This window comes from Rana temporaria, chromosome 5, assembly GCF_905171775.1.
Source record: "Rana temporaria chromosome 5, aRanTem1.1, whole genome shotgun sequence".
NCBI lineage: Eukaryota > Metazoa > Chordata > Amphibia > Anura > Ranidae > Rana > Rana temporaria.
Window position 1 is genome coordinate 267076033 of NC_053493.1, and position 144179 is coordinate 267220211.

A 144179-nucleotide genomic window follows, 5' to 3' on the forward strand; every position below is an offset into this window, starting at 1 on the left:
AAAATGCGCCGGGTGGACGTACGTTTGAGGATCGGCGTATCTAGCTAATTTGCATACTCAATGCGGAAATCAACAGAAGCGCCACCTAGCGGCCAGCGTAAATATGCACCTAAAATCCGATGGCATACTAAGACGTACGTCAGTCGGATCTAGCCCCCATTCAGTCGTATCTTGTTTTGTGGATACAAAACAAAGATACGACGGGGCATCCTAGAAGTTACGCGGCGTATCAATAGATACGCCGACGTAACTTCTTTGTGGATCTGGCCCCCTGTCTGCTCACAGCTTAACATTAGCATTTATATTCACTTCAATGTACTGTATTAATTACACATTGGAAACTATAAGCATTTTTATCATGCATAGATCTAACTGTACATGTCACTACAAGCTAAAGGCTATGCATATAATATAGCTTAGTTTATGTCAATGTAAACCTCAATACAGAACTCACAAAATAGGAGAGATCTTAAGTGCATAATATGTCTATGCATCTGCCTAGACAATATGTGTTATGCACATGCCACTGTCACCGTCATGTGAAGCATAGCAGTGACGCAAGGCACCTATCAGAACAATAGAACTTGTGATAAGGCTTGTTGGACTTTAGCCTTCACTAAAGCATATGTGATACATTAGTGCTGCAAATGACCCTGCCTCCTGTTCAGGCAATTCAACAAGTGCTTAATGGGAGGAGATAGCTGCTACCCATAAATAAAGCTGAGAGCTGAATTGGAATAGAAGGTTCAGCTCTAGTCTTTGCTCAGCTCTGCTCTGCTCTCTCCCTTCAGCACCGTAATAACCATTAGCACCATGGACAGCGGCTTTCTCAAACTGGATGCTGCAGAGTTCTTGGAGATTTGGCAGCGTTTCGACTCTGATGGTAAGCAAATTATATTATATTTGTTTAAGTGGATTTGAACTAGGATAATAATACACACAGGAAAAAAAAAGAAGGTTTAATCTAAGCACATAAATAATACTGCGTGCATATAATGTATAAAATGATGCCTATCTATATAAACACTTGGATAGACTTTGTTTAAGTTTCAGGTGCAGGGGCATTAGACCTGCTTTTGGGCTGTAACATGAATAGATTTTTTAATAGCGATGTATAAAAAAAAAAAAAAACGTAAAGCAGGTCTTAAAAAAGCCTCATACTAGTCATCCATTTTACAAGAGTAATTAGAAATCTCTAGCCCTGTGATTGAAGTATAAATAAAAAACTTCAGTCAAATACAGAAAAAGTCATGTCTATTTGTGTCCTAATAGTTTTCAAAGTAAGGTATTTTTATAAGTAATGCAAATGCTATGAGAATGACAATATGCATTTCATTTTAAAAACATGCTCTTAGGTTAATTCGTTTTTGTCTACTTTGGCTCTACTATGTGTGAGTATGAATGTGAAATAAAGATATGTATGCATGTGGGATAGGGACGTTAGATTCTGAGGGCCAGATTCACAAAGGGGATACGCCGTCGTATCTCTGTTTCTATCTATGCGACTGATTCATAGAATCAGTTACGCATAGATATCCCTAAGATCCGACAGGTGTAATTGTTTTATACTGTCGGATCTTAGGATGCAGTACCGCGGCCGCCGCTAGGGGGAATTTGCGTCGTAAACCAGCGTCGGGTATGCAAATTAGGAGTTACGGCGGATCCACGACGGATTTTCGCGTTCGCTACGTCGCCGCTAGTCTAGTTTCCCGTCGCAAAGTTAGTCGTCGTTTTAGGTGCCCTAACTTTAGTCAGCAAACTTATTGCTGTCTAAAGTATGGCCGTCGTTCCCGCGTCAAAATTTAAAAATGAACGTCTTTTGCGTAACATGTCCGGGAATACGGAAGTACGCTACGCGCGTCGCCGTTCAAAAAAATTACGTCACGGCGCGCAAAGCACGGCGGGAGTTAAGAAACGGAGCATGCGCAGTAGGTCCGGCGCGGGAGCGCGCCTAATTTAAATGGCACACGCCCATTTAAATTGGCCCGCCTTGCGCCGGAGGCCGCCGGCGTAGTTTTCATTGCAAGTGCTTGGTGAATCAGGCACTTGCGATGAAAAATTGCGGCGGTGTAACGTATCTAGGATACGTTACGCCGCCGCGATTCTACGTGAATCTGGCCCTAAGCTCCTTGAGAGCAGGGGCTGGTGTGCATGTACCGTATGTAAAGCACATAAACTGTTGGTACTATAAAAATACATGTAATAATAATAAAAAAATTATATATATATATATATATATATATATATATATATATATATATATATATATATATTATTACATGTATTTTTATTGTACCAACAGTTTATGTGCTTTACATACGGTACATGCACACCAGCCCCTGCTCTCAAGGAGCTTACAATATTATATATATATATATATATATATATATATATATATATACATATACACTATACACACACACATATATATATATATATATATATATATATACACACACTATATGTGTAGATAGATAGATACTGTATGTACAGTGAGGCAAAAAAGTATTCGATCCCCTGCTGATTTTGTATGTTTGCCCACTGACAAAGAAATGATCAGTCTAGAATTGTAATGGCAGGTTTATTTTAAAATTGGTAGACAGAATAACAACAAAAATATCCAGAAAAACTAAGTTAAAAAAGTTATAAATTGATTTGCATTGAATGAGTGAAATAAATATTTGATCCCCTATCATTCAGCAAGATTTCTGGCTCCCAGGTGTCTTCTATACAGGGTAATGATCTTAGATTGGGAGCACTCCCTTAAAAAGGAGTGCTCCTAATCTCAGCTTGTTACCTGTATAAAAGACACCTGTCTACAAAAGCAATCAATCAGATTCCAATCTCTCCACCATGGCCAAGACCAAAGAGCTGCCCAAGGATGTCAGGGACAAGATTGTAGACCTACACAAGGCTTTGTTAGTGGGAAAACATATAAAATCAGCAGGGGATCAAATACGTTTTTCCCTCACTATATGTATTTATACCATATACAACACAATGGTATATACTGAAGGTTCTGTACTTGCTCATTAATAAAAAATTATAGACGTAATCACTGCAACATTTTTACTCACATTCCTCTAGCAGTTGACAGTATAACTTCACTAAGTAGATTATAAAGGCAAAGTAATTTCCATTTCTGAGGAAATAGGATGTAATTTACTTAGTAAAAGACGTCCAATCATCGGAAATATCAGTGTAAAATACCTTGTATAACTCATTATTGTTGACCTGGCCTCACCCTCCAGATCAGTCTTCTATTATTTTATTTTTTCACATTAAGGACATGCAGAGCACAGTTTACTTAATAAGGGAGATAAAACAGTAAACCTAAATAGACAAATGTATTTCAACTTTCATTATTTAGAGCAATCAGAACAATAACACATAATTGTTGATTGGTTTACATGCATTATTGCATCTGGCTTATTCTTATTTAAGGAGCCAAATAGTTGATTTTATACATAACTGAAAATAGATAAATTCTATGCTTGTAGTTACTTACTAGTTTGGGACTTATATGTAACAGTCATTTTTATGGAATTCAAATATATTTTCTATGTATTTAGACAATGGTTACATTGAAGGTAAAGAGCTTGATGATTTCTTTTGCCACCTTCTTAAGAAGCTGGGCACGGTAAGTAACTTCTATCTTCTACTATTATGGTGTAGATTTCATTGATTGTTATTGATAACTACTAGTTTTATAAATACATTTGTGAATGTATATTTGTCTAAGCATTTGCAGTCTGTACTTAAATAATGGTGTCATGTAATTATTTATGTAGGATATTACATTACAAATTGGTAGCATATAATTGTGCATACAATATAATTAAAAGAAAGGAGCAGCATTCATATGTACATTAAACATCTACTGTATGTATGTGGGTATTGTGCATATTTATTTCACACATTCTTAAAGTGGAGTTCCGGCCACAATTTCACTTTTTAAATATAAATACCCCTGTAATACACAAGCTTAATGTATTCTAGTAAAGTTAGTCTGTAAACTAAGGTCCGTTTTGTTAGGTTGTTACAGCATTTAGACACTTTATAAAATAGAAATTGACTGGGGCCATCTTAAGTGTGGGCATCATGAAGCCAGACTGTATGACTTCCTGGATTTCAGCCTTGCAGATCTAGCACATGCTCAGTGCTGCACAAGCAGTGTCAGATCAGGTTTCAGCACCTGTGCTGTCCAAGTCACATGATTCTTTGAGACTGGGGAGTGCACAGACTCCTGGAAAGTTACACCCACTACATTCCCAGAAGTCTGTGCGGCGTAGGTTAGAAAGCATTAAGCACCTAGGTGCAGGAAGTGGGAAGATTAACTATTCTGCCTAGCAACAACACTTTGAAGGCATCTAAAAAAAAAAAAAATTTTCGTAAAGGACTAATGAATTTTTTTTAAAACTACTGATGTAATGTTATATTTATGGGTGGAACTCCACTTTAAGTGCAAGCTTAATAGTACTGAAGGACGTTCTTCAGGTTATATCTTTGTTGCATCACTTGACAAAGATTAACCTGTTACTAGTTACCAATAATATGCTATGGCTAGCAAAGTGTCAAGTATGAAAAATGATAAGTTTTCTTAATTATTGCTTGATTTGATATATTATTTAAATGTTGAATTATGAGATATAGTCAGAGGGGCAGATCCACGTACCTCGGCGCTTCTCTCCGTCGGGCGCAGCGTATCTAAGATACACTACGCCGCCGTAACTTTTTTTTTCAAATCCACAAAGAATTTGCGCCGTAAGTTATGGCAGCGTAGTGTATCTTTGGCGGCGTAATTGCGTGGCATTCAAATCTCTGTTATGGGGCGTGTTTTATGTAAATACGTTGTGACCCGATGTAAACGACGTTTTTTTTTAACTACGCATGCGCCGTCCGTGGGGGTATCCCAGTGCGCATGCTTGAAATGAAACCGGAACAAGCCAATGTTTAAGACGGTGACGTCATTCTACGCAAATCACTATTCGCGAACGACTTACGCAAACGACGTAAAAAATTCAAAATGCGAGGCGGGAACGACGGCCATACTTAACATTGAGTACGCCTCATAACAGTAGCTTTAACTATACGCCGGAAAAAGCCGAATGCAAACGACGTAAAAAAATGCGCCGGCTGGACGTACGTTCGTGGATCGCTGTAACTAGCTAATTTGCATACTCGACGTGGAATTCATCGGAAACTCCACCTAGCGGCCGCCGAAAAATTGCATCTTAGGCCCCGTACACACGACCAAACATGTCCACTGAAACTGGTCTGCGGACCAGTTTCAGCGGACATGTTCGGTCGTCTGTACGGCCTATCGGACAGGTTTCCAGCGGACATTTGTCCAGCCGACCGTTTTCCAGAGGACAAAAATTTCTTAGCATGCTCAGAAACATGTCCGCTGGAAGCCTGTCCGTCGGACATGTTCGGTCGTCTGTACAGACTCACCGTACATGTCCGCTCGGCCGAAAGCCCTCGCATGCGTCGAAGTGATTCGACGCATGCGTGGAAGCATTGACCTTCCAGGGCCGCTCACGTCGCCGCGTCATCGTTGCGGCGACGGCACGGCCACGTCACCACGTATCGTGTCCGCGTGGATTTCTGTCTGATGGTGTGTACAACCATCAGACAGAAATCTCCGAGCGGACATGTCCGTTTTCAGCGGACAGTCCGTCCGTGTGTACGAGGCCTTAGATCCGACGGCGTACTAAGACGTACGCCTGTCGGATCGATCCGAGATGCCGTCGTATATTGTTTTGTAGATACAAAACAAAGATACGACGCGCAAAATTTGAAATTACGCGGCGTATCAAGAGATACGCCGGCGTAATTCTTTTGTGGATCTGCCCCAGAATCTATTGCTATTTAAATGAATGCTTTGTTGGAATATGCATTTGAAAATGTTGAAAGAAATTGCATGTTAGTAGTAAAGTTGTATCTATTTTTACCATAGTAGCAATAACTTGGTACCTACATACTTGTTACAGCGGTTTCTGTGACCACAAATTACCTACAACTAGAAAAGATAAATAGACACATTTATAAAGATTAATAGGAACTGCTACTGATGACTTGTTTATGATGGTGCAGGATACAAGGATCCTTCTTTTTCTACCTGGCGAGCCACTAATCCAGAAAAAGAACATGCATATCAGATGTTGGACACCTGTCGTGTACATGGTTGTTCCCAGTCACTGATTTGTCATGTATTGAAGTAAAGATAAGAACGACAGCCTGGGAGTATTACCTTCATAAACAAGTCAGTGATTGCTGCTCTCATATTTATATCATGCCAGGTTGCATTTAATAGAATAGGAACCTACAGAGCAAGTTATAAATGGCCACACTTAAAATTGACCTATCAGCAAGTAAATTCACAACATGTCACATTGTACAGCATCTTTATAGATAAAAATGAAAATTTATTAAAAATCTATTTTGAGCTCCACTCAATGGCTTTGCCTAGATTAAGAGGATTTCATTATTAAGCTGCAGACAGGAGTAAGCATTTCCTCAGTCCCATCTGAACAGTGAACAGACTGTATGGCCCCTTTCATACGATCGGCCCGCTGGGATCCGTCTGTCCATTTTTCGTGCGGATACGAGCGGGCCATCCATTGACTTCTATGGGCTGGCGGATGTCAGTGGAGATGTGTCTGCTGACACCCACCTGCCATCCGATCCATCAAGATCCGCTCAAAACAGACCGGTGGCGATACGTTCGCCATCCATCCAGCGGATCGAATGAAAATGGACATGTTGTCCACTTTCATCCGATCTCGCCATAAAGAACAGCGGGGCTCTGACAGGTCCGTCCCTGCACAGTGAGCAGAGAGGGACCTGTCATTCGCCAGCTCAGTGGGGATCATCGGAACGATCTCCTGCTGAGCTAGCAGAGTCTGTCCAGAGGATCTGCCCCGTGTGAAAGGGGCCTAAAGCCTCCTATACAGGATCAGATTATCCAACGGGAAATGTGTGATGACAGGCTGTTTTCGGAAAATCCAACCATTTGTACGCTCCATCGGACAATTGTTGTCGGATTTTCCGCCAACAAATGTGGGATAGCATGTTTAAAATTGTCTGCCAACAAATGTGCGTTGATTGATTATGCGATCGTGTGTACACAAGTCCATCGGACAAAACTCCAAAGTACAAACACGCATGCTCAGAAGCAATGCTTACCGTAACACAACATTTGCAGAAGTTGCCCAAAGGGTGGTGCTAAAGAGCTACGTAGTTTCTTGTTTGTTGGCTGACAATTCTTTGCCGTTTGTATGCAATACAAGTTCCTGGCCAATGCCCTTTGGACAAAAGTGCTACGCTTTGTCTGCAGAAAATCTGATTGTGTGTATGAGGCTTAACACTGTAACTTTGCAACAAGTCACAAGGTGAGCATGTACACCAGGAGCTGTTCTGTGGTAGACAGCTTCTCGCGGCCTCTCACTTGCAGAAAGCCCGATGTACCAAAAGGTCCTCATTGCATTCAAACAGTTTCAGGCTTTGTTCACACATATGCGAATTGGATGTAAGTTTCCCTGCATCAAATTTGCATGACAGGGGAGTGTGACTGGCTCTCAATAGAGCCAGCTTACCCAGCTCTGGCCTGCATTGAAAAAGGGTCCTGTGCTTCTTCTGGTCCAATTCAGGCAAACATTTGGACCTGATTCACACCTGAATTGGTGAACAGAGACCCCATGCTGCGAACCCGCAGCCGCAGCATGTGTGAACAGAGCCTCAAGCCTGTCGTGGGATTTAAAACCTGATTAATGATAAATTAATAGAAACACAGGAATTAGCACAGACCAGACATCAGAAAGCAGACACACATGTGATGGGCATTCTGGATTCTGGCTGCAGCTGGCAGTATATCTTGGTTGGCATCAGTTGGCATCAGTAGATAACTTATAGATTTCACCTTTCATCTGAAACTGCTTGTTAAGGCAACACCTGTTGTTGATTTAGGTTTAGAGTTTCCCTTTGCTGGTAGATTCCTTATATACTTGCATATTGTACAGATGTAAAAAAGACAAACAATCATAAATGAGAATCATTCTATAAAAGTCTCAAACTCAGAAATATAAATAGAGGGGATCATTTATTAGGATGATGTTATTAGCACTCAGGCACTATAAACATCAAAGGACAAACAAAAAATCAAGTCATTTTTCCTTAAATAGGAGCTTGGATATTAGCTTTTTCCGGCCTCCCCTATGGTGAAGCACAAAGCCTTGCCAAGCCCTTTTGCCATTAGGAACCATAGCCCAGGCAGGATGACGCTGCGGTTTAGCCATGAGTTGGTCCAGCTTTACTAGCACTATATTGTGTGCTTATCTGAATTTACACTGAAGTAAATGCACATTGTGATCTCATTGAATATAGTACCTAATAATAGAGGGGATGTATGATAAGTTACTGTTAATTTTTAATGTGTACATATTTTGATTTATTCCAATTATACTAAATACTTTTGGTGACATTATTTGCATGATTGCACTGCCTGGCATTGCCCTCTTTACTTATAGAGATTATCAATTTCCCTTCAAGTTGCTAAAAACCCTTCTTGCTAAACGACCACTGAGATAAATCCTGTTACGAGATAAGCCTCCAAGACACTGCCTTGTGTCTAGGGTTGCCACCTCATCCCTTTAAAAAGGAACACATCTGAATTACACAGGTTCTGAGGCTAATTTAATGCAGATAAGGCACCAAGTGAGTTTAATTACCACCTTAATCAGCCACAGAACCTGTGTAATTCAGATGTGTTCCTTTTTAAAGGGATGAGGTGGCAACCCTACTTGTGTCCGGTGAATCTTCTCAGGTAGAAGCTCATGTATTGATTTGGATGTATCAAAAGTGGTAAAACACAATGGGCTAGCTTCAGATAGACTTACGACGGGCGTATCAGTAGATACGCCGTCGTAAGTCCGAATCCGCGCCGTCGTATCTTTAAGCGTATGCTCAAATTGAGATACGCTTAAAAGTTGCTAAGATACGACCGGCGTAAGTCTCCTACGCCGTCGTATCTTAGGGTGCATATGTACGCTGGCCGCTAGGTGGCGCTTCCATTGATTTCCGCGTAGAATATGCAAATGAGCTAGATACGCCGATTCAGAAACGTACGCACGCCCGGCAGATTTTTTTAAGGCTTTTTCTGGCGTAAAGTTACCCCTGCTATATGAGGCGTAGCCAATGTTAAGTATTGACGTCGGGACAGCGTCGAATTTTCCATCGTTTACGTCGTTTGCGTAAGTCGTACGCGAATAGGGCTGTGCGTAAGTTACGTTCACGTCGAAAGCATTGACTATTTGCGACGTGATTTAGAGCATGCGCACTGGGATATGTTCACGGACGGCGCATGCGCCGTTCGTTAGGAACGTCAATTACGAGGGGTCAAGGCTCATTTTAATACAACACACCCACTGCCTGGACAATTTGAATTAGGCGGGCTTACGCCGGCCCATTTACACTACGCCGCTGTAACTTAGAGCGCAAGTTATTTCTGAATACAGTACCTGCCGCTCTAAGTTATGGTGGCGTAGTGTATCTGAGATACGCTACGCCCGCCTAAAGATAGGCAGATCTTTCTGAATCTAGCCCTACTAATGTTTTAATGTGTATTTTTGATAGCTTGGTTACATTAAAGCACAGGTGTCAAACACAAGGCCCGCGGGCTGAATCCGGCCCTCCAGGCCATTTTTTATGTGGCCCTCGCACCCCTCTCCTGCAGCTGCAGTATAGCCCCAGCCCTACACTGGTCCTCCTCCAGACCCCTACTTTCTGCTTTCAAGCAATGCATCCAGCTTCTTCCCAGCAGCAGCATAAGGAAAGGGGGTGCACTGTGATGTAAGGGAGAGTGGGAGACTTAACTTCTGATGGTGGGGTGGCTCTTGACATCTAATGTAAGAGGAGGGGGTGCACTGGACATCTAATCTTAGAGATCCTTTTAGGGCAATCATAATGCTAATGCGGCCCACGATAAAATTGAGTTTGACACCCCTGATTTAAAGTTATTCTTCAGAAATGAAAATGAACCACTTACAGACTGAAAGATTTTCCCCCTTAATGACCAGGCCGTTTTTTGCGATACAAGACGCGATGCGTCGATTTAACTGACAATTGCGCGGTCGTGTGGCTCTGTACCCAAACAAAATTGACATCCTCTTTATCCAACAAATAGAGCTTTCTTTTGTTGGTATTTGATCACCACTGCGGTTTTTATTTTTTGTGCTATAAACAAAAAAACGAGCGACAATTTTGAAAAAAATATATATTTTTAACTTTTTGCTATAATATAGCAAGGGGATCCCCCCCAAAAAAATTCTTCATCGTTTAGTCAATATGTATTCTTCTACACATTTTTGGTAAATATCGCAGTATTTCACAATAAGCATATATTGATTGGTTTGTGCAAAAGTTATAGAGAATAGATTTATGCCATTTTTATTAAGTATTAATTTTTTAACTAGTAATGGCGGCGATCAGCGATTTTTATCGGGATTGCGGCAGACAGATCAGACACTTTTGACACTTTTTTGGGACCATTGACATTTATACAGTGATCAGTGCTATAAAAATAGCCACTGATTACTGTGTAAATGTCACTGGCAGATAAGGCGTTAACACTAGGGGGCGATCAAGGTGTTGAATGTGTTCCCTGGGAGGTGTTTCTAACTGTAGGGGAAGTAACTGACTAGAGGAGGAGAGAGATCACTGTTCCTAATCACTAGGAACAGCAGATCTCTCTCTCCTCCCCTGTCAGAATGGGAATCTGTCCGTTTATATTGACAGATCCCTGTTTTGGCTCTCTTTCCCGGACACACGCATCTGGTCCCGTGCAGCGGGTGCAAGTGCGTGCCTGCCGTGGCTCTTAAAGGAGCCGACATACACCTACGGCGATTTGCGGGAACTAACCGACCTGCAAAAATATGTCTCATAGAAACATTTACAGCGCTATAACCGACCTGCCACAGTATAATTACAGTGGCTGGTTGGCAAGTGGTTAAACATTGATTTTCATACAGAGAGAATGCTTAGTACCTCAGCTGTCCATCCAGACACATGTGCACTGTACCAGTCTACCCTAGTTCCTTTTGTTATTAACTTGGTCACACTGGATCCACCTTGGCTGCAAAGCTAAAACATTCATGGCAGGCTACTACAAGTGATTATAAAGGCAAAAAGTATTTTATCTTTATGCATTCTTTGCATTAAGATAAAAAAACCTTCTCTGTGCAGCAGCCCCCCTAATACAAACCTGAGCCCCATCTCTATCCAGCGATGTGCATGACCCTGATTGGCTGAGACACAGCAGCACCATTGTCTTCCGCTGCAGTCAATCAAAGTCAATTATCCAATGAGGAGAGAGAGGAGGAGGGGCCGAATCACGCCTCTGAGTCTGAATGGACACGTACAGGGGTCAAGTCCTGGGGAAAAAAGTGTGGGAACTCCCACCCAAGATCCACTCCCCCAGCAAAAAAAATAATGATACGCTCATATGCATAATTACTAAACCGCATTTTTTTTTTTTCGATCCACTGTACCTTAGTAATCTTTTATGTTACTGGCTACTTCCTGTATATGGATTCATCGGGTAGTGTTCCGTCACTTCCTCAATGCCGCAATGTCTCCTGGGAGCTTTTGTCATTGTTCCTAGGAGACATTGCGTGAGTTATCGCAGGATTTAGAAAGAACATTAAGCAAGTGACAGTGACTCGAGCTGGGCATCGCCGCTTAGTGAAGGATTGGCTCTGGTGGCTCGGCTGCTCTAGTCCTGCAAAGGGAACTGCGTTCCTACTGTTAAAAATAGTGCAGGAACTCTGTTCCCACGCGTTCCCGCAAGACTTGAGCCCTGGACACGTAGCTGCGGCTCGCCTCGAATGCCCCCATAGCAAGCTGCTTGCTGTGGGGGCGCTCGACAGGAGGGAGGGGCCAGGAGCACCAAGAGGGACCTGAGAAAAGGAGGATTGGGGCTGCTCTAAGCAAAACCATTTCACAGAACAGGTAAGTATAACATGTTTGTTATTTTTAAAGGAAATAAAAACTTGGGGCCAGATTCATGTAGAATTACGGCGGCGTAACATATCCCGTTTACGTTACAACGCCGTAAGTTTTCGGCGTAAGTGCTTGATTCACAAAGCACTTGCCTGTAAACTTGCGGCGGCGTAGCGTAAAGCCGTCCGGCGCAAGCCCGCCTAATTCAAATGGGGCGTGTACCATTTAAATTAGGCGCGTTCCCGCGCCGAACGTTCTGCACATGCTCCGTTAGGAAATTTCCCGCCGTGCTTTGTGCGCAATTACGGCGCCCCGATGTGTTTTTTGAACGGCGACGTGCGTTACGTCCTTTCGTATTCCCGGACGTCTTACGCAAAAAAAAAAATTTAAAATTCGACGCGGGAACGACGGCCATACTTTAACATGGGCTGTCTAATATTACACCACCTAAAAACCGACTAGCGTCGACGTAAGAGAATGGGACGAACGCGCGTACCTTCGTGGATCACCGTCGGATCTTAGTCAAATGCCGTTGTATCTTTTTTCGTGAATTACAAATAATGATACGACGCGGCAAATTTGAAAGTACGCCTGAGTATCAGCAGATACTCCGGCGTACTTTTTCTGTGAACCTGGCCCATGGCCTTTAGTATCACTTGCATGCTTCTCAAAAAACTGGATGTAAAAGAGTGCCAATGCTAAGACGATTCTTTTACCCACAAACAAGATTCCAACCTGCTCTGGAAGTTTAAGGTCTCATGCACACCGGACATTTTTAACCACTTGAATATTGGGCACTTTTACCCCCTTCCTGCCCAGGCCAATTTCCAGCTTTCATCGCTATCGCACTTTGAATGACAATTGCGCGGTCATGCAACACGGTACTCAAACTAAATTCACACAACTAGAGATTTCTTTTGTTGAAATTTAATCACCACTGGGTTTATTTTTTTTGCAAAATTAACAAAAAAGACCAAAAATGTTGGAAAAAATTTGTTTTCTTTGTTTCTGTTATAAACCTTTGCAAATAAGTAATCGTTCTTCACAAATTTAGGCCACAATATATTCTGCTACATTTCTTTGGTGATTATAACTCATATTGTACAGTATATTATTTAGTTTGTAGGAAAGTTTTATAGAGTCCATAAACTATGGTATACATCTGAAAATCGGTCAATCCTTGTATTGATGATCTAATTTCTTGAGGCACAAAAATGCCAGGACAGTACAAATATCCCCCAAATTACCCATTTTTGGAGAGTAAACAGTCCAATGTATTTAGTAAGAGACATGGTGAGTTTTTTTGACGTTTTTGTAATAATTTTTTGTAAAATTAAGAAAAGTAAAATAAAAAAATGTTTTTTGTTTTTTTTTTACACACTGTCACCAGTGCAGTACAGCGTCATCATATTACTGATGTGACAAAATCAGGAAAACTGACTGGTGACAGTACAAAAAAAAATGTTTTTTAATTTTTTTTTTTTTTTTTTTTAACACACTGTGACCATAGCAATATAATGTTATCATAGTAACATTTTAATTTTTAACACATTATGATTGCTTATAGCAATGAATTTCATCCTGGCCATAGGTTTGCCCTTTTTTTTTAATTACAACACTGATGCTGTTCAGGTCATGGTAATGAAGGCAGACTCTACCATTTAGACATTGGACATGGCTAGACTTATATCATTTTTCAGAACAGGAGCTAGTAAAAATCTGCGATAGATTTTTGTTTAAATAGTTGCACTATATATAATTCACAGAGAGGGAATTTTTTTTCCAAAAAAATGCTAAAGTACCACTTTGAAGAAGATCAACACTGAGATATTAACCTTAAACCTTATATGAGATTGGTTGGGATGGATAAAAAATGAGTAGAATATTAGTGTGAACCCTACTTTGCCTTAAAAGTTTGAACCAATATTTTAGAAAGACTGTTTATATTAGGTTAACATTTCAGTTTATGTCTATTTCCATACAAAACACAAGAGAGGAAAGAAACATAGAACCAGGGGATGTAGAGGAGGACAAATGAAAAATAAAAAGAGATGTAGGACAAGGAATTTTAAATTTAAGCAATGCCGTTTTTACAGAAGATGAAATGTGTGTATTAGAGTTATGCCTTGTACACACAATCTGAATTTCCGATGAAAAAAATTAGATGGAATTTTTTCATCGGATATTCTGACTGTCTGACTTTATTCCGTCGGAGTTCAGAAATAGAACATGTTTTATTTTTTTCCGATGGAAATTCCGATCGTCTGTGTGGAACTCCGATGGAGAAAAAAACATGCATGCTCAGAATCAAGTCGACGCATGCTCAGAAGCATTGAACTTAATTTTTCTCGGCTCATCGTAGTGTTTTACCTCACCGCGTTTTGGACGGTCGGAAATTTGGTCTGACAGTGTGTATGAAAGACAGCTTGAACTGAATTCCGACTGAAAATTCCATTGGATTTTATCCCATCGGAAATACATGGCATTAGGGTTGAAATTTGCCCCAGACAGGAATTTGAATAGGTTTGAAGTTTTTGTAGATTTACAAAAGTTTGTGAGGAAGATGAATATTAAGAAACATTGGGCCAGATCCACAGCCAGCCGCCGTAAATTATATTTTCCCATTTAAGTTACACTGCCAGAAAATTTCTACCTAAGTGCCCGATCCACAAAGCACTTACCTAGAAATTTTAGGGTGTGTAACTTAAATTCCGCCGGCGCAAGGCGTTCCTATTCAAATGGGGGCGAGTCCCATTTAAATTAGGCGCGCTCCCACGCCGGACGTACTGCGCATGCTCGTGACGTCATTTTCCGACGTGCATAGCGCGAAATTACGTTACGCCGAGCTTCGTGAATGGCGCCGGGTCAAAAAAGTTGCATCGGGAAAAAAAACGAGTTGCGGCGGGAAAAAAAAAAAAAGACAGCGTCGCTGGAAAGAAGGGTCTGCTTTTACATGGTGTACTAACTTTACACTTTGTAAAAGCAGCCCTAATGTTACGATTGCAAACTAAAACTTACGGAGAAAAAACAAAGCTGAAAAGCTTTGTGGATCTCCGTAAGTGCTAATTTGCATACCCGAAGCGGCATTTCGACGCAAAATGCCCCCAGCGGCGGATGCGGTACTGCATCCTAAGATCCGGCAGTGTAAGTCCCTTACACATGTCGGATCTTCTGTCTATCTCTTGGAAACTGATTCTGTGGATCAGTTCCAAAGATAGAAACAGGGATACGCAGGCGGAACAGCAGATCCGCCTGCGTATCTCTTTTGAGGATCTGGCCCATTATGCCAATGGTAAACAATATGAGAGGCAGGAAGATGAGCAATTTAAGAACACTCAACTTAGGAATAATTCTGTGTTTAACCCTAAAGTAGCCAACAATAATTTTTGCGAAGTCTTCAAGAGTCTGGTCGAACAGGACCTTGAGGAACTAAATATCATGTCAGGAAGGTGGAAGAAAAAGGCCTAAAAATGTAGGAAGAAAATAAAGCAGTGGTTATTAGGCCAGCGGACAAGGGAAGTGGACTGACTGGCAGAACTAGACTGTTTGGGGACCAGGATACATATGAAAAATGGGGAACACTATGAATAAAAACAAAGCCAAACTAAAGAAAGTGGTTAAAAAGGCAGAGATGGAGGAATTAATAAAAAGGAAGCAAGATATATGCCCCTAGGATGCCGGTTATATACCAAATACCTAAAATTCATCAATCCAGTGTTAAACCCCCAGGTAGACCTATAGTAAGTGGCATTGACTCTTTAGTAGACTGGGAGAATATTTGGATTTTTTCTTCCAATCATTGTCCCAAGAATTTCCGGACTATCTGTAAGATAGTAAGGAGTTGATAAATCTGCAAAAATAAATGAAATTACAGATGATTGTATTCTGCCGAGTATTGATGTGAATTCTCTATATACAAACATTAAGCAAAGCTATGCCTTAGGCCGTGTACACACCAGCAAACATGTACGATGAAACCGGTCCGCCGGACCATTTTCACCGTACATGTCTGCCCGGGGCTTTCTGTACGATGGCTGTACTAACCATCGTACAGAAAGCCGCGCGTAAACAATACGCGGGGCGTGTCCGTGGTGTCGCTGCGTCGATGATGCGGTGTCGCCGCGACAATGACGCGGCGACGTGGGCGGGCCTGCCAGTTAAATGCTTCCACGCATGCGTCAAAGTCATTCGACGTATGCGAGGGATGGCGGGCGCTCGGACATGTACGGTAGGTCTGTACAGACGACCGAACATGTCCGAGCGGGCAGGATTCCAGCGGACTGTCCAGTCCAGGAATATTTGTCCGCTGGGAAAAGGCCCGGCAGGCAAATGTTTCCTGGAATCCTGCACGCTCGTGCCTACACACGACCGAACATGTCTGCTGAAACTGGCCCGCAGACCAGTTTCAGCAGACATGTTTGGTCGTCTGTACGGGGCCTTAGAGGCAATAACACAGGCCTTACAAAGGACAGATCTAAAAAGAAAACAATTTTTTTTTTTTTAAAGCACTAGATTTGGCCATGGGTGATAATTTCTTCTGGCAAGATGGTAACCATTATAGGCAGAAGAAGGGGGTTACCACGGGGGCCAAATATGTACCCTCAGTGGCAAACATTTTTATGAGCAAATGGGAACATGAAGTCATATATGGGGAAATCTAGACTGGTATTAAAAATATACAATAGATATATCGATGATATTTTCATTGTATGAGCAGGAACTCAAGAAACCTTCTGCAAATATTTACAGGAAATAAATAAGAACAAATATGGAATTGTATTTTCATAAATATATGACAAAATGTCTGTAAATTTTTTAGATCTGGTCATCTATAAGAATAATGGCAAATTAAACACACATACCTTTTTTAAAAGAGGTGGATAGGAATGGTTATATTCCAAAAGGAAGTTGTCATCACCCGAGATGGCTCAATGGGGTACCAAAGTGCGAGATGATGAGAATTTGTAGAAATTGTGATGATGAAGCCGATTATAACAGCCAAACAGCTATTATTATAGAAAGACTCCAATAAAAAAGATATAGGTTCAAAGAGTTACTCAAACAAAACAAAAGATGAGGTTTTAAAATCTGAAAGAGATATAATGTTGCAAAATAAAGAAAAAAAGGGGTAAAATTTATGGACTGGTCTTTATGGTTTTTCTAGGCAATATAAGCAGTTTGAAAACAATCATACACAGGCATTGGCCAATGCTTTTTTATATATATAAATTCTTTATTTTCACAGAAACAGTGTTACAATTACACAGAGAGACAGCTTATATCTGTTACATCACACCTGTTATAAATCTTACCAATCTCATGGCTGATCATATTTGCTATTTCACGTAATGATTGGGTATCTTGTCTTTAAGAGTAAAATAATTCAATAAACTTCTATTATAATGGCTCAAAAGCAGTACTGTTTCTCCTTTTCCTTTCCAAGAAGAGTCTTGGCTAACCTTCAGAAAATAAGAGAAGAGAGAAAAAAAAACAGATTGAATCATAACAAATATTCCCCCGGCCAATGCTTTTGAGGGATCAGGACCTTGTGCAAAATTTTACCGAATAGGCCACAATTTATTTATACTAGGCCTCTTACGTTAATAAATAAGTTGACAAAACATTTAGTTAACCATATAAAATCAGCATTTCTAGATCAGGTGATTTTTTTACCTGTGGGAGATGTATAGCATGTAGGACAATTAAAAATAGAAAAATAAAAAACACACATGTTGAATCGTATACCAAGGGGACAGTATTCGAGATAGATAAGTTAATTTCTTGTGAAAGCACACATGTAACTTATCTTCTTGAATGTCCATGCAGTATGTGTGGAGAACCACTGGAAAACTTGGAGTAAGGCTTTGTGAACACGTGAATAATATTAAAAAGTGATTTAAAAATCACAGCCTATATAGATTGGTTCACAATCGAGACCCCGCATCACTGAAGTTTTGTGGAATTGATAGGGTAATACTGCATTGGAGGGGAGGAAACCTCATAAAGGCTATATCCCAGAATGAAACTAAATGGATTTATTTGCTAAATACCATGAGTCCCAAGGGGTTAAATATAGAATTAGATCTGAACTGTTGTAGTCCAATTAGTAATTACATTATTCCATAATTTTTTCCATCTTTATTTGCAGATAGTTTTTTACTTGTCATTGTAGTAAAGACAGTTACATTTTTCATTTGTATAAATTCTTATATGTTTACCTTTTCATTTTTTTCATGTTTTGTACCTACATTATTCTTTTGATTTTTTAATTCTTTTTTTTGTAATTATTATAATTGTATCACATTTTTATTTTTAATGTTATTATTATTTTCATTTTTATTTTTATTTTTTTCATAGTATATTTATAATTTTTTTTTTCAGCTATAATTTTTTTATTATAATTCCATTTTCATCTTATTCCTTTTTTTTATTATAATACCATTTTTATATTATACATTTTTGTTCATTCCTATATGTTTCAAAGATTTTAATATTTTTTTTTAATAATTATGTATATTGTAAGAATAACTATTTGTCTGTCAGGGGATTTTAAATCATAATTATTTTATTCAATGGAATAATAAGTAAGTCTAACAAATAGGTTATGGTGTCAGTAGAATGTCATGTGGTATTAAAAAAAGGAAGGAGGAATCTGGGTGTATTTGAAGCCGAGTACACCCAATAGGATATGACATCTTGATCTTGTGAGCGCAGGATTGGGTGTATTTGAAGCTGAGTACACCCTGTAGGATACGACACCATGATCATGTGAGCAGAAGACATCCTGCATTACTATTTAATCTAACTGAGAACCCGGTGATCTTTGTCTTTGATAACACCCTGTGGGAGGGGGCAAAATGCATCAACATAGATTCTGGTTCCTCAGTGATGTTACGTCCGGCGAGCAGTGGAGCGCATGCTCGGTTGTGTGGAGACCCGACACTGCTTCCTGACCGAGCGGATTGTCACTTTTTTTAGGATTATTGGCCAATGTGCTATTTTCTCTTTGTAAGTGTGATTTTAATTTTCTTATGCTAATAAACAAGATGTACTACACCATATTGGATTCTCTCTCTTTATATAAGAGTCCCCACGCCATAGGAAAATTCATATGAAGTGTCATCTCCCTGCTCACCAATCCAGCATGACTGACCCATATGCTAGCTAAGGGTTCCATATTATCTGGTGAGTTATGGCACAAAGGGGGGAGTGTGAAGCACTGATCACCATGTGATATCATTTGAAGTGCCACAGCACGTTTGCATAACGTTTGCTCAGGAGCACTTATTGAAGAAAAAGTATTTTATGGAACTTTCAAATCAATTTTCTAACACAGACTTTCACTGGCCACATGCTTGTTAGTTCACTTTCAAATGTGATTATTCCTAAAAATATTCTTTTGTGATGTATTTTTAGTGTATGCACAGCACTTGTACATTTTTTTTTGAATTTGCACTGTTGTTTGAACTTGCACTTTATTTGTACTCGTTTGCGCTGTTTTGTATGGTTTATTCTGATTTTGACATAGTGTAATGAGCAGCAGCAGCAAGTAAGAGGTGTATAGAAATATATATACTTTATATTTATATACTAAAATTATTTTTAGATTTTAGTCTGTGTAATGTATACAAATCAGTATTGCTACGTAAAGGTTTAGTATAAAGCATTAGTGATCACATAACACTAAAGAAGTGTACAAGTCTGTTGATGTGGTATAGGAAAACAATGTTAAGTATATAGAATAGGTTATGTACACTCCACATGCCTTGCTATTTTAACCACTTCCAGACCTGCGCACGACGATGTACGTCCTGTTTTTAAAGATTGATATCTCGGTAACGGCAGCAGCTGCTGCCACAACCGAGGTATCGATCTTTAGGGTGCGCGGTCTGGAATCCGATAATGGCGGTCTCCACGGCGGATTCGCAGCGAGATTGCCGTTATCGGTGGCGGGAGAGGGCCCCCCCCCCTCCTGCCGCTCTCCCGCGCCCTCCGCCGCTTACCGTAGCCGTCGGTAGCGGCGGAGGCGATCGGGTGCTGTCGGCTGGTGAGCGGGGACGAGACTGAAGGAAAAATCTCCTTCGCCCGTCCCCATAGCTCGGCTGAGCGGAAGTGAAGTCAAAACGTCAGTCCCGCCCAGCCTCTTAAAGAGACAAATTTTTTTTTTGGTCATTTGAAAAAATTACATTTTTTTTTTTTTTTTTGCATTTAAGCCCAAATATGAGATCTGAGGTCTTTTTGACCCCAGATCTCATATTTAAGAGGACCTGTCATGCTTTTTTCTATTACAAGGGATGTTTACATTCCTTGTAATAGGAATAAAAGTGATCAAATTATTATTATTTTTTTTCAGTGTAAAAAGTAATAAAATAAATAAAAATAAATAAGAAAACAAAAAAAAAAAGCGCCCCGTCCCGACGAGCTCGCGCGCAGAAGCGAACGCATACGCGAGTAGCGCCCGCATATGAAAACGGTGTTCAAATCACACAAGTGAGGTATCACCGTGATCGTTAGAGCGAGAGCAATAATTATAACCCTAGAGCTACTCTGTAGCTCAAAAAATGCAATCTCTAGAATTTTTTAAACATCGCCTATCGAGATTTTTAAGGGTAAAAGTTTGACGCCATGCCACGAGCGGGCGCAATTTTTAAGCGTGACATGTTGGGCATCATTTTACTCGGCGTAACATTATCTTTCACAATATATAAAAAAATTGGGCCAAATTTATTGTTGTCTTATTTTTTAATTCAAAAAAGTAATTTTTTTCAAAAAAAAGTGCGCTTGTAAGACCGCTGCGCAAATACGGTGTACTATTTTATTCTCTAGGGTGTTAGAAAAAAAAAATATAATGTTTGGGGGTTTTAAGTAATTTTCTAGCAGAAAAAAATGTTTTAGTCTTGCAAACACCAAATCTGAAAAACACCTAAGGTCTGGAAGTGGTTAAGAGTCTGTCACTGTATTAAATCTATGGTACCCTCTCATTAGGAGATGCCAATAGCCATCCCTGTCTTAAATCTAGATAAGCTTTTTTTCCTGGATGGATAGCAATAACCCTGTTCTTTCAAATGACAGTCTCTGATTTGTATTGTCAAATATGTGTCACTCACAGCACAAAGTATATTAGAAAATAGCTATGGTGACATGATAGTGAAAAGAAATACAAACTACTGAGACAAGGATCATCTTGGCAGTCCTTTTGATTTGATAGTATGTGGAGACAACATGCCATAGTTTGCAGTCTGCGTGTGGTGCAGAAGGAGCTTTGTGATTATCTATCACTCATGCTGTACAAATCTATATGTCCTTATTGAACAGATGACTAGGTTACAAAGCTCCAAAATTAAATAATCTTTAAACACAGCCATTACTGTAATAAAGATGTTGCATTTGTCATTGGGTAAAGCAGGGCATTGGAGGACTATGTACAGTGCCTTGAAAAAGTATTTACAGCCCTTGAACTTTTCCACATTTTGTCATGTTACAAAACGTAAATTTAATTTTATTGGGATTTTTTTTGTAGAACCACCTTTTGCTGCAATTACAGCTGCAAGTCTTTTTGGGTATGTTTCTACCAGCTTTTCACATCTAGAGAGACATTTTTCCCATTGTTCCTTGCAAAATAGCTCAAGCTCTATCAGATTGGATGGAGAGCGTCTGTTAACAGTAATTTTCGAATCTTGCCACAGATTCTCAATTGGATTTAGGTCTGGACTTTGACTGGGCCATTCAAACACATGAATATGCTTTGATCAAAACCAGTCTATTGTAGCTCTGGCTGTATGTTTAGGATCGTTGTCCTGCTGGAAGGTGAACCTCTGCCCCAGTCTCAAGTCTTTTGCAGACTCTAAGGCCGCGTACACACGGTCGATCCATCCGATGAGAATGGTCCGACGGATCGTTTTCATCGGTTTACCACTGAAGCAGACTGATGGTCTGATGTGCGTACACACCATCAGTTCAAAAACCGATCGGGTCAGAACGCGGTGACGTAAAACACATGACGTGCTGAAAAAAACGAAGTTCAATGCTTCCAAGCATGCGTCGACTTGATTCTGAGCATGCACGGGTTTTGAACCGATGCTTTTGTGTACTAACCATCGGTTTTGACCGATGGTCAGCCGTCCATCGGTTCGATTTTAAAGCAAGTTCTAAAACTTTGGTCTGAAGGACAAAAGTCCAATGGGCCATGCACACGGTCGGTTTGGACCGATGAAACTGCACTTCGGTTTGGACCGGTCGTGTGTACGCGGCCTAACAGGTTTTCTTCTAAGATTGCCCTGTATTTGGCTCCATCCATTTTCCCATTAACTCTGACCAGATTACCTGTCCCTGCTGAAGAAAAGCATCCCCACAATATGATGCTGCCATCCCCATGTTTCACGGGGGGGATGGTGTATTTAGGGTGATGTGCAGCGTTAATTTTCTGCCACACATAGAATTTTGCTTTTAGGCCAAAAAGTTCAATTGTGGGCTCATCTTACCATAGCACCTTCCTCATGTTTGCTGCCCCCCCCCCCCCCCCCCACATGGCATCTTGCAAACTGCAAATGGGACTTTTTATGGCTTTCTTTCAACAATGGCTTTCTCCAGTTACCATGGGCATATTGGCTGCTTCTCTGAATAATGCTCTCTTTGCCCGGCCTGTCAGTTAAGGTGTAAATCCATGTCTTTGTAGGTTTGCAGTTGTCCCATACTCTTTCTATTTTCCAATGATGGATTGAACAGTGCTCCGTGAGATGTTCAAAGTTTGCGATATTTTTTTATAAACTAACCCTGCTTCAAACTTTTCCACAATTTTATCCCTGACCTGTCTGGTGTGCTTTTGGCCTTCATGATGTGGTTCGTTCACTAAGGTTCTCTATCAAACCTCTGAGGGCTTCATAGAACAGCTATATTTATACTGAGATCAACCACTTAAGCCCCGAAAGGATTTACCCCCCCCAGGCCATTTTTTGTGATAAGGTACTGTGTCGTTTTAGCTGATAATTGCGCGGTCGTGCGACACTGTACCTAAACAAAATTGACTTTTTTTTCCCACAAATAGAGCTTTCTTTTGGTGGTATTTGATCACCTCTGCAGTTTTTATTTTTGTGCTATAAACAAAAAAAGAGCGACAATTTTGAAAAAAAGCTATAATTTTGACTTTTTGCTATAATAAATGTCTCCCAAAAAATATATAAAAAACTAATTTCTTCCTCAGTTTAGGCCGATATGTATTCTTCTACATATTTTTGGTAAAAAAATCCCAATAAGTGTATATTGATTGGGTTGCACAAAAGTTATGGGGCCAGATTCACAAAAGAGATACGACGGCGTTTCTCCTGATACGCCGTCGTATGTCTTGTCCTATCTATGCGGCTGATTCATAGAATCAGTTACGCATAGATAGCCCTAAGATCCGACAGGTGTAATTGACTTACACCGTCGGATCTTAGTATGCAATACTTCGGCTGCCGCTGGGTGGAGTTTGCGTCGTTTTCCAGCGTCGGGTATGCAAATGAGCTTTTACGGCGATCCACGAAGGTTTTTGCGTTCGTTACGTCGTTGCTAGTCGTTTTTTTCCTGTCGCAAAGTTAGGCCGGCTTTAACATGGCTTAAATTTAGACGAGCCATGTTAAAGTATGGCCGTCGTTCCCGCATCAAATTTCAATTTTTTTTTTTTTTTGCGTAAGACGTCCGTGAATACGAAAGTACGTTACACACGTCGCCGTTCATTAATTTAAATGGTACACGCCCCATTTAAATTAGGCGGGCTTGCGCCGGATGCCTTTACGCTACACCGCCGTAAGTTTACACGCAAGTGCTTGGTGAATCAGGCACTTGCGCTGAAAACTTACGGCGGTGTAGCGTATAGACGATACGTTACGCCGCTGCAGTTATATGTGAATCTGGCCCATAGTGTCTACAAAATAGAGGATATATTTATGGCATTTTTTATTTTTATAAATTATAAAAAAAAATGTTACTAGTAATAGCAGGACTGGGACATTGCAGTGGACAGCTCGGACACTTTTGACACTTTTTTGGGACAATCGACATTCATACAGCGATCAGAGCTAAAAATAGCCACTGATTACTGTATAAATGTCACTGCCATGGAAGGGGTTAACACTAGAGGGCGATCAAGGGGTTAAATGTGTGTCCTAGGAAGTGATTCTAATGCTGCGTACACACGATCAGTTAAACCGATGAGAATGGTCTGTATGACTGTTTTCATCGGTCAAAACCGATCGTGTGTGGGCGCCATCGGTTATTTAACCATCGGTTCCAATTCCAATAAAATACATTTATGTTTTTGGTTGTAACGTGACAAAATGTGGGAAAATGTCAAGGGGTATGAATACTTTTATAAGGCACTGTAAGGAAAACCTATTTATTCGTGTTAAAATTCTTACTGTCTTTCGTAGTATAATATAAAGAAAAACACTGGGTGTTATCAATATATATTTGTCCTCATTTATGAATATGTGTTAATTAACCACTTAAGGACCCCTTCACGCCGATATACGTCGGCAGAATGGCACGGCTGGCTACATCAACGTACCTGTACGTTGCCCTTTAAGCCCAGCCGTAGGGGTCGCGCGCGCGTGCACGCGACCTGGCCCGAAACTTCGTGACTGCGGCCGCGGGACTAGCGGACCCGATCGCCGATGGAGTCCTGCGATCAGTCCCTGGAACTGAAGAATGGGGAGAGCTGTGTGTAAACACAGCTTGCCCATGCTTCACTGTGGCGCCGTCATCTTTTGTGTGTTCCCTTATATAGGGAATCACAATCGATGATGTCACACCTACAGCCACACCCCCCTACAGTTAGAAACACAAATGAGGTCATACATAACCCCATTAGCGCGCCCTTGTGGTTAACTCCCAAACTGCAATTGTCATTTTCACAGTAAACAATGCATTTAAATGCATTTTTTGCTGTGAAAATGACAATGGCCCCAAAAACGTGTCAAAATTGTCCGAAGTGTCCGCCATAATGTCGCAGTCATGAAAAAATCACCGATCGCCGCCGTTAGTAGTAAAAAAATAAATAAATAATAAAAATGCAATAAAACTATCCCCTATTTTGTAAACGCTATAAATTTTGCGCAAACCAACCGATGAACGCTTATTGCGTTTTTTTTTTTACCAAAAATAGGTAGAAGAATACATATCAGCCTAAACTGAGGAAATTTTTTTTTTATATATTTTTGGGGGATATTTATTACAGCAAAAAGTAAAAAATATAGCATTTTTTTCAAAATTGTCGCTCTATTTTTGTTTATAGCGCAAAAAATAAAAACCGCAGAGGTGATCAAATACCACCAAAAGAAAGCTCTATTTGTGGGAAAAAAAAGGACGCCAATTTTGTTTGGGAGCCACGTTGCACGATCGCGCAATTGTCAGTTAAAGCGATGCAGTGCCGAATCGCACAAACTGGCCGGGTCCTTTATCTGCCTAAAGGTCCGGGTATTAAGTGGTTAAATAGTAAGAAAACATTTAATGTACAGGAGCAGATACAGACATATTTTTTTTATCTTGTTTGTTTTTGTAAGGAAATACATGCTTAGCCACCCTGCCATATGCAGAGTAATTCTTTAAATTTAGTCTGCAGTCAGCCAATGCCATTATATAGTCTGTGTCTTGTTCAGTTTTACCTAAGCACAGCCTAGCTGACAGTTCTCCCTTCTAGGTGGCACTGTTACCTCTGGCAGTATAGATCAGTGGTCTCCAAATCCCCACTAACTCCAATGAATGGGGCACATTTGATCCCAATGACACCAACGATGGGGCACAATTCCACCCACTGACACCAACAAGGGGGGCACAATTCCTCCCAATTACATAAACGATGTTGCCCAATGACATAAATGATGAGGGACAATTTTTCTCAATGACACACACAATGGGTCACAATTACTCCCACTGAAACAAACAATGGCCACAGTCTGGCCCTTCTGAAGGACTGCAGGACAGTAAATTGGCCCTTTGTCTAGAAAGTTTGGTGACCAATGGTATAGATCACACAAGGGGCTTGGGTTATGAATATTTATATCCTTTTCCAGCCAAACATAATTTCCTGCTTGTGTGATTGGCTCACCAATTTTCCCAGAAATCTGCGCTAAGATACAAGTCAGATTTCAGGCATCCCCTGCAACAGAAATGTCATTTTTGGAAAGATACTCTCAATAGGAACCCGGCTAAAGGAATGCAGGCCCAGCAGATTTCCTCATTAGTGTCCTGCTGCTGCAACAACTGACCGTTAATTATTAAACCACTCCCATTAGACCCACTCAGGACAGAGGCACAGACAAACACACATGGATTACTTCAGAATAACAAAAAGTAGGAATCTGCAACAAAGTTTGTTATACTCCTTGCAATGTACAAAGATCACCCTGAAGGGAATGTTTTTTTCTCAACAAAAGTGGAGTTTCACTTGGAGGGTTCTTTTTCCTGTGCAGATGATGTGTGATGTAGCATCTGTAAACCTAACCCTCTCTCCCATGGTGTCGTGAGTGTAAAATATGTATGTGCTGCAGATTTACATAGAGGTCTGAGGATCTGGGGGTGGGAACAGGAATTAGGAAGCTATGAAGTAAAACTAAAAAAAGCTCAAACGCAGTGTTGCCAACCTACCAGATACAAAATTACAGTTTTAAGTGCAAATTTCAGTATTTAGGCTACAAATAAGTTACCATATGCAATTAGCAAAGTGATTTAAGGTAGATATTAAGGCAAAAACATATTTATTATTTTATTTTCGATATAGTTAATAAGTAGCTCAGGGACAAATATCGAGAGGGCATAAAAATTTGAATGGGAGGCACACATGCATAAATTGACTCTCACAGTGACACTGACAGCAGTGATGGTACCTCATCAACAGCTAATTCCTAGGCTAGACATTTCAGCCTAAGAGTCAGAATTCAGAGGTCCTTTGTTACCTGTCGAATGCCTGACTTATTATAATATCTCCCAGGTCTTGAGAAGGTTTAACTGTGTTAAACAGCAGAGCCCTGAAGTTTTTTTTACATTATTGTTGATTTTCCTCTTGATTATACTGAAGCCTCGTATACACGACCGAGGAACTCGACGGGCAAAACACATCGTTTTCCTCGTCGAGTTTCTTGTCAGGCTGTCGAGGAACTCGACAAGGCAAGTTTCTCCATTCCCGTCGAGGAAATAGAGAACTTGTTCTCTTTTTGGCTCGTCGAGTTTCTCGACAGTTTCCTCAACGAAAATGTACACACGACCGGTTTCCTCGGCAAAAAAATATCTCCCAGCAGGTTTCTTGCTGGTTTTTGCCGAGGCCTAACACATTCTCAACAGTTAGGAGACAGCATATAAAGTTCAGGCAGCTGACACTCAAACGGAAATGTCAGGCTCATACAAAGCAGGTAAAGCTAAGTAAGGGGCATATTTCATAATTTTACTGGCACAACTACAATATTTTAAAGCTAAGTATTCAAATTCCTGCAAAAGCCTAATCACAACTGGTCCTAGATGTGCTAGTCAAAAAAGAGAATAGCAGCTTTCATCACATCAAGGTTGACAGTAATTCCTCTAAATTACTATGCATGAGTTTGCAAGTAGGAGCAAAAAAACCTAAATGCTGATGTTTCATAGCAAGAAGTTTTCCCAAGCCACCAATTTTTTAGTTTTGGATAGAGTTCAGAGGGATTACAACACCTGTCAGTTATTATTTCTATCTGTGTCCCCATTAGGGAGATTCACCCTTTCAATTTGTCCTGTTTACTGTTATCATTAAAAGTGAAAGGAAAAGAAAATCCCATATTTTGGGTTGTCCCCAGAAAAGTAATAGAGGAGATGGGGTACACTAGTTCTGGTGAACTGGGGGTCCCAAAGAAATTCCCTTAATTTTCAGGGATTTCCGCCTCACTTTCTGTTTGGCTATGGGACAAGAAGTGAAGGGAAATTTCCGCAAAGGGGACACAGATGGTAAAAGAAAATATGACAGAGGATTAACCCTCTCTTGCTCTTTCCAGAATGAAAAAAAAAACTTTTGCCTGTAGTTCTACTTTAATGCTACCTCTGCAGTGGGGCTCCCCTTGCATTGCAATGGTTAAATTAGTATTTTTTAATTTAGTATTTTTGCCTAGCATACCCTGTACCAGAATAAATCTATGTGGAGGCTCCCCAGGCACTTGAAACCTTGGGGCCTGATTTATGGAGGTTTCTCGTGCGCTTGCTCTAGTGGGATAACATTGAGCCAAGTAGTGTGCACATCACTACTGTACATTACACATATGTAGGTTGCACCAACATTTTTTACAAACTGACAGCTGAAAGAAGATGAGTTTAAGAAACTTTAATGTGAATATATCACGGGTTAATAAGAGTACACTCACCAAGGCCAAGATGCTGAGGGCGGCTCCCTTTGCGACCCAGCGCGGTCCACCCCCTGGAGTGAGAACAGGGGGAAAGAAGCACCAGGAAGCTGAAGGCTGGATGCGTGGAACAGGGGCTGATCAGGAAGCAGTCCACTGAAGGCAGCTGGGATGCACACCGGGATAGTCCTGGAAGTCCGGGAACTTGGAACAGGAAGCAGGCAGAAGATTAATCCGTGAGGCAAGCCATGGTCGGGGGGTTATAGAGAGCAGGATAGTCCCCAGGTTCAAAGCCAAAGGTCAAGGGCAGGCGAAAGCAGCAGTCCGGGGTTCAAAGCCAAAGGTCAAGGGCAGGAGAAAGCAGCAATCCGGGGTTCAAAGCCAAAGGTCAGGTAATCAGGAACAAGGAAGTAGATTCTCAGCAGGAATGCACTCAAACGCTGTGACAAGCCAGCAACCAGACAGGAGGAAGAGGGCGGTTTAAATAGCCCGCTCAGGGCTCTGATTGGCCGGGAGAGTAGCGAGCTCATGCGCGTCCGTGCACACCAACACCGCGCACACACGCGCCTATACCGCGCATGCACGTGTGTGGCGCAAACAGGCGCGATCGCGCAGTTCTATGGAACTCGGCAGAATTGGTGCCCTGATAGAATATGTCTATAGTTTATGTACAATAAGTCGTTATTGGGTACATTACATTAATGAACTATATTGCAAGTGCAAAACCAACAAAATTGAGTGTGCATATATACAATTACAAATGCAAAACAAGTAAATGTACAAAACAAGTACATGTTAATGGTATAAACTATGTGACTGGTAATATTGACACATACCAATAAAATAGTGCAAAGTGCTGAAACAACCATACAACATTAGTGAATATTCGACATATAACAAGTGCAAACAGCCACTATATATTCAAACAGTTCAAAATAGAAGCAGGCTGAAAGTGTGGATCTATTGGATGTGGGTGGGAATTGACCACTATCCACACTAAACAGTTCAAAAAAACGGAAGACTGAAGATGGAAGTCTGTTCAGTGAGAATGGAAATAGACCATCGTCTGCTAAAGGAGTGACCCAGGATTTGTGCATCAGACACCCAGGGGGTGAGTAAATACCCTTACCATAAAATGTGACTCACATGAAGATGGGACAGTAGGTTCAAGCTCTAAAGGACCATCACTGGAGATAGGCTACACAGTGTATCCCAACATCTTATCACCAAAATTAATCATAGGCTCCACCATTTATGGAAGAAAAAAGGACCTCCACATAGTGTAAAACCATTGTAAATTGGTTTATTAAAAAATATAGAACACTTACATCAATGCTGACGTATTCAAGCATAAAATAAATGTGATCACAAGAGATATCAAAATACAGTAGCGCAATGTTATGGAGCTGGCTCAATGCAAACCAACGCGTTTCGTCCACAAGGCCATCATCTGGGGTGGATGATGTCCTTGTGGACGAAACGTGTCGGGTTGTATTGAGCCAGCTCTATTGTATGTCATAGAACGGTGCATATGTTTGTTATTAATAATTTGTAGATCGCACTAGTTAATGTATTTTGATGGTATAAAAACTATAGTAGGTTTATTTTGTATATAACCCAACAATTGATTACACGTGAAGTACATGCAGAATTTAATTTCCTTCAGCTATAGTGTGTAGTCACATTTAACTGGATATCTTATAATATGAAATGAGAAAGCCACTTGGATTATAAAACAAGTCCAGGTGAATGTGATCAACAACTACGAGCTTTACTATGACCTAAATAAATAAGAATCTTCATAGACATTGTCTACAGCTGTTATACGGGCACAATTTAAATACCTTATTTATTCTTTCAAATTATGTGTTGAAATCTAGAACGCAATTACTGCAGAGAAAGTCCAACGAGTGAAGGATCGATTCATGTCTGCATATGATGTGACTTCAGATGGCCGCCTACAAATACAAGAGGTATGTAATCAGCAATTAGTGTTTACTGATAAAATAATGGAATATTTTAAAAAGCACAATGACATGTAAAGTGTTAAAGTTGAAGTTGATGGGGGAGGCACAGCAGCCTGGCAACTAGTATTTACTGAATGTCAGTGATAACTGTCCCTACACAACAGGTTGACTTTAATAATTTAAGACCCTCAAAGAGATCGATCATGTCCCCTGCCTATTGGGGTTTCCATAGAAATATATGAAAAAAATGGTGCTGTGGTGGCTGAAACCCTGGTACGCTCAAACTCTGTTCCACTTCATCTGAAACTATGAAAAGGGACTTGGATACATTTCTACATTGTTGATTTTTTGATATTACATATATCAGGGAGTGCATTGAAAATTCCCACTGGCTGACAATGTAATGGCTAGGTTACACTGACCATCAATGAAAGGAGAGGCAGTCTTCCTACTGACAACTAATAAATGAGGTAGCATTCTTTACCGTGACCACCGATATGTGAGGGGGTATTGATCAATTTTATTAAGCACGTTTATCACTTAATTGAGTTTTTGCACTGAGTGTTTACATTTTCTTGGTGAAACTTAGTGCTGCACTTGTATTAGCAATTTTGTGAATATTGTATATCAGATTATTGTGCTGGCTGCTTTTCTCTTATATCGTTTTTGCCTAAGCACAGAGTTACACTTCAATTCTTATTGACATCACTGTAACGGGGCAATTAAAATTGTAACACAATGTAACAGTGTAACACAAGAAACAGAATCATTATCACTTACCTCCATCATAATGCAGACATTAATACTGAGTTCCAATGTAATGGGGGTATTAACATTCGCTGCCAATGTAATTGGGGTGTTGACCATCAATGTTATGAAGGCATTGGCACTCACCACCAACCTGATACACTGGCCAACAATGTAAGCTTATGTTGAATAATAGTAAATACTTTCTGAGGTTAAGTGCTTGTCAAATTGCTACTTTTGTGGTAATTAGGCTGTAATCTAATTAGGTCCCTGGCTGTTGGTAAAAAATGGCACCCCTTCACAGAGGCAGCTCTCTAAATTGGGCAAATGAGGTGGTCGCCTAAGGCCTCGCACCCACAGGGGCCTCGCGACCACCTAATTTGCCAAATTAAAGAGCTAGAGGTGGGTAGGAGTAGCAGCACCCGGGTGGCTGGAGGAAGGGTGAGTAGTAGAGCTCCCACCTCTACCGCACTGGCTGCTCTGTGTCACATTCCCTGCTTGTGTGTTCGGCCGGTCACTGGGTCCTCTGTGTCCCTCGATTCTTCCCCATGCAGCGCCGCTCAGCCCAGAGTCCTCCCCATCTAGAGCTCTGCCCCCTGAGGACAGGGACCTCCTTCATCTCCCCTTGGGACAGGGACCCCCTTCATCTCCCCTGGGGGGCACTGAGAAAAAGTTCCCCGACACCAGCACTGAAAACACGCTCATGCCAGTGCTGAGAAAGAGTGCACTGACACCAGCACTTTAAGGCTCTTAATATATGCAATTTATGCAGTTCATTTTTATCGCTTTAATTTTTTCCCATTACGGGCGTGAGTGGGGCCTCATGTCTAAGTTACGCCTAAGTTCTCACAAAGCCTAGAGCTGACTCTGCCCCTTCAAGCCCATGATCCACCCCAGAGTCTTATTTACTACACCCTGATAGGAGTTTCAAAGCAGTCACCTTTTATTGTACAAGGTAAACTTCCTCACTCAGAATCTGTCATCGGAAGACTCTCTGTCTCAGCATGGAGAGATTTCTCTGAAAGCGTAGCAATGGCTACCCATTGATCTTTCTGCATGGGCTTTTCACGCTCTGAACCTGCAGTTCTTGGTTGCTAAGCAGTCAATCCTGAAAGTCTCCGCTTTCACAACAGGTGCTAAAATCTCTCAGCAGAGCTCACCACATCACCACGTCAATATCAAAACATTCAATAAATATTCAAATATGTAATATTAAAAAATGCATAAAACATAAGACTATTTATAGTATAAGTAAACTGTCATTAAAAATAATAAAATCACCTCACCTACATATTAACAACACAATTCCATCTTTTTCACAAATGTAATGCATCAGTGTGAAATTATGTTTACAACTTTAACTTACTGCTAGTTTTATTATATTATGCTTGGATGAGCTGGTAAAATATTTATTGTGGAAATTTGGAATTGTTTGGATTTGGTCTTGCTGCCAAACTGAATCTATAAAAGTTATTTTTGTTGCCTATAGTAGATTGCTCATAACATACACACTATTCCGTAGGGTTAATAGTTTAGTAAGGCAACATTTTGCAAGCAATCCTTGAGGCTCAAATAATGGCTTACTTAGTTTATTGGACACCAGTGATGATTTATTAACACTCCTGCCCCTATATTATAAAATAATTTCAGTGATAATCATGCAAGTAAATAAACAATATCAATATGCCAAAAAGAAATACAAACAAGGAAACTTTCCCTCTCTGCCAGAGCTATGCATCTCAGGCCTCGTACACACGACCGGTTTCCTCGGCAGAATCCATCAAGAAACTTGCTGGGAGATATTTTTTGGCCAAGGAAACCGGTCGCGTGTACATTTTCGTCGAGGAAACTGTCGAGAAACTCGACGAGACAAAAAGAGAGCAAGTTTTCTATTTCCTCGACGGGAATGGAGAAATTTGCCTTGTCGAGTTCCTCGGTCGTGTGTACGAGGCCTCATTCTTACACAGACATCACAAATTGGATATTTGACAGGCAATTAAAGATAGTGCTCCAACCCCATGTTGCCCATCTAACCACTGCCATTACCTCCACGATACATGGCAGCTCATTCTCTGAAAAGTCATCAAGGGCAAATATTGTAATGCCTCCCAAACCTCCAAAGACCTGCACATGTAGTCAAATTACATTGGAATTCTGTTTCTTAATACTGATGTACAGATTCTTGCAAAGATCTTGGCTGCTAGAATAAATAATTTCTTGAGCTGACGTATTCACAAGAATCAGGTCAGCATCAAACCTTCAAGGCAGGCAGGAGATAATATAAAAAGAGCCTTGCATCTTGCCCGTTCCAGTTCTGTGGAGACGGTGCTGCTATCCCTTGATGTTTGCAAAGCTTTTGCTACAATCTCAATATATTTGCTTTTTGAAAATGGTTCTTCCGATCTTACATACATTTTACCTTGGGTTTTCATCCATTATGTCCACCCTTTGGCCTCCATTAAATACATGAGCTTTGAACTCCAACCCTGCCCTATACACCACAAAACATTCTAAGGCTGCCCTGTACACACGATCGGTCCATCCGACGAAAACGGACTGATGGATTTTTTCATCAGTTATCCGATGAAGCTGACTGATGATCAGTCGTGCCTACACACCATCGGTTAAAAAATGATCATGTCAGAACGCGGTCACGTACGACAGCACTATAAAGGGGAAGTTCAAATCCAATGGCGCCACCCTTGGGGCTGCTTTAGCTGATTTTGTGTTAGTAAAAGACGATTTATGCTTTTCTGTCTGTTACAGCGTGATGAATGTGCTATCTCCATAACGAGCGCTAGTTTTACCAGAACGAGCGCTCCCGTCCCCTAATTTAGTCTGAGCATGCATGGATTTTTAGCCGATGGTGCCTACAGACGATCGTTTTTTTCCTATCGGTTAGTTAACCATCAGATAATTTTAAAACAAGTTCCTAGTTTTTTAACCGATGGATAAAAAAACAATGGGGCCCACACACGATCGTTTAGTCTGATGAAAACGGTCCTTCAGACCGTTTTCATCAGACAAACCGATCGTGTGTACGCGGCATTACATTTGTGGTCAGTGTAGTGGTCTCTTACATTGGTAGTCAATGTAGTCTCCTCTCACAGTGCTGATCAGTGTACTGCAGTGTCCTCTTATATTGTTGGTCAAGGTGGTCTCCCCTACATTGGTGGTCACGGTAGTCCCCCTTACATTGGTAGTAAATTTAGTCTCCTCTTACAGTGATGGTCAGTGTTTTGTCCTTTAACATTGGTAGTTAGTGTAGTGTTCTCTTACATTAGTAGTCATTGTAGTCTCCTCTTATACTAATGCCGCCTACACACGATCAGATTTCCGATGATGTAAAACATTACGACCAGCCGAGGAAAATTAATTTCAATGCTTCCGAGCATGCGTCGACTTGATTCTGAGTATGCAAGGATTTTTATCCGATGCAATTCCACACAGACGATCGGAATTTCCTATCGGTTTTTTTTCATCGTAAAAACTTAAAACATGTTCTATTTTTTTACACCAATGGGAAAAAAAGTCTGATGGGACCCACACACGATCGTGTGTACACGGCATTAGAGTCAGTGTAGTCTCCTCTTACATTGGTGGTCAGTGTATTGCCCCTTACATTGGTGGTCAGTAAAAAAATTGCCCTATATTGGTGGTCAGTATAGTGCTCCTATACACTGTGGAGAAGTGGCAGAATTATGCAGTGTTGGTGGGGGATCAATCTGCCCAAATAGTCGGCTCTGTCCACTTAGCAGACCTTCCCATAAAGTCCAGTCAGGAAATGCACACTAAGTACATCACATGATGACCCTTTTGGGACTACAGGCAAAGGTGGCTGCAAGGGCCTCTGTAAAACAATACAGGCACACTAATGTTCAACAGTCACGTTTGAGAAATTACACCCATACATGTCCTGGTGTTTACAGGCATATACCTACAGTATGGAAAAAATATTCTGTCAATACATTCCTATGGCCAGAATTATGCACCAGCTGGGGATCCTGGGTACTGCAAATACAGGTGTATTTTATGCTGTATGCCCTCAACACCTATATTTATGCCTCGCTGCATGAGCCCTAATAAGGAAACAAAGGAGGGAAGATTTTAAGAAGGGGATTGTTTACAATGTCAAACTTTACAAAGAAGGCGCACATAAAACATTGGGGTTGATTTACTAAAGGTAAATAGACTGTGCACTTTGCAAAGTGCGGTTGCACCCTGTAAGAGCAGTTGCTCCAGAGCTTAGTAAATGAGCGGAAGCCCTTTCTTTTTTCCTTGCACATGATTGTGTATTCTTTGCAAAGTGAAGCTTTACCTCATTTATTAAGCTCCGGAGAAACTGCCCTTACAGAGTGCAACTGCACTTTGCAATGTGTACAGTAAATTTGCCTCTAGTAAATCAAACGCAATGTAAGTCATTAGAACATCGACACTATATAATTTGTAGGTAATAGTGTTTTTTAGCACTTTAAGGTGGTCCATGAAGACCTAAAGGGATTTGTAGCACTTCTGTAACTATAATGAGACAAATATATCAAGCAATTTAGCTGCCTTTGATTTCACAGAGCATATGCAACAGTGTATCTGCAACTCCTGCACCCAGAGCTTCTGTTAGAAATCACAGGGCCTTGTACAGCCTACCTGACAGCCCCCCCCCCCAAAAAAAAAATATCAAATACACAAAAATCATTATTAGGGGACACAAACACAACAGAAGTCCTTCTATAGCTCTGTGTGAATTAAGTATTGGGGCTCATTCACATGGGTGCTGTGGCCTGTACAGTGTGAATCAGTAGTTTTTTTATGTGGCCACCTAGAGCTGTGTGCAGGCAGCCTATGTTTGTCTATGGGGGCGCAGCAGCTGTACGAACACAGTCACAGGTTCTAATTTGACAGGCATATGGGTACAGATGGTATAGTTCTGAACACAGATAATGTGCATTCAGGGCCACGCCTGCAAACCTCCCAGTTTAGGACCTGCAGTTGTTGGGTCCCCTTATGCCTCATACGCACAACAGTTTTTCTTTTCAGGAAAAAAAACGAAGTTTTTCCCAGCGGGATTCCTCTCAAGCCTGCCTTGCATACACACCTTTAGGTCAAATACCGCCCGTCCAAAGCGCGGTGACGTACGATCGGACTATAAAGGGGAAGTTCCATTCAAACGGCGCCACCCTTTGGGCTGTTTTTGCTGATCCTTGTGTTAGTAAAAGTTTGGTGAGAGACGATTTGCGCTTTTCAGTCTTCGTAGTTTTCAGTCCGTTACAGCGTGACGAATGTGCTATCTCCATTACGAACGCTAGTTTTACCAGAACGAGCGCCCCGTCTCATACTTGATTCTGAGCATGCACGGTTTTTTCCCTCGGGAAAGCATACACACGACCGGTTTCCCCGATGGGAAAAAGTCTGCCAAGAAAGCTGGATCTCTTTTTTTTTTTTTCTGCACTTTTCTCATCAGGAAAACTGCAATGGAGCATACACTCGGCCGGTTTTCCCGGCCAAAAGCTCTCATGGTAGTTTTCCCGATGAGAAAACTGGTTGTGTGTAAGAGGCATTCGAGTAACAGATGGCTCTAGTCACATGAGCAATCCACTCATTTACTCGACCAGAGTACCTATGTGAACGAGTCCTTCGGGCTCATTCACACATGAGTTTGGAGGGTAGTAAAAACCTGATGGTTGAGATGAGCCTTTACCGCCTACCAACCAATACTTAGCAGTAACCTGCTGTGTGCCAGAATTAATAAACGTTCCCTATAATTGGGCTCACAGATTGGCAGCAGAAGTAATGATTAAGTCCCAAATGTTGAGATATTTTCGAAATACACATATAAAAGTACCCCTGTTTATGCATTGCACTTTCAAGATTTGTAGCAAATGTTCTGCTATTTCGGTTTGACCCAATGACAGATTTAGCAGTATAAAACTCATATAGGTATTATCATGGATCTGTCAAAAGGTAAGTAATGCAGAACAGTTTTAGCTCTGGATTTGACAAGAGAGAGACAGCATGTGTGTTCCATAGCCACCCAACCATTTAGAGAAGCCGTACTCAGGAACCTTTACTTAATATGTGAAATACTCTTGGGGACCAACATTCCCCTTTTCTGACATCAAAGCAACATTAACTAAAGCCACAGAAAATATTTCAAATTCTCAGGACACCATATACCTGGGTCGGAAGGTCTAAGACAATGTACAGTACATTACCTAGAAATGCAGCCTTATATTTCAAACTGGGTATACAATACTATATTTGGAATGATTTGTTATAATAATAACATTAGTAGTTGCTGTTAATAATAATATTCAGCCCAAAAATTGATAGAATTTTTAAAAAATGTTATTTAATGCAATGATTATTTTATCTGTGTGTATTTTTAGCTTTGACTTACTTATAGACTATCTAAACGAAGATACTACTAGTTTAGTGCAAATAATATTTTATATAGATTACTGTTAGTTTTTGCATAGTATTAAAATGTCATTGTACCCTTATGTGATTTCTACATTTTGATTATATAGATTATTCCCAGATTGTTCTAAAGCATTTATACTGTTTTTGTCTTGCAGCTTGCAAATATGATTTTGCCAGAGGATGAAAACTTTCTGTTACTTTTTCGCAGGGAAACTCCTTTGGATAATAGTGTGGAATTTATGCGAGTAAGTGAGACCAAGTTGCCTCTACTTATAATTTAGTTATACAGGTTTATGTAAAAGAGCTTTTACCAGAACTGAAGGATTCATAAGTAAAAGGTTTAGTAGATTTTCAGTAAAGAAAATGTTTATTTACACTTGCTTCGACTTTCACGCACATGGATTTTTTATGTGTTTTTTATGCTTCTGTGATGCTTTGGTGATGTTTCGATGATCCTTTTTTGAAGCTTTAATGAAGTTTAGAAAATGCCCAGTGTGCATTGATTTTCTATTTGTATTAATAGTATTATTTGTATTATTTGTATTATTAGTACCCTTGTTCAGAAGCTCCCCTGCTCAGTAGTACCCCCAGCTCTGCTGATGCCCCGCACAGTAGTACCCCCAGCCTTGTTTATCCACCGCTCAGTAGTAACCCTCAGCTCTGCTGAACCTCCAATTAGTAGTAGCCCCCAGCTCTGCTGATCCTACTCTCTCCAGCCCATGCTCACCTCCTGCTATATTGTTCCTGCACTGCTCATCATGTATGGCATATGCAGTGTTGTAAGTAACAGCGTTTAAATAAACGCTGTTACCTAATGATGGGCCTCTTGAGGCTAACGAGTAATCTACCAGATTACTCTTTCCCTCTCGGCAACGCCTTTCCCATTACTTGGCGGCGTTACCGAAATTACATTGAGCGCGCGCGCGGGGGGGGGGGGGCAGTCCGGGCAGACTCTGACTCAGAGGGGGTCATGTGACATGTCACTGTCACTCTGTCAGGGGGATGTGGCCACAGGCCTGAGCTGGCCTGTGATTCGGTCACATCGTCGGCGGCCGGGTCATGTGGCCAGTGCTGGCCTGTCTCCGTGATCGTCTGACTCGTGGGTGGCGCTGGCGAATGCACGCGCCTGGAGTCTCCCGCCCGCCTGCAGTGTGTCACGAGGGAGTGAGTCTGGCTCACCTCCTCACCTCAGCCGACAGCCGCCGACATCTCCCCCGCAGAGGCTCCGCTCCACCACCGTTCCGGATAGGATAGTCAGCCAGCTGAGAGTGCCAGCAGTGCACCGACCGTGGCCCTGCGCAGGTGAGGAGCGGCATCGGATTGGAACTGGTCAGTGTCTGTGAGTGGGGGGGGGAGCGGCCTAGTCTAGGGCTGGGGCTGGGCATGTGGAGCGGAGGTAGAGTAGTGAGTGAGTGACACTCACACACTGGCTGGAGTGGCTGCACACTGAATCTGATATTATTGATGATGTACAGTATTGCTGGCGCTGCCTGGGCAGTGGGCAGTTGGGCACTGATTGGAAGTAGACAAACGTCTAGCGCTTTTAGATCTTTTCAGTTTAATGGTCTTCCGTTTAATGGCGGTTTCGTATTATCTAAGTAGGGACTCTGGCCTTCCGTCCAGTCAGATGGATTACATCATGGAACTGCTTGAATTTGCGACAACCCATAACTTTTTTTTGTTTGACGGTTGTTTTTACAGGCAGGACAGGGGCATCGCTATGGGGGCTAAGTATGCCCCTAGTTTGGCAAGCCTGTTCATGGCCAAATGGGAGGAGGATGTCGTCTGTGTTCAAACCAGACCCCCAGGTGGAGTTCTGGGGGCGGTACATCAACGACATCCTCCTCCTGTGAAGTGGCAGTGAGGGAGAACTTGGGCAATTCATGAACTTCCTTAATGATAACAATAGAGGCATTCATTTGAGTTATGAGGCCAGTCAGGTAACCATTAATTTTCTTGACCTAAATATCTCTGTGGGGAATGAAGAATTCATCACTTCCACTTTTTTTTTAAATACTGACCGCAACTTATTTATACCGAGTGATAGCTGCCATCATGCTTCATGGATGAAGTCGGTACCCTTTGAGACTTAAGCGGAACTGTACTTAAGTACTGTACAACTTTCTTGAAACAGGCTCAGACCCTTACACAGAGATTTGTTGAGAAGGGTTACTCCATTAACTCTTTGTCTAACACTCTGGACTTGGTGCCTAAAAATGATAGGACAGGTCTGTTGGAGGAGAAGACAGGTAGAGGCAGAGACAATTCTTTTAGGAGTCCCTTCATTACAGGCTATTCCTGTCAACATGCCAGTGTCAAGAATATTTTGAACAAACACTGGCATGTTCTAAGGAATGATGGGATTCTTGCTGGCATCTTACCAGAGAAGCCTCAAGTGGTTTTTAGAGGGGTTCCCTCTTTGAGGGACAAGTTAGCCCCCAACATCCTTAACCCTCCGGCTATCAAATCTATGTTTCTTTCTGGCTTGACTGGTTATTATCAGTGCAGGAGATGCCAGGCTTGAATGGATGCACTGCCAGAAGAACCACGAGTGTTACATCTAGATGCACTTCTAAGAGTCACACTATTGAGCCATTCATTACCTGCTCTACAGTAGGGGTTGTCTACATGTTGCAGTGCCCTTGTGGCCTGCAATATGTGGGCAGGACCAAGCGCCCACTCCAGGTGCGCCTTAATGAACATATAAACAACATTAGACGAGGTTACATGAAGCATTCAGTTTCCAAACATTATTTGGCTGTTCATAAGAGTGATGCAACCAATACTGTTTTTCTTGGTTCACCTCCCACTGGAGGGGTAGTGATCTTGTCAGGGGCATATCACAACTTGAAATGTCGTGGGTACATAAGCTTAAGAGTTACACTCCTTTTGGCCTAAATATTGATGTTGACATTAACTGTTTCATCGACAATTCATAGGCTAATGGGTACCCTTTTCGCTTTTGGTCATTTAATTAATTTAAATCTTTTTGGACAAACTGTTTTTGGTTCGTAATACTGACCTAATAGGTAGTCCCTCCTTCTTTTTGCATAGATTCTTACTATTTAGTTCCTATAGGGATTGGTATTTTTCTATAATCATATCCTTCCTGTGAACTTGATGTGAGTCCCGGGTGATTGGATTCTGACCATATTGCTTGGGTCACTTTTTTAGGGTGTACCTATCATCAGTAGTTGTGCTCCCCATTTGAAATCCTGTGTATTTTGATTTTCGATCTTTAATCAACATTTTCCCCCTTTTTAAATTTAATTTTCCATTTTTAGTAGAATGTGTCAATCATTTTGACATGTGGCTTTTAGTGCATATTTGCTACCATTGATTGATCATGGTCTGTTATGAGCAGGGTCAACTTTGGTGCATTTATTTAGCGATTTTCCGTCTATGCAGTATAGAGCTATAGATGAGAGAAGTTGTTATTACTTCTTTAATAAATACATTTTTACGGCGTGTTTACCACCGCTGTATTGTTTTATTATATATTGTCTCTTCGTTTTGGATTTCACATCCAGCCCATATAAGACACATGCTTTTTCTTCCTTTGCCCCTATGTGATTCCTTAACCAAAATGGCGCCGGTCCGGTCTTTTGGGACTCACAGCGAGGCAAGTAGTGTTTGTTATTGTGACCACGTCCTATTGCGACGAAACGTTGGGCAGGCGACGTTCTGACGTCACCGCGACACCAGCTCTACCCGGAAGACACGGGTAGGCACATCGAGGAGCCGGCCGGCTCAATCTTATCTTTATGCTCTTTAACAATTGGAAGATTGTAAGTGTGTATTTTTATATCTTTTACAATAAATCTTCTGGGATTTTATACTATGCGAGTCCTTCTCTTTCATGGTTTATCCTGCTTGTGAAAATCACCAAAGTGGACCCCCCTGGTGGATAGTCGTTGAGAGGTTTCTGTCTCATGCATTTTTGATCTCCTTAAAACAGAGATCAATCCAGCTGGTAAGAGACAGTATTATCTTAGGTGGTGGCTTTCCTATCTACACGGTTTTTCTGGATTTTGGGATTTTCACTGAACCTGCTCAGTTCAAAGATGTTACTGTTATTTTGTGGATTTTGCAGTTAATCCTTTGGACTTCACATTGCAGTTAAAGGGTCACTAAAGGAATTATTTGTTTTAGCTAAATAGCTTCCTTTACCTGACTGCAGTCCTGGTTTCATGTCCTCATTGTTCGTTTTTGCTCTGATGTTGCTGTAATTCTGCTCTGTTCTGGACACTTCCTGGTTGTCTGTTTCCTGATGACCACAGTACTGGGAGATTCTAGTTTTGTTTTCCAAACCAATACTGCTCTATGGGTCTGTCCAGCACAGAGGCATCAAATAACATGCAAAAACTAAGCTAGATGCAAAAACGAAACTGAAACTAGGAGGTACATTATATGATTGAATTTTATCTATTTTTAATCGTTTTTAAAAGGAATCAGTTAACTATTATGGCCCAGATTCATGTGCGACTTACGCCGACGTAACTTCTGATACGCCGCGTAAGTTCTCGGATACGCCGTCGTATCTGTGCACCTAATTTTCAATACAAGATACGCCTGAATTTTGGCTTGATCCGACCGACGTAAGTCTCCTACGCCGTCGTATCTTGGGCGCATATTTACGCTGGCCGCAAGGGGCGCTTCCATTGATTTACGCGTTGAATATGTAAATGACCTAGATACGCCGATTCACGAACGTACTTACGCCTGTCGCTGTAATCTATGCCGTTTACGTAAGGCGTACGTCCGGCGTAAAGTTATTCCACCTAAAGCAGGTGTAAGACATGTTAGGGTATGGACGACAGAACAGACGTCGTATTTTACGTCGTTTACGTAAGTCATAGGTGAATGGGGCTGGGCGTAGGTTACGTTTACGTCGTAGGCATTGAGCCGGCGTATCTTAGGGAGTAAATTCGACGTAATTCTGAGCATGCGCCATTCGTTTGGCCATTCATTTACATGGGGTCACGCTTCATTTTAATAGATCACGCCCACTACCTCCCTACTTTGAATTAGGCGGGCTTACGCCGGCCAATTTACGCTACACCGGCGCAAATATGGGAGAGAGTGCTTTGTGAATACTCAGCTTGCCTCTCAATGTTACGTCGGCGTAGCGCATATGAGATGCGTTACGCCTGCACAAAGATGCGCCGATGTACCTGAATCTGGCTATATGTCTCTATACCCTGTAAACAGTCATTTCAGCAAAAAAAAATGTTTCCTTTACAACTCCTTTAATCCTTTGGACTTCACATTTGGACTTTGTTTATACTGCTCACGTGTCATTGGGCTGTTAGGTTCACTCATTTTTTCAATTTATGCTTTAGCACTTTTGTTCATTTAGTTTACAAAAGATTTTTTTTCTTTACCGAGATTATCACATTTCTAGGTTTAACAATATTTACACTTATTGATTATGTCATTAGTGTCAATACTGCATTTATTAATCTTTCCCTCTAAGCGGGATCTTTGTTTAGTCACTTGGTTTAGCGCAGCTTTTTTTGTATCCATTTCTGTTTTTAGTGTCATATAACACGTATAGTTGCTTTCTGTTTTTTACTTTGTTGGATGAGCGCAGTATTTTTTCTACCATATTCACATACTAACTTTATGAAGCTTTTCGCACTCTTTGTAACAAGATAGATTTGTAACCATCAGTCATCATTTTCTTATTTTGTGCTCATATGTGCTTTTAGGGTGAATTATTGTATTATGATTTGCTATCAATAAATATGATGGCTTTATTTTGGATTTATTTAGCTGGCAGGTTTTGGTATATGTTTGACAATACCAAGGACATCTTTTAGGATGTAGGATGGTATAATCAGCTTTCTGCTGTTTTAAAGACTGTAGTGGCAGTTTATTAGATACATTTGTGAGTATTAGATCTGGATATAAGGACTGCCTTTTGTTTATGTGCTTATTCTATGATTAAGCTACAGTGATATGGAGGGAAATGAGTTAGTATAACTGTATCACCATGACTATGTATGTGGCATCCTTCCTCTTTAAAATAAATCTATATTGACTCTTACGGTGAGTGTCTCTTTTATATGTGAATGAATGTATCAAGGTTTTTTAAATATTTGTATTATATGTATTATATCTGTATTATGGCAAGGACTAAAAGATAAATATGTAAAAAATATATTTCTCTTTTTTTTAATTAGGTGAATGTGAAATATTAGTATCTATTGTGTTTGCTCTGTGCCGGTAAATTTGAACCTACTCCCTAGATCATAATATTGTGCTCATTTTGCTATTCACAATCCTCTTTAAATTAATTATTCAGTATATTGTGTTGTGCCTTATAATTGACTTTATTTTAACTAATTAAGACATTGAGACAAGAAGTGGGGGAGATAAAACCTTACACTGTCTTGGGTAAATTTAATTGGACATTTTAGAGTTAATTGCAAGTAACAAATATATATATAAATATATGTTTGTGTATACAGTATGTGCAAACATTTTAGGCAAGTGTGGAAAACATGCTATCAATTAAGAATGCTTTCAGAATTAGAAGTGTTAATAGTTTATTTGTATCAATTAACAAAATGTAAAGTAAATGAATAGTAGAGAAATCCATATCGAATCAATACTTAATGTGACCGCCCTTTGCCTTCCAAACAGCTTCAATTCTTCTAGGTACATTTGCACACAGTTTTGGAAGGAACTTGGCAGGTAGGTTGTTCCAAACATCTTGCAGAACTTACCATAGATCTTCTGTGAATCTAGGCTGCCTCAAATCCTTCTGTCTCCTTATGTAATCCCAGACTTGCTGATGTTAATATCAGAGCTCTGTGGGGGCCAACCCATCACTTTTAGGGCTCCTTGTTCTTCTTTATGCTTAAGATAGTTCTTAATGACATTGGCTGTATGTTTGGGGTTGTTATCCTGTTGCAGAATAAATTTGGGGCTTATCACACACCTCCCTGATGGTATGGCATGACGGATAAGTATCTGTCTATATTTCTCAGCATTGAGGATACCATTGATCCTGACCAGCTCTCCAACTCCATTTGCAGAAATGTTGCTCCAAACAAGCTCGGAACCTCCACTATGTTTCTCTGTTATCTGTAGGCAACCATTGTTGTACCACTCTCCAGCCCTTTGGAGAACACACTGCCTCCTGCTACAGCCAAATATTAAAATTTTTGACTCATCAGTCCAGAGCACCTGCTGCCATTTTTCTGCAACCTAGTTCCTATGTTTTCCTGCATAGTTGAGTCATTTAGCCTTGCTTCCACGTCGGAGGTGTGGCTTTTTGGCTGCAAATAAAGACTTCTCTGGACAGTAGATGGGTGTATCTGGGTCCCACTGGTTTCCCCCATTTTTGATGTCCAAGGGAAGTAAGACGTGTCTTTATGTGCTGCATTATGTTTTCTTTGCCAACCACTGCATCTACATCCTTAACTTTGCTTGTTTCTTTGTGCTTCTTCAAAAGAACTTTAACAGCACAATTTGAAACCCCCAACTGCTTTGAAATCTTTGTCAAGTAAAGACCTTGATAATGCAATATAATTACCTTGTGTCTTGTTGCTCTGCTCAGTCTTGCTGTGGTTTATGACCTGTGACATACTGTCTTCTACAACATCACCTTAGTGGCAGAGTTTGGCTGTTCCTCACCGTTTTAAGGCTCCTCCATAGCTGTTTCTGTTTCAGTTAATGACTGTTTCAACCTACAAATGAAATTGATGATCAATAGCCCCTGCTTGGTATAATTGGTTAATCATATCCCTGACTCTAATCCTACAAATCCCTGACTTAGGGCAGGTGTACAAAGTGATACACAAAAAGACACACAAGCTCCTGCGCACGGGTGGATAGTCTGACAGTTAATCTATTTTCCGCATGGGATTTTCCACAAATATCAAAACTGGTAACAAAGGCCTTGCTGCCCTTCAGGGACGGGGAACATCCTAGCAGAAAACGAAGAAAAGAAAAAGAAAGGCGCACCAGCCTAGTGTATTACCGTTTGACAATTTAATAAATAGATAAGGTAAAATAGAACTACTCACAAACGAGATAGTATAAAAGGCTTGTCAACAACGGTTGATGATGGATACCCCTCAAGCCACAATCCTGAATAGGGGTGAAAGAGGTGTGTCGCTGCCGGCTGACGCGTTTCAAGGCAACAGAGGCCTCTTCATCAGAGCTCAGCAGAACTGCTGAGCTCTGATGAAGAGGCCTCTGTTGCCTTGAAACGCGTCAGCCGGCAGTGACACACCTCTTTCACCCCTATTCAGGATTGTGGCTTGAGGGGTATCCATCATCAACCGTTCTTCAGGTGTACAAAGTGTGCAAGTGTAAGAATTGATGCTGGTTTAAAGCTAAAGGATAGTCACACCCAAATATTGATATGATTTTTCGATTCTGTTCATTTTGTTCATCCGCTTTGCATTTTGTAAATTGATACAGCATTTCTTCACACCTGCCTAAAACTTTGGCAGAGTAAATATATATTTTAAAAACATACAAGTGTTTCCTTTGAGCCTGAACTTTTAAGCACTGTGCAAATAGGGCATAGCAGGCATTCCAGAAGTAAGACTCTATTCACACCTGTGTAATTTGTAGTTTGGAGCTCAAAGCCCCAAAATGCTCAACAACTAAAATCCTAATCTTTTAAATTGTGTCTGTTCACATATGATTGCTCAGGGGCCTGTAGCTTGATTCTTGGGCATTTTAGGCCCCACAGACTTCAATGGGAAGGTCTGAAAAATGCTTGAAATTAACCGAAATAGCCATCTCATCCTCCTGGTAACTAGTTTTCCATTGGCTTGCAGAAAAACACTGAAGCCTAAATATGCCTGAAAAAAAGCTAAAAAGTGTATATAAAAAATGCTCCAAAATCGCTTTCAAAAGCTCACACTCAGGTGTAAATACTTGTTTAAATGTGACAAATAACAGTAGGTGCATGGAGCATGGACAATAAAAGGAAGAACATATTTAGATTTTATGAGCAACACAGACTGCATTTAACAATGTATCTCTCCAACCCTTAACAATAATTGAGACTAACTTTAGTGAGTAAACATGTATATCATGCTGTCAACTTAATGTATCTGGTTTTGGGTGATCCATATATACATTGCATTTTTGGGCCTATTTATACATGTTTTCACACAACTTTCCCCCAAGATTGTCACATTATTTCAACTGAATCCAATTAGAAAAATGTGAGAGTCTAGGGAGGAAGCTATGAGAATCAGGTGTAAAACCCCTTATAAATAGACCTCTATGTGTGTTAGAGGACTTCATATGTTATCAAATTTTTTAATTATACAGTTTCATTTTTATTTTCAGATTTGGCGGAAATATGATGAGGACAGCAGTGGATTTATCTCTGCAGTGGAACTTAGGGTAATGTTTACCTTTTTTTATTGCTGAAAGTGTTACTGAACTTTAAAAAATTAATAATTCAGATTAAGTGTTTAATAGTAGAATTTGTTTGTTTTGGTACTCATTACATCTAAACTATCCTACTTATTCTCAGTTTTAAAGAAATTCTTTATAGTTTAAATTCATAGTGCGCTGAGGCTCTTCCCATGTCCTAAAGAAAGTGACCTTATATAAGGCATGATAAATGGTAAAAAGCCAAAACTGAGGTCATCTGAGGTGCTGTAACATTTTATGTTGAATACTGAAGTGAACCTGTGCCACATACTACAAAGTTATAATAGCTTTTCAGATACAAAACAAAGAAAAATGTCTTTACAGGGGCATTTTCTGAATGCAGTGGGTCTGTGTGCAAGATCAACCGTAGGGTAGTATAAACCATCTATAATTGTTAACTATACACATAATGGTAATCTGCCAAAAATGTACGCATGGATGGATCATGAAATACCTCCTGCACTGTGGGATGCAGTGCAAAATCAAGTTCTTCAGCCTGTGTAGTGCACTTTGGTCAATGATGGTAATGGTAGATAGAGAGAGAGAGAGGGGGGGGAAGGGGAGAAAGATAGAGTGTAAAGGCTCATTTACACTTGCTTCGGCTTCAACAAGGCTTCGGACAGGCTTTGTTAAAGCTCTCTGAACGCTAGTCAAAGCTCCTGTCACTAAATAAAATGGTTAACTTACACTCCTATTGAGCCCGGGTTACACTGCTGCGTTTTAACATGCGATTTGACATGTAAAATCGCATGTCAAACCGGCGGCATTTGCCGGCAATGACACCGTTCTAATCGGTGCAACGCCACATCTCCGACGCTGCAGCGATTTCAAAAAGTTGTTTCTGCACAGATTTCAAAAAGTAGAAACCTGCACAGATGTCTCTGTAATCGTGTTCGAAATCGGGACTGCCAGTGGGAGTGAAATTGTGTGAGTTCGGCTTCACTCCTGCAGCCCAGTGTGAACCTGGGCTTACACCTGCTTTTGCTTTTCTTCAAAAATGATACCCCATGTAGCTTCAGTGGTTCTTCAAAGTGTCTTCAAAGCCTCCATAGAAGTCGAACCCCAACGGAAGCCCCACCGAAGCCTCACCAAAGCCCCACAAAGTCTCACGAAGCTCCATCGAAGCTCCACAAAAGCCCCACCAAAGCCTCATTGAAGCACCAAGCAAAAGCAGGTGTAAACAGGACTGTAAGCTAGCCATTTTATTTAGTGACATGAGATTTGACTGGCGTTCAGAAAGCTTTAACAAAGCATGTCTGAAGCCTTGTTTTGCAGCAAGTGTAAACTAAGCTAAGGGGGAGGAAAAGACAGAGGGCGAGAGGAGAGGAAGGTAAGTGAGAGTATTAAGTTGCATGTGTAAAATTAGGGCTGCTTTTACAAAGTGTAAACTGTTTACACCTTGTAAAAGCAGACCCTTCTTACCCGCGACGCTGTTATTTTTATTTTTATTTATTTTTTTCCCGCCGTATCTTTTTTTTTTCCCGACGCAATTTTTTTGACCCGGCGCGATTCACGAAGCTCGGCGTAACGTAATTTTGCGCTATGCACGTCGGGAAAATGACGTCACGAGCATGCGCAGTACGTCCGGTGCGGGAGTGCGCCTAATTTAAATGGGACTCGCCCCATTTGAATTGGGAACGCCTTACGCCGGACGGATTTAAGTTACACAGCCGAAAATGTCTAGGTAAGTGCTTTGTGGATCGGGCACTTAGGTAGAAATTTTAAGCCAGTGTAACTTAAATGGGAATTTTTAAGTTACGGCGGCTGGCTGTGGATCTGGCCCTTGGTTCTGAAAGTTTCCCTCTTTTTGAGCCATTTTGCTTTGCCTAAGCTGTCTGTCTGTGCCTCTCCTAGTACTTGTCCTGGTAATGCTGTGGGGAGGAGGGGTATCTATGCTCAGTTGTTTAGCCCCTCCTGTGCAGGTAATAGCAGAGAAAAGTTGTCCAAAAGTTTTGGCTACAAATTGTCTTACCTGGTCCTCACATGGTAGCTGCGGTAGCTCAAAACCTTGTGCACGGGCGCATCAGCGTTTCTCTATGAGGCTAGAGATTGCAGGACAGAGCAGGTCAGGTGACTTGCACCTAGTCCATAAAAGCTCAGTCCACCTCACCCATCCTGGCTGACGGTGGACACAGAGAGTATTGGTGCACATGTTTTCAGTATTATACTACCGGATGGTGGACAGTGACATTTGCTTAAGGCGCATATTGGGCTCTGCATCTTGCTGACCATCAAATAGCAGCGTCAGTGCTGGTCTATAGGTCCGCAAGTGGATGCAACTTTTGTGAGTACCTCGGCTTTATTGTGGCTAAAGGCTCAGGGACTAGAAGTACGAAAAATCTAAGGGATCGCCATCAGGCTCGGAGAATCTCGGGCATGCTCCTGTGTCTATTTCCTCTCCTGATAAATTAGAGGAGGCCCAGGGTGAACCATCAGGGCTGCCAGGTGCCTCATCTGCCCTTGTCCTGCCTGGGCAGGACAAGGGCAGATGGCGACCTTGATTGCGTCCTCTCTCGCAAGAGAAAAGCGCACAAGATCCCCCTCTCCCTCTTCAGAGTTCCTCATGGTGGAACAACTATCCTCAGAAGAGGTTGATTTACCCTCAGGGGATCAGGCAGAGGGTCGGACAGAGGTCTCAGACTCTGAGGATTCTACCCTGGGGAAACCATTTTCGGCGTCTCAGTCAGAAAAACTGTTGGTGCAGTCCCTCACTGAGATGGTCCGTTCGGCCTTCAAGTTGCCTCTTTTAGAGCCAGCATCGAGTTCAGTCTCTTCCTTAGGCTCTTTAAAAGCTCCTCAAGCTAACTATTCCTTCCCAGTTCATCCCCTACTGGAAGGTCTTATCTATAAGGATTGGGAACATCCGGATAGATCTTTTCTTCCTCCTAAAAAGTTTTCGGTTTTATACCCCATGGAGGAGAAGTTCACTAAGAAGTGGGGTATCCCCACGGTGGACGCAGCTATATCCTGTGTAAACAAGACTTTGACCTGTCCGGTGGACAACGTTCAAATGTTCAAAGACCCACAGACAAGAGATTAGAGACCCTGTTGAAAACCTTGTTCGCTACAGCCAGAGGGGTAGCCCAACCTGCGGTAGTGGCTATTGGTATTTGCCAAGCCTTAAAATACCAGTTAACCACTTGAATACCGGCCGCATGTAAAATGACGGCTTCACAGTGGCTCTGGAAACTCAACAGGACGTCAATTGACGTCCTGGATTCCTCCGGCCACTGGGGGGCGCGCGAGCGCCCGGCGCGTCCCGAGATGCCGATGCGCGTGCCTGGCGGTCGCGATGTCCGCCAGGCACCCACGATCAGCAGTGACAGAGCAGGGACGTGGAGCTCTGTGTGTAAACACAGAGCTCCACGTCCTGTCAGGGGACAGAGGAGACCGATCTGTGTCTCTTGTACATAGGGACACAGATCGGTTACCTCCCCCAGTCACCCCCCTCCCCCCACAGTTAGAACACACCCAGGCTACACATTTAACCCCTTCCTCACCCCCTAGTGTTAACCCCTTCAATGCCAGTCACATTTATACAGTAATTAGTGCATATTTATAGCACTGATCGCAGTATAAATGTGAATGGCGCCAAAAATGTGTCAAAAGTGTCTGATGTGTCCGCCATAATGTCGCAGTCCCAATAAAAAAAACGCAGATCGCCGCCATTACTAGTAAAAAAAACAAAAATAAAAAAAATAATAATAATAATAATAATTCTGTCCCATATTTTGTAAGCGCTTATTGCGATTTTTTTTTTTTATTATTTTTTTTTTTTTACCAAAAATATGTAGAAGAATACGTATCGACCTAAACTGAGAAAAAAATTTTGGAAAAAAAAAATGTGGCTATTTATTATAGCAACAAGTAAAAAATATTGAATTTTTTTTCAAAATTGTTGCTTTTTTTGTTTTATAGCGCAAAAAATAAAAACCGCAGAGGTGATCAAATACCACCAAAAGAAAGCTCTATTTGTGGGGAAAAAAGGACACCAATTTTGTTTGGGAGCCACGTCGCACGACCGCGCAATTGTCAGTTAAAGCGACGCAGTGCCGGAAGCTGAAATTTCACCTGGTCAGGAGGGGGGTATATGTGCCCGGTATGGAAGTGGTTAAAGGTGGTCTTGAAGGATATCCTGGCTCAACAGGCTCGGAAATTGGCTGACTTTCCCAAGGCATTATGCTTTGTGGTAGATGCTATCAAGGACTCCATACAACAGTCCTCCCGTCTCACACTCTCTTTAGTTCATATGCGCAGATGACTCTGGTTGAAAAACTGGTCAGCTGAAACCCCTTGTAAGAAACTGCTGGCAGGGTTTCCTTTCCACGGGGAGCATCTATTTGGGGAAGATCTGGATAGCGATATTCAGAAAATTTCCAGTGGCCAAAGCACACTGTTACCAGTGAAGAAAGGGTTTAGGGGTACCCCCTCCTTTAAAAAGTCTTCCCCTTCTATTCCTAGCACTTCCACTGCCAGGCAGTTCCGACAGCCTCCCGGGCGGTTTAATGCGGGTGGAAAACAGTGTGCTGCAGGCTGCAGTTTGATTCCTCATGTCTGATGGCGCCCGGCTTATTTTTGGGGTCTCCCTCCCCTCATTAGCATTGCTTTGGGACGTCCCACATAGTAATTACTATGTTTCTCTGTGTCCCGTGATGTAAGAGAAAGAAAATAGGATTTTTATAACAGCTTACCTGTAAAATCATTTTCTTGGAGTACATCACGGGACACAGAGCTCCCGCCCCTCTTGATGGGGTAATTGGGGCACTTATTGCTTGCTACAAAACTGAGGTACTCCCGGAATGGAAGGGGTTATATAGGGGAGGGAACTTCCTGCCTTAAGGGCGTGCTAGTGTCCATCACCTGAAGGTAGACTCTATAACCCACATAGTAATTACTATGCTTCTCTGTGTCCCGTGATGTACTCCAAGAAAAGGATTTTACAAGTAAGCTGTTATAAAAATCCATTTTTTTTGCTGCTCCAAATACCTTGACAGATTCCCTCACCACAATTATACACATGCACCACAAGCAAGTAACCCCTTCAATTTAATACTGCAAAAGTAATAATAATTACAAAAAACACCTTTTCTCAATTAAAAGAAGAGCATTAAAATAAAGTTTTATCTTGAATATTTTTGATGATGACCTGCTGTGCAGAACTTTAGGCTTAGTTCCCTCCACAACTCCAAAATCTCCTCAGCATTTCCTTAGTAATAAGATCTGGAATTTGGGATGGGAACACTGCAGAATCCAAAACCGGCTCCAGAATTTACACAAATGGTCTGGCATCCTTTTCTCCCTTCTCTTTTCCTACCTCATACAGAGTCAAATGCAGGGCCCACTGATAAGGGGATACCACTGGTCCTCCTGTAGGGAGCCTGGACCCCATCAGTTTAATGGGGGGCCTGGAGAATTATATGTTACATTATAGTATGCAGGCAGTTTTCTTGCTTGACCTGCTCCTAGGCTTTCAAATAAACAAATAACATTTCCCTGGGCCCCATCATTTCATCAGTGGGATGCAGGAGGCAGTAAGAGATTAGGGACTCTAATTTTCTAAGTTTAATGTTCCAGCCACTGGCAACTGTCCCTGGCTGAGTTGGCAGGCTGCAGAGTATCTTGGCTGTGCAAGCAAACCCTTATTCAGGTACACATATAGTGTAAGACACATACAGCACACGAGAGTACCATTCATGGCTGCAGAGTGTTTGCACTTGTACACCACCCCCTAACCACTCCCCCTTTATGCTGAAAAGACAGTGGAGGAGAGTATTTATGCTGTGGAGGCGATGCTTTTTGTGCAGAGTTTTTTTTTATCCCTGCTGACGTATTCCATAGGCAGTACTGCTAAATGCAACCCATTTAACTGCTAGTGTACGGATTTTAAGGCCTCCTTGCCACGGCCCTTTGGCTGCATCCTCCAGATTCTAGCATTCTTGTGGATGGAATGACTGGTTCATGTATATAGCGTGGGAAGGAGGCCTTGTGTGAAGGAGGCCTAAGTGGTTAACAGGTGTCAAAGAGGCAATACAATGCCTCTGGGATGGGCATGTCAGGAAGCAGGGGGACCCATTAAGGGGGTAGGCTCAATCATAGAGGCTGTACAGGGCCCCATGATTTCTAATAGCAGCCCTGGTCAAATGTAGCAGCAGAGAATAAAGGCACAAAAGTGGCGGTACAGCAAGGGGTTATCTATCTGCCCACAAGATGGCAGAGTTTTCTTCTTTGCCTGTCCATAGCTCTAATACAAGTGCCCAGCGTAATCTGGGATATTTAGTCTTGAAAGTGGAACGTAAATACAGTGAAGCTGGGGAAACAACTACAAGGTCCACAAGCACCAGCAAAGGGGCTAATGATAATAAAATAAAAGCCCGGGAAGGAGCCAGGCAGTTGGAGAGACACACCAACCAGGAAGGTTTGTGGGATAGGCCATGCTGTGCTATGTTGGAGCAGGTCAGGGTGGACTGCATCTGACAGGGCTGTACCATACTTTTGAACTGAGGGCTGAGCTATGGAGACAACCTGAGGTAGAGCATTCATCTTTCAGATTTGCTAAGTGAGAGGCATTCATCCAGCTGTTGCTGCATCTCTACTTAAGGGGGCCCCCAGCGAACAGACAATGTACTGTCACCCAGGGACTGCCACAGGAGGATTTGGTGAGAGTGTCTTTGACCCACCCTACAACTATAACCAATGGTTAATTCTTGTTTGCAATTCAGGCCGGGGGAGGGCCATTACCCTCCATTTGAACTGTTCCATAAGTGAAGCCAAACACAGTTGGTTTTATTATCTACTGAAAGCAGCAGCCATCCATGCCAAAGACAGCCACAAAGCCACCACTACCCCCAAACTGTCTTTGATTGCTCCTTGTATATGGCAACTTGCTGCCTAATAACTGAACGTTAACTTCTCCCAATCTTCTTTCCACATTGCACTCCCCTGGCTTTGAACGTGTTTTTTTTTTGGGCCTAGTCACTTTAAATGGACATTCTCACTGACTGAGTCTATCATTCCATTTAAAGTGGAGGTTCCATCAAAAAAACAATTTTGCTTTAAACTGTAGCTTACACCTAAAAAAGAAAAAAAACATTTTTTTTTTTTTTTTTTTTTACTCATCTGGAAATGCCTGTTGCTCTGCGGTCCCACGAAATCTGCCTTTGAAACCACCTAGGATTCTGACATAATCTCCCTCTAATGCTTCTGGGAAATGTGTGTCATAATTTCCCAGGATGCAGTGCGCTACCCAATTATCACTCCCCATCCAAGACTTCCAGGAAGTAAGTGCTTGTAGGCTTCACAATGCCCACAAGCAAAATGACAACGGTGTAGACATAGTTTTATAAACTATCTTTTTTAAATATCTATGCGGATCGGCAGCGGATTGTAAAATAGTAAGTGACCGGATTTATATTATAAAAACGCAGGATGAAAGGACATACAATTAAAAAATGCTAATTGTCGTTGGAACTCCACTTTAACTGTTCTTGAACTCTATACCCTAGAAACATTGCACTGCTTTTGCGCATCAATGTTAAAGTGCCCCAACTGAGCTGACAGAAGCTATCATTCAAGTACTGTACTGTACAGATTTTGTAGCCTACCTGGAGGCAGAACTGGTTTTTCGGTAGTGTATCCTAGCCCTTCTTGACTGAGTACCCTCAAGTGGACTAGCCTGAAATACTATTGTTAGCCCTTTACCGTAACTTGGGGCATAATCTCTGAGCTGACAGAAGCTATCATTCAAGTACTGTACTGTACAGATTTTGTAGCCTACCTGGAGGCAGAACTGGTTTGTCGGTAGTGTAGCCTAGCCCTTCTTGACTGAGTACCCTCAAGTGGACTAGCCTGCAATACTTATTGTTAGTCCTTTACCATAACTTGGGGCATAATCTCTGTCAGTTTAAAGTAAGTAGTATTCTTGGTTTTATTAAAATCGTTTGGATGCTTTTACACCATTTTTTACCATTTATATTAACCCACTAAGGAGATAAAGATGGATAACAATAAAGGGAGCCGCATACAGAAGTCCCAGTGTAATCTAGGATCTTTCCATTGATTCCCTAAAGAGGAGAAAGAGAGAGCAGTGTGCTGGATGAAAGCAATTTAACTAAGCGCTTTTGCCTTCCTTTTGAATAAGTAAGGCAATGAATGAAGAGTATTTACTTTTTTCCCGGTTGGAAGGTGTCAACAGTGGATTACCTACTTTTTGAACTTGGTTGCTGGCTGGCTCCACCCATTAGATATTGATGGTTTTGTTTCATTACATTGCCTTTCTGATCTGTGGGGCTTGTCCCTAATGCTTTTAAATTTGTATATTGTTTTATGTTAATAAATATCTTTTATACTATCTTATGGTTATGTTATCAGTGCCTTGAAAATCCTATCCAACACCTTTTGACCTGTGACTTTTGATGGATAATAGGCCCCAAGCAGCCTTTTCCCTTTACTCACGTGGTCTCACTTTTTCAATCATATATTCTGGATGATGGCACATTGGTATACTATTTATCAGTCCTAATTGAGGCTATACTCTCCCTTTTTGATTACTTTTTGAACTTGGTTAAAGTTTATCTTTTTAAGAATTTTTTTTGGACACTTGCGATGAAAAATTGCGGCGGTGTAACGTATCTACGATACGTTACGCCGCCGCTCCCCTATGTGAATCTGGCCCACAATTCTTAAATATGTGGACACTATTTGTGTGCTTTCTTTACCCTTGCAACATGTGAGAAGTGTTTGCTATATATTTCACACTTTGTATCATACATGTTCCTTTTAGTTTAGTTTACTATTCAGAGCGCTGGGCTTATGTTGTGATTTTTTTAATATACTCATCCACTGTGTTACCTATTCACTTTGGTCTGCCAATACAATCTGCTTATTTTTTAACAGTCAGTGTGTTTCCGCTGGGAGTTTACAGTCAAACTATTCTGGTGGTGTCAGTAGGACTGAGGTTCCGGCTAGAATCACAGAAGGAGCAAAGGATCAAATACTACCTGCATCTCTGGCTGGGGTAGCGCTTCACTAGATTATAGACGGCATCTATGATCTTTAATGTGAGCAGTAAGTGCATAGTGGAACCCTGAGCCTCAGGGCCGTGTGATGTACACACACTAAGGATATGCCATTGGGTCTTTACCTTTATTAGCCACAAAGATTGACTACTTGCTGGAACCCTGGATGTAAAAGGAAGGATATCCTGAAAACAAGTCGCTATCTTTTTGATCTCTGACTGCTCTCTTGACTGCCCATTCCCCAGAAACTGAGAATGGTTGGATTATAGGACTTTGATACGTTTTAAGCCCTCCTTGCTCTGCTTGAAATATGGAAGATGATACACTTTTTTTTTCATTTGATGTATCCATTTAATTGGTATTTGTATGACCATTGAGAGATTCTTGCGCCTTTTGCATATAACCTACTGTATGAGAGCTTCCTAGCCTTTTTCTCCCACTACACGGGAAAGAGGCGACATACATTTTTAGAATTCCAGTGAAAATGTATGGGTTTTATCATTTTGAGAGTCATCAGTTTCATCATGTTGATTGCTCACATGTACTCCTGACATTCTTTTTATTGAAACTCATCTAATCTGCATGTCAAGTGTATTGGATCGTAACAATAATTGAACCCTATATTTTAGAGTTGGTTTGTGTCAATGTATGTTCCAATAAATTGTATAGTTTTTATATATGCAGTATTCTTGTTATATCTATATGTTCCTCAAAAAGTCCCTGGCTACTACCACCTTTTGTTTTGTATATGTTTAATTTAAGGACGAGGACATATACCACTCAGTATACTGGATAACCCCCTTTCTTAAAGTGCATAAGTGGCTCTGATTTAGTTTTACTTTGGTACTTTGTAATGGTGACTGAGATGATGATACTAGGGGTTTTAATTATCAACATTTTCACCCAAGAATTGGACAACTTTTACCCAAGATTCATCCATTTCCCCATAAGATTTAAATAGAAAATGGATAAGTCATGGGTTTTGTGAATCTCGGGGGGAAAACATTGATGGACCCTTAAGTGTTTTAAGATGATAATGATGCAAGTGCTGGAGAATTTAATTAGAGCAGTAAGGAATATTTTATAATGCTTCTCCAGGTTTTTATATGGCTGGAGCTGGGGGCATGCCCACAATTTACTACAGTGTTATTAGGCCTCGTGCACACGATAGGTTAAACAGAGGACAACGGTCTGATGGACCGTTTTCATCAGTCAAAACCGATCGTGTGTGGGCCCCATAGGTTATTTAACCATCGATTAAAAAAAAGCCAACTTGCTTTAAATTTAACCAATGGATTCCTAACCGATAGGTCAAAACCGATCATTAGTAGGCACAACCATCGGTTAAAAAATAGGATTTTTATAACAGCTTACCTGTAAAATCCTTTTCTTGGAGTACATCACGGGACACAGAGCTGCATAGCCATTACATGTGGGTTATAGAGTCTACCTTCAGGTGATGGACACTGGTGTAATCAATTAAACAGGAAGTTACCTCCCTATATAACCCCTCCCCTACTGGGAGTACCTCAGTTTTTGTAGCAAAGCAATAAGTGTCCCAATATCCCCAGACAAGAGGGGTGGGAGCTCTGTGTCCCGTGATGTACTCCAAGAAAAGGATTTTACAGGTAAGCTGTTATAAAAATCCTATTTTCTTTATCGTACATCATGGGACACAGAGCTGCATAGCCATTACATGTGGGATGTCCCAAAGCAATGCTTACTGAGGGGAGGGAGACACCAACAACGCAGACCGCCATCAGACGTGAGGACCTATAATGCTGCCTGCAGCATACTGCGCCAAAAAGCTGCATCCTCTTGCCGTCTTATGTTCACCTGATAGGAGTTAGTGAACGTAAGCACAGATGACCAAGTTGCGGCCTTGAAAATCTGCATCATAAAGGCTTGGAAATGCATTGCGCATAAAGCGCTTACCATCCTGGTAGGGAGCACCCCCACAAAAAAACAGGGGGAATCCTACTCTAACCACAAGCCTGAATAATAACCTGATGAATCAACCTTAAAAACAGTTGATTTTAGACGCTGCCTGCCCTTTCCTGGGGCCTCCTGGTAGCGCAACAACATCAGTTTTCCGTATCCGAGCAGCCGCTTCAGATAGGCCTAGACCCTTCTTACTCCAACGAGAGAGAGAGTGTAACCATTTTAATAGCTGACCTGAACACTGCCTGCCCATCTAGGGTCTTCTGGCAGCCCAATAAAAACGTCAGCTTTCTATATCTGAAACCTTCAGATAGGTATTTAACTGCTCTCATCTCAATTGAGAGAAAAGCAATAACCTTTCCTTCCGTGAAAAAAGGTTTTGAAAAAAGGGAAGGTAAGAATATCTAGATTCAAATGAATACTAGATCCTTCTAGTAAATAAGGTTGGGTGAGGATGAAAATCACTCTACTTGTAAGAATAATTGAGTATGGCTCTATACCAAGAAAGTTGCCAATACTGAAACTCTCTTGGAGGCTACCACAACCAAGAACACCAATTCCTTGTTAAAGGATGAAGAGAAATATGGTGCATCGGCCCAAGGAGCTGACCCTGTAAGCCGACAAAACTAGAGCCAATCCTCCGAGCACAAGGGCGACCCAACTGGTGGACTTATACAAGGGGTGACGTGCATAACAGCCCGGACCAAAGAGTGTGAAGTAATCGACCTTTGGAAGCAAGGCCGAGATCGGATCCTTGATATAACTTAAGGCTAGCTCCGTCTCCTTTCCAAATGTAGGAAGGCAGGAATTTTACCTTTGACAAACTTCCACGGATGCCACCATCTGGTTTCACACCAGGAACATGGGCCTTCCAGACCGTAGGATATCTGGTCCTGGAGGCCAGCTCTCTTGTATGAATCAAGGGAATTGCCGCTGATTCTGAAAGCCCCGATCCTCGAGAATGTGGTCTATAATAGCCAGACCATTAATTCACCTGTTGCAAGGCAGAATGTAATACCCCCTGCAAAGTGGGCCTGGACAAGATGTAAGGGACTGTGGGTCCTCTACTACCACCCTTACTGTTCCTGCACCGAGAGGTCGTCAGGGTTATGCCGGAGTAATCAGGCCAGCTTCCGTTCTCCTCTAAATGTTGCATAGAAGCCACAAAAGTCGCGGCACTGGGGGGAGAGACACAACCAGCGACAACTGGTCCCCCCCCTCGGATTACAAACACATCTGCATGCGGGTGGATCCTTTATCCTTGACCCCAAGCTCTTCAATCTCTTGTTGAGCCTGGACGCCAATACATCTTATGTACAGGGTACTATTTCTGTGACATTTGGTCAGGAAAACAGTCGGGGTGTAGAGGTCATTCTCCCGGAGACACTTGTTGACGGCTCCAGCGAATCGCCTGCCAATTCTGCATTTCATGAAATGACGAATGTCAATAGGCAAGGCACAAGCTCCTCCTTGGTAAATTAAGTAAATCACTAGTATGGCATAGTCTGATTGTACTCTGACAGAACCAACCTGCCACCTGAACGTTCAGGCCCCTAAGCCAGATGCTCCATCGGTAGCTCTAGCTGACAGATAAGGCTCCCTTGGAGCTTGACTACTTCCCCTGGGCCATGGTCTCTTCCTGACCTGGCAAACCCTTTTAGTTAAGAATCACCAAGAGGAATTCCAGCATATCTCTGGGACCGGGTTCTTTGGATAATGCTAGGTCAAGATCCACTCTTTCTAGGCCGACAAAATACTTTTTATAACAGCCCTGAATAAAAGTTAGTATAGGGAACTGTCTTGAATGAAGCCAGCATCTTCCCTAGTGCCTTAATCAAAAGGCCAAAAGTAAGGAACTGTTCCTTGCCGTGACCACATAGACCAGTTTTCTTATAGCGATGGTCTTGTCTGAGGCCAAAAAAACTCTCCTTTTTGGACTGTGCCAAACATACCCAGCTTCTTGTCAAATGAAAGAATGTATCTTTAGAGTTCCAGATACTTGACCATGCTGGACACCCTTAGGTCCAGCCATGCTACTGACTGACCCATCAGCAGGAGTTTGCTTCGGTATGCCATTACTGCTATACCCTGGGCCTACAGACCTGCTAGAGGCGGGCCCTAGCACCCTGACAACCCAGGCACGGAGGCTAACCCAAAAGGGCAAGACCACCAACTGGAGATAGTGCTGTTCCCCTGCGAAATGCAGACAACCTCTGCAGACCCAAGTAAATAAACACATATGCAACTGGCTCCCCATGTGTGTATGTGGCAAGTGTTAAAGCCATATGCCTCAATGGAAGTGTGTGTACATGGCAGCGTGTGTTCCTGGAAGCATGAATTCATATAAATATGTTTTAAGCAAAACATGCATATAGCATGTGTGCTCTGGAACAAGCATCTTGCAAGCAAGCATGCGATATAAACGTGTTATGCAACAATGTGCAACATGAACCCATGCAGACACGTATTTCTATGCAAACACAAGGAATCCTGTATTGCTTAATTAGGCCGCCATGTGCAACTTTAAAGTAATCATGCATCCTTATGCGATTCAGCATCTTCCATGCGATCAACATCTTATGCATTTCAAGCACTACTGTGCGGACAAGAACCCTTGTGTGACCAAGGACTCTTGTGTGACCAAGCACCCCTGTGCGATCCAGCATCCTTATGCACTCAAGCATCTTAATGCGACTTTAGGCATTTCTGTGAAACAAGCCTCTCTATGTGATCAAGTATCCTTGGGTAATCCAGGACGCTGTTGATCCAACAACCATGTGTGATCCAGCTTATTTTTGCATTCAAGCATCTTTAAGCGATCTTTAGGCATTCTTGTAGAAACAAGCCTCTCTGTGCAACCAAAATATCCTCGAGTAATCAAGGACTTGGGTGATCGGGTAATCATGTGTGATTCAGCATTTTTATGCCTTCAAGCCTCTTTATGCGATTCTAGGCATTTCTGTGGAAACAAGCCTCTTTGTGCGACCAAAATATCCTCGAGTAATCAAGGACTTGGGTGATCGGGTAATCATGTGTGATTCAGCATTTTTATGCCTTCAAGCCTCTTTATGCGATTCTAGGCATTTCTGTGGAAACAAGCCTCTTTGTGTGACCAAATATCCTTGGGGAATCAAGGACTTGGGTGATCAAGTAATCATGTGTGATTCCAGCATTTTTATGCATACAAGCATCTTTATGCGAACTTAGGCACTTCTGTGGAAACAAGCCTCTCTGTGTGACCAAATATCCTTGGGTAATCCAGGACGCGGATGATCAGGTAACCATGTGTGATGCAGCATCTTTTTTGCATCCAAGCAACTTTATGCGATTTTAGGCATTTCTGTGGAAACAAACCACTTCTGTGTGACCAAACATCCTTGGGTAATCAAGGATTTGGGTGATCAGGTAACCATGTGTGTGTGATCCAGCATTTTTATACATACAAACGTCTTTATGCGATTTTAGGCCTTTCTGTGGAAACAAGTCTCTCTGTGTGACCAAATATCCTTGGGTAATCCAGGACTTGAGTGATCAGGTAACTAGCATCTTTATGCACTCAAGCATTTCTAAGCAACTCTAACAAACATGCAACACCATACAGACAGAAACATGTATCCTTATGCGATCCACAATAAAACATGCTTTGTTACTTGTTTTTATCCCACATGCATTCCAAACTCATGTATCTTATGCAACATGCGGACTGGTAAAGAGGAAGTTATCCTCTGTAGATGTGCGTTTCCTCAATTAAGAGACGTTAGCAATGTGTACCAGCAACTGTGCATCCCTCAGATGTGCATTTGGTTAGCCTGAAGCCGACACCAGGCTGAGGACCATATGGAGGTCTTACTAGCCACCTATAGGAAAACCTCTCTTTACACTCTAAGGAGAAGATAGAGGCTTTGGCCGAGTAGGCAGAGGGAAATTATATGCAGCATGAATCTCTGAAAAGACTGCAGGTGCAATCAGAACCTGTAGGGCTATTGATAGCTTCTCCTCGTTAGGCTGCAGCTCCTGTCTCCTGTCCTCTGACAGTGAACCTTCATCCCCAGCTCTTCTAATCCCTTTGTTTAAGGATTAAAGCAGGAAAAGGGACACACCCTGCGTTTTTTTTTTTTTGCTTCTTGTGAGGATGCTGCGAACATAGCAGTTAACCTCTTGTAGAACAACAAATGTGATGCAAAAAACAAAACACATGCAGAGTGGCTGCAATGTTGGGGGAGGCTGCATTGATTGCCTGACAGGTCTGATGGCTCAATCTGTGAGCTGTCTCTACAGGGGAGAATAAGGGGCCACCAGGTTCAGGTGGCGATTCCTTTTTATATTCCTACCCCTGACCTTATTCAATGGGGAGACCAAAGTCCTAAGCTAAAAGCAGAGGAGCTAAACCCAGGTGCATCAACAGCTGAACATAGTCTGGCAGCAACAATGCCTGCTAATCTGCACAGCTAGATGCGGAGTAGGCGTCTTAGATGAATCTGTATCCAACTCACACAAGGTGCTTGCGTTTGTGTCCCCCTAGCTTTACAGAGCTCTGACGTCTGGGCCTTTTTGAAGAGCCCTCTTTGCGACTGCACTGAGCCGGTGAGCACGTGCGACATGGTAGAGCCTGAAGCTGAGGAAGTGGGACGCACAATAGACCAGCTAACACTTAAGCTTCCGTCTTTGGAGAGCATGGTAAGCGAAAACATCAGGCATGTCTTTTACTGCCCATAGTAGTGGAAAAACAGATAAGACTTGCAGCTACTCATGGAAGACAATGCTTTGCATAGGATTAAGGGCATTTTTTTTTTTTTATGTACCAGCCCCTTCAAGGGGAGATATATGGGTACTACAGCCATCCTGTCTGAACAGACATAGTGGCCCAGGCTACATGCCGGCTAGGGGAGGTATATGGGTGCCCTGAGCCATCCCGTCTCAAAAGACATCGTGGTTTACATTTACCATGCATAAAAACATAATATAGGCGAGACCCATAGTCCCCTACAGAAGACCTACTGTCGAACCAAGTCCCGTAGGTCCCTCTCTTACCTTTCCACGCTGCAGGGTATTGCCAAGCAAGAGGCCCAATCTTCCCCCTTCACCGTGGGTATAGTCCTAGACCTTCAGGGACCGGGGTCCATGGCAGGAACACCACACCCCTGGACCTATATAGCACCCTGGCAGCAGAAAAAACATTTGGTCCTTAGAAGGCACAAAGTTCTGGAACCCAGGATCCAGCCCTCCGCAGAGAGGCATTATAGGCTAAACCTCGTTCTTCGTACCGAGGCCCGGGTACCGTCCACTTTGGCTATGAAGCACCTTGGACGGATCCGGATTTATGGAGGCTTTTTACATCCAGCATGGATCCCTCCAGTGGAGCTCCTAAGAGCACATGTTAACTCGTGACCAACACCTTAGACACTGATGAAAAAACTGAGGTACTCCCAGTAGGGGAGGGGTTATATAGGGAGGGAACTTCCTGTTTAATTGATTACACCAGTGTCCATCACCTGAAGGTAGACTCTATAACCCACATGTAATGGCTATGCAGCTCTGTGTCCTGTGATGTACGATAAAGAAATCCACGCATGCTCAGAATCAAGTCGACGCATGCTTGGAAGCATTGAACATTTTCTTCAGCACGTCGTCGTGTTTTACGTCACCGCGTTCTGACACAATCGTTTTTTAACCGATGGTGTGTAGGCGCGACGGACCATCAGTCAGCTTCATCGGTTAACCGATGAAAACGGTCCATCAGACCGTTCTCATCGGATGGACTGATCGTGTGTACGCGGCTTTACTCTTAAAACAAAGTGAAGCGCTCTTTAAAAGTCATACCAGAGTGAATATAAAGTCATTTTCCCTTCTCCACAAACAATCCTTGATAGGGTGAGTGGGGCTATAACCCAAGAAGGAAAACCACCACCTTCAGCAGAAACACACACAACCTCTTACCAAATGTAATTAACCACCCTGACCGCCCCTGATGACATCTTTTTATGATGAAAGGCGTAGGATGGAGCCTCGGTGTGTGGTGCAATCACGTACCGGAGCGTAGTGTGGCCATTTTCTTGGTTTGAATCTTCTACAATCGAGATATCATGGATTTATGTGAGTGGCTTTTTAATACATTTAAGTTTATAAAGATACTGCACTATGAGGAGGTCTTGTTTCTTCCCTTGAGATTCATATACTGTGGATCTAACTCTGTGTGTCACTTATTGGGAAATTACCTCTGTATGCCATCTGACCATTCTGGTCTGGAAGTGCTTAAGGCCGGATGCAACAGTTGATGGATCTGATCATATTGTGAGCCATTCCTGGAGCATTACTGCGTGTTTTGACCACTTGTAAAAGGGTGGTCAATTACGTTTGGTAAAATTCTGTGTGTGCTTCTGCTGGAGGTGGTCACTCTGCTGTGACTTTTAAAGAGCACTACACTTCTTTGTTTTAATTTTGCATATGTTTGTGACCAGCAAATTATGTTAGTGACTTTTTTCTGTAATAGTCCAAGCGCAGGTTTTTCAAAATAATTTTATGTTATCAGGTTCTATGGGAGCTGTTTGCAAAATCAATTTTTAAGTCTTGTGACAGATTCTCAACTTAATTGAAGTATGGGTATCACTAGGTCTTTTCTAAACATTCAATTTCTTGTTAAACTGCTCCAAGCTTTCTGTTTAGAGCTTTGGCTTTTGTTTAGAGTGAATATACTGTTATGCCCTGTTCAGACCTTTGTCCGACCAAATTTACACCGGAATTCCGATGGAATTCCATTGGAGGAAATCTCTATGTAATCTCTGATGGAATTCATCAGAATTTTCGATGGAATTTCTCCGATGGGGCATACACACGGTCGGAATTTTCGAAGGAAAATCAAAATCAAAAATTCCAATTGTGTGTACGAGGCCTTAGAAGGTAAATCTCATCCTAGTCTCCTGTCAATTGCAGGCTGGTTTGGTTTTTACTCTACCATTGCTCTACCATTGCTCTATATTTTGTCAAATTATTTATGCCCTTAGTTCAGTCCAATATTCCAGACCCTAGACCCTAGTGATAAAAACATCTCCACAAAAAGATGCCACCACCACCGTGCCTCCCCATGGAAAGGTGTGATCAGGGTGACGAGCAGTGTTGACTTTCTGCAAGGTTCCGTTTTCATCTTCTCAGATCACAACCTTTTTTCCACCTGCTTGTTGTGTCCTCCACACATTCTTTACAAAACTCTGAAGAGAATGTGATATGTGGATTTTTCAGCAATGTCTTTCTGTTTGTCAATCCTCATTTAAAAATAGCTTTTTGGACTGTTCAGGTTTCAGAAGTCCAGTTAGTCGTTTCTCCTATTTCAGCTGTGGATCTGTGTAGCTCCTTAATAGTTCCCATTGGCCACTTGGTTGATTGCCTGACTGATTCCATTCTGTCCCGCGCCTGGTTCTGGATGGTGGCCTTATGTAGACAGAATAATGGTTGTGCCATATTCTTATAATTTTTTGATAAGAGACCTACGTCCAAAGTTTGTATTTTGTTTAATAATCCAATGCTTTGCGGTGCTTCTATTTAGCTAATTATATAACTTCTGAAGGCAGGAAGGATTTTCCCACTTCCACATTACAGATTATTCAATGTAGATCAGTAACATAAAATCCCAGTTAGGTCCATTATGATTTCAGTTACTTATACGGTATATATATTCAGACCTTATAATTCTAACGGTACTTTAGTACTGTTTATTGTCTTGTATAAAGCACAGCACAGTGTTTAAAGATTACAGTGGACAACAACAACAGTTATTTGTTGGAAAGGAAACAGATTGCCCAGAGGAACCATTACCGTCCACTTAGTGAATGGCTGTGTAAAGCCATTAGTAAAATGAAAATAAATTGTATTTGAGAATGTTGCAGATCAGAGGTGGAAATGGGCCAGCTTTGACTCAGTGGACTGTTACTACAATAGATTTGTCGAGATATAGTGTTCTATGAACATAATGGCATGGAACTAAGCTGTGTCATTAAGTCACTCATCTGCTAAGTGAATATGAAATAACCCTCATTGACTTTTCCCTGATAGATATTATGGTTGACACATTCAGTTGTAGAGCTTTGGATATTCACTAAATGTCATGCCCCTAAGAGACAGATTACAAGGTTTTAGATCTAAACAGTAGTAAATGTATTATCCCACACAGGCACAGTGAAATCAGGCTTCTTGACACAGTAATGCAGCTCTTTCTACTCTACATCCTACTAAATTTTTACTATAAAGCAATGCTTTAAAAAGAAAGTAAACCCTGATGGGTTTTACTTCCTTCCTATGACCCTGCAAACTAAAAGCATAATGTGCTAGTATGCATCACATTCTAGCACATTATGTGACTGTTACCTGCAAACAAAGCCTGCGCCGTCCCCGCTGCAGGCCGCATCCATGTTTGCCCCTCTTCCTTCTGGGGCTGCGGACTCTGGCTCTGTGACTGGCTAAAGCTGTGTGATGTCACTCCTACGCAGGAACCACCAGTCACGGCACTCGCTCGTGAAGAAATGGCATGAGGGCCGTTTCTTCACAGCGCATGATCTGATGACATCATCAGCGCAAAACACAGTAAATATCTCCTAAACAGCACACGTTTGGGAGATATTTATAGTACCTATAGGTAAGCCTTATTATAGACTTACCTATAGGTACAACTTGCACAGAGCTAAAGAAAAGAAAAAAATTGGGCCGAGGCAGTTTAAGTCATAATGTGCTAGTATGCACTGCATACTAGCACATTATGACTTACCTAAAATTCAAACCCTCCAGAGGCACGCTGTCACTGATGTAGGTTCTTCCATCTTCACCTGGTGTTCCTGTCTTGCTGTGCATTTTCACCATGCCACAACTCATCCAGGGGCGTCACGCACAACCCACTACTAAGCAAATCCCTCACATATGGTGGAGATTTGTGTTTAGGTGAAGTAAGGCCGGGATGGTGGGGGATACTGAGACAGCTGGCTCTGGCAAATTCAAATCAACAACAGAGCCTTGCAACTCTGCAATAGAGCCATGCAGTTCAACAAAAGTCCCACCAACAGAGCGTAGCATCCCAGCAGCAAGCCCTGAACAGGTGGAAGTCTGCTATAGGAAATTGCTGGCACAGCAGGAACAGAGACAACAGCAGAAAATTGAGGCCATCATGAAACAGCTCCAACAGAGGCAGCAGACCGAAGCTGGGAGGGAGACACTTGATGCCAAAAATGACTGTGGATGATGACCCTGAGATGTTTTTGACAACGTTTGAAAGGACAGTTGAAAAATGGAGCTGGCCTAAAGAGCATTGGGCTGGACTAGTGCCACCCCCCCCCCCCCCCCTACTGTCTAGAGAGTCTCAAAATACTCATTATGTCTTGGAGCCTGTGGAAGCACTATGATAATTTAAAGAGAGAAACATTGACACACCTGGGTGTAACACTGGCTGTCTGGGCTCAGTGTGTACACAATTGGAGTTATCGGCTGGTAAAGCCAACCCGGTCACATATGACCCTATTCATCTGGACAGAAAATGGCTGCAGCCAGAAACTCTGTCTGGACATAATCGTGGAGTGGGTGGTCAGGGACAAACTTCTGAGGTCTTTTCCTACTACCTTTCAAAAATGGGTGAGCCATGGACATCCAGAAACAGTGGACAAAATTGTGGACCGTGTAGAAAGCTACCTAGCGACCGAGAATCTGACTTCTTCCCTCAGACACATTGAATTTCTGACTCAAGACCAGACCATCCCATCCCTAGTTACGGGTGAGACTGTACCAAGGATAGGGGGTGGAGAGAGCGGAAAAGGGGAAACTAAAGGTACTTTTCTGACTGCTTCTAAAGTCTGGCGAGAGAGGCCTGGAATGCCAAACCCACAGGAGGTGACTAGGAGGATCATTTGTTACTATTGCCTGGAAGAGGGACATGTATCAGCAGATTTCCCAGTTGCTGATGAGCCAATGCACTGTGACTTTCTTAGAGAGAGACGTCAGTGCCTATTTGCAACCGCTACATGTACTGCAGTAAGAAAGATGAGAAACCTTTATGCAAAATGTGTATAAATGGTAAAAATGTTGTTTCATTTTTGGATTCTGGTAGCTTAGTTACCCTGGTAAAAACTAGTGGCAGAAAACGGAAAATTGAATACTTACCTTTCCGTAATTTTCCTTTCCTGGTGCCTACCCATGGCAGCATACCAATGGTCATGGCTCCGCCCCCGACCGACCCACAGGACCTATTAACTCTCTAATAAAAGGAGTAATTCCCCCCCAGTTAGGCATTCTTAGTAACTAGACCTCAGACCCAAAGAGCAAGTCAACAAGGGAGGGTGTATGCTGCCATGGGTAGGCACCAGGAAAGGAAAATTACGGAAAGGTAAGTATTCAATTTTCCGTTTTCCTGGTGCCTCCATGGCAGCATACCAATGGTCCAATAACTCGCTTTACAGGGAGGGTACTGCTCAAAAAATATATTTTAATGAATTACAGAACAGATTGCTGTAGCACTTTTCTCCCAAAATCGCGGGAGGTGAGAGCTGCTGGATCTAGGCTATAGTGAGCCATAAATGTGCTGAAGGATGACCAGCTTGCCGCCTTGCAGATCGTTTCCGGAGAGACCCGAGCCAAGGCTGCCCAAGATGATGCGATTCCTCTCGTCGAGTGGGCGTTCACCGCTTTGGGAATAGGGAGACCACTAGCCCGATAGGTGTTTTGAATAAGTTTCACAATCCAGTTAGCTACTGTTGTCTTGGAGGCCGCTTCTCCTCTCCTTGCCCCTCTGGGGATGATAAAGAGTCGTTGGCCCTTCCGGAATCCCTGTGTGAGTTTTAGGTAATGTTTTAAGGACCTGGCCACATCTAGCTCGTGTAAGTTCGAGGAGTTTTGATCTTCTCCAAATGCTGGAAGGACCCATTCCTGATTAAGATGAAAGGCCGAGGGGACCTTGGGAATGAATTGATGAATAGGCTGTAAAACCACCCTGTCTGGGAAGAATGTGACATAGGGTTCCTGAGCACCGAGAGCTTGGATCTCTGATATTCTGCGACCCGACGTGACAGCAATTAGAAAGGCCGTCTTCCAAGTGATGTCCTCCAGCGAGCATTCCTCTGTAGGGGCGAAGGGTGGACGTGCCAACGCCTCTAAGACTACAGTAAGATCCCACTTGGGATATAGCGTTTTCCTAGGGGGGCGTAATCTTAGGACCGCCTTAAGGAAACGATCGACTAGAGGGTCATGGGCCCATCTGGTATCCGTTAAGGCTGAGATGGCAGATACCTGGACTTTTAGTGTGCTGTGGCCAAGACCCAGGTCCAGACCTGATTGAAGAAACAGCAGTACATTATGGATCCCGGGAACTAGAGGGTTGAATTGGTTGGAATCCGCCAGAGCTATAAACCTCTTCCATATCCTGTAATAAGTGGCGTTTGTGGAAGACTTCCTTGCCTGTAGGAGAGTTTGAATCACCTCCTGAGAACACCCTAAGCTGCCCAGCCTCCTCCGTTCAATCTCCAGGCCCTCAAACTCAGGATTTCTGGGCGTGGGTGAAGAAAAGTTCCTTGTGACAGTAGTCCGCTCTTGTGAGGTAGAGGAAGCGGATTGCCCAGTGCCAGACTGACCAAGAGTGGGAACCAGGGTCTCTTCGGCCAGTATGGAATTATCGCTAAGATGGTGACATCCTCCTTTGTCAGCCGTTGGAGAAAGCGTAGTATTAAGGGTGTTGGGGGAAAGGCGTACCCCAACCGGAAAGACCATGGCTGTATCAGGGCGTCCACCCCTGCCGAGGTCGGACAGGGGCCCCTCGAGAAGAATCGTGGGGTTTTCGCGTTGAGGGGTGAGGCAAAAAGATCTATTTGGGGAGTCCCCCACTGCCGGCATACTGTATTGAAGACTTCTTGGTCTAGCGACCACTCGTTGTTGCTCACAAACGACCTCGATAGGTGGTCGGCTAGTTGGTTTTCGGGACCCGGAATATAGGATGCCCTCAGGTTGCATAGGTTCTTCTCTGCCCAGGAAATTATTGGGGTCACCTCGCTGAATAGTGATCTGCTGTGTGTCCCACCCTGGTTCTGGACGTAGGCCACTGCTGCTCTGTTGTCCATTTGGAGGAGGATTGATTTCCCCCTGAGTAGAGGAGCTAAATGTAGGAGCGCCATCCAAGCGGCCCTGAGCTCCAGGACGTTGGAGATCACGCCCTCCGCACTGAACGGCCACTTCCCTTGAACTAATTTGCCTTGGGAGTGAGCCCCCCAACCGAGCTGACTGGCATCTGAGGTAAGAACAGTCCAGGCAATCGGCCCTAGGGACCGAGGTACTAATAGATTGGATGGCCTTGTCCACCACCAGAGGCCGGACTTCATAGAAGAGGTAATAATTATCCTCTGCCTGAGATGTACTTTCCCCCATTGTGCCAGGAAACCCAATTGGAAGTCCCGTAGGTGCCATCTGGCCCACTTTATCATTGGGATGCACGATGCGAGGGAGCCTGTGAGGCTCAAGCAATCTGATGCTGACATGCTGTGGGATTCTAACGCCCTCTTCACCTTCTGGATTAATGCTGGTATTTTCTCTGGAGGAAGAGAGACTGCTCTCTCCGGGGTGCTGAATAAGGCTCCCAAGTACACCATTCTTTGTGTTGGCGCTAGCTGGCTTTTTGTGAAGTTGATCAACCAACCGAACCTGGTTAAGGTGTTTAACACTGTTTGAGTGTGTTCTTCCAGGGTACTCTTGTGTTGCGACAGAACCAGTATATCGTCTAGATAGTGCAATACTCTTATCCCCCTTTCTCGGAGGGGGGCCAGGATGGCTCCCAAGACTTTTGAAAAGGTTCTGGGTGCTGACGAGATTCCAAAGGGGAGGCACTGGAATTGTAGATGTAGATTGCCCACTTTGAAACGTAAGAAATGTTGGAACTGGCTGTGGATGGGGATGTGGAAGTACGCATCCTGAAGATCTATGGAAGCCATCCAGTCCCCCGGCTGGACTAATAGAATCACTGTGTTTAGGGACTCCATCTTGAAGTGTTCTAAACGAATGTACCTGTTCAGTCTCTTTAGATCCAACACAGGTCTCCACCCTCCCGTCTTTTTGGGCACTAGAAAGACTGGAGAGTAAAATCCCGAGTCTATCTCTGACTCCGGAACTGGCAGAACTGCCTTTTGCTGCAGGAGCATCTGAACGTACTGAAATAATATTTCCCTTTTCTCCTTGGAGGCCGGGATTTTGGTGTTTTGAAAAGAAAATGGTGGAGGACGTGTCTTGAATCTCCAAAAATGACCTTGGAGAATAGTGGACACTACCCACTGGTCTGTGCAGCCCTCCACCCAGATCTGCGCATAGGATCTTAGCCTTGCTCCCACTACGCTGGTCTGGGCGGTAGGGGAGTCAAAAAGACTTCTGGTTATCCCCAACCGAGGTAGCGGGTTTTGGCTTTCCCAGCTTGAGGAAGGAAGCTTGTGAGCCCTTCCAGCCCCTTCTGTATTCTCTACCTGGGCGGTAAAATCTTGAGTCCCTTCCCCTCTGTTGAGCCGCTGGCCTAGGAGCAAACCTCTTTCTTCTGCTTCTGTCTTGAGGGATCAGACCACTCTTTCCCCCCGTGACTCTGGTGATTGCGGAGTCCATCTTCTCTCCGAACAGCGCCTTCCCGTCGTACGGGATGCGGCACCATGATTGTTTAGATGATGCGTCTGCCGCCCATGGTTTCAGCCACAGGGCCCTTCTGGCGGTAATAGAATACAGCATGGCTCTAGATGAACACCTCAGGACGTCTATGGCCGCCTCTGCCATAAAATCTGAGGCCAGTTTCAGCTCATCCAAGGCCTTTATAATTTCTTCGGAATCTATGCCAGCCCTGAGGGCTGTCTCAATGTTATCCGCCCATACTTTGGTCGCTCTAGAAATAGAAGATAAGGCTACTGCCGGTTTGCAAGCCCCTCCGGTCGCCTGGTAAATCTTCTTGAGGTCCGTGTCGATCCTTCGATCCAAGGTATCCTTGAAAGAGACTGCGTCTTCTAATGGCAAGGTCGTATTTTTTGCTAGCCTCATAACTGAAGCGTCTACAGAAGGGATAGAGTCAAAAAGTTTTGCATCCGATTCGGCTAATGGGTATAATTTCTGAAGACGGTTAAAGGCGACCGGCCTCTTGTCTACCTTTTGCCATTCTCCTACGATAACCCCCTTAATCTCTTCCATTAGGGGAAAGTTGGAAACTTTTTTAGTTAAATGCGGGAAGTACTTTTTTGTTTTGGAAGGAGGTTCCGGGTCTTCCTCCCATTGAATAGCGTCCTTGACCGCTACCACAAAGGGCTCAACCAGGCCAAAGTCAAAGGTTGAAGGCTCTTCTTCATTCAGGATTGACTCATCCTCTGAGATGCTTCCCTCAGGGCGAGAGACGGATGTCCCTGCGACCTCCTGATCAGCGGGAGGGGAGGCGGGAGTGCTCTGTACTGTGGCCAATTCCCTGATAGACTCCTTGATTAGATCTTTAATGGAACTAGAGGAACCTTGTCTTTCTGCTGTGGCCTCCAGAAAGCACTGGCCACAGGCTAACTTCCCAGGAAGGGCCTTTCTGCCACACACCCAACAATCGTCCCTCTTAGGTCTGGAGGACGCGTGGTGGGAGGAACTCTGGTGACTACTGGAATTGTGGGCTGAGTGTCCCGAGCTTCTATGGCTCCTTGAGCCTCTGTCTTGGGAAGATCTGCGAGAAGAGTCTCGTTGCGGGCTGGGAAGACAAAAAAAAAAATAGGATGCTAATTTGACTCCCACCTGTTGTAGTGCTCTTTTAAAAAAAGCTTACCTGCTGTTGCAGCCCTTACCTAGTGGAATGTTGAGGATCTTTTTGTAGCGGCATGACTATGTCCAGGGCAGCTAGGGGTAGATTTATTTCAGAAATTACTATCTCTTTTTTTTTTTTTTAAAACTAAAAATGAAGCTATACATTTTATACACAAGATCAGCTGGATAACATATACATATATATACATATATACATATATATATATATATATATACACGTACCTACACATACATATATATACATAAGCACAGCAATCCATTAAAAGAAAGGATGGTTCTCACTTTTTCCTTTTTCTTCTTTTTAAAAGTAATATTCCTCTGATAAAAAAATTAGCCTTACCCTGACAGGGGTCCATGATCAGAGCAGGAGAGGTGGAGAGATGCTTCCCTCAAGACAGCCTGCCCTCAAATGAGGCAACAGGCTGCCTTAAGTAGATGAGAGCACCAAGATGGCCGCCCGCGACGTACCGCGCATGCGCCGCCGCGCCGCTGAGGCCCCGCCCACCAAGATGACGATGCTGAGCTCCGTGACGCGCGCAAAGCGCCGACAGCATGTGGAGCCGCAAGCAGGGGAAACAGCTGATCCGCTCCCCCTCTCCCTGCCGTACCGAGCGACGAGCGGAGGCTGGGGAGGCGGGGGTCAGGTAAAGTACCTCAGATGAGGCTGTGCTCCTGTATGTGGCTTGTACTGGGGAAATGTATGTTTAGGACAGTCAGCCTGTGCACCTAACGAGGAGAGGAGAAGCTCCTGGAGGTTACAAGTGTGTGTATTGCCAAAAAAAGATCCACAGAAAAAAGGGCTCCTATACTTATCTGGTGCCTTTAGCAACCAAAGCGATAGGACTCCATCCTGCAGGAGAGCATGAACCTGCAACGGTACACCATAAGACGGTGAGGTAGGGCTGACGCGTGATCCTGCGGGGATGAGGACAGAAAAAAGAATGCCTAACTGGGGGGGAATTACTCCTTTTATTAGAGAGTTAATAGGTCCTGTGGGTCGGTCGGGGGCGGAGCCATGACCATTGGTATGCTGCCATGGAGGCACCAGGAAAAAGCCTTGCAACCTAGAAATATGGTGGTCATTTGTATACATGGAGACCGTTGACACATATTACTGAAAAATACATATATACAATATTATGAAAAACAATTGAACTGATGCATCTTCGGACTGTAGTTTCTATGCATTTTGTGGAGCAGCGTCCACTTCATCAGACGACAGCCATATATATTTTTTCCATTGGGAAAACTATGTCATAATGAACATACTTGCATATGAGCTGAAGTGCAAATAAAGCCCATGCATAACAAACCCAAACAGGGTAAATAAATAGGGTCACCACGGAGAGTGATAGTAAATCCAACAGGGTAAGCTCTGTCTGGGAACTGACAGAGGAGCAGGCCCAGGGCCAGGACACAGCAAAGGGCTCAAAAAGGTGAAAGCCTACAAAGAGATAAGTAAAGCAAAGGTGAGCATGATGGATAGGGAAGTGCAAAAAAAAAAGATTCTGAAAAAACTGATAGGGTGTAGCATTTTATGCCGCGTACACACGATCATTTTTTTCGGGTTGTAAAAAACAACGTTTTCAGGCTCTTCATCATTAAAACGGCATTGCCTACACACGATCATGCTCTAATGCTCTAGCAAAGCGCGGTGACATACAATGCGTACAACGGCACTATAAAGGGGAAGTTCCATTCGGATGACGCCACCCTTTGGGCTGCTTTAGCTGATTTTGTGTTAGTAAAAGACGATTCGCTCTTTTCTGTCTGTTACAGCGTGATGAATGTGCTTACTCCATTACGAACGGTAGTTTTACCAGAACGAGCGCTCCCGTCTCATAACTTGCTTTTGAGCATGCGCAGATTTTTCACGTCGTTAAAGCCCACACACGATCCTTTTTTACAACCCGAAAAACGACATTGTTTAAAACGCTGTGAAAAAATAGAGCATGTTCGAAAACTTTTTTGGCCGTTTTTCAAAACCCAAAAAATGCTCTGAAGCTCACACACAGTCGTTCTAAATTACATTTTTAAAAAACTTTGTTTTTTACAACCCGAAAAATTATCGTGTGTATGCGGCATTAGCATTAGCATTAACCAACGCATTTTTGGTTCAAGCCCTTCATCAGGGTCATTGGATAGGAAAATACGTAGTCATAAATTTGTCATGTGGTGTGTTCTACTATGCAACTGCAAGAGCTGGCATCAATGGGAGCCTGCCAAGCGACCCAATGAAGAAAAATGATTCCCCAAATAGAGGAACTCTTATTTGCCGGGTAATCAGAAAGAAAAAAATATCATATGGAGGGTGTAGCCAGGAGGTGGTGATATCCAGGCCCAGATTCACGAAGCAGATACGACGGTGTATCTCAGATACACCATCGTATCTCGGATTTTTTCTGGTCCTATCTATGCGCCTGATTCATAGAATCAGATACGCATAGATAGGGCTGAGATCCGACAGTGTCACACTGTGTTACACTGTCGGATCTTTTTTTTGAATTAAAAATGGCGCCGGGGGCGTTCCCGCTGATTTACACTGAATAATATGTAAATCAGCGAGATACGCGAAATTCACGAACGTACGCGGACCCGACGCTGTGTTCTTACGTCGTTTCCGTAGCGCGGTACCCGTCGTATACTTACCCATGCTAAAAGCAGGGGTAAGTATTGTTAAGTATGGCCGTCGTTCCCGCGTCGATTTGTATTTTTTTACGTAGTTTCCGTAAGTCGTTCTCGAATACGGAACTACGTAGTTTGCGTACGCATCGAAACCACTGACGTCCTATTGACGTCAGTGGGAGCAATGCACGCCGGGAAATTCCCCGGACGACGCATGCGTATTTAAATCGGCGCGGGAGCGCGCCTGATTTAAATATGACACTCCCCTAGCCGCGGAATTTGAATTCCGCTGGGGGATTTAGGATCCGCCGTCGCAAGTTTGGAGGTAAGTGGTTTGTGAATTAGCCACTTGCCTCCTAAACTTGCGGGAGCGGATCTTAATTCACGTAGATCGAGCGGATCTATAGATCCGCTGAGCTACGTGAATCTGGCCCCCAATGTTTTAAAAGTCGTGAGGAGATGCTGTAGAAAGCCTCAGTATAGCCTTTTATCATCCGAATATAGCATACTCCAATTTACTTGGAGAAACCTCTTCTTTGCTTGTATTCTTGTATCCTCCATGTGTGGTGTCCATTCAGCTCTGGAATGCTTTAATTTAAAATAAAGTATTATCAACAGGTAGGGCCAGATTCACGTAGCTCAGCGGATCTATAGATCCGCTCGATCTACGTGAATTAAGATCCGCTCCCGCAAGTTTAGGAGGCAAGTGGCTAATTCACAAACCACTTACCTCCAAACTTGCGACGGCGGATCCTAAATCCCCCAGCGGAATTCAAATTCCGCGGCTAGGGGAGTGTCATATTTAAATCAGGCGCGCTCCCGCGCCGATTTAAATACGCATGCGTCGTCCGGGGAATTTCCCGGCGTGCATTGCTCCCACTGACGTCAATAGGACGTCAGTGGTTTCGATGCGTACGCAAACTACGTAGTTCCGTATTCGAGAACGACTTACGGAAACTACGTAAAAAAATACAAATCGACGCGGGAACGACGGCCATACTTAACAATACTTACCCCTGCTTTTAGCATGGGTAAGTATACGACGGGTACCGCGCTACGGAAACGACGTAAGAACACAGCGTCGGGTCCGCGTACGTTCGTGAATTTCGCGTATCTCGCTGATTTACATATTATTCATTGTAAATCAGCGGGAACGCCCCCGGCGCCATTTTTAATTAAAAAAAAAGATCCGACAGTGTAACACAGTGTGACACTGTCGGATCTCAGCCCTATCTATGCGTATCTGATTCTATGAATCAGGCGCATAGATAGGACCAGAAAAAATCCGAGATACGATGGTGTATCTGAGATACACCGTCGTATCTGCTTCGTGAATCTGGGCCGTAGTCTGTATTTTTTCTCCCACAACAGGTATGCCTCAAAAAAAGATTCCTTCAAACAAAGGATGATGGATAACAATTTACCTTTCTATGTACATAAACCTCACCAAACAAAAAAAAGAGCACTCCATTTTGGGCATTGTGGGTGCCAAAGAATCTGGTACTTTTCAGCATTAGTGCTTTAGGAAGTTTGTCTCATATTTTGGCAATGCTGACAAAACACCTGTCATTGTTAAAAAGGTTTGCTTCTAGCATAATCTATAGTACAATAAATTAACAAAATATTAAATAGCTGTGTTGTTGTACCAAGAGAAATAATTATTGTATACCTAAAGCATGTATGTTACACATCCAGACATTTAAAGAATGTATTGTAGTATATTGTATAGCTAATAATAGTTACATGTAACTGAACTTGTTCTGTCATTTTGAAGACGTTTTACGACTCATCCAAGCAGCTTTCTCAGATCTAAGGAGTGTCGGGAACAATAGTCAGTGGGGTGAATTCAGGTAGGGGCGCGCAAAACTGCGGCGGCGTAACGTATGACATTTATGTTACGCGGCCGCAAGTTTTACGGGCAAGTGCTTGATTCACAAAGCACTTGCCTGTAAAGTTGCGGCGGCGTAGTGTAAAAGGGGCCGGCGTAAGCGCGCGTAATTCAAATGATCCCGTAGGGGGCGTGGATCATTTAAATTAGGCGCGTTCCCGCGCCGAACGTACTGCGCTTGCGCCGTCCCTAAAATTTCCCGACGTGCATTGTGGTAAATGACGTCGCAAGGACGTCATTGGCTTCGACGTGAACGTAAATGGCGTCCAGCGCCATTCACGAACGACTTACGCAAACGACGTAAAATTTGAAAATCGCGACGTGGGAATGACGTCCATACTTACCATTGGCTGCGCCTCCTAATAGCAGGAGCAGCCTTACGACGAAACCGACGTACGCAAACGATGTAAAAAACGACCGCCGGGCGCACGTACGTTTGTAAATCGGCGTAAGTATGCAATTTGCATACTCTACGCTGACAACTACGGGAGCGCCACCTAGCGGCCAGCGTCAGAATGCACCCTAAGATACGACGGCGTAAGAGACTTATGCCAGTCGTATCTTAGGCTACAGTCGGCGTATCTAGCTTTCTGAATACAGAAAATAGATACGCCGGCGCAGCTTTTGAATTACGCGGCGTATCTATGGATACGCCGGCGTAATTCTTTCCTGAATCTACCCCAGTATTTATAGCTACATGGGTAACTCAGTCAGTCACCTTAATCCACCTTAACTTTATATATCTATAGTAGCTTGTTAAAGTTGCAGAATATTTTAAAGAGGGTACAGCTTATTATATTTAAAGTGTGTTTTTTATAACCTGTTCAACTTTCACTAAGGCTTGATTAAATATGCTAGGCCTTAGATCTAAGCCTTGTGGAAGACGATTAAAGGTATATTGTTCGTCCATGAAAGAAAATGTGAATTTATATTGACAACTTTTGGTCAAAAGAAATTAAAAAAAATCAGTTTGCAACATGAATCACAGGGAACACTTTTGCTTTAGCGTCAATTCGAGACAGTATGTCAGGTGTTTCTGCTACTATCAGGGCACAATTTGGGGTATATTTATTCAGTATTCTGAGGTCTACCAGAAGCTTGAAAGAACTAGGGTCATCTCATTTAGGTACTACCCATAATGGATTGTTTGATATTGAATTGGTTTTCCCAATAATACCCTGTTGCAGAAGTTATTTTATGACAATTGATACTGGTTCAATAGACTCTGGTGGCAATTTGTATTGCTTCTGGGCTAGTGGATTGCACGTCTACTTCTATGTCTTTGAACAAATCTGCCTCTTTTTTACCTTGGCTCCGTAGATTTTTGTATAATTTGACCAATTGTTCTAGATTTCGATTGTCACCAATATCTGGCCATTTACAGTCTTCAGCATTCATGTTCTTACATTTTATAGGAAAATATAAAAATGCACCATTTGTGATATGCAAGTTAACATTGTGAATTACATTGAAACCTAGAATACTGAAAAGAAAATTCTATTTCTTCTTTTTACCATAGAATTTCCTACAGGATCTTTTTTCACAACACAAAAAACTTGTAACTCCTGACAAACTGGATGAGTACACTGATGCTATGGTAAGTTCAATACATTTTTTTTGCATTTTCTTAGACATATAGGGCTAGATTCAGGTAGGGGGACGTAAGTTTGTGTGGGCGTAGCGTATGTTATTTACGCTACGCCTCCACAATTTAGAGAGGCAAGTGCAGTATTCACAAACCACTTGCTCCGTAAGTTGCGGCGGCGTAGCGTAAATCTGCCGGCATAAGCGCGCCGAATTCAAATTGTCAAGAGGTGGGCGTAAATGACGTTTCTCACGAACGGCGCATGCGCCGGCCATGAACGTATCCCAGTGCGCATGCTCCTAATCAAATAGTGAATTCTTTCGACGTGAACGTAATTTACGCAAAGCCCTATTCGCGAACGACTTACTCAAACGACGTCAAATTTTCAAAATTCGACGCGGGAACGACGTCCATAATTAACATTGGCTATGCCTCATATAGCAGGAGTAACGTTACTCCGAAAAAAGCCTTACGCAAACTACGTAAAAAAATGCGCCGGGCGCACGTACGTTTCTGAATCGGCGTATCCAGCTCATTTGCATAATCTACGCTGAAATCGACGGCAGCGCCACCTAGCGGCCAGCGTAAATATGCAACTAAGATACGACGGATCTTAGCCTAATTTCGGCGTATCTTGCTTTCTGAATACAGAAAGAAGATACGCCTGCGCAGCTTTGAATTTACGCGGCGTATCAATAGATACGCCGTCTTAAATTCTTGCTGAATCTAGCCCATAGTTTATTTCTTTATTGTTCATATTTGTGTATGTTTAAAGTAAAAAACACTCACAGACAAGGCTTGCAAAACTATCATATGTGTCTGCCTTTCTACTTGGTTGCAAAGAGAATCAGTCAGTTAAAAAAAAGCTGATTTGGGTATAAAGTTCATGCACCTATACTCAATGCAGCCTCCATCCTTTACCAGTGAGGCCCTTATTGAATGAATGAATGAATGAAAAACTTATAAAGCGCGGCGCATGCGAACTGAATCGCTTCTGGGCGCTAGTTGTTCGTGTCTCATGTCATCAAAAGAGCAGAGTTTTGATTCGTCTTCTGAAAGTCAGGTGGTTTTCCTCCAACCGAATGCTGGTTGGTAAAGCGTTCCATAGTCTAGGACCCTGAAAAGCAAACCTTCTTTCTCCTTTGGACTTGTATTTGGTTTTTGGTACCCTGACCAGATTTTGGTCGGTGGATCGCAGAACGCGATTCGAATTGTGAGGTTCTATCTTGTCGCAAAGATATTGCGGAGCCTTCCCATGGATGCACTTATGTGTCAGGCAGAGTGCTTTAAATGCAATTCTGTCTTTTACTGGCAGCCAGTGAAGGGTTCTCAACGAAGGTGAGATTGATTCCCATTTTTTTTTCCCAGTCACAAGTCTGGCGGCCGTATTCTGTACGACTTGCAGACGAGAGATTTGGTACTTTGGGAGTCCGAGGTAAAGGGCATTTGCATAGTCCAGTCTGGAATTCACGATTGTTCCCACCACGACTGCTACGTCTTCTTTGGGGATAAATGGAATAAGTCTGCGTAGTAGGCGCAACAGATGGTGCGCTCCGCTGACTACTGACCCTATTTGTGCGTCCATTGTCATAAAGGTGTCGAAGATGACCCCGAGACTTTTGACTTTGGAGCTAGGGGTGATGATTTGGCCCAGAATGGGCGGGGGTGTCCAGGTTGTTGCCAGTTGACTCTTTCGGCTGGCGTGAAACATAAGGAGTTCTGTTTTTGAACTGTTGAGTTTAAGATAACTCTTAGTCATCCAGTTTTCTATCAAAGAGAGACATTTCTCTAAACTGAGATGATGATCCTTATTATAGCGATGAGCCAGTATCAGTCTTGAAAGTGAGAGATGGCAGCAAGCTTTGACATTATCCTTAAGTGTTGGAGCTTAATTCATCACATCAGCCTGGCATGCAGACGTAACTGCAGGCATTTGGAGTCTGCTGCAGGTATACTGTATGTACCTACATCAGTTTTATTTTTTTAATCAGTTTTTTTAAAACCTTTTCAGTCTTATAAGCACCACAGTTATAGAAAACATAGAGCTTACACTGAAGTTTGATTTGTTGTGAAGAGCAACCAAAAGTTTCCAATGGATGCATTAGTAATACTTTTACATTAGCTCAATGGAGCAACAACATTATCAACAAATACATATAAAGTGCACAGGGGTGATAGGCAGACTCACCCCTTCATAAACATCTGAGACAGTTAAAAAAAAAGTACATACAGTTACAAAGTGCAATGGAGATGGCTATGGTGTGTCAAGAGAAGCATGGAGAATGGGGAGACCATGTGCTACAAAATAAGCAGGGCGATCAAATTGCTTAATATGTTTGGTGAGGAAAAAGAGAGGAAGGGGTAGAGGTTCAGCTGGGGTGAACCTAAAAGCATGTGTGTTATTATTGTGGTATTTGAATGTTAAGTTATAAAAAGGATTGAAGAAATTTGATCCAGGTGCTCCATGTCACATTAAAGCCTGGGTAACAATCATGTTGATGGGTTGTTAATTCTTCCATTCTCATGATGAGATTCAGTTCATTACCTATACTTTTAACATGTGGAATGGTTTGGTTGCATAGTTGAAAGATGGAATGCCAGAAGGGTTTAATGTGGGGGCAGGTTCCCCAGATGTGGAGCATAGTGCCCCCTGTATCTCTGCATCTCCAACAGCATCCAAAAACTCAAGTGTAGAGGCACCGGTACCGCTTGGTTAATAGCTATTAATTTCTCTCCAGTGCTTGGCTGACCATGCTAGATTTAAAGGTCAGCAGGAAAAATAAATTCTTCTAGTCTAAATCTGAGATTGAATGCCCCAGGTCCCTCTCCTAGGGCCAGATTCACGTAGAACTGCGGCGGCGTAGCGTATCTTAGATACGTTACACCGCCACAAGTTTTCATCGCAAGTGCCTGATTCACAAAGCACTTGCAATGAAAAGCTACGCTGGCGGCCTCCGGCGTAAGCCCGCGTAATTTAAAGGGGTGTGTGCCATTTAAATTAGGTACGCTCCCGCGCCGGACCTACTGCGCATGCTCCGTTTTGAAATTCCTGCCGTGCTTTGCGCGAACTGACGTCATTTTTCCGAACAACGACGTGCGTAGCGTACTTCCGTATTGCCGGACGTCTAACACAAACGACGTGAATTTTTTAATTTTCGACGCGGGAACGACGGCCATACTTTATACAGCACATACGTGTGCTGTGTAAAGTTAGGGCACCCAAAACGACGACTAAATTTGCGACGGGAAACTAGACTAGCAGCGAAGTAGCGAACGCGAAAAACCGTTGTGGATCGCCGTAACTCCTAATTTGCATACCCGACGCTGGTTTACGACGCAAACTCCCCCCAGTGGCGGCCGCGGTACTGCATCCTAAGATCCGACAGTGTAAAACAATTACACCTGTCGGATCTTATGGATATCTATGCGTAACTGATTCTATGAATCAGTCGCATAGATAGAAACAGAGATACGACGGCGTATTAGGAGATACGCCGTCGTATCCCTTTTGTGAATCTGGCCCATAGAGCTTACACTGAAGTTTGATTTCATTTTGTGAAGAGCAACCAAAAGTTACCAATGGATGCATTAGTAATACTTTTACATTAGTCAATTAGGCAATCAAACAACTTCTCTGCATCTAAGGACAATAGGCAAAGGGATTGCTGATGTTTTTGGAAATGGGGAAAAAAACAAAATCCCCTTGCAGTGGACTTTTGAGGCACAAATTTTTTAGAAAATTGTAAAGTTATGAATTGTTTATTAAATGAGGGTGATGGCTTGCATTTTTGTGCTTTACGTTGTAGAGCAAATCGGACTGTTCTTTGTAGATTTGTATATTTGATAAGAAGCATTATATGGCTGTAGTTGGGTAGTCATTGCATAGATCATTAAATTAACATTACTCATTGAGATTGGTCTGTAACTAAAACACTGAGTAGGCTTCCTACGATTGCTTTGGGAAGGGACAAGAGTCCGCAATGGCCTTAAAAAGATGTGTAAGGTTTTAATGTCAGTATTTCCTTGTTTTTTTATTTTTTTCGTTAACTCCTTTTGCAATAATTATACTCGAGGTGGCTTCTGACAGTCTTAGGCCCCATACACACGAGAGGATTATCCGCTTGAAACGGTCCTCCGGACCGTTCCCGCGGACAAATCCTCTGGCGGATTTTGATCTGATGGTTGTACTAACCATCAGATCGAAATCCGCGCGGAATCCTTCCGCGGTGACGTGTCGCGCTGTCGCCGCGATGATGACGTGGCGACGTGCGCGACGCTGGAAGATAAAGACTTCCACGCATGCGTCGAATCATTACGACGCATGCGAGGGAGAGGAGCGGAGGGATTGATCCGGTGAGTCTGTACAGACCACCGGATCAATCCGCTGGACAGGATTCCAGCGGATAGATTTCTTAGCATGCTCAGGCCCCATACACACGAGAGGATCCATCCGCTGAAAAATCTCAGCGGATCGGTTTCAGCGGATAGATCCCCTGGTGTGTACATTCCAGCGGATATTTATCCGCGGATATTTCCGATTTCCAGCAGATAAAAATTTGTAGACATGCTAACAAATCTATCTGCTGGAATCGGCTCCAGCGGATCGATCCGGTGGTCTGTACAGACTCACCGGATCGATCCGTCCGAACCCATCCCTCGCATGCGTCGTAATGATTCGACGCATGCGTGGATATCCTTATATGACAGCGTCGCGCACGTCGCCGCGTCATCATCGCGGCGACGGCGCGACACGTCACCGCGATGGGAATTCGGCGCGGATTTCAATCCGATGGTGTGTACACTCCATCGGATTAAAATCCGCAGAGGTGATGTTTGCTTGGTAATAAACAGTAAGGCACTTTTTAAGATGGGCATACTATCACATTGTATTTATCATTTTATTCACTGTAGTGACTGTATCATTTGTGCCTTTTAGATGAATCTGTTTGATAAGAATAAAGATGGTCGTTTGGATCTAAATGACTTGGCAAAGTAAGTATTTCAATGTATCGAGTCCCAATCTGTTAAATGTACTCTAAATATCTCATCTTACAGAGCAATTTTAATGTTATATGGAAAATAAAAATAAAAATAAAAATAAAAAATTGAAGAGTATTAATGTAATCACAATAAAATCAGTAAAATTAATGTAGAAATTTTTTCTGTATGCCATAACCTTGCTTATTCATATTTCTTTTCACTCTATGGATGGTGAGTGATTAGAATAGTTATTACTGGCTGTCTGTGATTGAAGAAAAAAAATATTGGTCGCACACCAATAACTCATGTTTGTTCACAGGGAACAAGCACGAGTTATCTGTGTGAAACCGGTCTACCAATGTTCCTGTAACGTCCTGCCTACGCCCTTTGGCACTTTGGCAATAAAGTAACTATTCTGCAGAAGTTCTTCCTTCCATGGTGTGCGACCAATTTTCCTTTTCTTCAATTACTATTGACGGTGGTGAGCCGGGTCCAGCACCCACGAGGAAATCTTTATCCACAGTCTGAGCAGTGTCACTCTTGCTGGCTGTCTGTGGCTTTCATCCATGCTACTATAAAAACAAATCTAGATTTGTAATTTATAAATTAATTTTAATATGCTGCATATCATATAAAATATTAGCAAACCATTGGCAGTACAGACTTTTCAAAATAAATTGTGATTTACTATTTTACTAGGCAGTTTCGAAGACTTTTTATTTAAATTTATTTAAATTGATTGTTTATTTATGTTTTATCTCAAGGATTTTAGCACTTCAAGAAAATTTTCTGCTCCAGTTTAAAATGGATGTAAGTACAGCAGAAGCAACAACATATTACTGGTATATATGACATTAAATTATCCAACTTATTATATTAAACTATTGACAGATTTTGATTGAATTCAAGCATGTCAATTCTCAGCTTTTAAAGTGGTTCTAAAGTCAAATGTTTCTTTTTACCTGAATGCATTACCTGCTTTAAGGTAAAAAGCCTTCACCTTGCTGTCGGTTTCCCCCTTTCCCCTCTCAATCCAGCACTGTGCCCGCTTGCAGTAGCGATGGTCTTTCTACCAGCTCTCATAGGACAGAGTGATAGCAGTGGGAGCCATTGACTATTGCTGCTGTCATTCAAATCCAGTTAGGAGGGAGTAGCGCTGTGTAAGTCTACGAACGCACACAGCCTGGCTCAGAAATGTGTGCCTCCATAGCACACAGCTTGCTATGGGGGCACACCCAGGAGGGGAGGAGCGGACATCACTGGCAGGGGACCCCAAAATATTTGCACAGAGCAGGTAAGTATAAACTTTTTGTTTTCATTTTAGGTAAAAATATCTAGAAGGCTTTAGTATCACTTTAATCATGATGCCATTCAATGGCTTCTATTTGCCAAATACTGTACATAACCAGTTTCTGCAATACCAACTGCTAAGAATATTTTATTTTTTATTTTTATGTTTAGTAACTGATCATAAAAACTAGAAAAAAAATTGTATAGTGATCACTATATTTTTTAACTGCATCTTATTATAGTTGTAGTTATACATATATAGCAGGGCTAAAAATTTAAAGTCTTGAGCTACTAGCCAGGCCTTAGGAGTTACTCGCCATCAGTTACCCCACCCAACCCCTACCCTGACCCGCCCCTTGTGAATTATCTCATTTAATTACACTGTTAAATGTTTTATGCAGGATTAGGTTCCAAAAATAAATATTAACAACAACTTTAACCATATTAACATAAAGCATAGTTCATTGATCTGGCTGTGATAACTTAAATAAGGATAAAATATGATTGACTACTATAGGAACTGTGGACCAGATTCACAGAGATCTGCGGCGGCGTAACGTATCGTCTTTACGTTACACCGCCGCAAGTTTTCAGCGCAAGTGCCTGATTCACCAAGCACTTGCGTGTAAACTTACAGCGGTGTAACATAAAGCCGTCCGGCGCAAGCCTGCCTAATTCAAACGCGCGTGTACCATTTAAATTAGGCGCGTTCCCACGCCGAACGTTCTGCGCATGTTTCGTGTGAAAATTTCCCGCCGTGCTTTGCGCGAAATTATGGCGCCCCAACGTATTTTTTGAACGGAGACGTGCGTTACGTCGTTTCGTATTCCCGGACGTCTTACGCAAAAAAAAAAATTGAAATTCGACGCGGGAACGACGCCCATACTTTAACATGGCTGTTCTAAATGTAAGCCATGAAAAAGCAGGCTTATGTTTGCGACGGGAAAAACCGGCTAGCGACGACGTAAGAGAATGCGACGAACGCGCGTACCTTCGTGGATCGCCGTAAACAGCTAATTTGCATACCCGACGCTGAAAAACTACGCAAACTCCACCCAGCGGCCGCCGGAAAATTACACCTAAGATCCGAAGGCGTACGAAGCCGTACGCCTGTCGGATCTTAGCCAAAAGCCGTTGTATCTTTTTTGTGAATTACAAATAAAGATACGACGTGGCAAATTTGAAAGTACGCCGGAGTATCAGTAGATACTCCGGCGTACTTTTTCTGTGAATCTGTACCAAATGCAGGGTTGACAGGTGCACTACTTACCGAGTGCAGGGTTGAGAGGTGCACTACGCAATGTATGCAGGGTTGATAGGTGTGTTATGTACCAAGTGCAGGGTTGTGGTGTGCGCTATGTACAAAGTGCAGGGTTGTGGGGTGCGCTACGTACTGAGTGCAGGGATGAAGGATATGTGTACTCCCAAGTTCTCCCCCAGTACAGAGCTCACCCTCCTTCCCCCATTCAAGTACAGAGCTCTCTTCCCCACACATCCTCTGAAGGAGTGGGGTTGCTGCAAAAAAGCAGCTACAACTTACCCACCCCGCCTGCAGCCTGTATGGATAAGAAGGAGCTTCTTTATGTGGCCGCGCAGTGTGCACCAGGGCAAGCCCTCCCCACCCGCGCTGAGTGGACCCGACCTGCCCAGTCCCGTATGCATGGAGAAAGACGAGGGGGTCTATTTATCTTTTACTCAATATTCAGATAACTTTTACCTAAGATTCACACCTTTTTTTTTCTAATTGAAAATGTGGAGATCATGGGTGAGGGAATTTACCACCTAGGTACTGTTGAATCTTTATGTTTGGCACTGTGCGTTCCATTTTACAAAACACTTCAGTGAAACATTTTAGCCTGAAATGAAACAAATCTAAAATAGATGTTGATTATAATACAAAGTACATTAAAACTGTTTTAGGATATTAATGATGGTTTAATCAATAGGAAGAAATGAGGGTTTAAAAAGTGCTCGTCTCCTACCCCGTCCTCCCTAAAGATACATCTCATGCCTTGTACACACGATCAGAATTTCCAATGAAAAAAGTCAGACGCAATTTTTTCATCGGATATTCCGACCGTGTGTGGGCCCCATCTGACTTTTTTCCGTTGGAGTTTAGAAATAGAACATGTTTTTTTTGTCTGTGTGGAACTCCGACGGAGAAAAAAACACACATGCTCAGAATCAAGTTGACGCATTAAACTTTTTTTTTCTCGGCTCGTCGTAGTTTTTTTGCGTCACCACGTTTTGGACGGTCGGAATTTGGTCTGACAGTGTGTATGCAAGACAGCTTGAACGGAATTCCGACTGAAAAATTCCATCCGATTTTATCCCATCGGAAATTCCGATCGTGTGTACAAGGCATAACGCACAAAAGTTCAGACTTAACCAAGGCTTCTAAAGGCCATCAATGTGTCTGCAGCAGGAAAAAAAACATTTTTTGCATTATTTATTTACTGGTAATTGACCCACCTTCTTGCACCTTTCCAAATATCTCTTCCAGCAACTATGCAATCATTTTTACTCCAACTTTCAGATCATTTAGGAGGACATTGAGAAGAATGTATAAAAATTATGTTTGACTGAAAATTATCTTGAAGAGGTAGTCGTAGACAGGTATGAAAAATGGTGCTATGATATTTGTGTAAAAAAAACAAATAAGACAAAATATTAACCATTTCCTGCCCACCGTATAGTCAAATGACAGCCGGACAGGGCCGATCTAGTTCTAGGAGGACCTCATATGATGTCCTCCCATTCTTGCCGCGCATGCTCACCCTAAGGGGGGCACGCGGCACCGTTATTGGTGGTTAGCAAAGGACCGATCGGGGTAAAAAGCCAATGACAGCGGGTCTTTACCAAATGATCAGCCGGTCACGATATAACAGATTCGCTAGTTATCGGCATTGCTTTCCTCGCGCACAGCATGAGGAGAGGTAAGAGCTGGTAACTGGCTAGTGTGAAAGGGAACATCTGCACTGATAATCAGGGCACTGATCACCAGTGTCCTGATCATCAATGCAGCCCCAACAGTGCCCATTAATGATGCCTATCAGTGCCAACCTGTTACCCTATGGCTTTTGATGTGGAAAAAAACAGTAATGGATGTAACATGTATAGTTGGCTTGTTCTAAGAACACTCAAAGAGAAAATAGCCTAAGAGCATTTAATAAGAAGAAAATATACCCTAGGGACATTTGAACCTAAGAGAAATGGCCTAAGAACATATAAAAAGAAGAAAATATACCCCAAGTAGAAGATTTTGCAATTTTTGCACAACCACCATAGCTTTATACATTGCTCGCAAAAAAAAAAAAAGTTCCAGAGAAAAACTTCAACTCTAGTCCAATATGACATGTGAGGCTTGATACACATGATTTCCTTTACTGGTCATTTAAAATGATCGTGTGTGGGCTAAAACGACATTTGAAACAACGTTTTTAAACCCGCGCATGCTCAGAAGCAAGTTATGATGCGAGCTTGAATGGAACAGAGTGCCGCCGTATGTGCTGAACGTAACCGCGCTTTGCTAGAGCATTTTGAAAAAACGATGGTGTGTAGGCAACATCGTTTTTTACAATGAAGTTTGAAAAACTTCATTTTTTTTCATGAGAAAAAACAAAGTTTTTTTACAAGACAAAAAACGACCGTGTGTATGCGGCATTAGAGATAAAACTGTTTATTTAACTATTTCAGCTCTGAAAGATTTTATCCCCTTCATGATCTGGCCATTTTTTGCTATTCAGCTTTGAGCTACTTTAACTAGTAAATGTGCAGTCATGCAACGCTGTACCTAAATGAAATTTGTATGATTTTTTTCACAGGAATAGAGCTTTCTTTTGGTGATATTTGATCACCATTTACTTGCTTTCTGCTATAAAACATATCTTATAAAAAAAATGTCTTCTTAAATTTAGGCCAAAATGTATTCTGCTACATGCCTTTGGTAAAAAAAAATGAAATAAGCGTATATTAATTGGTTTGCATAAAAGTGATAGCACCTGCAAATGATCGCATATATATATATGTGGTCCAGCGCAGTGGGACGCACTGTAGCAGTAATGCTGCCCAGAAATGGGCATCTGCTGTACTTAAAACCTGTAAACTAAGGTTACTGATGAATTAGAAGGCTCCATTAGGTGCAAAATCTTACATGGACTGTTAGTGTAAAAGTTTGCATGATGCTGAAAACTTTGGGCCAGATCCACATACATTTAGATAGGCACAGCGTATGTGAGATACGCTACGCCGCTGTAACTTACTTTTGAATTCCTCTAATCCACAAAGAATTTGCTCCGTAAGTTACGGCGGCGTAGTGTATCTCTCAGCGCGTAATTCAAATTGGCGAATAGGGGGCGTGTTTTATTTAAATGAAGCGCGTCCCTGCGCCGAATGAACTGCGCATGCGCCGTCCCTAAATTTCCCACCGTGCATTGCGCTAAATTACGTCGCAACAACGTAATTTTTTTAACTTAGATGTGAATTACGTCCATCCCTATTCACGGACGACTTCCGCAAAAAAAAAAATTCAAATTTCGACGCGGGAACGACGGCCATACTTATCATGGCAAGTCTAACTATACGCCGCAAAATACCAGCTTTAACTATACGCCGGAAAAAGTCGACTAGAGACGACGTAAGAGAATGCGACGGCGCGCGTACGTTCGTGGATCGTCGGAAAAAGCAAATTTGCATACCCGACGCGGAAAACGAACCAAACTCCACCCAGCGGACGCCGAAGTATTGCATCTACGATCCGAACCCAGATGCCGTCGTATCTTGGTTTGAGGATTCATACTAAAGATACGACGCAGGAAATTTGAAAGTACGCCGGCGTATCAGTAGATACGCCGGCGTACTCTCTCTCTGGATCTGGCCCTCTGTGCCCTATCTAAAGTGCAGTGCCAAAGTGCAATACCTAATCCAAAAAAAAAAACTTAAACAAGAATAATTGCCAGTGCCACTTCAGCCTGTGCTTTCCCCAAAAAGGTGGTCTAAATTTACAGTATATTGGTCTCACAAATAATGTTCCCATTATTGGTCAATTTTGCTATATAATAGTTGATAGCCTGTTTGACATTATTTGCTGTATGTGATTGCACGTCCATCTTTTTTATATACACAGCCTATTGCATTAGGGTGTGCACCCCAAAGCTCAAACACACACTACTCACTACTACTCACATCACTCACCATGTTCATTCAGGAAGGGAAGGGACTGGTAAATACATATTTACCGGCCCCAGCCCTCATTCACCCTTAAAACATATCACAGCCTGCAGGAGAGGAGGGAAGCCAGATGTGCTTCAGAGGGAAGGAGTGGGGAGCCAGGGCAGTAGGGGGAAGCTGTGCTGCACAGGTCACTCCTATGATACACAGCCTGACTATAGTAGTGTAATTGTTCAGAGTTATAAAGATTAAGATCAGCTCATAATTTAGGTGAGACAGTAAGAGATTAAAATAAAAATCACAATAATATGGACAGGGCTACAGATGTTGAAAGCAGCATAGGTTACCATGAAGCACATTGATAGTAATAAGCAGGGCTTTTTCTTCTCCGAAAATAGGTGAAGGAACTCAACCACAACCCCCCCAAAAAAAAAACTCCCCCAGGTGTGTGCTACGTGCAGAGTTTGTTGTGCGCTTGGTACATAGTAAAGAGTTTAGGGATGAGCTACATGCAGAGGTTGGGGCTTAAAAGCTCCACCGTTTTCCACATATCTTACTTTTGTGGAGCTGCTGAAGAGATCAGATCTGTGGGAGCCATTGGGAGACAAGCTATTCCTGATAAACACAGAAGCCAGACTTCTGTGTTTACTAATGATAGTGGTGAGTAGGGATGAGCTCCGACGTGTTCGCACAGTTCACGTGCAGAGCCCGCCAGGAAGTCTGCACGGCGCTGTGCTTATCACAGGCAGGGAGGCATATTCCCGATGCTCGGCTGCAGAGATCGGGAAATGTCTCCCTGCCTGTGGTTAGCGCAGTGCCATGCAGACTTCCTGGCGGGCTTTGCACGTGGACTGTGCGAACACGCCGGAGCTCATTTCTAGTGGTGACCAAGGAGCAGAGAGCTAGAGCCCATAGGTGGTAGAACCGAGTTCCACCAAGTTCCAGTTGAAAAAAAAGCCCTGGTAATGAGTCAATTTCAGTTAGAGGTGGATGTTGAAAGCAGGCAACAGAGAAGAGATGTTCAGATGATGCAGTGCGGAAGTGCAATACTAATCTACATCTAAATCTAAGAAAATACTTTATCCAAAAATAATGATTGCCTGTGTCACCCAGTTTGTGCTAACCCAACCTTAGCCAGTTCTGATTGTTGTACTTCTAAGCATCTCAATACGGTTAGAAGACCTTTGCTAGGCCTTTCACACTTGCATTTCCAAAGGCCATTCTGCTTAGTGTTTCTTGATTGCTGAATCCTTTGGGCCAGATTCACAAACGAGATACGACGGCGTATCTACTGATACGCCGTCGTATCTCTGTTTCTAACTATGCGACTGATTCATAGAATCAGTTACGCATAGCTAGCCCTAAGATCCGACAGGTGTAATGGACTTACACTGTCGGATCTTAGGATGCAGTACCCCGGCCGGCGCTGGGGGGAGTTCTCGCCGTAAACCAGCGTCGGGTATGCAAATTAGCACTTACGGAGATCCATAAAGCTTTTTCCCTTCGTTAAGTCGCCGTAAGTGTTAGTTTGCCGTCGCAAAGATAGGGTACCTTTTACAAAGTGTAAAGTTAGTACACCATGTAAAAGTGTACCCGTCTTTCCCGCGTCGCTGTCAATTTAAAAAAAAAAAAAAAAAATTCCCGGCGCAACTCTTTTTTTCCCGACGCAACTTTTTTTTACCCGTCGCGATTCACAAAACCTCGGCGCATCGTAACTTCGCGCAAAGCACATCGGGAAATTTGCGTCGGGAGCATGCGCAGTACGTCCGGCGCGGGAGCGCGCCTAATTTAAACGGGACTCGCCCCATTTGAATTGGCCCACCTTGCGCCGGACGGATTTAGGATACACCGCCGCAAATTTCCAAGTAAGTGATTTGTGGATCGGGCACTAACTTGGAAAAATTGCGGCGGTGTAACTTAAATCGGAAAAGTTAAGTTGCGCCCGGGCTACGTGAATCTGGCCCTTTGTTGGTAATAATGGACACAAGGAGGCAGAAGCTGTCTACCATAGATTAGACAGTGTTTAAATAACCAAATAAAGTGTCATCTTATTAAAGTGTAATATTAACATTACATTTCTAAGTAATACAAGATTGCTTTTTAAGATGTAACTCTATTTGTCAATGAATAAAAAAAAAAAAATATATATATATATATATATATATATATATATATTGCAAGCATTTTATCAAACTTAAAGTCAATATATATATATATATATATATATATATATATATATATATATGTATATATATATATTGGTTTTGGACAGAGTAGAGAGGGATTAGAACACCTATAAGGTTTCTATTGCTGTCTGTGCCCTCGTTAGCGACATTCATCCTCTCTGTTTGTTCTGTTTATCATTACCATTGAAAACAAAAGTAAAAGAAAATTTCAAATTGGCCCTATAAAAATAACAGAGAGAAAATCTTCCAATGGGGACACTAGTTCTGTAACCTGGTGGGCCCCAAGGGAATCCCTAAGTTTGTATGAAATTCCGTCTCAGTTCTTGTTTTGGCTATGGAACAGAAAGTGAAGGTAAATCTCCCTGATTTGGGGCACAGATGGCAAAAAAAAAAAATAATCTGTTAGGGGTTAAAATCCTCCCTTATTCTATCCAGAAGAAAACATTTTGCCCATAATTCTACTTTAATTAATGTCTTATTACTCCCATAATTTCCCACTTCCGGAGTGCCAAGTGGCAGGGTCTGTCTGCTATAATTACATGATCAGTCCCAGTCTCGTAATAAGAAAAAAATAAGAACAGAACATTACATGAGTAGAATGGCTACAAGGCGCAAGATTTTTATTTTTGGCTCTCTAATGCCTCGTACACACGATCGGAATTTCCGACCGTGTGTATGCCCATTGGAGTTTTTACATCAGAAATTCCAAGGAATTCTATCGGAGTTTAGATAGAGAAAATGTTCTCTTTTCCTTAGAAGGAATTCTGTCGGAATTCCGATGTGAGTTTGGTCGGGCAATTAGAAAACCATAGCTGGTAAAAAATTGGTGTGGAGAGAAGTTTTATAAACAATGTTTATATGGTGGCTATGCCCCAAAGTCAAACTTTTTTGGAATCGAGTTTATGATCTTATTTATTCCCTCACTAATATTGATCTAAACAGATCCCCGAAACAAGCACTACTTTGCAGTCAAATGGAGAAGATCCCTAAACATTTAATTTTTATATTTGTAGCAGCCAAAATTAATATAGCCAGACCTTGGAAAACAACAACCCTACCCTTTGACATTCTAAAAGCTAAATTGTCCTGGATTATGATTAATGAACATCTTTCAAACATATTAAATGATAAGGTTCAATTATTTGAGAAATCCTGGGATCCGTGGACTAGATATCAGATTGATGGTTCTAGAACTGTTTCCACTTGAAAATGACTTCAAAAATAGAAAAGTCGGCACAAGATACAGTACTTTGTATCTTTAACCTTTTTCCTTTCTTATCTTTTTTCTCTCTTTCCTTTCCTTTTTATGATCATTATTTTGGCTACATAAGGTTGGACCCATTGTAATATTCACCTACAATTTTAGGATGACAAACTCATCCTAATTTGTTTACAAAAGCTTATTAGACTCCATGTACATTTAAGGGTACTTTTATTTTATAGATTTTGAAAATGTAATCAAAATAAATAATAATCAAATGTAAATATATCTATTAGAGTTACATATTGATGTTTTTTTTATTATACTTGCAAATGTTGAAAAATGTTATGTAGATTTGACCCTCAATTATTATTTTTCTGTATTTACAATATATTTGTAAAGACTATTGGGTATTGTACCCTTGCTGCACTATTTAATGAAAATCATTATTTGTAAATTCTTTATTTGAAAAAAATCTTTGAGAAAAAAAAGAACATTTTATATATCAAATTGTTTGTGCAGCATTAAATAGAAGGCATGTGTACAAGGCCATTCATTTCATAAACTAGTCTATGCTTTACACAGAATCAACCAATGAGCTTGAACAAACAGAAGCACAATAACGTTCACACTCAGATGCCTAATAGCTGTTCTTTTTTTTCTTAGGCAAGCAGTCAAGATGAAAGAAAAAGGGACTTTGAAACTATTTTTGCACACTATGATGTAGTAAGTAATATCAACTGCTCATTTTTTAAGCAATATAACAGTGTATGGCTGAAATATAAATATAAAGTTATAGATTTGTGGATAATCTTAAACCCCAGGCAAATGTAAAACAATTGCATGCATTTTGAAATACAGCTACTATGAATATGTTTCTATTTTAGCTTTCTGTATTCATCTGCATAGCAACACAGACTGGAAAGCTGATCATGACTCTAGTGCCTCACACGGTGCTGTCAATCTAATGTTGTCCATACAGGGAACATATACATAGTATACAATAAGTAAAATAGGATCAGAAGATCCCAAAAAGAATTAAATTCACCATACACTTAACAATCTATCTACTTTCCTATGATCAGACTCTAAATGCAAACTCATCAGAGCATTTTCGATTACATTTTAGTTTTTTCTCAAAATCAGTCGATGACAGGGTCTGCGTACTTTTGATAATTCAAAGATTTGATCATATAGTCCGATTCTGTGAAGAATCGCTCGATGTGTATGACTACCATAAAATTTTTAATTTGTTAACGGTAGGGGAGAACCCAGCAAAGCCTCATCTGTGTTTTGTGGTCCAGTAAATAGGCAGTGTTGGTCCTTGACCAAGCTGCACTGCTTTAGTAACCAAACAGACATTAAATGCAGCACTCAATAGGGTTGAAATTATAATATGTGCCCAACAAACAAATAATTTACATTAGTGGGAAATGTACATCTGTGCCATCACATCACAGTAATAAATAAAAACCATAAAGGTCCTGCTCTTCAGAATTATACAATACTGTCCCTTTTTAAAATGTGACCCAAAAGTATGCTCTTCAGTCTTCAATCTTGACATGCTGTTCCATGTGAATCCTGCATTGAAAACATTGACACACACCAAGACTTTGTGTTTCTTTCCCAATCTATAAATAAGATGGACTCTCCCCCCAAACGGTGGAACCTTGTTGTCATAGGACCATACTGCAACTTTCCCCTTAAATGGGATATACAGTATTTAATAGCACTACCTTGTCTCTTCCACTGCAAACTAGGTCCTATTAGCGCCCCTCCTTTTAAAAGATGCCTGAAATAAAACCACTCTGTCTCCTCCACTCCAAAGGTGGGCACATATATATTCCTCAAAGATAAAATGAAAACCAATAGGGCTCTTTTAATGTTTACGGTATTTGCAAAAAAAGGTTACCATACTTGCCGTCATATAAGGCGGCTGGGCATATTAGACGACCCCCTAATATTGAATTTAAAAATGTGGTTTTGTGCTCTACTCACCGTATAAGATGGACCCCCTTGTGTGGTAATACCGTTGTTCAAGAACGAAGAGGACGCAGCCTGCCGGGTGCTCTGTAAAGCTATATGTATTCAGTATATGCGCTGCTCAGCCAATCCCAGTGCGTGATGCACTCTGTTGATGACTACAGAGCCTGCTAAACCTGCTCGGATTGGAGTAACAACCTCTGCCAATCTGAGCAGGCTACATAATTATCCCAGAGTGGCTACTAGTAAAGGCTTACCACAGGGCCTTACAGGACACTTACATTACGCCAGCCCTAATACGCTACGCCGCCCTTACAGGGCCTTACAGGAAATACAACATACAATGCATTAACAACACATTACATATCAAGGCGGTGCTACCTAAAAACATATATCTATATATATTTTCTAATAAATAAACACTATGGGCTAGATTCACATACCTTTAGGCGGGTGTAGTGTATCTCCTATACGCTACACCGCCGTAACTTTGAGAGGCGAGTATGGTATTCTCAAAGATTTTGCGGCCGAAAATACGGCGGCATAGCGTATTGGGGCTGGCGTAAGCCCGCCAAATTCAAATGTTGAAGCTGTGGGCGTGTTTTATGTATATTAAGTGTGACCCCTCACGTAAATGACGTTTCGATCGAACGGCGCATGCGCCGTCCGTGGACGTATCCCAGTGTGCATGTTCCAAATCACGTCGGCAAATCGTCAATGCTTTAGACGTGAACGTAACTTACGGCCAGCCCCATTCACGGACGAGTTACGCAGACGACGTAAAACTTGAAAAATTTGACGCGGTTCCGACGTCCATACTTAACATTGGCTGCGCCATGTTTTTGGTGGTTTATCTTTACGCCTGAAAACCCCTTACGTAAATGACGTATCTTTACTGCGACGGGCAAGCGTACGTTCGTGAATAGGCGTATCTTGCTGATTTACATATTCTAGGCGTAAATCAGTGTACAGGCCCCTAGCGGCCAGCGTAAATAGGTAGTTAAGATACGACGGCGTAGGAGACTTACGCCGGCCGTATCTTAGCAACATTTAAGCATATCTCAGTTTGAGCATACGCTTAAAGTTGCGACGGCGCGGATTCGGACTTACAACGGCGTATCTATTTTAGATTTAGATTTAGATTTCTGAATCTGGCCCTATATCTGAAAAAGTGAAGACGGTGAAGATCATTAAAAGGTAGGCAACAGTAGAAACAAGAGTGTGTGCTCAAAGAAAAGCAAAAGAGATCTCAACAGCTTGATATGCTCATCCCCTTCCACCAGAACCACCACTCGTGAAGATAATTTGGGGTCTAAATACACCCCTGTTGTAATTGCTCTTACCAAAAGGTACTGTATATACAGCGCTGTATGAACTCAAAAATGCCTCTCCACTTCTTCAGATTCAAAAGGGTACATAAACACATCCAGCGACTGGTGCTCAGATATAGAGGTAAAAAAGCCACAATAGTGTAATACCATATAAACTTTTTATTTATAACCTCTTCCCTTTAAAATTGCACTTACAATATATAAAAAATTCAAAGGCCATACATCACATCACGTTGGTGCAGCGGGAGCATATCAGGGCGATGTTTACATGCCTCTGTAGTCCAGCCAAACCACCAAACAAACACACTTCCGTGTATCGTGATCTGTGTGATGACATCACCTTACTGACACAGATGATGTCGATGATCGACGAAACGCGTCTGGGTTGGTTGTAGTAGCTGTCAGTTAGGTGACGTCATCATGCAGCTCGCGATACACGGAAGTGTGTTTGTTTGGTGATTTGGCTGGACTACGGAGGCATGGAAACATCGCCCTGATATGCTCCCGCTGCACCAATGTGATGTGATGTATTGCCTTTGAATTTTTTATATATTGTAAATGCAATTTTAAAGGGGAGAGGTTATAAATAAAAAGTTTATACAGTATTACACTATTGTGGCTTTTTTTACCTCTATATCTGAGCACCAGTCACTGGATGCATTTATGTACCCTTTTGAATCTGAAGAAGTGGAGAGGCAATTTTGAGTTCATACAACGCTGTATATACAGTACCTTTTGGTAAGAGCAATTACAACAGGGGTGTATTTAGACCCCAAATTATGTTCACGAGTGGTGGTTCTGGTGGAAGAGAATGAGCATTTCAAGCTGTTGAGATCTCTTTTGCTTTTCTTTGAACACGGACTCTTGTTTCTACTGTTTCTTACCTGTTAATGATCTTCACCGTCTTCACTTTTTCAGATATAGTGTTTATTTATTAGAAAAGATAATATATATATATATATATATATATATATATATATATATATATATATATAGATATAGATATAGATATATGTTTTTAGGTATATATAAACTATCAACTAGTAAAAAAAAATTGATTAACAAAAATATTCAAAGTAGATATGAGGGGGATATGCTGAATAACGATATAAAATATTTTTCCAGAGTAAAACAGGAGCCCTTGAAGGTCCTGAAGTTGATGGATTTGTTAAAGACATGATGGAACTAGTAAAGGTGAGTTTCCTAGCCAAATATTAACCTGAAAAATGCTTTGATAAGCTCAGCCTTCCAAATTAGCAGCATTGGTTAATGATTTATTATTATTTCCATCTTTCCCAACTTGCTCACCTCCCTCAAATATGTTGTCTCTCACATCTGCCACTACTCTCAAAATATTACTTGTTATATATTGTGCCTCGTCTGAGCCCCATGGAAACAGAAGGTAGTTTTGGCGTGCTGTTGGTGTCATGTCCTGAAATTAAAGTATAACTAAATGCAATTTGTTATTTTGTATAGAGTGGGGAGGGATTAGAACCCCTGTCAGTTTGTATTGCCCCCTTTAGGAAGATTGACCCTCTTTATTTGTCCTATTTACCATTATCATTGAAAGTGAAATTAAAAGAAAATCCCAAATGTTGGGCTGTCCCCAGAAAAGTAATAGAGGGGAAATCTTCCAATGGGCGCACTAGTTCTGGTGACCTGGTGGCCCCAAAAGGATTTTCTTAATTTGCAGGGATTTCCTCTCACTTCCTGTTTGGCTATGGGACACATATGATGAAAATAAATGTAACAGGCATTATAACCCTCCCTACTCTATCCAAAAATGTAAAAAAAAGTTCTGCCTATAGTTTTACTTTAAGTCTCATGCTTTTTGAAACTCATGAAGTATTTGCTAAGTTATGAGCAATTTTGTGGTTGATGAAAGGGGAGTACTGTGTAAAGTGATCATTGCCCACACCCCATAGTTGCCCAATGCAAGCTGCAAGAAGGGCTCAGTGGGTAGAAATATCTTGGCAGAATTGTATAAAAATTGCAATCTATTAAATCCCATACACCATCATTGCTGGTAACATCTTGATTTCACTTCTGTAGTCTCTGAGACTATAGAGGGGTTCTAAATAACGGTGATAAGTGGTTGTGCAATGCTTACTGTACTTATAGAAGTAGGACATTCATCTGCAGTCAGAAATATTACTTACTTGGCAATTTCAGGCAGACTGGCAACATGTGAACAAAAATAAACAGCAGGACTCAGTATAGGAGGATTTTTTTTTCATAAACTTGGAGTTCTGCTTTAAAGGGATTGTAAAGCTTCATGTTTTTTTTCACCTTAATGCATCCTATGAAGCAGCTCGCCATTTTAGATTAATAGCAGCGCAGCCATTGGCTCCCGCTGTTGTCAATCAAATCAATGACGCAGCGCACCGGGGGGGCAGGCCGAGTGATACAGTCATCGGCTATAGCTGCCGGCTTATAACGGGAGTGCACCCACAAGCTAACCCCCTTGGAAGAACGCTTCCCAAGAAGGGGGTCAGCTCTTGTGGGAGGAGCCAAGACAGCCGCAGAGGGACCGCAGAAGACTAGGTTCGGGGCCACTCTGTGCAAAACGAACTGCACAGTGGAAGTAAGAATAACATGTTTGTTATTTAAAAAAAATATATATATTTACCTTTACAACCCCTTTAACTGTAGAGATGAGTGAAATTGACAATTTTCCCTTCACCAAAATTTTGACAAAATTTCTGACATCCCCTTAAAATATTGGAAATGGTGAAATTATTGTCCTCTTATAAGATGTAAAAAAAAAAATCATGTGATTGACAGGCTCTTCCGTGACCTGCTAATCCTGTACCTGTATTTTTAAACCCTATTGCTGTATGACATACTAATTGTTTGCATAGCAAAAAGCATGAATAGTAGGTTGAGCGACCTTTTGCTGATGTCTCTTTGTTTGTATACAAAGGCACTGTGATCACACGGTTGTTGTCTGTATACAAAAGCTCCATGATTATCATGTCCTCACTTGACCTACTAATTACATGGTTTGTTGGTTTAAATTATTTTTTTTAACTTTTTTTTTTTTTTCATTATTGCTTGATATTGGTGCATGCTTAGGGGCAGATCCACAAAGGAAGTGCGCCGGCGTATCTATTGATACGCCGGCGTACTTTCAAATTTCCTGCGTCGTATCTTTGTTTTGAATCCTCAAAACAAGATACGACGGCATCTGGGTTAGATCCGACAGGCGTACGTCTTCGTACACCTTCGGATCTTAGATGCAATACTTTGGCGTCCGCTGGGTGGCATTCCGATCGAGTATGCAAATTAGCTATTTCCGACGATCCACGAACGTACGAGCGGCCGTCGCATTCTTTTACGTCGTCTCTAGTCGGCTTTTTTCGGCGTATAGTTAAAGCTGCTATTTGGTGGCGTACGCAATGTTAAGTATAGCCGTCGTTCCCGCGTATAATTTAAAAAAAAAATGTGTTTGCGTAAGTCGTCCGTGATTCGGGATGGACATAATTTACGTCCACGTCAAAACAATGATGTCCTCGCGATGTCATTTAGCGCAATGCACGGCGGGATTGCATCTAAGATCTTCGGATCTTAGATGCAATACTTCAGCGTCCGCTGGGTGGCGTTCCCGTCGAGTATGCAAATTAGCTATTTCCGACGATCCACGAACGTACGAGCGGCCGTCGCATTCTTTTACGTCGTCTCTAGTCGGCTTTTTTCTGCGTATAGTTAAAGCTGCTATTTGGTGGCGTACGCAATGTTAAGTATAGCAGTCGTTCCCGCGTATAATTTAAAAAAAAAATTTGTTTGCGTAAGTCATCCGTGAATCGGGATGGACGGAATTTACGTCCACGTCAAAACAATGACGTCCTCGCAACGTCATTTAGCGCAATGCACGGCGGGAAATTTAGGGACGGCGCATTCGCAGTTTGTTCAGCGCGGGGACGCGCCTTAATTTAAATGAAACACGCCCCCTACTCGCCGCGAGAGATAGACTACGCCGCCGTAACTTATGGCGCGAATTCTTTCTGGATTCGAAGCAAACAAAAGTAAGTTACGGCGGCGTAGCGTATCTCAGATACGCTGCGCCGGGGCAGATCTTTGTGGATCTGCCCCTTAGTGTTTTATGTTCCACTATTAAACAATAATTATTCCAACATTTCTCCAAAAAATATTGAAAAATACAAATAATGTCCCCTAGGTTTTTTTCTCCTTCCTTTTGGTGTATTTTTTGTTATTTTATGGGTTTTTTTAAATGGGGGAAAAAGGCATTCTGGGTGTTAGAGTCCCATTATATTTTTTAAAACTTTGCAAAAACAGCAACTTGAAAATAATTTGCAATTATTTTTAGTTTTTTTTAATGTATACACTTTATTGAGCTAATTCTGATGTTTTTTTTAATTTGGTTTTAAACGAATACTGTGTGTTTTTTTGTATCTATTTAATTTATTTTAAAAGCCATTGATAATCAACCTGCCTTGCTTGATAATCAATGGTTGTTCTGAATCAACAGGCCATTCATAATCACCAGGTCACATCATGGACACTCAGATCGCATTTCTTTTTATCTGAGTTGACCTGATAATAAATGGTTTGAAGATAAACAAAGCAGTGCCAAAAGGCAGTCTGCTGTCTGCCTTTTTAGAGTAGTGTGGAGTAATTCATCCTCAAGCCATATCACTTTCGGCAGCTTAGATCATTCTGCTGATTCGATTGTGCATTTTGTTGTACAGTGTTAATGAGGTCCTATTCTAAAGCTCATTCACTGTTGTTAAAGTGTATGAATAGCCAGCATTTTAATTTTATAGTTTTGAATAAAGTGGTGAAGTATTGAAACTCCTGTCAGTTCTTTTTATCCCATCGGTGTCCTGTTTGGGAGGTTTCCCTTAATTTCCTGTCTTCGTGATGCAAAAGGAAGTAAAGGGACATTCCTCCAAAATAGTGGGAATTTCTTATTAGACAGTTGAACCAGAACAGGTGTCCCCTTCAGAAAATGTACCCTTATTTCCCGTTCTAGGCCAATTTATACACTTTAGAAAATATTTGGAAAGCTCCATCTGCTGTCTGTATATAAGAATGCAAAATATTAATTTGCAATAATTCACTAGAAAATACAAATAAAGTATGGACAAAAGTGCTACACATTTTCATGCAGTGTATTCTAAACCTTAAGGTGCTGGGTTCCTGTCTTTGTATTGAAGCCACACTGTGATTAAAGCTGATTAAAATGTGATTTCCTATTACAAGTAGATTACCGACTGACCTTGCAAAGGTCATAATGGATGATTAAATAATTATTTTGCTGGAAAAGATTATAGAACAAGTTGACTTTGACATTTTAGGAAGGTATAACTGATGTGTATTTCAATTTAACTATGCTGCACTTAACACTTAGTTATTTAAAGAAGATCAAATATATATATTAAAACAACGTTTTTTCAGGACAAGCCACAGCAATCTGCAAAGAGGACCTATCTTTTTCATATTTCAAAACACATCTGAAAATATATGTTAATGTTGCACAGCTGTATCATCCTATGCTAATTAACAGTGTTAGGAGTGCCAATAATGGGACATATATAACCTTTAGTGGTACCGATATGGCTTTAATTTCAAGCAATATACACAAATAGGGAACAACCATTTTATCAGAAGCAAAAGTGTAGTGCTGTAGGCAGAGAAAACATGTAATAAGACACAAAAGGCTTATCCCCTTGGGTGGCCCTCTGGCAAGGTGCTTGAAATCATCAGGACCAAATCTAATTTTAACAGTTGAGTCCTGGCCTGTGTTGTAGAAGCTTTTGAATTTTAAAAACCTCTAAATTGCAAGCTTGTCTTATACAAGAGGCACTGTCTTCTGTATAAGCATTAAAAATAAAAGTATAAAAAAAAACTGTAGACTTTGTGACAGCTGTGTTCTGGGTTGTGTTGTCTGAAGCCCTGAAGGCAGGGTTTTCCTATAAACACATTAGTTACAATGTATTTTATTATTACGACTTCAAAGGAACCTCATACGATCTGCACTAATTTAGTTTTAAGCAACCTGCCAAGTGAAAAAAAAAATATATATATATATTTTTTAAACGTCAGTGATTTATTACCTTAATCACTCTAATATGCTTCCCCCTTAGCTACATTTATTTATTTATTTATTTATGATTTTTACAACTTGTATTAAAATGGTATTGTGGTGTTTGTTTTTGTAGTGACACATAAAAAATACACACATTGGGCCAGATCCACAAACGAATTACGCTGGCGTATCTATGGATACGCCGCGTAATTTCAAAATTCCCCCGTTGTATCTTTGTATTGTATACACAAAACAAGATACGACTGAATGAGGGATCGATCCGACAGGCGTACGTCTTAGTACGCCGTCGGATCGTAGGTGCATATTTACGCTGGCCGCTAGGTGGCGTTTCCGTCGAATTCCGCGTCGAGTATGCAAATTAGCTAGATACGGCGATCCACGAACGTACGTCCGGCCGGCGCATTTTTTTACGTCGTTTGTGTTCGGCTTTTTCCGACGTATAGTTACCCCTGCTATTAGAGGCGTATCCTATGTTAAGTATGGCCGTCGTTCCCGAGTCAAATTTTGAAAATGTTACATCGTTAGCGTAAGTCGTTCGCGAATAGGGCTTTGCGTAGAATGACGTCACCGTCGTAAGCATTGGCTTGTTCCGGTTTCATTTCGAGCATGCGCACTGGGATACCCCCATGGACGGCGCATGCACAGTTGAAAAAAAACATCATTTACGTCGGGTCAAGACGTATTTACATAAAACACACCCCCATCACATACATTTGAATTGCGTGCCCTTACGCCGCCTAAGTTGCGCTACGCCGCTGTAACTTACGGCGGAAATTCTTTTAGGATACCAAAAAAAAATTAAGTTACGGCGGCGTAGCGTATCATAGATATGCTACGCCGGACAGAAGAATGCGCCGATCTACCTGGATCTGCCCCATTTTCTTTAGAAAGCAATTTTTTCATTAGCTAAAAACTTTTCATTGCTCTATACCAGAAATATGTATATATATATATATATATATATATATATATATATATATATATATATATATACACACACACACACACACACACACACACACACTGTATAATATGTGAATGTTCAGTAACCCTTGTCAAATGTTACAGTAACAATTATTTAGTTAACTAGCTGAGGATACACCTAAAGAAGTCCTCAAAGTACACAGGGTCCAGTGATGCTTCCTCCCACTTGCTGGCAATTCACTTCTCTGTTGGAGTTGTTGCGTTATCAATATTCTTCAGACACAAAATAGAAAGATACAAAGTAATATTGTTACTTTTGTATCTATTTTGTTTCATTTCATCTGCAAATCAAATGGTATGAAAGCAATTTTGTTTTTTAACCACTTCGACCTGGAAAGGATTTACCCCCTTAATGACCAGGCCATTTGTTGCACGGTTGTGCGACGTTGTACCCAAATAAAATTGATGTTCTTTTTCCCCACAAATAGAGCTTTCTTTTGGTGGTATTTGATCCCCTCTGCGGTTTTTATTTTTTGCGCTATAAACAATAAAAGACCGACAATTTCAAACTATTTTTTACTGCTATAATACATATCCCCCCCCCAAAAAAATGTTATTCATCAGTTTTTGGCCAATATGTATTCTGCTACTTTATTGTGGTTAAAAAAAATCGCAATAAGCGTATAGTGATTTGCGCAAAAGTTATAGCGTCTACAAAATAGGGGATAGATTTATGGACTTTTATATTTTTTTATGTTTTTACTGGTAAATCTGCGATTTTTTAGTTGGACTACAACATTGCGGCGGACAAATCTGACCCCAAGTGACACTTTTTCGGGACCAGTGACCATTTTACAGCGATCAGTGATAAAAAATGCACTGATAAATGTATAAATGACACCGGCAGGGAAGGGGTTAACACTAGGGGCGATCAAGGGGTTAACTGTGTTCCCTGGGTGTGTTCTAACTGTTTGGGGGGTGGGCTCACTTGGACAACACAGAGATTGCCGTTCCTGATCACTAGGAACAGCAGATCTCCATGTTGTCCCCCCTGTCAGAACTGGATTGTTTACATAGGCAGATCCACATTCTGCCTCTGTGCAGCAATCGCACCCACAGTATCTATTGCATGAAACGATGTACAGGTACGTTGTTTTGCACAATAGAGCTGCCCTGCCGCAGTATATGTGTGGTGGGCGGTCTTAAAGTGGTTAATAACATTTGTCTCTATGTAACCCCTTATTAACTTTTATGCCTCGTACACACAATCGCGATTTCCAAAGAGAAAAGTGCGATGTGAGCTTTTTGTTGCAAATTCTGACCGTGTGTATGCTCCATCGCACTTTTTCTATGAGAATTCCGGCCAAGAAAAGATTGAGAGCAACCTATCAGGAATCGCGATCGTCTGTATGCAATTATAACGCGGAAAAAAAACGCATGCTCAGAATCAAGCAGAAGAGCTGAACTGCCTATTGAACTTCATTGATCTCGGCTTGTCGTACGTGTTGTACGTCACCGCGTTCTTGACGTTTGGAATTTCATCCAAGATTAGTGTGACCGTGTGTATGCAAGACAAGTTTCAGCTGAAAAAAAAAGCATTTTTCTCGTTGAAAATCGCGATCGTGTGTACAAGCCATGAGTTTACCCTAATCAGCTTCCCCAATTAACTTCTTCTTCACTATCTCCATTCAACTATTATTTACCTTCAGATTTTTTTTATTTTTTACTAACCTTAATATTCAAACGTTTTCTTCATTTTTAGTGTTTTAGTGAAAACTTACTTATAAACAAAATTAAGAATAAAATGTACACTTTTTACAGCAATGCAATTTTTTTAACTAAAATTGGTCAAAAAATATATTTTTGTACTTACTTTGTCTAAGTATTGCATAAAATAGATACAGTGCCTTGAAAAAGTGTTCATACCCCTTGAAATTTTCTACATTTGTACTTGTAACAGGGGGGGGGGGGGGTTTGTCCTACCTAAATACACTGGCACTGACACTAAACATAGTACCTTTTTTTCCTAGCTAAAACACACTGGGCCGGATTCAGATACATTGGTGTATCTATCCGCGGGGCGTAACGTATCTCAGATACGTTACCCTGCCGTAAATTAGGGCGCAAGTTCCGTATTCAGAAAGAACTTGCGCCCTATGTTACGGCGGCGTAATGTATGTGGTCCGGCGTAAGCCCGCCTAATTCAAATGTGGATGATGTGGGTGTGTTTTACCTAAATTTAGTGTGAACCCACGTATTTGACGTTTTTTTTTACGAACGGCGCATGCGCCGTTCGTGAAAGAATCCCAGTGCGCATGCTCAAAATTACGCCGCAACTTGTCAATGCTTTAGACGTGAACGTAACTTACATACAGCCCTATTCGCGAACGACATCCATACTTAACATAGGATACGCCTCATATAGCAGGGGTAACTTTACGCTGGAAAAAGCCCAACGTAAACGACGTAAAAAGATGCGCCGGGCGGACGTACGTTTCTGAATCGGCGTAACTATTTAATTTGCATATTCCTTGCGGAAATATACGGAAGCACCACCTAGCGCCCAGCGTAAATATGCAGCCTAAGATACGACGGTGTAAGACACTTACGCCGGTCGGATCTTATGGAAATCTATGCGTAACTGATTCTATGAATCAGTCGCATAGATACGACCCCGCAACTCAGAGTTACGACGGCGTATCCGGAGATACACCGCCGTAACTCCGTTGTGAATCTGGCCCACTGACACTAGCACTTGCACTGGCACCTAAAACACCCTACCCTAAAACGGCCACTAGTTGGCACACTTACACTAACTATCCCTTACACAAACACTAAGACCCCTTTCACACTGGGGTGGGAGGTGCGTCAGCGGTAAAGCGTCGCTATTTTTAGCGGCGCTTTTGCGCCAAATTTGCAGTGCTATTCGGCTGCTAGCAGGGCGGTTTTACCCCCGCTAGCGGCTGAGAAAGGGTTAAAAACCACCACAAAGCGCCTCTGCAGAGGCGCTTTGCCCGCAGTATAGCCGTGTGTCCCATTCATTTCAATGGGCAGGAGCGGCGGAGGAGCGGTAAAAACACTGCTCCAAAGGTGCGGCTAGCAGGACTTTTTTTACCGTCCTGATAGCACACCGCTTCAGTGTGAAAGCCCTCGTGGCTTTCACACTGGAGACACAGCAGTGGCTGTTTTAGGTCGGTTTGCAGGCGCTATTTTTAGCGCAATAGCACCTGCAAAACGACCCAGTGTGAAAGGGGTCTAACACTGACACTCGCTAAACTAGATCAAGCTCTGATATAGTTAATCTTTATTTGTTTATTTATTTATTTTTATTTTTTATTCATTAACATTTTTTTATAGATTTCTCCTCTAACCAGGAGGAAATGATACAGTGCATCACAAAGGAGAAACAACACTTGGGCGGGTCTTCACAGTAGTGATCACTGTGATTTGCACAATTGGGAGCCAGTTCTCCCAGATCGTGATTGTTAGAACGAGACCCGGAGCTGTCGGTAACAGCTCATTCTTAGTGCTTCCAGCACAAACACAGGAGCACATCTACAGAATGTGGCGCCCAGGAATAAAGTCCACTTCCTGAATGGTACAAGTTACACTGTCATAAAGGAGAGTTTGGAGTGAAGCAATCACACACACATTTAGGGACAGTCAACGTGTGAAGCTTGGTTTAACTTTTCACATTTGCTAATTTTATATTTGTATATTTTTGTTAACAGCCAAGTATCACTGGAGTGGACCTGGATAAATTCCGTAAGATTCTACTAAACCATTGCGATGTCAACAGAGATGGTAAAATACAGAGGTCTGAGCTGGCGTTATGTCTTGGTCTGAAAATAAGCCCATGAAGTCATGGAGAATCTGCCTTTTTGTGCCTCTTCTTATGTCAGAACTTGCTGGTTTAGGAGTAACCATGTTCTGCTACAGATACTTGTCACACTTGGTGATTGTGGAGTTAGGAGAAAATACAAGTTAAATGCATGAGTAGACACATTTTGAGTGCATGAAAGGCTTTTGATGAATCCCAATATTTCCAGCAAAATTGTTTACCTCTATGATTGAATAAAAACTTAGAGTTCTTTAAAAGAATAATTTTTTTCCTCAATGACGATCTAGTGAAAGTAAAAAAAGCTAAGATATTTAATTTTATTCTAACTGTAATATTTGTTGCAAGTAACAGTTTTAGTTAATTACAGCACTTGATAAGTGTATGTGCTTTTTTGCACTGTTGTGGAACAATAAAGTTTTATGCTCTTTTAATAAACAGTAATCTAACTGTGAGAGTTGTTGGTTACCTGGCCTTTCACAATAAAGATTATCTGACATTCTGACCAGTTTGTTATTATTGACTTGTTTAAAACAAATTTCTGGAACCATAAGACCCGGTTCACACTGGGGCGACACGTCAGGCGGCTCAGCCGCCTGACGAGTCGCGTCCCATTGAATGCAATGGAACCGTTCTAATAGGAGCGACGCAAGTCGCTCCGACTTAGAAAAAGGTTCCTGTACGACTTCGGGGGCGGCTCGGGGCGACCTGCATTGACTTCTATACAGAAGTCGTTTTGCAAATCGCCTCTGAAGTCGTCCTCAGGACGACATGCAGAGTCGCCCCCGAAGTCGTGCCGCTGCAGTGTGAACCGACTCTAAGGCTCCATTCACAGCTAAGCCTAGCGATTTACTGTCTTTTTTCTGTTTTTTTTTAAGTGTTTTTGCAGCTTTTTACAAGCATTTTTAAAGAGTTTTAGAAGATTATTATGAGTGTTTTACAACTTCAGCCCTTTTTGTTTAGCCAACAGAAAGCATTAGAGGGAGGAGAGGGAAAGGAAATTAGGGGTGGAGAGCTGCTGTTTGAGCAGAAAACGACCTACAAAATGCTTGTAGTCATTTCTACTGAAGTCCATGGGGCCAAAAACGCTTGTAATCTGCCAAAAAGAAGCTCATGTACCCTTTTTTAGCTTCAGGTGTTTTGCTTCAGGTGACAGAATGCTCAGATGTAAACAGGGGCCTTTGAAATGAATGAGATTTGGCTTGTTGAGCGTTTTAGAGCTACAAGCTTCAAGCAGAAAATCGCTCAGGTGTGTACAGGGCCTAATGCCGCATACACACCATCACTTTATGTGATGAAAAAACGACATTTTCTGTGAAGTAAAAAACGACGTTTTTGAAACTTCAATTTTCAAAGACGAAGTTGCCTACACACCATCGTTTTCTCACAATGCTCTAGCAAAGCGAGGTTACGTTCCACCACGTTTTTCCATTGAAGCTTGCTTCATAACTAGCTTCTGGGCATGCGCGGGTGTAAAAACGTTGTTTTAAACGACGTTTTTTGCTACACACGGTCAATTTCTGTGAAGTAAAAAACGACATTTTGAAAAACGACACATAAAATTTAAGCATGCTTCAATTTTTTTTTGTCGTTTTTCAGAAGACATAAAACAACGTTTTCCCCCACACACAGTCATTTAAAGTGACGTTTTTAAAAACGTTGTTTTTTTTCATCACATAGTACGCGGCATAAGACTAATTAAAAATGTTTTACAAAAAAAAACCTTTCTTGAATACTCCAACCATGATCATGAAAGTTCAAAGGTCACATATTTTGCATATTAGGGTCAAAATCCTTCAGATTGAAATCCAGGAAAACAAAGCTCAGAGGAACACACGTTTTTTAATTAACATTAATAAACATTGTCAGATTATGTACAGTAAAACAAAACCAAAGAAATTCCCAACTCAACTTACTGAGCAGCCTGCAGCCAACCAAATTATCCTAACAGTATTGTGTTAAAAACAGGGGTTTCGTTTGCACACATTTGTACATACATGCATAAGCTACAGAGCCACGTCAAGGCAGAAGGCACCTCAGTATTTTCTGTAGTCCTAACTCTAAATTTTGAGAGCCTCCACAGTAGAAACGCATGCATTATAATAAATAGGCAGAGGGCAAATGAGCCTGTTGGGAGCACACAGTGAGTACACAGGGTGCACAGGGACTACAGTGCCTGATTTCCCCCCTCAATACAAGAGGACCCCTTAGCCTGCCATAGTTAGATTTCCAATAGTTTTAAGAATTTTGATTTTAATTACTTAAAGCGGATCTCCACTCTAAAGTGGAGTCCCGCTGATCGGAACCCTCCCCCCCTCTGGTGTCACATTTGACACCTTTCAGGGGGAGGGGGGTGCAGATACCTGTCTACAGACAAGTATCTGCACCCACTTCTGGCCCTACGATACGGGCAAAGGACGGGTTTTTTCCTTCCTTCCCGTCCGTCCCCCGTTGTATGCTGGGAACACTCGGCTCCCAGCACACAGCGGGAGCCAATCGGCAAGGAAAGGTCCCATGCAATTGGTACCTTCCCTTGGTAAAAACAGCAAAATCCCTGAAAATTGATCAACATGCTTTCAAAACTGCACTACTGAGCGTACAATAGCTTGAATATAGAGGTTCTGTCCCACACCCAGGCAGGGCAGTCTTTAGGGCAGGGCAAAGTGGCAGCTGCCCTGGGCCCTGTCATTGTTATGAGGCCCAAAGCAGCTACCTCATACTTGCCAAATATTCCGTTTTAAACTCCCTTGTCCCTTGAAGTTTTAGTCCTGTGCTGTGTCCTGGTATCTCAGTGTGAAGTGCTGTTACTAATGCTGCCCAGCTCTGCCCTATTGTTGCGTACAGATGACTCACCTGCTGACCCTGTGTTTACATGTAAATTACCTACATTGATATGTAAATAGCGGCTGCATGCATATGTAAATAGACGCGCATAGGCAGCATTCATATGTAAATAGAGGCGGCATTCATATGTATATCCATCACCTATATTGAATGCTGTCCACTGGGGAGGTAAAGGGTCATGCTTGAATGTCCTGCCTGCAACTGTGGTCATTCACCCTTACATCAGCCTGTTCTGCAAAGGTAAGCAAATTGGTAGTGGGGGGGGGGGGGGGGTAGTGTGGGGTGTGCAGAGGTAGGCAGAGAATTACATTTTGGGTGCACAGGTGAGCAAGGAGGGGATGTATAGAAGTAAGGTAGGTGGGTGCAAAGATGAGCAGAGGAGGCAGGTAGAGTTAAAGGGGTGGAGGGTTGGAGTGGAGAGGATGGGGAAAGTTTGGGGTGCAGAGGTTAGCATGGGTTTTAGGGTGCAAAGGTGTACTGACAGGATGGATAAAGATGCAGGTCACGTGTAGGGTAGCCCAATTATTTAAATTGGCCTCTCTATGCGCTATATATGCGGAAGAAAGTCCCTAGTGCTTTTTTCAAATCACAGGGTTGTACAGCATGTCAGCAGATGTGTGAGGGTGTCATTAACAATTAATGGCACTGCTGTGTATCTGCTAAAGGGCAGCACATTTCTGTGATGTCAGGAAAGTGATTTTGCATGTGTTCCCGACACATACAAATGTCATTGCAGGCTAAGTGTCTCAGTTACATTAGTGGTCAGTGTAAATCCCTCCTTACATTGGTGGTTGCTGTGAATGCTCCTATTACATTAGTGGTAAGTGTGAATGTTCCCCTTTACATTGGTGGTCATTGTAAATCTTCTCATTACATTGGGGCTTGATGTACAATCCTTTTAATCATACTAGTGGCCAGTGTGAAGGTCCCCCTCCTTACATTGGTGGATATTGTGAATGCTTCTAATACATTAGAGGTCAGTGTAAACCCCTATTACATGATGGCCAATGTTGAAACTCCTTTATATCTGTAAAAAAAATCAGCATGGCCATTGATCACACCCTCCCCCCCAGTGCTGCCACTGATCCCAGGAGTTCTAGGATACCTAGGAGTTTTCTGTCTATTGACGGGTCCCCTCACCACCCCAGTCCATGGTGTGCAGGCAGGTGGAGAGCGAGATTGCATGGAGGGGGACCCAAGAAAATGTTTGCCCAGGGTCCAATCAATATTAAAGATGGCCCTGCCCCAAGTGCCTTTGGATGAAGGCCTATTACTGGATCAATGCTGCACAAACTCTTCAGAAGCCACTGGGAAACCCTCATACATAAAGAAAACCCGTGGCTCTCTAAAAGGGAATGCAAATTGGTTACTTTTAGCATTGTCATTGTAATGCAAACTATTGCTGAAGTCTAGAAAACGTCCACCCTCAAAGAAGAAAAACAAAAAAAAACTGCAGCAGCTATCGCAAAGGTACTAAAACCTTGAGGTATGATGGATCAATATAAACATCGCTTGCAGAATATAATTGGTAAGTGCAAATAAATGACCATGTAAAACATTACAAAAAAAATAGGATTTTTGTACTCACCGTAAAATCCTTTACTCTGAGTTCATGGACGGACACAGCAGTAATCTTGACAAAGTGGGTATTAGTCTTCATTTAGGAGTGACTAGGCAGAAACTTGTAGAAAGTGTTAAACACATCACACCCAATACAGTACCGCACAGGCAGCAGTCCCTCTGGATATAACCGCTCTCTCTGCATCTGGCAGCTCAGTTCGTCAAAAAGCAGTGAAAACTCAAAACGGAGGGGTGGGTGCTGTGTCCGTTCATGAACTCAGAGAAAAGGATTTTACGGTGAGTACAAAAATCCTATTTTCTCTTTGGTTCATGGACGGACACAGCAGTAATCTTGACAAAGTGGGACGTCCCAAAGCAGTGTAAAAAAACGAGGGGTGAGAACAGCATTAAAACAAACTTCACCCCAAAACAAAAACAGTACTCCTCAACGGAGGGGTTCCAACTCTAAACAACAGCCTGCAAAACCTTGTGGCCGAAAGAAGCATCCGAAGATGCACTCACATCAACCTTGTAGAATTTAGTGAAAGTGTGAACGGACGACCAAGTCGCCGCCTTATACACCTGGGAAACAGACGCTTGATGTCGGAAAGCCCAAGAGGCACCTATTGCCCTGGTCGAATGCGCTGTGACAGGAAAGTGGGGCGCCCGACCCTTTACGGCGTAAGCCTGAATCACGATCTGATGGATCCACCTCGAGATGGTGGCCGACGAGACCGCCAGGCCCTTCTTGGGACCAGCCACCAAAACAAACAGCGAGTCTGACCTCCAGAATGGAGCAGTAGCAGCTAAGTATACTCTCAGAGCTCAGACAAAGTCCAAGGAATGCAACGCCGCCTCTTTATGATGCGACGGACGAGGACACAAGGATGAAAGTACAATGTCCTCAGAAATAATCTCTTATGTGTCATGTGCCACACACTCCCCTCTTGTGACCCCATGCCCTGGGGGAGGGACGAAATGCGTTCATTCACTTCCGCTCTCTAAACCACTGAAGAAATCTTCGCTCTAGGTTGAATGCACGCCGACCAGCGGCACACCCGGAGCTTCATACTGATGCCTGTTTTAGTCAGTTTTTTGTAAGTAGCACCTAGCCAGCGCAAACTTTTCTCCATCCATACAGTACTTCAGTATTGGTTCCTTTTTTGTCTCCCATATATGAAAACAAATGAGCGCCTTTGAACATCTATGGAAACCATTATTGTGAGAGGCTCCAGAGAAATCCCTTTGTCTCACACTCGATCTTATTGATCTCAGCTTTTCTGACCCCAGACTGCAAAGCTGTGGATCCATGTCATTTGGTGAGTGGGGTCACAAGAGGGGAGTGTGTGGCACACGACACCGTCTATATTTGTGGAGCATCAGCAATAATATTGGAGCACTTATGCACTTTTTGAGAACCTAGGGCCAGATTCACAGTGGAAATACGCCGGCGTATCTACTGATACTCCGGCGTATTTTCAAATTTGCAGCGTCGTATCTTTAGTTTGAATTTTCAAACCAAGATACGACGACTTCTGGCTTCGATCCGACAGGCGTACGGCTTCGTACGCCTTCGGATCGTAGGTGTAATTCTTCTGCGCCCGCTGGGTGGAGTTTGCGTCGTTTTTCCGAGTCGGGTATGCAAATTAGCTGTTTACGGCGATTCACGAAGGTACGCGCGTTCATCGCATTCTCTTACGTCGTCGCTAGTCTGCTTTTCCCGGTGTATAGTTAAAGCTGCTATTTCATGGCTTATATTTAGACCAGCCATGTTAAAGTATGGCCATCGTTCCTGCGTCGAATTTAAAAAAAAAATTTTTTTGCGCAAGTCGTACGGGAATAGGAAAGGACGTAACGCACGTCGCCGTTCAAAAAATTACGTCGGTGCGACGACATGTCACGCAAAGCACGGCGGGAAATTACAAAACGGAGCATGCGCAGTACGTTCGGCGCGGGAACGCGCCTAATTTAAATGATACACGCCCCATTTGAATTAGGCAGGCTTGCGCCGGACGCATTTACGCTACGCCGCCGCAAGTTTACAGGCAAGTGCTTTGTGAATCAAGCACTTGCACTGAAAACTTGCGGCGGTGTAACGTAAATGACATACGTTACACCGCCGCAATTATATGTGAATCTGGCCCCTAGCACTTTATATAAGAGACATTATTTATGAAAAATAATAATTTGTGTAATGTTTTACGTGGTAATTTATTTACACTTACCAATTTTAGTTTTCAAGCGCTGTTTATACTGATCCATTGTACCACAGCAGGTTCAATAATTGAGACCCTGCCACAAATTAGGGGACAATGAAGTAAGTTGGCTGCTTCTCCTTCTTGTTACACGCCTACAATATACTTCACAACCATAAAGGCTGACTAGAATGTTCACATGTAAATGCATAGCCTCAAGGCTTAACTTAGTTACACTTGTTCTGCACAGTTTTTCTCTTCTTAACCAAGAGGGTTAAACATGGCTTGCTCCCAACTCCAAGTTTTTAAGAATACACTATAATACATAGTAATACAATTCAAAATCCTTTATAAGTAATTCAGACCAGGCAACTCCTCTTTAAATAAAGGTGTTTACGGATTAAACTTCTTTACATGTTGAAACACTTTTATATAAAATGGCATAACATCTTTAGACAAAACAGATTCTCTCCTTGCTGTACACTACAGTATTATTTGGCTGTGCTGCTACTGGCTGCCCTCTGTACCTTCTTGTGGCACTGCCCAGACTTTGGTTCAAACAAAGCATCCCACCAATTGTCAGTCTATACAAGTAGAACCAGGAATCGGATCCTGTTGAAGGGTGGGTCAATGACAAAGATGATCACATCTTGACACAGGTCCCCACAAAACCACTCCAATGCCCAGACTGCATACCCGAGGCTGCCTTCCTAGTATATATGCCCTTTACAAGGGGAAGTGATTCATACATAGGGGGAAAACAAAAATTGCTAACCCCTGCAGACTTACACATAATTTACCAAAACAGGCAAAAATTATAACATACATTTTGGCACCTGCCTGCATATGTACACTTTCTATCTAATTATGTTGTGGAGTGTCCAGAAATCTTTTCTGTTTTTTAATGTCAAATAAATGTAATGTACATCTATTGATTTTTTTCTTATTCATCCTCGGTACTGAGGGAGAGTGAAGGGAGTGGTAATAAAGGGGGAGGGGGAGAAGAAAGTTGGGTGGCAATGTGTTTTTTGGACTTGTTTGGTGTGGTGCGTGTGTAGGGTGGTACACCGCCCATTTTCACCTGGCCTTGCCAGTCGAGCACCAGCCACTACATACAGGTTGCATGGTGTCACAAATTGCTCAGCTTAAACCAATACTGTCTCATGGTAGGATGGTAGCATGAGGCCTAGACTAGGCCTAGACTTTCTAGCCTCCTGTCCCATCCTCACCTAAACCCCACCTCCCCAAGAGTACTCACACACTTGGTCCACAGACAAGCTTCCAGGACTCGGAGAGCCAAGTTTGAACATATAAATACACCTCTCCCTCCACTTTCAGACATTGCCTGTGTTGAACACCATTAGAATATCACACAGAGGTTTCTTGCTCAGACAAATTCTTTCACTTGAATAATTCATTAGTTGAACATTGAATTGAATAGTGGCAAAGTCCAAATATTGGCTTGAAAACAATGAAACATAAACATAAGTTAGCTTGTGGTATTTGGTTTAGATGGAATGCCTATCCTCAGTGTCCCTAGCTGTAGGCCAGACAGGGAAGAACTAGGGGATGCACCAATTTCTACCTTATAATAATGTCCTCTTTCTGTACAATAATGTCCCTGCTCCGAGCCTCTTGTTCTTAATGCCAACCCATTTGCCCTTTGGTGAGCTTCAAAGAATGGATCCAACATCACCCCTTATCCTGATGTGGATAGCACAAGCCCTGGAACATGACCTATTTTCTCTCACAGCCAGAAGCCCCAAACCTAAAACCCTACCCAGCATATATATAGGGACTCCCACAATCCCCTCCAGCATAGGCAGAGCAATCCTTAAGGGGAACTCCACCTGCCTACATGTACCTGGCAAGTAAGAAGAGTTGACATCCACAAAATTTTATTTTTCCAGTCACTGATAAAAGACTACAGACAGTTAATTAATTAAAGTGGAGTTCCGGCCACAATTTCACTTTTTAAATATAAATACCCCTGTAATACACAAGCTTAATGTATTCTAGTAAAGTTAGTCTGTAAACTAAGGTCCGTTTTGTTAGGTTGTTACAGCATTTAGACACTTTATAAAATAGAAATTGACTGGGGCCATCTTAAGTGTGGGCATCATGAAGCCAGACTGTATGACTTCCTGGATTTCAGCCTTGCAGATCTCGCACATGCTCAGTGCTGCACAAGCAGTGTAATAGGTTTCAGATCAGGTTTCAGCACCTGTACTGTCCAAGTCACATGATTCTTCGAGACTGGGGAGTGCATAGACTCCTGGAAAGTTACACCCACTACATTCCCAGGAGTCTGTGCGGTGTAGGTTAGGAAGCTTAAGCACCTAGGTGCAGGAAGAGGGAAGATTAACTAGTCTGCCTAGCAACAACACTTTGAAGGCATCTAAAAAAAAAAAAAAAATTCTTAAAGGACTAATGCCATTTTTTTAAAACTACTGATGTAATGTTATATTTATGGGTGGAACTCCACTTTAAGTGACGCCACTGATTTCTGACACACACAGGAAGTGAAACATTGGTGACTTCTTGGACACACATTACGAGAAGTGAAGCCTTTGATTTTCTGCACACAGAGGAAATAAAGTGCAGGAAAATAGACCAAGTAGCTCTGCTTCCCAGTATACGCAGCTCACTCCCTATCATCCATAATACCAAAAAGGTCAGCTCAGCTATTACACAGTAATACACACCTCTCTATTACTTGCAGTGTGGCGTACTCTTTACAACATACCAATGCCTTATGCCTCTCTGTAATGCCTCTTAAACATGATCCATTTTTTGTTGCATGCTAATCTCATATCGAAAATAAAGAGGTTACTAAAATGTTACGAAAATTCTCATACGACAATTTAGAAGTATTGTCATGTATTGTATTTGTATTGTATTTTCACTGTAGACTGTACTGATGAAAATTGAACGATCTGGTATTGAATTAAAGTGCATGTGATAGTAAATTAATAAATATATCAGAAATAGATCAAATTCATTAGAAATGGTGCTATAAAGAAATCACAAAAAAATCAAATCAGTCCCATAAAGTTCATATTATTATAGTAAAATGCTATAATAGAAAGAATACAGCAATCATACACCAGGAAAACAGCACAAGGGATCCCAGAGATAAGCAGACTCTTCACTACTTGTGAACACCAATGACCAGAAGACGCTTACCAGACCTTCAGACCTCAAAGAAAAAGAGGTCTAGGGAAAAATACCAAATTAGATGGATGGCCGATCACTTCCAAACATATCAGTTGCTATCAGTGGATAGATAGATGGACAGCAATCCTACGGCTCAATGTATCGATAGATGGTAAACATGGTCTCGCTGCCTTCGCCAGTACACACCGCCGGCAACGGTTCCTCCCACTCGTCCTTAAGGGTAAGGTGACCAGATTTTCAAAATTAAATCCGGGGACATATTTATTTTTATTGACAGATTGTAAACCATTTTATAAGCAAATTGTATTTTTGCAGTGTATGTGGTATGTGTTTATGGAATGATTGTATTTCGTCCAGGAAAAAAAGATACTTCTTAGAATTTTTTGGTATATGACTACCAAGATAAGATTAAGAAAAAACTTATCAATGCATATTTTGTATCAGTGCAGCCTATCAGTGCGGCCTCATCAGTGCCCATCTGTGCCACCTCATCAGCACCCATCAGTGCAGCCTATCAGTGCCCATCGGTGCCACCTCATGAGTGGCCATCAGTAAGGCCTCATCAGTGCCCATCAGCGCAGCCTATTAGTGCCACCTCATCAGTGCCCATCAGTGCAGCCTCATAAGTGCCCATAAGTGCAGCCTATCAGTGCCCATCAGTGCCTATCAGTGCAGCCTCATCAATGCCAATCAGGGCCACCTCATCAGTGTCCATCAGTGCCACCTCATCTGTGGCCATTAGTGCAGCCTATCAGTGCCGCCTCATCAGTGCCCATCAGTTCTGCCTTATCAGGGCCCATCAGTGTCACCTCATCAGTGCCCATCAGCGCAGCCTATCAGTGCTGCCTCATCAGTGCAGCCTCATCAGTGCCCATCAGTGAAGGAGAAAAATTACTTATTTGCAAAATTCTATAACAGAAACTCACCTCCTCCTTGTGGCCAATACTCTCAGTCTGTATCTCCATTCATTTTCAAGCTAATCCCACCCCTCTGGACCCATAATTCTTTGCAGTACATCGTCTAGGAGGGAGGGGGAGGGAGGAACACTGTGCTCTGTTCTCTCCCCTATGCACTGCCGCTGCACGGAGAGAGATGCACGGAGGGAGCAGACACAGGAGGAGAGGGGCGGGATGCTGAGTAAAGACTGTCATGTCACTGTCCCCGGGATTGAAATTGCCATGTCATTTTGCTTAGGGCCCCAGGGAGGTCAGGATCGGCACTGGAACAGAGTACCCACATTTTTTTACAGGGATGCTCATGCTCCCATTATCTCCTCAAGGGCAGATAGCAGCCATTTTTTGAGGTTTACTAATGTAGTATTTTCTTCACCTCCACAAGTGACAAAGAAGCCATTTTTTTTCAGGACTGCTAATGTGCCTCTTTTCTCCTTCTCTTCCACCTGAAGAATGCAGAGTATCCACTTTCCTTTCTGGTGCTGCTCATTTGTCCTTTTCTAGATACCAAACCAACATTATTTTGTACAGGTCATCTCTCCACTCCACCAGCATGTGGAATGCCATGATGCAGTAGGAGACTGGATGAATATAAGGAGTACAGCAGTCCCAGTGTGGAGGCCCTTTGTGTTATGATCCCTCCTGCCGTTCACCTGGGTTACTAGAGCTACACTGGACTTTAATGTTTCACTGTCTATGAGGACAATAATGAATAGTAGATAGTCTGCTGTTATGGGGTCTTATAAAGACTAAGCTATACAGCCTTTCCTGTTTGAGCCATCATGACATTGCTGTGAAGCACCCAGGTTTGTGCAGCTTTCATAATCTCTTTTTTAATACTCTGCAGTGTATGCATTTGCCATTTTGACTCTGTTTTATATATTAATTTTTACTTTTACAGTTTCTATCTGTCTGATCATTCAGCAATTACCCTACAATAATTACACACTGCATTCACACCTTCACATTCCGTGAACGAAGGCAGAAAAGTGCACAAAATGCACCAAGACGCGCATCACTTTTGCCGCAACATAATTTCTTATGCCGCGTACACACAATCGTTTTTCGGCATGAAAAAAACTTCGTTTTTCAGCACGTCCAAAAAACAATGTTTTTCCAACTTCATCATTAAAAACGATGTTGCCCACACACCATCGTTTTAGAAAAATGATGAACAAAGCGCGGTGACATACAACACGTACGAAGGTACTCTGAAGGGGAAGTTCTATTCGCCTTTGGGCTGCTTTTAGCTGACTCCTTGTTAGTAAAAGACGATTCGCGCTTTTTTGTCTGTTACAGCGTGATGAATGTGCTTACTCCATTATGAATGGCAGTTTTACCTGAACGAGCGCTCCCATCTCATAACTTGCTTCTGGGCATGCGCGGGTTTAAAACGTTGTTTTTGCCCACACACGATCATTTTTTACAAACCTGAAAAACAACATTTTTTAAAACGACGTTAAAAAATGCAACATGTTTTTTTTTGGTCGTTTTTCAGAAGCCGAAAACGATGTGAAGCACACACATGATCATTTTAGATGACGTTTTTAAAAACGCCGTTTTTTTTTCATGCCGGAAAATGATTTTGTGTACGCGGCATCAATGCTACCCTGATCATGGATAGCAGTTTTGCGTTTTGTCGCCAAAACATGTTTTGCGAGAATGCACTTGCCTGACTGCCAAAAAAAAAATAAGGTGCCGGAGCTACTGTGGCATATTTATGCCATAGAGGGCCGCCCTATGCTCTCGCATGACAAACACACCAAAAAAGCAGGAGAAAATCACTCTCAAAGGTGTAGCCTAACACATGTGCTGCAAACACAGAGGACATTTTTTGTGGTACTGTTACCTTTTTAGGCCAGCCAGGGCAGGTTCACTGTAACATTAGTTTTTGCAGGCACGCAATATGTTTTAGAAATGTGTAGTTCCTGAATTAGATGATGTGATAAATGATTATTGTCATGATGTGGAATTGTGCTATATATTACTGCAATAGTATCAGGGCTCAAGTCCTGCAGGAACGCGTGGGAACGGAGTTCCTGCACTTTTTTCACAGCAGGAACTCAGTTCCCTTTGCAGGACTAGAGCAGCCGAGCTGCCCGAGCCAATCCTTTACTAAGCGGCGATGCCCAGCTTGAGTCACTGTCAGGGGCAGGCGAACCTTAGTAATCCTTTATGTTACTGCCGCTTCCTGTATATGGATTCATCAGGTAGTGTGCGGGTATTCCGTCATTCCCTCGATGCCGCAATGTCTCCTGGGAGCTTTTGTCATTGTTCCCAGGAGACATTGCGGCATCTGCCGCAAATTATCTTGGGATTTAGAAAGAACTTGGATCGAAAAAAATAAAAAACATGGGGCCAGATTCACAGAGATACGACGGCGGATCTCCTGATCCGCCGTCGTATCTCTGAGTCCAGCCGGTCGGATCTATGAGACTGATTCATAAGAATCAGTTCCGCATAGATTTCCCTTAGATCCGACTGGTGTAAGTGACTTACACCGTCGGATCTTAGGCTGCAATCTCCCGCCGGCCGCTAGGTGTCGCCTCGGTCTTTTACGCGTCGGATATGCAAATGAGGAGAACCGCTGATTCAGAAACGAACGCCCGCCCGTCGCTTTTTTTTTTACGTCGTTTGCGTTCGGCTTTTTCCGGCGGATAGTTACCCCTGCTATATGAGGGGTAGCTAATGTTAAGTATGGCCGTCGTTCCCGCGCCGAGTTTCAAATGTTTACGTTGTTTGCGTAAGTCGTCTGGAATACGGATGGCCGCAATTGACGTTGCCGCTGAAAACAATGACGTCCTGCGCACAGGGAAATTTCGCCGGCGGCGCATGCGCAGTTAAATCGGCGTGGGAACGCGCCTGATTTAAATTGTACACTCCCTCTAGCCGCGGAATTTGAATTCCGCCGGGGGAGTTACGATCCGACGGTGCAATTTTCGAGGTAAGCGCTTTGTGAATACTGCACTCGCCTCGCAAAAGTGCACCGGCGGATCGTAAATCACATAGATTACGCGGATCTAAAGATCCGCTAATTTATGTGAAACTAGCCCATGATGTTTAGTAATTATGCATATGAGCGTATCATTTTCTTTCTTTTTTTTGGTGGGGGAGTGGATCTTGGGTGGGAGTTCCCACACTTTTTTCCCCAGGACTTGACCCCTGAATAGTATCACATAGGCATTGATGAAGGGGTTCACAATGTCTTCATTTTTGACACTTGAAATACATTTTTTTTTCTGTAGCAGATGGCTTCTCTTCTACATAGCATGCTAGGCAGCATTCCAAAAAATTGGATTTTCAGATGAGAATTGTCATTTACACGCCTGAGTGCCTTTGGCATGGAGAATGAATTCTGCTTTTAACACAATGTTTTGATCAGTGTAATCTTTGTTGCCACCATTATCCACAATAAAGTAAATATTAGTTCACCATCTGCCGCCATATGAAAGAGCTGTTTTCTTTAATACAAGCGTTAAGGATTATTCAGCATTCATTAACAACTTGTTGCGCATGGCTGATCCTAGGCAAGTTCTTCTGATAAACCCTTCGCACACACACTCACACACACACTCACACACACTGAATGGGACTCTGCCATGTAATTATATGGCTTTTAAAAGTTCAGCTATAAAAAGACACTTTACATAGATTGTGCCAACTTATAGCCACACACTATAATTTTTGAAGTCTTCCATTGCACCTGCAATTGCTAAATTTTCATGTGGCATTATAAGTCTCAGCAAGGGACATGACCTCTTTGTGTGCATTGTAGAGTTAACAATTAAAGACACAGGGCACATAAAAATAACACAATAGGAGAAATATCTTCCCACAGTCCATATGTGCCAGTGCCATATAATTTGTGCAAATATATTATTTCCTTCCAAAAAAAATTGTTATTTTAAAGCCATAGGAAAATCTGTTAGGCACTTAAACTGGAGGGGTGTTAAACTGGAGGGGTGTAAAAGAAAGAAATTCCATACATATTTAACCACTTAAGTACCAGAAGAATTTACCCCCTTAATGACCAGGCATTTTTTTTTTGCGCTAGGGCACTGCATCGCTTTAACTGACAATTGCGCGGTCGTGCAATGTTGTAACCAACAAAATTTGTGTCCCTTTTTTCCCACAAATAAAGCTTTCTTTTGGTGGTATTTTATCACCTCTGCGTTTTTTTTATTTTTTAAAGCAATATTTTTTTCTGTTTTGCTATAATAAATATCCCGAAAAAAATATATAAAAAAAACGAATTTCTTCCTCAATTTAGGCCAATATGTATTCTTCTACATATTTTTGGTAAAAAGAATCGCAATAAGTGTATATTGATTGGTTTGTGCTAATGTTATAGCGTCTACAAAATAGGGGATAGATTTATGGCCCTTTTTTTTTTTTACTAGTAATGGCAGAGATCAGCGATTTTTTTCTCCTCAGGTCCCTTAACCAACACCAGCTCCTGAGCCGATCAGGTTTGCACAAATACTTCAAAGTTTAACTCTACTCCATAGTTAACTAAATGTAACTCTACACCTTCTGTATCAGACTTCTTTCTCTACTGAGACAGTAGTGAGACCAGGAATTGATTTGCTTTAACTTTACTAAACTTTTGTCAATAAATATATTACAATGGTCTAAAATTTGGCATTTCCTCGTGTCATGCTCGCTCCCTCCCTTGAGGGGGCGAGCAGGAGAGTCAGGACGCCCACTAACACACAGCTCCTTTCTCTATCTGCAACGTAGAGAGCATCCTGACTCTCCTGCTCGCCTCCTCCCCCCTCAAGGGAGGGGACAAGCACGACACTCCACACCAGGGAGAAAGACTTGCATTACCGTGTGGAGTTACAGACAGAAGAACAGGAAGTGAGGATTTCTCAGAAGAAATAAGGTCATTTAAAAGCAAAATCGAAGGATGAAGTAAGTGAAGGAGGACGGCACTAAAGTACATTTTTTACCTTTACAACCCTTTTAAGCTTAACCCCATTAGTGCATTGCACAGATGTGCCAATGAACAAAAAAAAGTCAGCGGTGACATGTCCGCTGACATCCGATCCGCTTCGACCTGCTAAATGCAGATGGATGGAAATGGACAACTGGCCCTTTTTCATCCCCCTATAGACAAGAGTGGAGATCAGACATGCAGTGTGCAGAGACAGACCTGTCATCTGCTGGCTCAGTGGGAATTAACGAATCAATCCCTGCTGATCAAGCGGAGTCTGTCAAAACTGACATATATGTGTGAAAGGGGCCTTAAACAAGCCATCCCTGACATCTCTAGATGCTTGCACTGTGAAATAATATATTCTCAAAAATCCTCAAAGATGACAACATAGACTAAAGTCAGCTTTCAGTATAATTAACAGGGCTGATAGACTGTTAAGATTTCTTATTTTCTTCTTTAAGGCTAGGTTCACACCTATGCGAATTGAGTGCGGTTTAAACCGCATCTAATTCGCAGGACATTTCAAAATACATTGTTTTCAATGAGGCTGGTTCACATATGTGCGATGCATTCGCACTGCGTATTGCCTCCAAACCGCATGCGGTTTTTATGTCTTGCGGTGCGAATTCAGTCCCATTATCTTCTATGGGTACGCATCTAATTCGCACATGTGTTCAGTTCTCTGCAGGAGTTTCTCTCATTCAGCTCAATACAATTCTCCCCCACTCTCCTCTCACCCGGAAGTTCTCCCAGGTCTCCAAATTCGCACCTGATCTGCAGCTAAACCGCAGTTGATCTGCAGAACACCCTCTAGAGAAATCTGCAACGACAACGCAGCTCAAAAAAGCAACGCACTAGTGTGATTCCGGCCTTAAGGTGTTTAGGGTGGTGCTAAAATGAAGTAGACCTAAAATATCTTCTTTTACTGTTATCACATGGTACTGGTTAGGTACTTTGGATTGTTTGCAACTTGACTTTCCCATTTCAGATTGCCCAGCCTTGTATCCCTCATATTACAGAGGAGTTCCAGAATTTCTCATGTGGTGCTCAAGACACTATCATAGATTACGACAAACCATTCTAAATGATAGCTATACAGTTGTGCTCAAAAGTTTACATACCCTGGCAGAATTTCTGATTTCTTGGAGACTATGAATGAAAACACAATGGTTAGTGTTTGGCTGAAGCCATTTATTATCAGTCAACTTTGAAATTAAAGGTGAAAGCTTAAAGCCGCGCACCATGGATACAATAATTATAAATCTAACCAATCAAATAAATCAATCTAGAGCAGCTAGTAAGTATAACCAAAGGTCGAAAATAATGAAATGAAAATTAATAATTCATTTGATACTGTGCTCAAATGTGTATAAACAATAAAAACAAACACAAAAAAATAATACAATCAAATAGTGTTACACAGTTACATAGTAGGTGAGGTTGAAAAAAGACACAAGTCCATCAAGTCCAAACTATGTGTGTGATTATATGTATATCCCTGTATGTTGTGGTCATTCAGGTGCTTATCTAATAGTTTCTTGAAACCATCGATGCCCCCCCCGCCGAGACCAACGCCTGTGGAAGGGAATTCCACATCCTTGCCGCTTGTTCAAATATAAATGTAAATTTTCAATATCAAAGTCTATCAGCCACCACCGACGATTCTTCAATCAAGTGCACAGTGATAAATAAATTCAGTGACAGGAAATAGAAAGTACCGTATTTTCCGGCGTATAAGACGACCCGGCGTATAAGACGACCCCCTAATTTTCCAGGAAAAATTTTGATTTTGGGATATACTCACTGTATAAGACTACCCCCTTCTTACTGTCTTTCTGGAAGCTGAGGGGTAGCCAGAACCGCTGACAGAAATAGGCTTTTTCAAATCTCACTGTGCCATTACATTACATTACTCACTGTGCCATTACATTACATGCCCAGACTGTGCCATTACATTACTCACTGTGCCATTACATTACATGCCCAGACTGTACCATTACATTACTCACTGTGCCATTACATTACATGCCCAGACTGTGCCATTACATTACTCACTGTGCCATTACATTACATGCCCAGACTGTGCCATTACATTACATGCCCAGACTGTGCCATTGTGCCATTACATGCCCCCACATTGCCATTGTGCCATTACATGCCCCCACATTGCCATTGTGCCATTACATGCCCCCACATTGCCATCACTTGCCCCTCACATTGCCATTGTGCCATCACTTGCCCCCACTGTGCCTGAACTTGTTGTCCCCCCAGTGCAATAACACTCACTTTTTCCCCCAGCGCTGACAGTGTCCCATGCTGCGATCGCGATCGTGAAGGATTTCAAAGCCGCGCCTTCACTGCAGAGTGTTCTGTGATAGGATGAACAAAAATCTTCCCAGCAGCGCCTCTGTTATGTTTCCCGCCTATCACGGACGTCTTCTCATCTCGTCCGAGGATGAGAAGGCATCTGTGATAGGAGGAACAAAGAACAGAGGCGCTGCTGGGAAGATTTTTGTTCATCCTATCACAGAACACTCTGCAGTGAAGGCGCGGCTTTGAAATCCTTCACGATCGCGATCGCAGCATGGGACACTGTCAGCGCTGGGGGAAAAAAGTGAGTACTTAGACTGTACCCGGCGTATAAGACGACCCCCGACTTTGGATGCATTTTTTTGCATCCAGAAAGTCGTCTTATACGCCGGAAAATACGGTACCATCTTCCACCAGTTTTAGGCAAACATCCTACTCACCAGATTGATCAGACACCCATGACAGGTGTCAGTGGGTTAAACGAGGAGATCGAGACTAGTACTTATCTAGTCTCCGCTACCATCTTAAATGGCCCTGAGATGTGGATCTCTCGTTACATTTAAGAGAGTATACAGCTTATGATGAACCTCGGTTATTATGAATTTTTGTATCCCTACTATAGCCACCAGGTTCCCGTGTTGTTTTATATGTTTTTATATGTTACCTATCGCTCACTTAGCTCCCAGTTTTTTGAGTTTTTTGATTATTATTTCAATATTTATTTTTATTTTTATTTATTCATTTTTTCTATCATTATTTTTCATACTCATATATATATATCTATAATAATATTTTTTATTTACTAATACGACTTAATGGCACTATATATATAGATCTTGGTGTTATATGATATCTATTGTGTGCATATGTATGTGTATAAGTTAGATTCCGGTACTCAAGAGGTTAAGGAACTCTTGGTTTCATGGAACTAGCCCATTTTCCCTTTTCCCGCCTTCCTTTCCCTGTCCCCTCCCCCCATGATATAATTTTCCCTCCTTTTTAGCTTATTTAAACTTCCCCAGGAGCCACTCTCACTTGACTTTGAAAAAGCGCTCTGAAGCGCGAAACGCGTCGCCAAGGCTACCTACATACATCATTTTTAATATTTGTTTCATCCATTTGCAATAAGATTTACTCTTTTACTCCTATTTTTGACTTCACTATTTTTCCGCCTGAGCTCGGGACCTAAGGTTCTCCACCAGAGGGCAGCAACTACTCCGTATGCACTCTGATGGTGTATATTCACACTGTCAGTCCCGGCTTGTGCTCTGATTTGGCAGGAGATCGGAGTTTCAGACGTGCAACGCCACCTCCGACGGATCGAATCAAGCAGTCATACGTCTCCCTCCAGACCCAGCGGTGACGCATCACGCTATCCCCGACAGACGAAATGAGCGGCTGTACACCTCAATCCAGACCCGACGGTGACGCATGACGCCTTCCCCCGACGGACGGAACGAGCAGCAGCGCGCCTCTCTTGGGATCCAGCTGGGCTGTGGCCCCGATCGGGTCTCTCTTTGGACGATCTAGATGCCTCCCTCCTTTAGGGAATCTAACAGCTGTGTGGAACGCCAGGACATAGGTTCCACCTGAGGATCCCATTGCCCTCTCCTCGCCACGGCTACTTCACCATCTGCCTTCTAAGGTATTGTAATAGCCACTTTTCACTAGAGGGACTGTTCTTTGGAACTGTGAGAGCTTAAAGCGGGGGTTCACCCTATCGACGGGAAAAAAAAAAAAAAATTCTTTTACCTTTAAATCAGGCATTGTAGCGCGAGCTACAGTATGCCTGTCCCGAATTTTTTCCCCCCATACTCACCTTGTAGTCGTCCATCGAAGATACCGGGGAATGGGCGTGCCTCTGGAGACGGAGGATGATTGACGGCCGGCTCTGGCGCGTCACGCTTCTCCGGAAATAGCCGAAATAGGCTTGGTCTTCACGACGCGTGCGCATAGCCTGTGCGCACGCGCCGTGAAGAGCCGAGACCTACTCCGGCTGTCTTCGGGGAGAGTGACGTGCCAGGGCCGGCCGTCAATCATCCTCCCTCTCCATAGGCACGCCCATTCCCCGCGGGAGCCGGAATCTACGATGGACGACTACGAGGTGAGTACGGGGTTAAAAAAATCGGGACAGGCATACTGTAGCTCGCGCTACAATGCCTGTCTCGATGGTAACATCAAGTATGAGAGGGTGAACTACCGCTTTAATCTCTTGAGCTTTAGGATAGAAGTTGAGCCAATATTTTTAACTTTTCCTATAGACTGTTTTTAGATACATTTGGAGTTTTCTTATAATAAATGGACCATGTTATTACATACAACCATTTCATATCCTTGTTTCTATTAACCTTAGAGTGCCATGAGCGCGATTTTTGAAGTGTTTTTTAGGTGTCAGTGGAGCAGAAAGGTAAATCAAGATGTATCCACCAATGCAGATGGCTTTCACCAGCAATGTAACCAGACAGTATTCATAAGTAAAGGAAAAAAGAAGAACTCCTCATAGCGTAACCATTTGTTTGTAAAAATTAATTCCAGTAAAAAAAACACATAAAATGGAGTCGGAACACCAAGCTGCATTTTACCTGTGCTCCAACACGATGGTGAAAGTGACGTATCACGTGTTACGTAACCCGATGCGTTTCGTCAGCACGTCTGACATCATCAGGGGGTCATGTGATCGCTGTGAACTGTGTTTAATCTTTTTAAATCATAATGGCAACAGAAACTACCCAAATGATCCTGATCAAAAGTTTACATATACCACGTATTGCCCCCTTTAACATCAATGACAGCTTGAAGTCTTTTGTGGTATTTGTGGATGAGGTTTTTTATCTTCTCAGATGGTAAAGCTGCCCATTTCTTTTGGCAAAAAGCCTCCAGTTCATGTACATTCTTGGGCTGTCTTGCATAAACTGCACATTTGAGATCTCCCCAGAGTGGCTCAATGATATTGAGGTTAGGAGACTAAGATGGCCACTGCAGAACCTTCACTTTATTCTGCTATAGCCAATGACAGGTCAACTTGGTCTTGTGGTTTGGATCATTGTCAGGTTGGAATGTCCAAGCACGCCCCATGTGCAGCTTCCTGGCTGATGAAATCAAATTATCCTCCAGTATTTTTTGATAACATACTGCATTCATCTTACCAACAATTTTGACCAAATTTCCTGTGCCTTTGTAGCTCATACATGCCCAAAACATAAGCAATCCACCTCCGTGTGTCACAGTAGGAATGGTGTACCTTTCATCATAGGCCTTGTTGACTCCTCTCCAAATGTAGTGTTTATGGTTGTGGCCAAAAAGCTACATTTTGGTCTCATCACTCCAAATGACTTTGTGCCAGAAGGTTTGAGGCTTGTCTATTGCAAGCGGGATACTTTGTGGCATTTGCGTAGTAATGGCTTTCTTCTGGCGACTTGACCATTCAGCCCATCTTTCTTCAAGTGCCTCCTTATTGTGCATCTTGAAACAGCCACACCCATTGTTTTCAGATTGTCCTGTATTTCAAATGAAGTTATTTTTGCATCCCCAACAATTTTCCTGGTAGTTGTGGCTAACATTTTAGTTGGTCTACCTGATCGTGGTTTGGTTTTAACAGAACCCCTCATTTTCCACTTCTTGATTAGAGTTTGAACAATGTTGATTGGCATTCTTAATTCCTTGGATATCTTTTTATATCCCTTTCCTGTTTTATACAGTTTAACTACCTTTTCCCACAGATCCTTTGACAATTCTTTTGCTTTCCCCATGACTCAGAATACAGAAACTTTAGTGCGGCACTTAATGAAAGATGCCCTTAGGGTCTGTCAGGAGTCCAGAAACGCATTGACTTTATATACACATACACTAATTACAAGCAAACAGATCACAGGTGAGGATGGTTGCCTTTAATAGCCATTAAACCTCTTTGTGTCAATTTGTGTGCATGTTATGAGGCCAAAATCACCAGGGTATGTAAACTTTTGATCAGGGTCATTTGAGTAGTTTGTTGCCATTATGATTTTAAAAAAAGTGAACACAGTTGATAATAAATGGCTTCAGTCAAACACTAACCATGAGTGAAAGAAATATTTTGTGTTATCATTCATAGTCTCTGAAAAATGGCCCAAAAATCATAAATTCTGCCAGGGTATGTAAACTTATGAGCACAACTGTATACATTACCCTTGTTTACACAAAGCTGATAACAGAGCATTCTGTTCCAGGCACCTACTTTTAAACCAAGGGTGAGTGAAATCACAAGAATCTTTTTGAAGAAGCTCAGTCTCTTGATCAATTCAGTCAAAGCAATTAAGTGTTTAAAAATGGAGAAAAACCTTATTAAACACCATGTAAATCTAAAGTCATTATATAACTGTGCTTGAGATTATCTTGATTAAATTTCTAAAATACAAGAAGCCTTGTTCTTTCTTGCCAGTCAGGTCTGCAACAGATCCATCAATCCACTATAATTACCAAATACTTTAGTATCCAAACAGATGTCTAGTCTACCAACATCCAATTAATACGTCTAAACAAGCTTTCTTAGTGAATACATGAACGATTGAGACTCTTAGCACTCAGTGAAGTAAAAAAAGACATCAATGTAAAAAGTAGATTGCAAACACAATAACAAGTTTTTTTTTAACATTAACCACGATACCAGGCCCAAGCCAATTTTCAGCTTTCAGCGCTGTCGCTGTTTAAATGACAATTGCGCGGTCATGTTACACTGTACCCCAACAAAAAAATTATCATTTTGTTCCCACAAATAGAGCTTTCTTTTGGTGGTATTTGATCACCTCTGCAGTTTTTATTTTTGCTAAACAAATTAAAAAAAAGTTTTTTGTTTGTTTCTGTTATAAAATTTTGTAAATAAGTAAGTTTTCTCCTTAACTGATATTCACAGATAAGGTGGCGCTGGCGGGTACTGATAAGGCAATAATGATGAGGTGGCACCAATTAGGTGGCACTGACGAGCACCGACGATGGGCACTGATAGGTGGCACTGATGGGTGGCACTGATATGCAGCACTGATGGGCATTGATAGGCGGTGCTAATAGGCACTGAAAGGCTGCACTGATGGGTACTTATGGTTGGCACTGATAGGCAGCACTGATGGGCACTAAAAGGCTGCACTGATGGGTACTTATGGGTGGCACTGATAGGCGGCACTGCTGCGCACTGATAGGCACTGATTGGTGGCACTGGTAGACAGCACTGATAGGCATCCCTGGTGGCACTGGCAGTAGTAGGCATTGTGGGTGGGCACTGATTCGGCAGCTGCCTTGGCATTTCTTGGCAGCTGCCTCGGCACAGATTGGCTTTCCCTGGTGGTCTAGGGGGGCATACCTGGTGCTCCAGTGTGGTGCCATCCTGTTTGTTCTGGGCGGCATCCTGGTGGTCCTGGACGGGCATCCAAGGGGGACTACGCTGATAAATTATCAGCACAGACCCCTCCTGTCAGGAGAGCAGCCGATTGGCTCTTCTCTACTCGCGTCTGTCAGATGGCTCTTCCTGGTTACATCGTGATCAGCTGTGATTGGACACAGCTGATCACGTGGTAAAGAGTCTCCGTCGGATCAGACTGACACACCGAACCATCGATCGCTGCGATGTGCACCCCAGGGGTGCGCAGCAGCTTGTTATCCTGTCGATGTCATGATCAGGATAACAGAACCACTTTGCCTACGTCATTTTGCTATATGGCAGGCGGCAAGTGGTTAAGGCTTCATGCACACTGCCTTAAAAAAAAACGTTGCTTCTACAGGAGTTTTGTGTTCTGCCTGTAGAAGTACTAGCTCAATGTTATCCTATGTGTCCATTCACATTAAGACGCTAAGAGGCCTATTTTGAGTTTAGCGTTTAGAGAAAGAAAAAAAAACCTTCTGCTACGCATTTCTGATTGGAGCTTGGAGGCAGAAAAAACATAAAACTCTGCTACAGTCATCTAAACTTTGTACAAAAAATGCTCTATATGAACATTTTATTTACTCCAGAGAAAACAGATTTGTTTTAAGCCCAGTGTCCATGGAGCCCAACTTAAACTTAAAAAAATATGTTTTAAAACTTGAATTCTATCTAAATACTTTTTTTAATAACAAAAATTCTAAATAACAAAAGACCTTTGCTCATATGATATTTATAATGAGAGCAAGATATGTAGTGTTCCTGAGCAACAGCTCTATATATATTGTCTATCAGTATCTTAGCACCAGCAGTAAGGTCAGGTACAAAAATGGGACAACGTGTTTCTCATCTTAACTTGATGTGTTTGTGTTACTTTATCCACAAAACATTCTGAATTAACCCTCTGCACACTGCTATACATCCTTTCTAGCAAAGTGCACCAAAACTGTGAATGATTGTTCACATACATTGCAATACATGTTTAAGCTGGCCAAATTCAAAGTAATCTCTTGCCAATCTCTATGCTGCCCTGCAAAAGACAAATGCTCTAGTGGATATAGTGCCAATATGGGGCAAATAGGCATAAGTTGTAGGCATAAGTTGTAGGAGAGATACATGTTTGGGTCTGGTCACTGACCTGCACTATGCAATGGAAATAGGATATACCTGTGCTCAAATCCAAATGTACCGGTATATACAGTATAACCCATCGGGTGCTAACAGCACATATAGCAGTAGTGTAGCTGAAAAACCGCTTTGGGAAATCAGTGGTAACTCTGGACAACAGACTCTAAGAAAAACAAACGTTTTATTTTTGCCAGTAAAAGATACTCAACTTCCACTTACACCAAGGAGCCAAGTGTGATCTTATGAGCAGTTCCAGCATACTGTAGATCATGGGTCTTCAAACTATGGCCCTCCAGTCGTTCAGGAACTACAATTTCCATCATGCCTAGTCATGTCTGTGAATGTCAGTGTGTTACAATGCCGAATAGGATGTGTAGTTCTGCAACAGCTGGAGGGCCGTAGTTTGAGGATCCCTGCTAGAGATGTATTTCAACAATTACATAGACATTCCTAAAATCTCTCATAAGCCTCTAAAAAGCTTGTTAGTGAGTATCTTTCGCAGTCTTTCAGCTATCTGTCTAATTTATCAGCCACTAATAGGGTTGATGTGTATCCTGGCTTCTCAGGAGAGAAGAAGGAGGAAGGTAGAGTTAGATGCAAGCGTTTGGAATTTCCTAACAATTTGCTAGCCACAACTTAAATCTTACTCTTTTTACAGACAAGAATATTTTATCAGAAGCAACCATTTTGTTCAAATTCAGCCATTTTAGCTCACTACCGCATTTCCCCCCTTTGATGCTGTTGTAGCGCAAACTTGAGCAAACACAAAGCATCATGTAGCTTCATTATGTACACAAGTGGCAATTACTATGCCTTCACATTGTTAATAAGAATGCTATAGTAACAATTTGGTAGGCATGGGCCCTACTCTAGTGGTTTTGATACATGGGTCAAATAATTTACCCGCCCCCCTTATGGGCATGGCCAGTATCATAACTATGGCTACCAGTAATCTTATTAAAACATTTTTAGTAAACATCATATCAGCGAATATCCTCAAGCTTAGGCTGTGCATCCAGTCAGCTTCCAGATGTGACTGGTGCAGAGCTAACAGATCTCAGATGTGTCCTTTTTCTTTCACCGTGCGTTGACCCAGCAGCTTCCAGGAATGTGCTGGGAGCGGGGCTGCAGTCCAACTATCTTCTTCCGTGTGTCGACCCAGCAGTTTCCAAGGATGTGCTGGGAGTAGGGCTGGAGTTCTTCCCTCTCATTTCTCTGGTCAGTTTTATCTTTAAGGGTCTACTGCACTCTGCCAGGAGTCTGGGTGATCAGCAGCTCATTTTGCCCTGGAGTGGTGTATCCAAGGGGTAACCTCTGCCACCTTAATGGCTGTGGGGGTAGACAGCAGAACAGTGTAAGGACCTGTCAGAGAATCAATATTTCCAGCCGCAGTCTGGCGTGCATGTGCTGTGGAACAGCGCTACTGTTCTGCTGTCCCGCGGGGCATGCACGGGCGTGTGCACACATCCACCAATAAGAATCCTGACCAGCCTATTTAAACCAGCCCAAGTCCCATGACGGGTTGCTGGTTTGTTGTCAGCTCCTGCTTACCAAGACTTCCTGTACCTGTACTTGAACTTGCTTTGACCCGGATTGGCTTGACAACTCTGCTCTCTCTCCTGGACCTGACCCTTGGCTTTGTCTCCTCGGATTTGCAGTTTATCTCCAACCCCTGACCTCTGGCCTGCACCTGGGACCTGTTACTCTCTCCAGCCCCTGACCTCCTGCTTGTGCCCCGGATCTGCCTACCAGTCTTAGCCCCTTGCACTCTCGTTTGGACCCATTAAACTGTCTCCGGTACCTGACCTATTGCCCGTCCCCGCGACTTCTCTCCAGCCTTGCTCCTTCTGTTCAGCACCACCTGATCTGCTAGCAAGCTACACCATCCCTGCTGGTAACCGGTGCCTCTTCATGCCATCCTCCCTCTGTCTCACCTCCAGGGGGCAGTGTGCTCCAAGTCGCAAAGGTGAGCCGCTCTCGGCATCTCGGCCTCGGTGAGTAAATACCTGACAGGACCTCTCCGTCTAGGCCTTAAAGGGGTTAGATTCTACTCTTTTAACCATACTGCATCTCCTGGTGCAAAGTGGTGGACTGGGTAGGACAGACTTATGAAGAGTTCCTCCTGAACCCATTTCCCTATGTCCTGCATATTCTCCCCTAGTTTCTGTAACAGTTCAAGGTTTACAACCCCCCCCCCCCCCATCTGGTGTAAATTACCCTTGATACCTTTTATTATGGGTGGGGGGCCTGCATATAGTACTTCAAAAGGTTGTCTGAGCCTATGGCGGAGGGGATTTCATATCTGAGGGATAATGTCCTGGATCAGGCAGTTGTCCACCTCTTTTGTAGTCTCAGTCTGTGTAGGCCAAGCCTCCACCCAGCCTGAATAGGTACAAACAGTCACCAGCAAATATTTGTATCCTCCTATAAAAGGTAATGACAGTGAAGTCAACCAGTAATTCTTCCATTGATGAGGCTCCTAAAGCCTGTACTCCAGGAGCCAGTACAGGTCCTTGTCTTGGGTTGTTTCGGCACATTCTACACATCTGCTGACTGCAGCTTGCGCCAGTGTCTCTCTAGGGCCTTTTCAATGGCTGTTTTCCCATGTGTGTACCCTTAAGGAATTCCATCACTAATTTTGTTGCTACACCAGTTTGGATGACAATTGTCCCATCCTGCAGTTGGTACAATTGGTCTTCCCTGTACTTTCCATGTTCAGTCTCCATCCATTCTTGGATTGATTTTGTATAGACTGGATCCCATTCAGAGAGTGGCACCGGGAACAGGGGACCATTATCTGTTGTGGGGGCTGCTGGAATGCTGCATCCCTGGCTGCTTGATCTGCTTTCCTATTTTCCCTAGCCACCTTGGAGTCTCCCTTCTGATGGCCCCTACAGTGGATCACTGCAATTTCAGAGGAGGTCCATACTGCTACCAAAAACGCCAGTAGTTTTTACTTAATGCTTTTCCCTCTGGATGGAATAAATCCTCTTTCCTTATACAGGGCTCCATATACATGGATAGCCAGGAAAGCCTACTAAAGCCCTGTACACACGGCCCAGATTCTCGTCAGGAAAAAACATAGTTTTTCCTGACGAGATTCCTGGTAAGATTCTCTTGCCGGTCGAGTGTACAGACATACAATTCAAAAGAACCGCCGTGACGTCATCGATTACGACGAGCATGCGCTCGTCACATTCGATGCCGTCGCCACCACCTTGCTTCACCCTACCTACCCCACCCTGCCTTGGAAGCTACCGCACATGCGTCAAAGTCATTTCGAGCATGCGCGGGTTTCCATGGCGACAGACGCTCGGGTTTCTCGGCAGGAAAACACTGCTGAGAACTGCTGGGTTTAGGGTGTTAACAGTCTCTAAATGGATTTGATGATTTTCACACAGCATGGCCTGGTACTTGACCATTCGGCTGTCAGTGAACCAGTGACTTTCTTTGTAATCCATCAATACCTGTATCTGGTGGGAGACTCAAACATACGTCTCCTCCTGACACAGTGACAACTTGTCATCTTCAGGACCTGCTAGTGCTTCCTCTCCTTGCAAAATACACATAAACTTCTTTCTAGTTTCAACACATTCTTTTTCTCTCTGCATATTTTGTGTATACTGTATTTGGACACTAGAGAGTTAACCACTGCTACGCAAACCATATTTGTTAATAAACATCATATAGCCTCATATAACTGTAAAAAAATATGAAGCGAATAGGATTTGGTTAATCTGCCTGCTTTGTAGACTCATGTACAAAGATAAAATGGTAAAATCAGGCCCAGCGCATAAACTTTTTATTGCATAAATACATTTAGTTTTAGAATAATTTTAAACTTTACAGTACAAACTTGCTTCCATTTAATACACTAAATGTACACAAGATGTAGTGGCAAATTAAATTACAGTAATCTATACAAGTTGTTTAATACATCTACTAATTTTGCTTTATGTTATGCGTAGACAGGATCTGTGTTTTCTCTTCATCAGAGATACTGGCATTGTGGTTCCCCAGTTTAAGCAGATAATTAGCCAGGCTGCACATTGCAATATAATAAAAGCTGTCACAGAGAAGAACAACCCAGACAGCATACAATCAAATAAAGTACATACATACAAAGGACATGGGAGGTTCGTTATCAGTGTAACAGAACTCAAAGTGACCATCTGCAGATGCAGTTTTCTCAGAAATTCTCAAACTAACCACAGGGTGCACCTAAACTATCGGTTTCACAGAACAAATGCTTATTAATTCTGTCTCTAATCCTAATACTAGTTTACAGAACGGAAACATATTTTTTAACTATTTAAAATAATATATAATAAGATAATAATACAACTGTCATATATTTCCATATGATTACATAAAAAGTTCATCGATAAAATGAAGTAATTCCTAACACTTAACATGTACTGTACATTTTCATATGTAAATATTGAGTATAAAATAGAATAAGTCTTGCTAACATAAAACTCTACTGCAGCCCTGCTGAGAATTTTTCTTATTTTTTATTAGTAAACTACTTTTGTCAATAATGAGACGTAATTAAAGTAATAAAATCATAGAATGCAGCCAATGTTTTGCATACCCAGTAATCCTGACATAAAAAAGTCCTTGTTCAGGAACTTCCTGTTATAGTCTGTTACTCTGGCTTTTGATGGAGACAATAAGTTGTCATTTTTAAGACAAATAATGCAGGCAAAGTGGTTGCAACAAATGCAGGAAATTAGTAGCACTGAGAAGCAAGAACTAAAGAGGATCAAAACAAATATTTTGGCCCGGATTCACAGAGAACGGGCGCACATTACGCCGCCGTATCGCATCTCAATGTACACTACGCCGACTCAGCGCAGAGAGTCAAGCATGGAATTCAGGAAGCCAGTGCTCCCAAAGCTGCGTCGGTGTGTCGTAGATTTCGAAGGCGCAGGCCGGCGTAGGTGGAAGTGGGCTTGCCCCAAGCAAAGCCATGCAAATGAGGTGTGACCCCATGCAAATGATGGTTGGAGAGCCAGACAAGTACGTTGAACGAACTGCGCATGCGTCGTGTCGTGGACGCATCACTGTGCGCATGCTCATAACCACGTCGGAACAACTACCTAAGATACGCCGGAGCACTGCCTACGCCATGAACGTAATCTACGCCCATCCAGACATACATCCAACGTAAACTACGTATAAACCGCCGGCTTGTGTTCCCTGATGCAGTCCTTTACATGTCTGCTGCTGAGTTACACCTCCTTTATGGGGCTTAACTTTACGCCGGCCGTACAACTTACGCGCATCTCTCGTAGCCTGCGTCGGGCGGGCGCAGGTTCGTGAATCGCCGTATTTTCCTCATTTGAATGGCTAATCAATGGCAGCGCCACCATGCGGCCAGCGTAAATGTGCGCCCACCCTACACCGGTGTAGGCAAGTTACGTTGGCGGGATTAAGCCTGTTTTTAGGCGTATCTTAGTTTGTGGGTACGGCGCACAGATACGACGGCGCATATTTGCACTTACGCGGCGTATCTGGAGATACGTTGGCGCAAGTGCTTTGTGAATCTGGGCCTTTATGTTTTAAATTGTAGTCATGGTTTGGGATACATAGGGCCAGATTCACAAAAGAGATACGACGGCGTATCTCCTGATACGCCGTCGTATCTCTGTTTCTAACTATGCGACTGATAAAGAATAAGGGGTCCCAGGGATTCCCCACAGTCCCCGAGGCTCCTACAGAGAGAAATGGGCAGGGAGGACTATACCGGTACGGTAAAGATTTGGTTGTGAAACAACCAGGATGAATCACATTAGTTAAATTGTAAGAAATTTTTTATTCACATAAATACATCAAACAGAATAAAAAACATAACATTAAAACGACAGTACAAACATGTTTGACCACAATCAGGTCACCGGTTGTGCAATCCCTTATGAACAAGCAAGAGGGGGTCACGGTGAGAAAGTTGGGGTCATTCATAGAATCAGTTACGCATAGATAGGCAGAAGATCCGACAGGTGTAATGGACTTACACTGTCGGATCTTAGGATGCAGTACCGCATCGTAAACCAGCGTCGGGTATGCAAATTAGGAGTTACGGCGATCCACAAAGCTTTTTCCCGTCGTTACGTCGTCGCGAGTGTTAGATTTCCGTTGCAAAGATAGTGCACCTTTAACATGGTGTAAAAGTACTCCACCATGTTAAAGTATGCCTGTCTTTCCCGCGTCGCTTTTGAATTATTTTTACATTTTTTAAAATCTTCCCGGCGTAACTCTTTTTTCACGTGGCGATTCACAAAACGTCGGCGCGCCGTAATTTCGCTCAAAGCACGTCGGGAAATTTGCGACAGGAGCATGCGCAGTATGTCCGGCGCGGGAGCGTGCCTAATTTAAATGGTACCCGCCCCATTTGAATTGGGCCGCCTTGCGCCGGACCTGTTTACGATTCCCCCGCCGCAAATTTCCAGGTAAGTGCTTTGTGGATCGGGCACTAAATCGGAAAAATTGTGGCGGTGTAACGTAAACCGGTTACGTAAAATTGCGCCCTCTCTACGTGAATCTGGCCCATAGAGTTTAGCAAACTAATGCTAGGGTCAGACCTTTACGTGTCAGGAATTTGTGCAAAATCACGTACTTTCCTGACATGCAGAGAACACAAACATCTGCAAATGCATGTGTTTTTACACATGCCAAACTGCATGGTGCCGCAGCACCATGCGTTTCAGTGTGGCACGTTTTTGGAAAAGAGTCAGGGACTTTGAATTCTGTGTTGTTCACACGTAAACAGCCCATTGAAATGTGTGGGCTACCCTATGCGCAACACACGAGAATGAGGCGTACACACACGGTTGCACCTGTAGGTGTGAACTAGGCTTTAATATAATGCCGTTAAGGTTTATATCTACTTTATTCACACTCCCTGCTAGATGCAGATATGTAAATTTGACTAAGCAATGTATAGGTGGGACCGCTGTAAAGAGACTACTTTTAAAAGCTCATTGGTGCAGCCTAATCACAGGAGGACACTGATGTTCCACAAGTAAGTCATTAACCATTTACCTTTTTGTAGTTCCCTCAATGTATCTGTATACAGTGCCTTGCAAAAGTATTCACCCCCTTGGCATTTTTTGTGTTTTGTTGCCTCACAACCTGGAATTAACATGGATTGTTTGAGGATTTGCATCATTTAATTTACCGAACATGTCCACAACTTTGAATTTTTTTTTTCCATTATTGTAAAAACAAACAATAGGACAAAATAACAGAAAAGTGCATAACTATTCACCTCCCTAAAGTCAATACTTTGTAAAGCCACCTTTTGCAGCTATCACAGCTCCAAGTCGCTTTGGATAAGTCTCTATGAGCCACATCTTACCACTGGGATTTTTGACCATTCCTCCTTTCAAAAATGCTCCAGCTTCTTCAAGTTGGATGGTTTGCTTTTGTGAACAGCAATCTTTAAGTCTGACCACAGATTTTCTATTGGATTGAGGTCGGGGCTTTGACTAGGCCAATCCAACACATTTACATGTTTCCCCTTAAACCACTCAAGTGTTGCTTTAGCAGTGTGTTTGGGGTCATTGTCCTGCTGGAAGGTGAAACTCCGTCCTAGCCTTAAATACCACCAAAAGAAAGCTCTATTTGTGGCTAAAAAAAGGATGTCAATTTTGGTTGGGAGCCACGTCGCACGACCGCGCAATTGTCAGTTAAAGCGACGCAGTGCCGAATCGCAAAAAGTGCTCTGGTAAGGAAGGGGATAAATTCTTTTCCGGGGCTGAAGTGGTTAAATGAGGTTTGGTTAAATATTATTGTTATTATTATATTGTATATATTATTATTATATGTTAAAGAGAACCTTGCATATTTGTTTTGTTATGATTGTAATTCTGTGGTTCTGAATGACCTAATGTCTGACATAAAATAATAAATGGACAACTATCATATAATAAATGAGATATTGATCTCCTAACCACAGACAGACATGTCTGCTTAAAATCTGAATTATGTTCTACATCCTTCTAGCTTTTAATTAGCCAGCAATTCAAATTCATTTTTGTATGTGTTCCACTCTTCATAAACAAGTATTGAAATAGTATTTTTAGCCTTGCGGTTCTTCAGCTTTTACATTACAAATTGAGTAGAAATAGTTTGAAGTCACAATGCATATATTATTTAAATACAAATTAAATTTATATTTATAACAGCATGCAATTTAAACTGAATGTGCCACGTACTGCAAATTGCCAAACAGTCAATTGCATTTGAAAAGAAATGCAAATTTGATAATATTTATGTTTGGACAACACGCTCTGTCAAAAATGGCCCTTCATAGTGATCCTTTAATTACAGTGGGAATCGAAAGTTTGGGCACCCCAGGTAAAACTTAGTATTAATGTGCATAACAAAGCCAAGGAAAGATGGAAAAATCTCCAAAAGGCATCAAATTACAGATTAGACATTCTTATAATATGTCAAAAAAAGTTCGATTTTATTTCCATCATTTACACTTTCAAAATTGCAGAAAACAAAAAAATGGCGCCTGCAAAAGTTTGGGCACCCTGCAGAGTTAATATCTTGTACTGCCCCCTTTGGCAAGTATCACAGCTTGTAAATGCTTTTTGTAGCCAGCCAAGAGTCTTTCAATTCTTGTTTGAGGTATCTTTGCCCATTTTTCCTTACAAAAGTCTTCCAGTTCTTTGAGATTTCTGGGCTGTCTGTCACGCACTGCTCTTTTAAGGTCTATCCATAGATTTTCAATTATGTTGAGGTCAGGAGATTGTGAAGGCCATGGCAAAACCTTCAGTTTACGCCTCTTGATGTGATCCCCCATGGATTTTGAGGTGCGTTTAGGATCATTATCCATTTGTAGAAGCCATCCTCTCTTTAACTTCAGCTTTTTCACAGATGGCATCAAGTTACCATCCAAAAATTTGCTGAAATTTTATTGAATCAATTTTTCCTTCTACTCGTGAAATGTTCCCTGTGCCACTGGCTGCAATACAACCCCAAAGCAGGATTCACCCCCATGCTTAACAGTTGGACAGAGGTTCTTTTCATTAAATTCTGTGCCCTTTCTTCTCCAAACGTACCTTTGCTCATTCCGGCCAAAAAGTTATATTTTAACCTCATCGGTCCACAGAACTTGTTTCCAAAATGCATCAGGCTTGTCTATATGTTCATTTGCAAAGTTCAATCACAGCGTGCTGTGCTGTGAGAGCCATGATTGGCCAAAGGCAGGGTGCCTTTGAAAAAAATCATGGCTTAGGGGGCTTAGTCCACACCCCACACTATGTAAGGCTGCTTACATAGCGGCCATACATCGTGTAATGAATGAGAGCAGCAAAATGGCATTTCTAAAGGAAAAAATGTCATTTAAAACTATCAATTAAAAAAAAAAACACAATATTTTTTACTTTTTGTTTTACTAAACATCACAATTTATTTATTTTTTATATTTTTTTCCTCAGTTTAGATCGATACGTATTCTTCTACATATTTTTGGCAAAAAAAAAATCGCAATAAGCGTATATTGATTGGTTTGCGCAAAAGTTATAGCGTCTACAAAATAGGGGATAGATTTATGGCATTTTTATTTATTTTTAAAACTGTACTGATTACTATGTAAATGTGACTGGCAGGGAAGGGGTTAACAGTAGGTGGCGCTGAAGGGTTTAATATGTTCCCTGGGAGTGATTCTTACTGTAAGGGGAGGGGACTCACAAGGGGAGGAGACTGATGTGTGTTCCTCTGTACTAGGAACACACATTGGTCTCCTCACCTCTGACAGGAGGTGGATCCGTGTGTTTACACACACAGATCCACACTCCTGCCGTGATCGCCGGCATTCGCGGGTACCCGGCGGTCATCACGGCCGCCAGGGAACGAGCGGTGCCGTGGGCGCACGCGTGCGCCCTAGATGGCCGGGAAGAAAAGACGTCATATGACATCCACCCGGGGGAGGGAGGGTTCCTGCCAGCGTCATATCATTATGGCCTGGTGAGGAAGGGGTTAAAAAGGTAACTGCAGGAGATTATTTATTTTTAAATAAATTGCGTGCTGCATGCAAAGAACTAATAATGATTATCCTAGGTCTGGATTGCTGCTGAATAAGTAAAAATCCTAGCTTCATTCATGCCAGAAAGTACAGCCAATGCTATTCTTCCAACACTGATAGGTATTATGTGAAGTAGGAGGAGATGTGGGAAAAAGACAGGATCCTTCACTGTATGAGAGCCACACCTCTAATTGCTTTAATGCCGAGAGCGCCAAAGTATAGCACTACCTGTGATTTTTGTAATTAATGAAACTAGGATTTTTACCCTTCACATGAGCGTTTCAGACTTAGGCCCCGTACACAAGGGAGGATTTATCCGCGGATACGGTCCAGCGGACCGTTTCCACGGATAAATCCTCTCGAGGATTTGCGCGGATTTTGATGCGATGGAGTGTACTCACCATCGAATCGAAATCCGCGCCGAAATCCTCTGGCGTTGACGTGTCGCGCCGTCGCCGCGATGATGACGCTGCGACGTGCGCAACGCAGTCATATAAGGAATTCCACGCATGCGTCGATTCATTACGACGCATGCGGGGGATCCCTTTGGACGGATTGATCCGGTGAGTCAGTACAGACCAGCGGATCAATCCGTTGGGATGGATTCCAGCGGATAGATTTGAAGACAAGACAATATTTATCTGCTGGAAATCCATCGCATGGGAGAAAAATCCGCGGAAACAGATCCGCTGGATTGTACACACCATAGAATCTATCCGCTGAAACCCATTCGCTGGGATTTTTCAGCGGATGGATTCTATCGTGTGTATGGGGCCTTAGTATAATTATCATTAGAGAAAACTTCTTTTGAAGCCCGGGACAAAGGGCGGGCAGGAGAGGCGGGTTGCCCTGAGCGCAATGGTTTACTGTAGGGATGGGGGCGCCTCCCTTTTGTTGCAAAACTGACAGGAGTAGTGACAGCAGCAGTGATTTTAGGTAAGTCACTGTTGGGTGTAGGATCCCCTAAGCTTGCACATCATGAATGGGGAGGGGGGCACAGTTTGGCATCTATGCCCTGGGCACTGGATACCTTATTCCGGCACTGCCTCTTTGTACACAGCACAAGTCAGAAACAAATATTTTTACCTTGTGTTCAGGGGTCAAGTCCTGGGGAAAAAAGTGTGGGAACTCCCACCCAAGATCCACTCCCCCACCAAAAAAAAAAATGATACGCTCATATGCATAATTACTAAACCGCATGTTTTTTTTTTTCGATCCACTGTACCTTAGTAATCCTTTATGTTACTGGCCGCTCCCTGTATATGGATTCATCGGGTAGTATGCGGGTATTCTGTCACTTCCTCGATGCCGCAATGTCTCCTGGGAGCTTTTGTCATTGTTCCCAGGAGACATTGCGGAGGTCTGCCGCGAGTTATCACAGGATTTAGAAAGAAGCAAGTGACTCGAGCTGGGCATCGCCACCTAGTGAAGGATTGGCTCGGGCGGCTCGGGCGGCTCGGCTGCTCTCGGCTGCTCTAGTCCTGCAAAGGGAACTGAGTTCCTGCTGTGAAAAAAGTGCAGGAACTCCGTTCCCACGCATTCCCGCAGGACTTGAGCCCTGGTTGTGTTCCACTTTTAGCTCTGTATTTTGGACATAGTTGTGCTATTGACCAGCAGTTCTAAATGAATGGAAACTATTTAAAATAATATAATAAATGAACAAATTTTCGCAATTCTTTCACAAATCTTAAAATAAATATTTTACAACCAAAGATACAGTAACCTAAATTAACCTAAATTATTGATGCATTTTTGTTAGAACATTCATTTTTTTACAAGGACATGTTTCAGAGTACACCATAGATTTACCAGCCAGGTTAAGCCTCCGGTGCTCCTGTCATGGTTCATTATAATCTGTAACCATCCCATTAATATCTTATTATGACTATCAGTAGCCTAACAAAGTACAGTTTGCATTGTCACTGACTTTCTTCAGGCGCCATGACATTTAGATTTTTGTTTTCACAGGAAA

The 144179-nt window shown here is 42.2% G+C and overlaps 1 protein-coding gene across 1 annotated transcript; it reads left to right on the forward strand.

Annotated features, from left to right (window-relative positions):
• The first annotated feature begins 713 nt into the window (after positions 1-713).
• SCGN (secretagogin, EF-hand calcium binding protein) lies at positions 714-108178 on the forward strand. The gene is made up of 11 exons (XM_040353825.1): positions 714-883; positions 3573-3640; positions 30212-30304; positions 37618-37707; positions 46784-46840; positions 78636-78713; positions 83638-83693; positions 84446-84491; positions 94194-94253; positions 97967-98035; positions 107567-108178. Exons 1-11 carry the CDS (start codon positions 814-816, stop codon positions 107693-107695), a joined length of 816 nt encoding a protein of 271 aa, XP_040209759.1. The 5' UTR covers positions 714-813; the 3' UTR covers positions 107696-108178.
• Positions 108179-144179: the final 36001 nt, after the last annotated feature.

Bases quoted from the DNA above. Each gene is read 5' to 3' on its own strand.
- SCGN (XM_040353825.1), top strand. From the start codon at position 814: ATGGACAGCGGCTTTCTCAAACTGGATGCTGCAGAGTTCTTGGAGATT. The intron at 46,841-78,635 runs GTAATGTTTACC...TTTTTACCATAG, and splicing joins TCTCTGCAGTGGAACTTAGG to AATTTCCTACAGGATCTTTT. The intron at 94,254-97,966 runs GTAAGTAATATC...ATATTTTTCCAG, and splicing joins TTTTTGCACACTATGATGTA to AGTAAAACAGGAGCCCTTGA.